The sequence below is a fragment of the Antedon mediterranea genome, chromosome 3, assembly GCF_964355755.1.
Source record: "Antedon mediterranea chromosome 3, ecAntMedi1.1, whole genome shotgun sequence".
In the NCBI taxonomy this organism is placed as follows: domain Eukaryota; kingdom Metazoa; phylum Echinodermata; class Crinoidea; order Comatulida; family Antedonidae; genus Antedon; species Antedon mediterranea.
Genome location: NC_092672.1, coordinates 30,097,439 through 30,228,406, shown reverse-complemented (window position 1 = coordinate 30,228,406; position 130,968 = coordinate 30,097,439). Strand labels below are relative to the sequence as shown.

The window sequence follows — 130,968 nt, the reverse complement described above, 5'->3', positions numbered from 1 at the left end:
TCTATGCGTTTCATGTCATTTTGAGCATGTCAAAAATTCCCACGCGCGCGAAACTTTTTACGCACGCGGTGCACACGTAGCGTTAAAAACATATTTTTTTCGCGTGATTTATGTTTTTTCAGCCTTTTATAGTAATGTTACCAACTTTTAAACAATTTCGACTTAAAATTACGTCATACGAGCACGTCGAATTAAATAATTTGCACGCGTTTCTGGTGAAAAAGTTCAAAAATTCGTCAAAATTATGCCTATTTTTAAACAGTCATAGATTCTAAACTACATGGAGAACTTTTTTTTAATTACATATTCTGGAAGTTGATGAGTTGTAGATATCGAATCATGCATTAATATGGCTAACCGGACATTGTAACGTCATCGTATGGCCACGCAAATATAAAATATAGGATTTTTGTCTCTTTCGTCATAGTTCATCACATTTAATAGAGCGCATCTCCATTTATTCGTTGTCCATTTTCACCCCGATTTTAATATATTCTAGGTCAATCAACTATCTTTTGCATGAATTAAAAATTTTTTAATTTTTTTAACGTCATCATGCCTAAAAATTTAAATTACGTTGGTCATTAATTTCATCTTTACAGTAAATTTTAATCTGTTATAGCTCGTAAGAATAAAATGTGATAATCACGATTAAAACGTTTTCAGGAAGCTATTGTATTGTAGATACAAAATCATGTGAAAATTGCTCCAATCGAATGTTGTGACGTCATCATATGGCCAGTTAAATACAAAAAGTCGTATTTTCATCTTTTGCGTTATATTTCATTACATTTAAAAGAGCGCGCATCAATATTTCACGTATTCAAATTTCTTCTACACGTTAATATGTTGTTGCTGAGATAATTTCATTCTGAAATTTCTACTTTTGCATTTCATTTTGAAACCGTCAAGATGTTAAAAATTACAATAAAATACGGGTCCCGTAATTTCACCTATTTTACACTGTTTGTGATATGTATACAGATTGTACTGTGTATACTATGTATATGACACAAAATAACAGAATTCAGAAATAACAACATATCATATTCTTCAGTTCAGGTCATAATGCCTTAATATTTTTCTGTGTGCAATATTCTAACGTATGACGTGCACATGGCGTTTGTCGAGCGGATAACTAACTCGTCAAAGTGACGAGTTTCATGTCTAGTTTATGTTATTATTACTATTTTAATTGTTACTTTATTTTAATACCCAGACCTTGATTTATAAAAATAAGAGAGAGTTCCTAAAGTTCCTGTCTACACTATCAAATTTTATATGACAAAAAAATGTGATGTTTCCCATATATGGACATGATGATGTCATATTATTACTATATTTGGGGATATCACTACCATATTTGGGTACATCACACTTTTTTTGTCAAATTAGTTTAATAGTGTAGACAGAGCCTAATGGTCTCCTCAAAGTTTCAAAGATAGCCATTTTTCCTCCATTGAAAAAAATTGCTTACATTACAATTATCGTCATATTTTATATTAATAATTTTATTTATTATTATATTTATTTAAAGCATCTTTGTCTCGTCTGTTTTTAACCTCTCGCTATAGCCTTGTATGTATCACTAAATGTAAATACTGTAATAAATATATTATTGAGTCACAATGATGGGTAACAAAATAAATCATTTGTAAAAGAAGCATATTCTATTTTGATTTTATAATATAATATAATATAACATACTATCAAATAGCAATCATACCAATTTATGCAATAGGCCTAGGCCACAAATTTCCTCTTTTAAAGTGTATGAAAATGTCTAACCATGTTTGTTTTCAACGAGTTCAGACTAATTAATATATAACTTAAAATCATTTGTGAAAATGAACTTGATTTTATCTATACATAATGGTCGACCTATTCAACAGTACCCAGATTTTGGCCATATATAATACCATTTATTTTTTTAATTTATTTTTAAAAATAGACAAAAAAATAATAATAATATATAATTTCATTTTAGCTGTCATGACCAAAGTATGCTCCCTGGATCCGCCCCTGGCATAGCGCAATATTCAGGCCTACCAATACTGACTGTGCAATGGGAGAAAATAGTGCACAGCATGTATAGAAAATTAAATTTTAAATGGAAATTTTAAATTTTTTAATGTGTCTCATGGTAAAATAATTTTGTACTTTTAATTTAATAAAAATTAATTTCTACTACACTATAATTGCATTAAAATTATTTTTTACACACATTTCTTGAGTAGGCCTAGGAATGAGTTAAAAGTTGGGCACAAATTAATGTGACCATAAATAAATAATTAGGATTAATAAATCCCCTTGTTTTTTCATATGAATTAAACAGTAATAAGTCCCATGGGTTTAAAAAAAAAAGAAACCTACCTACTGAATTAAGCTATAATATTTACTTTTGCACTTAAAGGGGGGTTCCGGGTTTAAAATGAATACTGTATTAAAAAATGTAAAATATATTTGTTTGTCTCTTGAACGGTAAAAGTTTCAATTTATATAAGCGCCCAGTGAAGCAGAACAAAGGCTGTGAAATGAGGCCAGATTACAAGTGCAGCTACGGCAAAATCACACTGTGGTTACAGAATAGGAAATTCGTGAAATGGTCAATCTTCCGACGACTCGTTATCATTAACCATATCAATTACTTTTGTAAAATTATACTTATCTGATGTAATTTTAGTCGGTCTTCCCATTTATAAAGTCAATTTTCTATGAAAATCCATCAAAACAGTGAAAAATTAGATAAGTTTGCACTTTACGTTTGCCGATTTTCGCACTGACTTAGGGAAAGCCTTCAAAATCAATGAAGCGTAACGTATACATTCCTGCTGAGCGAGGAGAGCGAGACGACTTTACACATGCTCTCTCTGCCCATGCCTGGCATCGTCACGTGATACGCAGATACAGTATACAATACCAAACTGGTCGGGTCGAGTATACCCCGTCTATAATCACAACATGAACGATGTACAGTATTTGATTGAAGGTCGACTCAACCTACCGGAATGGTATAGATAATATAGCTCGAATGAGAGAGTTGTAAACATAAGTACAGCAGTATTGCTAATTTTAACAAGTGTAGCCTATAGTAAAAGGCCTGGTAGTATCAATTCGCATAGGGTCTACTACACTAGCTAGCTCAATTTTTAACTGGGCCGGATCGGCTAGGCTAGGCTAGGTCTCCTTCCTACTACCGGTCTACTTGCTTGATGCAGTATCCGCTTTTTTGGAGAGTAAACTAGGCCTACTTATTAAATATTAGACGATCGGGACACCATACGTGCGGACGGCGATCGGACCTTGTTTTGCCTCAATATTTACAGCCGATTTTTGTAGAACGTTTTAGGTTTAGATTGTTTAGGAGTTTGGTTGATAGGATGGGTTTGGAATCGTGACTGAGTTTTGTTATTTATGGGCCAATCGTTTAGTAATAGGCTAGCTAGGCCCATGAATGATGGCCCCAATGTTTTAACGTAGCCATCGTGGCATGGAATCCCTAGTCAGAAATGGCTCTCACCCCGGCATGAATAAAATGATTTAGGCTAGGCCTAGCCTAGTACGTGAAGCCGATATACGATCTGTACTATTAATTCGAGGTATAAAAATAGTATAATTTATGACTCCGTAATCTGTACTAAATTTTGTATTTCATTAAATGTCAAATAAATATATGCTACTACTGTTATTATTACACTTTAGACCTAGCTTAGCAAATCTACAAAAAATGTATTTCACAATGATCGGGTGGTCGTCGTTTGACAGAGGAGAGAGAACAACGTACAAGCTTGACGTCGCGAGTTTGGAATCCACTGATGACGTGATTTTTCATTTTGTGAATATCTCATGAATATTAATGAGCTTCCCTAAGCTGCTGAAAAACAGACTTTCCATGAATTTACCCTAAAATGTATATGAAATTTAATTTTTTTAATTTCTCGTTATTACTTCTTCATTCTGACATGTCTATATTGTTATAATATTTTTTATTTAATAAATAAACGATATTTAAAAGCAATTTTAAACCCAGAATCCCCCTTTAAGTGTCTTTAACATCAGTAAGCTTAGTCATGTGGAAAAATATCTTATTAAAAATTGAGTAGCTAGGCCCTAATTAATGTACTTACGCTTTAGTTTTACTGCATATATCATACATCTATGCTAGCTAGGCTTACTTAACTACAGGCATTGTACAACTGTAGCCCTATTTATTGTGCTTAACGTCACTCAACTAACAATAATTTGTAAAGTGTGCATATACCTTATCAGATTATCCCATTCACCAAGAACAGGCTTGGCTTGGCAGTGTCATGGGAACCGCACACAGAATATGAAGGCCTTATTGTATTACACTTAAAATATGATCAAGACAGAAAAAAAATTATTCACTTTCTTTCAATCAACATAAGCATTACTAATTCCTACCTTTATCCTAAATTCACGTAAAGACATTTGCTGATTGTGAAGAAAGACATTCGCAAAAGGCTCTTACTTTTCACTGTACACAGTACACTGTACTGTGTACTTTTTTGGGTTAGTCTGCCACAAGAGGGCGGTAGGTAGGTTATGGTCGCTTCCTGCTAAGCCTACTCATGGATTAAAGAAAAGATATGCATCGACGTGAGATCAAGGGTTCCTTGACTCTCGCCGACAGACCGCGGACCGCCCACAATGTTACAGTTTAATTAACCGCATGGTAACAACGAAACGGCCGCGTGCCTAATTATATTGTTTACTGCACATGTGCAACGACACACCTTGTTGACTACGCTTCTTTCTTTCGCGTTCTTTGTTGCACTGTATGTATTCATACATATTTGAACAGTATAATCAGTGGCGTAACGGCTATGTGCGCTCACTGGCTAAACCGAAGCTTGGGGCCCATGAGCAGTGCCCAGAGGAACAGGCATAAAATATGTCGAAAATGCTAAAAACGTCCGAGGCCTCGATCTTTGAAACTTGGAGGGCCACTTAGGCAGCCGCGTAACAAGGGGGTCTTGTCAGGGGGGGCAAAGAGGGGCTGATCCTTCCAGACACCAAGTATTTGAGCCACAGCCCCCCCATGGTGGGGGCTGTGGCGAAGCGAATTTTGGTAAATGACACCCCTAGATCGTCGGAAATGGTACTCTTGCACATAAAATTCATGATAAATGGCGCCTCGCCAACTAGTAGTAGTTGGCCTGGAAATAACACTCTCATTTATTGCACAGCAATCAGCAAAATGATCGTACATTTTCCACCGTTAAAAACACAGGTGACATAACATTTGAACATGTGAAAACCCAATCTAACATTGGATCCGCACCTGGCAAAGGTAGTAATTTTTCCGGTTAGAAGACTGAAACAGGGCCGTAACCAGGTTTGACGGCGGGGTGGATCGTTAAGTTGTTTAGTGGAACCATACCCTCGAATTTTTTTTTTCTCTATAGGCCTATGTATGGCCGCAAATCGCATTTCCGGCTAATCTCTTTTGTTTATGAACTATATAATTTGGTGTAATTTCCAGCCCACGAATTTCAATTGCCGACCTTATTGCCGACCTTAAATTGTCAGAGGACGGCATTCTCTTGCCGACCGAAACTAGGCTAGATCTCTGCTCCCTTTAAGCCTCCTAGCAACAACATGGTACATTAAGGGATCGTATCATTGAGACTTTAACAGGCATATTCACCATCATGTGGTGTTTTGGTAACAAACCATGGAATTAAGATGATCCCTGAATTCACTCAACCATTGCATCTGGCTGGGCACGTCACACGCACGCAGATACCTGTGTAGGGGAATACCCTTTTATGTCAAGCAAACAACTATGCTCTGTGTACGGCTAGCTCCAGAACCACGATGTTCAGCAGTTATCAAATAGAATTTATCTTGTAAATTTAGTGTTAGGTTTTTATATTTTAGTTAAAATATACTTTATATTCTTATGTCGATTTATATTAATTAAATTTATTAAGGCTTGACTAGGCCTGTAGTAAACAATCGTAGTGTTGTGTTAGTATGCCCAGCAAAAAAAAGTGGGAGGACAAGCGGAACTCGCTGTTCAGCTGGGGTACGATCCCCCCGATCCCCCTGGTTACGGGCCTGTGAAAGATTGAGTATTGGAGCGACAGCCAGCCACGAAAGTACGTTCGTTTTGCTGATCGCTAGAGCGTTACATACGATTAGTAGGAGTGTATTTTTTTAAGGTGGCCTCACACGCATAGCACAGCGTCACAATTGTGTGTGAGATGCCCGCGATGGCGGCTTAGATAAAAGACGCCAAAAACCACAGTCAACTGACCGCATGTTAATGTACTGATAAGCAGTGCGTCTTCCCACGAGTTTGTCAGTCAGGATTTTGTGTACTTGAATATCATACTGTACTGTGACTCATTTGACTCATTTGAAGCCATATCATATATCGTATATTTTATTCTTATCTTATATTTTCTTTCTTTTTCTTTCTTCTATCTCTTCTTTGTATTTTATTTAATTTTTTTTGACTTGTTACCCAGCCCGATCGAACGCTTCTCAACCCGGTAAAATCCGCCAGGGGGGTATTCCGCCCCCTGCCCCCCCGCCTGTTACGCCACTGCACTTAGGTTTCCTAAACAAGTTGCTTCAGGCCTCTGCCTCACGCCACTAGTTATTAAATTACATTGTATGTTATTGTGAAGACCCTATAGTGTAGGCCTACTTCATCAATATACCAGATAAAAACAATACTATATTGTTATTGGCTTAGAATTGTAGATGCTATAATTGTAATTAGTATAGTTTATAGGTTTCTGCCGCGATTGATCTAAATTAAAGTAGCATTTTATGACCTGCAGTAGCCCTACATCTGAGACAATAACTAGTTATTTGTTGTCTCAGCCTACATACATGTAAAATTACAAAATCAGCAAGGATACTAGGCCTAGGCCTTCTAGGCTTACTAGTAAACCATATGATTTGCCGACATTGATACTGCCTAGGTAGGCCTAGGCTAATCTTAAGTGTAGTAGATACAACGTGAAATCATAATCTATATAGGCCTCTCACCGTTGTCTTACTTCTTGTGTGAATAATAATAAGTACAGTACTTCGTTTGTTCGTGATTAAGTTTGCCCTGCGTGTACTTTTCAAAACGACCGCTAGGTAACGAATCGCAACTATACATAGCCAGCCAATCCCGGATCAGGGATCGCTGTTTTCATTCAATTAGACCCGGTGATTGGATGTGATGTGGATGACATAACCACTAGCCAATCACCAGGCACTACAATTTAAATATAATCACATCGATAATTAAGGATATTTATGAAGAAACCACTGCTTAGCCATATATTAAAAACACGATTGTTGTATGGGTGAACACCGGCCACGCTAACAACATACATGGTAAATGCATAATTTAATATTCTATAGATTAACGCAATTTTTAATGACAGAAGATGGCAGGCAAATAATGATAATTCAAATATAAAAATTGCATATTTTATTAATATTACCAACTACTTAAAATTACCAGTCGTAAGAAAGTGAACTTTTCGTAGTCCGATTGTGATGAAACTAAAACAGAATTATTCAGCAATATATTTTTGTTGTCAATTAATCATCGACGCAGACATGTCAATAGAACATTCAGACTGCGCATACGATTTCTATATGGGTTACGTTTTGGTCTAAAAAAATGTAACATTTGATTCGCAGCGTTTTACAGAGGGCCGCGGTTAGAGACACGGAGTTCAATGAGCGTGTTTGTTTGATTGGCAGCAGTGCTTTAGTAGGCAAGCGCGTTGTAAAATCGTTTGATGTCACCGTCGATGCATATCCTTCTATTCTTTAATCCATGGCCTACTTCATTGTTTTTTCAACCTGTTGTTAGATTGCCTTTATGAGAATGCCTTAATAATAAGAAGCACACCACATCGCAAAACTTGGTTCCCACCTGAACACAACGCAAGCTTGTTGACCAATCACGATACGATCCAAATTGTCGGTTGTGATTGGTCAACTCACTTAGCCTACGTGTTACGATAATCAAAGCAACAGTTCGGATGGTCCATCGCGTCGTTATTGGTCAATTACTTGTGTTGCGTTTACGTCCTTTGTGCCCAAGTGGGAACCAAGCTTTACCAAATCATAAAGGATATGACATTATACCATTGCTGCAACTCAATACGTCATTGTTTGTTATTGCGAAATTGGGAAAAACCCAAGTCCACTATGTTGTAATTACATTTACAATTCTCTATGTCCCGTGTGCATCCGACACTCCGCTGTCAATGTCGGCTGCAGCAGCTCTCTTAACAAAAACACGATGGGGATCCATTTATCTATTCATGCGATTTCAGAACAAGTTGTCTATACTATCTTAATAGAAAACGCACAGTTATGGTCAAAAAAGAAATCTCTTCGACAAGCAGTGGATAGAGTACACAATGCGTACAGTGGAAAATCACTTTCAACCGTAGGCGGACATCTCGCATACGATGATGTTTTAAACCAGGCAGCCTACATGTATCTCTACTTTCCGAATCATTGCCAAGCTACAAACTACGGGCTTAGCGTGTTGTTCAACCACAGCCTTTTTGGAAATGTGCATCTTGACTCATTATTGAGCCTAGCAAATAAAACTGGTGCACTTAATGTGTGCTCAATAGGCGGAGGTCCTGGAACAGACATTATTGGTTTGACCATGATGTTGGAGAGGTTCAACGTTCGTTATCCAATTAGTGCTTCGGTTCTCGATCACTATCCACAGTGGAGTGGTATGTGGGGGAAAATCAAACAGCACATTTATGCCAAGTGCGCTGTAAACTTCGTGAAATATGAAGTGAAAGACGACATAGAAAGGAAACATATTTCAGCTGTTGTTAATGCACATATTTTTACGTTTATTAAATTCATATCTGCGGTCCGCGCGTTACCGGAGAGTCGAATGGCAATCAAAACTTTATTAACGTGGGCTATGCCTGGTACGTACTTATTTTACGCAGACAACCGTGACGGCGGACAAACTATCGCATTCTTCAAAGCGGTTGCTGGTGAAGCTGGTTATTATTCTGTGAGCGAGTTTACCGATGCTGTTTCTTTCTCGCATAATTTTACTGTGCAAGATCAACTGATTCATTCTATTCTGAAAAACCTCTTCCAGTCCAGATCACAGAAAGTCATTAAAATAAATTGTATGCTGATGAAAAAGAGAGTGGAGACAACAGTGGCGGCGCCAGTTGCCCGACGGCGGCGGAGGGGCCGCCGGGAGAAAGGAAAGAAAAAAAGCTCAAACAATGCTGCTTTATTAGCTTAAAATTACGTTGTGGTTCTCAAATGCAAGTATTTGTCTATTTAAATTTTTTTTTTCACCAAAATATACAAATCTTCCCAACGGAAACGACCATCGAAACACAGATTATGAAACGCCATTGTGTGTAGGCCTACGATAGGCCTACTGGAGCTGAAAGTGAAAGGATCGGAGCCACCATGAATCCGGATTTTGTTAAAACTTTTTAAAATTAATTGTTATAATTATTACAGTATATAGGCCTAAACCATTTGTCCATGCTGGCTAACAAGTTATAAGTTTTTGTTAAAATTCTTGAAAACTAAGAAAACAGAAATAGGCTTGATCTTATCATTCAGAAATGAACTGTTTTCGAAATTGACAGTTCTAACTACGACTCGAAGTAGGCCTACTGTATACCCAATAAACCACCAGAAAATTGGCTGTGAGCCTACATTTTAAAACAAAACAGTATTGGTGATGTTTCTCGTTTGAAAACAGATAATATCATATCAAGGGATATATATCTTGGAAACCTCAAGTAAATTCCCAGAGAATTACTTTGATATCCATAGCTTCAAGTGTCATGATAAATGGGTAGGTCATTGGAAATTACAACTTCTGAATCATAAAAAAAATCCCATTTTCATTTTATTCGTTCATTTGTAAATATGAAATTGTATTTTTAGTTATTCGGATATTTGGGAGAGCCCTATTAATGGGAAAATTTCCCGTGAAACGAGGGGGGAAATTATGTATAATATATGATATTATATTTTAATATATTCGGATAGCCCTAATCATTTACAGTAGAACCTTTCTTTTTGGGACAACCCTTACACGTTCCCGTGAAGAAACGAGGGAGGGGATATTGCATGGTCAACCACTCGGCGGGCTCTTAAATTGTACACTTTACTCTGGGTCCCGAAGATGTCCCACTTAACAAGGTTCTTCTGTACTTAAATATATAACCTTTTTATCAGTAGGCCTATACCGTTGAGGCCTTAGAATAGATGTGAGTTTAGCCGCCTCTGTTTGATTCTTTTGATACCATTTATACGAAGGTATATAAACACATAGGCACAGAACATAAATTCTAAACCGTCCGGTGATATACTGAACATTTAATAATTAATTTGAAACGATAAGCCTAACGATGAGAACATCTGTGAGAATATATATTTTTATATCAAACATTTACTGGCCAATACATGGTTATTTGACCAATAAAAAAATATGATGTTGGCAATAAAACATTATAGAAATATTTTATGGGCAATGGGCAGTTGAGACCAACATAGAATACGATATACATGTTATGATATTGCATGCCTTGTCTTTCTTGATGGTTACGCCAATCCAATAATGGTATAGGCAACGAAAAACAATTAGTATTATTTTAGAGTAGGCTTGTATCATCACGCATGATATACCTGGCTTAAGCTCTGTCTACCCTATCAAACTTAACTTCATGTGTGACAACAAAATATGTAATGTGCCCATGGACATGATGATGTCATATCACTACCATGTTTGGGTATATCACTACCATTTGGGCACATCACACTTTTTCAAACTAGTTTGATAGTGTAGACAGAGCTTTATGATACTTTATATTATGTTTCTGTGAAAGAATACAGTTAATTAATTAATCATGTATAATTAAGCATGTGTCAGCATATTAAATGACGAGAAATCATTTATAGGCCTATAGGTAGGCCTAAAATATAGAGTACAATAATTAGTCTGCAACTTTTGAATTAAATATATTAATGTCGTAATTTTACACACAGTACTTATGTGCAAAATATTTATGAAAAAAATTGTTTTATACGGTTTTAAATATTTTTAAATATTTTGTTTTGTTTTATGTGTTGTTTTTTAATACTGTTTTATTCATGAACCTTTTTTTCTGATCAAATAAATGAGTGAATGAATAAATGTTTGTGTAATTATTATTTATACTTAAATTTGAAGGTATACCGTAGATAACTCGATATTTTTTAACTGTTGTGACGTCACAATATACATTTTCAAACAAACATACAACTCGAAATCTAAGAGAAGAGGAGGCAGTCTATAAGAGTAATTAGGCCAGTTTTCCCCTTTATTTCACTCATTAATTTAAGCACTTAAAGATGTATATTGTCCCCCTAGAAAAGAATTCTTAAAACATTTTTTGTTGAATATGCCATTTTAATGTCGTAATATTTATAATAGTTATCGACGCAAGTAGATCTAAGTTATTGGTTACCACTAGAGGACGCAGCGTAAGTACGTAAATGCAACGCACATACGTAACGCGCAGCGCAAGTACGTACACGCAAAGCAAATAATTTAATCATCACGTCGTCATTAGTGGGATCAAGTTTTTTTTTTCTCTTTCGTGGGGGTCACCCACATTTATTCATTCCTTTTACAAATATATATTATATAACATACATACATTTTTATAAAAATAAAGAACAATAAAATTCAATATAACAGCTAAAAAGGCACTATATCTATACATGTACATAAAATCGATGGAGTAAAATTATGCTTTAAAAACGCACATTTTATGTTTATTGCAAGTTATAGTAAAAGTACGACTATTTATCATTTAAATTTACTTTATATTAAGAAATGTATTAAAAAGTAGCTGTTTCTTTTATTATATCTTAAATCAGTACTCACAATTTGTTTCTTTATTTCTTTTGACCGTATATTACATCCATTACAAATATATACACACATACACACATTAATGTACCTATTTACATTTACGAATCAGTTTAATATAGTTATTATAAACACATTATATGCTACTTTTTATGTTTTGGCCTTGTATAACATTTGTTTCATTCCACTATTTCTATTCCTTTAAAGTTCTTTTCTTACTATGTTGGCCCTTTACATTTACCAGTTTGTTTACTTATATGTTTGACCGTGTGTTTCAGTCTATGTTTTACCCTAATACCGCATTTATTTCTATCATGTATTAGTTTTAGTATAAGTCTAGGTGTTTGTTAGTTTGACACTACAGCTTGTACTAGTTTTATATTTTTCATATTTTATGAATTCTAATAATTTAATTTTAACATCATTCCATTTTATAACTGCTTTATACTGATTACATGCGTATTCATTTTCTATAAGATTTTTTAATTCAAACTTAAACATATTCAAGATACTTTTTGATTCGTTACCCATCATGTTATCTAATAAACTAAGCCTTATGCGGGATTTGTATATATACAAAACGTAAAGATAGATGTTAGCTCATTTACAAGTTTATCTTTGGAACCAGTAACTATATCAAACCAATGTATTGGCGTTTCATTAGGAAAACATTCAACAATAAGATTATTGAATTTCCTCCAAACTGGCTTAATCACTTTACACTTAAGTAACATATGTTCTTCGTTTTCTATCACATTCTTACATCTATCGCAAATATTAGTTTTAGACAATTTCCAAATATGTAATCTTTTATTACAAACGTAAAAGTATGCGATGTAAAAGTTTAAAATTGAATTGCGCAACTTTTACCATATGTTTCATATCTTTGACTTTATTATTCCATATTTTGTTCCATACCATAGTCTTATTTAAAAACTCTGCTTCCCATTTTACTTGGGAGATTGGCACTGTCTTTAGTTCAAATATAAACTTATCATAAAAACCTGTTTTATCATTTGATTTGAATAATTCATTTTTAATATCAACATTAACTTGTTCTTTCTCTAATCTATGTCGTGTCAATACTTCCTTCCATTCAATAGGAATAGCATTCATGAGCTTGAAGTATTCTATTATCCCATTATGCTTTACTAATAACGTGGGAATTAAATCTCTAAGACTTACAATTGTGTTATTGACCAAAATGTCACCAATTGTTTTATAGCCCGACTTCAACCAATCTTTGAAGTATAAAGACTTTCCGTCTGACAGTATATGTTTATTTTCCCACAAGGTTTGAGATTTAATTTCCTGTACATTTTGAGGATCTAACATTTCAATATTATGTGGAATCAAGTTTTAAAAAGATGTATTGTCCCCCAAAAACATGAAAAAATTAAGATTAATAATAAAAAAAGACTCTGAAAAGGCCATTTTGTAGTTTTAATCAAGTTTACCACTTCCGTAGAAAAAAATGTTTTCACTTATAAAAAGACAAAACAAAACGGTTAAAGTCAACCAAAAACCTGGCTGGCTTTTTTGCCTTCAATTGCCGTTTTTTTCAAGTAAATAATATTTTTGTTCGATCCAATTTTTTGGTCAAATTGAGTAACTATTATCAAAATGGCATATAACAACCAAAATCTGAAAAGAAAAATTGTTATTATAAATTATCCATTTCCACTTATTAAATTATTATTTTCATCTACTTTTAAAAAAGGCGCAACCAATCATAATTCGCGCGAATTTTGCTAATGATGGAAAACAGGCTTTATGATTAAAACATTCATAAAACATTATTGTGATTGAGGCCTAATAAACCTAAATGTATAATCGCAGTTATTTCTTCATTCACTAATAAACTGCTGGAAATTGAGTTTGTATCCACTAATCAAGTGGACATAAGGATAGACAACTGCAACTATTACGTCATCGTTAGTTTACTGCGAAATTGGGAAAACCCAGAATCCATGTACAGTAGTTGTAATCCGACTGTGACGTCATTGATATAAACACTTCCACCAAAGAATATATATCACAAGAATGAGTATTCCGCGATTTTTGCATGAGAAATTTGTAACAGAGAGCTCAAGAGAGTGATGCCCGCCCTCATAAGGGCGGATGTATACATACTAAATAAGACTTGATTTAATAGATTATACATGTCACATTAAATAGAATTATGATAATATATTTTGCAATTGTAAACTATTTTATAATACACATTTATTAACAAACTAGTGTGTATTCACTTTTACAGACAATTATTTACTAACATGCTAAATTAGTTCACAAAAAAGGCCTAACACAGCAACACCAAAATCAACGAATCGTTACTCAGCACGGCCTATTCTTTACCATTGCCGCGTACTACTCTACGCCCGGTAAATTAAGTATTGTTTTTATGATATAAATTAGTATAAAATACATGTTATTAATAGGATAAAATGTTAAATGTCATTAACATTCATTTGTGTTACCAGAAACACGTTAATATAAAGGAATATTATTAAACTATCCTTCGTGAAAACGCGTGAACACCAACACGCCCGGTCACGCTATCGTAGCGCCCGGTTGATAAAGCGAACTGTTTATACGGCAGTTTTTACTAAATAAATTGCATAAAACAAACAATTAAATATCCAAATAGCATTTAACATGATGTTGGCATGTAGTTGATAACATTTTTTATCATGAAAATACTACCGGTGGTCCAGCCTTTGATTAGTGAAACCGTCAAAAAAAGTTGTATACATCCCAGATACATCCTCACTTATGGCGGCGCCCTACCACATGGACAATATTACTGTTACAAGGAGAATCGCGGATTACTCATTCTTGTGATATACTGTATATTCTTTGCTTCAGCCTTCCACTTATCACATTACCATACGCCTCGTAAAAAATCCATACTTCCAGCCTAACCTTACTCTACAGTAGCTCGCTCAATAACACGATGGAGCTCTATTTACATCAGTCTATTCATGGGATTTCAGAACATGCTGTATTTACAACTTTAATAGAAAATCCACAGTTATGGTCAGAAAAGAATTCTCTTCGACAAGCAGTGGATAAAGTACATGATGCGTACAGTGGCAAGACACTTTCAACCGTAGGCGGACATGTCACATACGACGATGCCTTATTAAACCAGGCAGCCAGGCAGCCTACATGTTTCTTTACTTCCCGTATGTATGGCACGCCAGGACGGACATAACTATGACAAGTTGACCTCGCTCGTGTTATGTCGACATCTAGACTTGCCCCAAGTCTGTATTATCTTCTTTTTTTTTTTTTTTTTTTTTTATTTCGACCGCGATTTTTGTCTGAAAATACAGTGAAACACTTATAGAAATCGATTTGCAGACCGCAAACATCCGATAAGAATGACGTAGGTTATCATACCGTATTTGGCTATATGGGGCGGGCGGTATGTAAATATGGATTTCGAATCAACCAATGATCATTTTGTTTCAAAATGAAAAAGATCGAGACGTACGTACTGTGCTGAATGTACGATCGAGACTGTTGAAATATAAAATCGTGATGCCAAGTTGTTTTGTTTATTTATTGTTTAGTCCTTGGCCTAGGCCTCTTTCGTAGGTCCCACTCAACTCGCACGTATGACCTGCCAAATAAAACGCCAATAAAGTAGCCCTACATACCACAACCGGCACTACACATTTATATCCAGTCTAATTTTTGACACTAAAAATAATTTCATATGTACAATATTTTCAAAGTTATACGATTTTATATAGTGCAAAGTTCAAAGGTCAATAATGTTAGAATTGGCCATTTTTTGCAAAAACATGCCATTAGACTAAATATAAATATGTAGTTTCTGAACAGTTTGAGCCATTTTGTGTCTCTCTCAGAATAGTGGTTGCTAAGATATAATAAATCAAGGTCAAAGGTCATTAGTTAGAATCCGCCATTTTTTTGCAAAAACATGCCATTAGACTGGATATAAATGTGTAGTTTCTGATTAATTTAAACCCTAATTTGTATATCTCCGATTAGTGGTTGCTGAGATATGATCAATCAAGGTCAAAGGTCAATAATGTTAGAAATAGCACATTTTTGGACAAACTTTTTCAATAAAGTGAATATAAAAACATATATTCTAACGATTTTGACACCAAAATTAAGTATCTGTGACTAGCGGTTTCCAAGATACAGAGTACGTTATTAAAAATGGCGGCTATTTTTAATTATGCAAATTAGGCTACTTCCCGTTGTCGAAAAATGTCCTAACGTTGATAAATGTGTTCAGTAGGGTCTAAGGAACACATTTCATAAAAAAAACCTTTTCTTGCAATTTGTGTGAGTTAAAGTCGTGTATTAGCTCTAATGCACAATGACCTGTACTGTCGTTTGATATCCGTATCATCTTTCAAATCGGGTGTCAAAAGTGTGACCCAAGTAATTAAAAACTCTAACAAAGGCAAGTTCCGACTCAAATAAGTTTAAAGTGGGAAGCTTTGACAATTTCCTGACTGTAGGACAGAATAACATACATACAGATTTTTTCTTGTTATACAATAATTATATCATGTGTTTAATGAGTATTTTTCACACATATGAATTAGATGTTGTAAGGCGGAGGCAGATGGTGCAATAAGTACCATATCATCCGCGTAACTAAGGTTGTTCAGTTTTATACCGTGTAATTCGCATCCATTGCGAGACATACTGAGATTGACAATAATCAAATCATCCATATAAATATTAAAAAGTAAAAGAGACATAACTCCACCTTGTCTATAACACCATTAACTGTCTCTAGACAATGACTTTCCCCACCGAAAATGAAACCTTTGGTTGGTATACCAAGACACAAGAACTCTAACTACACATAAGGAGGTTCCCCTATTAATCAGTTTCTTGTACAGTGTCCAATGATTAATACGATCAAATGCTTTGGAGGCATCTAAAAAACAGGCATAAATCGGGCTACCATTTCAATTATAGAATTCGATTGTCTGTTTGAGAATAAAAATACATGTTTCAGTTGACCATTTTTAAACGCATACTGTCGGTCATTTGATTCGAGTGTATCATCACACATATAAATCAAATCAGACTCAAACACTTTAGACATAGATATTAGAGTACCGTAGTGGGTTATTATTATAGATTGGCTTACAAGGTGTGTTACTATATTAGAAGGGAGGTTACTATTAGAGTGTGGGTTACTATTAGAAGTACAAATATTTAACTTTTAAATTCAAGAGAAATTATATTTTAGAATAATAGAGGGATTATTTGTCATCTATTAAACAAACAGGACGTTTACTTATGTTTCAAGTATGAATAAACAAAATACAAACAGTTTTTAATTTACTATACAGGACATATATGTGAAAACATAAAAAAAAGTTCTTGGTGAATAACTGGTGACGGCATGTGTATTGTATTCATCATCGGATAGGACAAGTTCATATCCCAGATATCTAAAATATGAATGCCTAACCCCGAGAAAATGCTAAAATATAGCTCGTATATGTCGTACAATAGTTTATCGCTGCCATATAGTAGCGAAGTCTGTGACCTGTGGTTTCGAGGGTGTGGAGACTTCATCAGTATCTTTGCATCCGGGCAACGTTTCATGAATCGTACAAGTGTCTCTCGCAAAAGATGCAACCTTTCAATGAAACTTTCTTTGGTCCATTGCGCATAATGAGCCCAGGGACTCACCATTATGACGTAGTTATTACAAGTATCTACATTAAGATTATCTAATATTTCGTACTCCCATTTTCCGACGCGATATATATGCAAGATAGAACCGAGACTATACGGATGGAAGTAGAAATCAAGCATCATAATATTACTATGATGCTGAATGTGCTTAGTGTTCGGTTTAGTAGTGTTTTTACTCCGTGTCACTCCCATAAACTTCAGCAACTGTTCAGTCCACTGTCTTGTTGTAGAATCACCTATTAAAATCATTTGTTTTCCTTTTACGCATTTGGTAATTTCTTGTTTTGTCCATTGTTTTGTTTTACAGTGTAATGATGTCCATACATTGTTTGTCCAGAACCCATCATTACGAGGCTTTGGTAAATCTGCCTTGCATTCTGGTAATCTACTAATCACAAGCGGCAAATTTCCTACCGTAAACAAAACATTTATTTAATATTTTCATTATTACCGTACTTATTCTTCATTTAATTTGTTTTACTTTCCATTAAAGATGTATTGTCCCTTGAAACACAAAAAAATGAAGGTCAAAATATTTAATATTAAAATTTAAATTGGCCATATCAAAGTAATAGTATAAGTTATTCATTGTAAGTCAAAAATTCGAGCCAAAAACAACAAGTTTACGTAATTAACAGGTAAATTAATTTGATTACATTTCGTCTCGAAAATGGTCGTGAGCGAAAGTAAACAAAGATTTCAAACCACGAGTATGGGTTGAGAAGGTGTTTTCACATAGATCACGAGGAAATTTTATGATTATGCATACAGAGTAGCCAAACAAGCACGTTGCATTATGAGATATGATTTGATCGAAAACTTTGACAAAAGTCAAAGTTATTTTTTGAACAAAAAAACGTCTGTATTTTAGTTCAATGATTTTTTTTTCGACTAATTTTGGTGAAAGTTAATAACTATTATGATACTTCAAAATTACCCACTTTTTTCGAAATCTTTTTTTTAAATTATTTTTTGAATTAGTCAAAGGAACAATACATCTTTAACATAACATCCACTTTATGTTATACAAACTATAGTATTACAGCAATGTTTGTAGAGTTTTGGAATTCGATTGTTATTTCATTCATTTCTTTTTATTTCGGACTTCGTATTCATAAAAAAACATTACAATGCCTACGTGAAAAAAAAAAGGTCGTTCCATTTTTAAATAAGCTTCGATTCAACAAGAAAATTGTCGTTTACAGAATGCCCTAATGCCTTACTAATGGGGTTTCCGCTCAACTTTGTGATAAAGATCGCATTTAGAGGAGGATGTGCGATAGATTGTCAAACTTACCTTCTTTGCTGATTTTGATTGGAGACGTTCCTTGAACCAGACGGGCATAAGTGACAGACCTTAAAAGTAACATTAATTGTTATCAGTTTAATGTAACATTATTAGCCAGATGTATTGCAGTATTAACAAGGTATTTCGTTGCTAGCATTTCTACAAATCGTCCTAGTTATTAACAATTGCTATACTGAAATGTACCGTTATCAATATTTGTTTCAAATATTATACCGGACCAAAGTGGTATTGTAGAACTTGTACTACACATGCACTAAAACTACAACGTTTGGAAGACGGAATTGCAAGCAAATATAAAGCTATTTGAATTATGTTTTGAAATGTTTTCAATCACTTAAAACAAATATGGTCATACTTAGAAAATATTTCTTGATGAGATGAATACAACTTGGAAAACACGCTACCAATATAAGGAGAGTTCGTCTGAAGCCAACTCAACATATCGCATGACGAGTTCATAGGTTTATCACAAAAGAATACAGTTTCTCCCATAGCTAATGAATGGCTGTATTGGCATTTATCAACGCCAAGTAATGCTTTTTTACTAATACTGCAAAATTGTGTTTCTGTTTTATTTATTTCAAAATATCCTTTCCACGCCAACCTTTTTTCCAAAGGCCATATTTCCTGTTCAATGAAATATACCGCCTCTGATGGATGGACAAGAACAATAGTTATGTTGACGATACCAGGCCAACCGGCGAAGAACAACACCTCATATGTACCGTTTTTTAAATCGGTTATCTTTCCTGTGTTGTGGTTTTCCTTAGAATTTATTGTTGCAAAGAAAAAATCACATCCCCTTGTAGATTGACCATACTGATTACGTGCCTGGATTATTACACTAAAGAAATCACCAACTTTAACAGTTCTGTCTGGATTCTTCAAATATATAAATGATCTATTTATATCAATCATCGAATTATTTTCTGATATAGGCCTAGAGCAACTGTAAAAGGAATCTGAAATAAACTGAAAAAATTCGACATTAATTAATTACACTATCATTAATGTTTTGGACCTGATGTTATCGTCTGTCATGACGGGATTGGGCCATTAGGGCCTATATAGCTAATTTAGTCTTTGTTAAGGATTCGGGAGAATTTAAGTATAGCCAACCAAGAAAGAATTTATTAAATACATCAAACGATATGGAATTTGGTGTTAATGGTTATGTATCTCACAGTAATTGTGTTCAATATGGATGCACCACTTCCCGTGTGTGCCACCGATGTAAAGGTGCAGTTTCCAAATAAATTGATTGATTGATTGATGGTTCAATTCCTGCTGTGGACATTTTTTTTTCTCTCGAAAGAACAATCTTCACCTGATGATTTTGAATATACGGTTTAGGAGTAGGCCTAAGAATCAATGGAAACTAGTTAATTATTTTGGACAGATGCACTACTTGCAAACAATGAATTGGAAATGAACCAAATGCTTGATTTAGCCTCTACTTTTGCAAAAGAATGGAAACTTAATTTTAATTTTGACAAGTCAAATATATTAGTATTTGGAAAACGAAACAATAAGGAGAAAATGGAAATTAGGTGGTATTTTTATAGATTTATTTTAAGTATGTTATTACTGTATTCATTATTTTGTTTTGTTCACACGAACGCATCAATTATCATGTAAGTTCAAATAAATATTAATATGATAGAGGACTTCGGAGGAGTTCTTCCTGTATATAGTACGTTGTTTTAATCATAGAGCAATCTATACTACAGTACAGAGGAATGAATTACCTGTGTTTTAACGTTTTGTATGATGCCATGAGGTTGGTCATAAGGAGACAGCTTTATTTTTGCCTGAATAAATAAAGAAAACTGAGCATCAAATCAGGTGTGCCTATTCTGTTTTGTCATCATATAATGGCCTTATCTTATTGGTCAGTTATTAGAGGTAACTTTCCTAGAGTGACATGTTTCTACTGTAGGTTCCTAATGAATATTAAAGTCAACGAAATCTCACTTTCCAGCTTGATGACTTATTAAACATTTTTTATTTCTTTGATAATTATTATTAACATTGATATTCTGAATGTGTGAAGTAATTTAAACTCTGTCATATGTCAACATTACTTTAATTCTGGTCTTTAACCGAATGCTAATGGCAAATATATGAATACACCATAGGCTACTACTTGTAGGTTTCACTCCAGTCATAGGAAGTAAGTATAGGCCTATCATATTACACCATCCCCGATAAATAGAACAGATACGTAGGGGAGGTAAAACGTGTAAAACGGACCACTGCAATGTGGTAAATAGGCTACTGATTTTCTTTTCTGTTGTGCTGCCCTAAAAAATTGCTATTTCCACAAAAAAAAAACATAAACAGCTTGATAAACATACTTTGAAAAAATACATGACTAGTTTTTTATCAAATACAACAAATCATTTTATTCTAATTTACATATTATTAGTGTTTGAAATTTCTTATCTGTGCTTTTCGGACCTATATTCCATTTTACGCCAAATGACATTGTTAGATTTATAAATAAATTCGTTATAATAGGCCTAATGATTTCTTATCTAAGACGCACCATCAGGTCAACTGAAGTTTCTTAGACTAGGACTATACACAAAAATGAATAAAATAAAATAATTGATAATTTTTTGGATTTGCCACTTCTGAAACTTCGGTCAAGGATGACATTCAACTTAAGTGTAATTCCATTTAACTTAAGTGCATTTCCATTCAACTTAAGTGCAATTCCATTCAACTTAAGTGCAATTTCATTAAACTTACTTGCAATTCTATTCAATGTAAGTGTGTAGGTTTACGAGTAAAGTGCAATACATTGAATGCGCGGGACTTTGGAAGTTCGTAATAATAATAATCGTATTATTATAGGTAGAACAAATATAAATCAATATTATTATCTATGATACTTACAATTAGAACAAGTGAACAGATAATACATGCCACAATGAATATCTTTAATTTTGAAAGCATATTTTTAATGCAACGCACAACTCAAGTTGTACCTTGATTGTCAGCATACGCTGTTTCAGTTGCTCTATGATCTATAAATAAGGTGAAATAAATAAAAATAAATAAATAAATACACATCCTATAATAATTAAAATACGTATATTTTGAAAGGAAGCCGCGGAAGCAACCCACCTAAGTAATATTTCCGGATTATCTGATACAACAATTAATGTCTTTTGTTTTTCTCACGCTACTTGTCCGGTCGAATGGGTCGTGCCTTGGTCATGTTTTGTAGCGTTTAGGCTAGGGTTCGAAACTAAAAACTCCTTGTATATAGGCCTATTGTTAAATTATTTTGTTCTATAACTTTTATTTTTACTTACTCTAGACGCACATTCATTTAAGAAGTGTGCCACTGTTTGAAAAGTGTAGCTCTAAATAAATTATTATTATTATTATTATGTCTATCTAGAGCTTGGTAGGGGAATTACACATGTTGTTTTTGTTTTTAATCCGTATATTTCCATTATTATTTTGTGTAGGCTATATATCGATTTGTTGGGATTTAGATGCATGCATGTATCGTCGAGTAGGTTTATGAATAATTGAGCGAAAACTTGTTTTGAATACTGTACGGATTGATTGTTCATTCATTATTTATACGACTACATTGTTTCTTTATATCTCTATAATAAATACATTATTTTTTATAATGTTTATTTAAATTACAACTCCAAACCTAAAAACTTGTAGCTGAGCATCTTGTGAGAGCATATGTTTGTCTTGTGAACCTCTGATATGAGGGTTCCTAATGATCAACAATTGCTGGATGGATCACCCTCATTAAATATGGTTTTAAAAAATATGTTCTAGTTAGGCTCCTGCAGTAACTATGCAGGAATGGTTACTTTTGTATATTTGAATAATACATTGAAATATATTAACGTGGAATTATTAAAAATAATAAGAAAAAAGGTAATATCATCGAGACAAGAGTCGATGTTAGAATAATCAATCATGTGATATCAATTCTTTATTTTTTAAATATTTAAATTGTCAGCACCTTTTTATTGTACAGTATATTATGTTTCAGACTGTATTTCAGCCAGGTTGATTGGACAATTGCATTTGTACGTATGTAATTTTGTCAACGCATACGAAAATCGCCGGGGCTAAAGATACAGTCCGTATCCTAACTTCCGTTTGCTAAAGGTACGGTAAAATTGCATTACGTCATAATCAGCCGATGGGTACGGTGCTGGTACGTGTGTGACGTCATCGTATAAGGACTTTGGATTTTTTTTCATATCGCGTCTGTAGAGGAATGCCTATCGGCGGCGCCAGGCTGCATGGATGTGATTCTGTCCCGGGGGCGATTTTTTTTTTCGTACATAAGTTGGGGAACCCTCATGAAACGTCACAAAATAAACATGAATAATTCATCAGTTAAATTTGTTGTTCCGTGTGCACCCAAGCGTATAGCAACAAGAAGTGATTACACAACTGCGATACGATACTTTCTACAGTAGGCCTAGGATTCTAAGTAAAGTCAATTCACGTGATTGCCTTCGCGCACTCTTCTTCACACAAAATGTGTCGAGTCGAGGCTAATCGACAGCTAGGCAAGACATTAAACTAAGTACAGTAGTAATTCATTGGACATAGCCCAATGAAAGCTTAGACCCACAAGAATAAAGAATGTGTATAATTTGTGTACTGTATTTTTTTAATTCTGCTATTTTATTATCAAACAATATGCATGATGTACTCAAAGGAACTTTAAAAATGCGCGTATTATGAACACATGAGATGGGAAGATTTGACCCACGAGAATAAAAAATGTATTTTTGTGTAATTTATTGTTTAATTTTGCTGACTTATTACTCGGATTGTGTCATACCAAAGATAACTATCTTTGGTCATACCTAACACACACACGTCACACACACCCACAGCTACTACTAGAATAGACATGGGTTTAGAGACTAATAATTAGGCCTAATAGTATTAATAGAAACTATAATTTTAACACGTAATTCTTTAGTAATAAATTATATTAAAAACACCATAAACTAAAGGCTGATTATTTCGACAATCCACACAAAACGCCGCTATCTTCTATGAAATCGCACGCCGCAACAACAGCGGAGATAGGCCTAGAATCGTACCGCACCTGTGTAATCACTTCTTGTTGCTATACGCTTGGGTGCACACGGAACAAGAAAATTTAACTGATGAATTATTCATGTTTATTTTGTGACGTTTAATGAGGGGTCCCCAACTAATGTACGGAAAAACAATCGCGCCCCGGGAGCGATTTTTTTTTTCGTACATAAGTTGGGGACCCCCTCATGAAACGTCACAAAATAAACATGAATAATTCATCAGTTAAATTTTCTTGTTCCGTGTGCACCCAAGCGTATAGCAACAAGAAGTGATTACACAGGTGCGGTACGATTCTAGGCCTATCTCCGCTGTTGTTGCGGCGTGCGATTTCATAGAAGATAGCGGCGTTTTGTGTGGATTGTCGAAATAATCAGCCTTTAGTTTATGGGTGTCACGAAAGCTCAGACCACGAAAGCTCAGACCCCCTAAGACCTAAGATCACGAAAGCTAAGACCCAACACCTAAGATTACAAATATTTATCTTTCGCACCTGCCTTGTATTTTAACTCCCAACATTTATTCTGAATACCACACCTTAGAATTGGCACTTTCATGAAAAAGAATCACATAAAAAGTAACAAATACATTTTTAAATTGATGATTTTACAGACGTTTTTCTCGCACACAAAATGACTAGCCTACAGTACTACAGTAGGCCTACCCCATGTTCAATGTTTTTGTTTCTATGGAACGTCAAAAGAGCAAAAATTATATAGAGGGCTGAAAACTCCGTGGAGTCCACCTACAGTGTGGATGGAACAATGTAAAATTAAAATTGTAATGATAATAGTATAATCATGCAAGTACGAAGAAATAAATACTGGCAAATAAATTTTAATTTAAAAATCATGATAAGTTTTTTTGTTTCGTTTTCTTTCTGTTTTTATGCTTGTACTATTATTGTTGCTCTTTTGGCGCTCCATGGAAACAAAAACATTGAGCATGGTGGGAGCTCGAGGAGTTACATTACAGTATACAAAGAAACACATATGTAAAATCATCAATTTAAAGGATTTATTTATTTGTTATTATGTGTTTCTCCTTCTGAAAGTACTTATAAGTCCTAATTTTAAAGTGTGGTGTTCAAGATAAAGTTAGTCAACAAATTTGGAGTCAAAATACAAGAAAGGCAGGTGCGTAAGAAAAACATCCTCTGAACCAACACAATGGAGTAAATATATACCAACAAACAACCCGTCAAGTTTGTTTGTTGTAAAGAAAAAATATACATTTACTCAACGGGCGAAAATAATGTGAGTTTATCTATGTTTTGCGGTAGTATTAAATTATATTTATGGTAATAAATGAAACCTACTGTGTTTAAAATTATGTATGGATAAACAAGTATTGTTTTTAATCTGTAGTATATCTTAGTACGGTATTTGTAATCTTAGGTGTTGGGTCTTAGCTTTCGTGATCTTAGGTCTTAGGGGGTCTGAGCTTTCGTGGTCTGAGCTTTCGTGACACCCTTTAGTTTATGGTGTGTTTAATATAATTTATTACTAAAGAATTACGTGTTAAAATTATAGTTTCTATTGATACTATTAGGCCTAATTACTATTCTCTAAACCCATATGTCTATTCTAGTAGTAGTAGCTGTGTTGGTGTGTGTGACGTGTGTGTTAGAGTCAGCAAAATTAAACAATAAACATTACACAAAAATACATTTTTTATTCTCGTGGGTCTAACTTTCCCATCTCATGTGTTCATATACGCGCAGTTCCTTTGATTACATGCATATTGTTTGATAATAAAATAGCAGAATTAAAAAAATACAGTACACAAATTATACACATTCTTTATTCTTGTGGGTCTAAGCTTTCTTTGGGCTATGTCCAATGAATTACTACTTAGTGTAATGTCTTGCCTAGGCTGCCGATTAGCCTCGACTCGACACATTTTGCATAGTGGTGTGTGTGTGTGTGTGTGAAGAAGAGTGCGCGAAGGCAATCACGTGAATTGACTTAGAATCCTAGGCCTACTGTAAAAGTATCGTATCGCAGTAATGTGTAATCATAGGCCTAGAATCGTATCGCAGTTGTAATCACTTGTTGCTATACGCTTGGGTGCACACGGAACAAGAAAATTTAACTGATGAATTATTCATGTTTATTTTGTGACGTTTCATGAGGGGGGTCCCCAACTTAAGTACGAAAAAAAAAATCGCTCCCGGGGCGCGATTGTTTTTCCGTACATTAGTTGGGGACCCCTCATTAAACGTCACAATATATTTAAAACATGAATAATTCATCAGTTAAATTTTGTTGTTCGTGTGCACCCAAGCGTATAGCAACAAGTGATTTTATTACAACTGCGATACGATTCTAGGCCTATGATTCTAGGTCAATTCACATATTTCCCCAATTGCGAGGTATATTCAGAGCGTCATTCTGACGACTGGAGCATTCTCTCGCCATGTATGCCTTTATTAACTTCCGCAATAAAAATAGTACTGCGGTCCCGGTCCAGAGTGGACCATAGAGATATCTCTATGAGTGGACCAAATTTGGCACCGGTGGAGCACAGTGATATAAAATAGAAATAAGTCACTAATTTTAATATTTTATCGTATGTTTATACACTATGCTCAAGTGGACCCAATTTGGCGCCAGTGGAGCACAGTGATAAATGGATTCTTCGTGCAACATTTCCGCTCAGCAGAGACCAGAGACCCGAGACCCCCCACTAAAACGTCTCAATATTACGTTTTAGTGGGGCTCTCTGTTTTCGAGATTTTCTCGAAAACAGAGACCCTGGGTCTTGGGTCTCTGGTCTCTGTTTTCGAGGTTTCTGTTTTCGAGACACCCACTGGAGTAGCCTGACATTATAGATTCACGCGGTATTTCGCACAGACATAAGCTGTATTATGACATTTCTCGTCTTTCTACAGTCGTATCCTCAGCTAATACTTGTCGGATTTCCGTGTTCCCCTCAGCATCTGAAAGGAAATTCTTTTGTGATTGTTTTAGTATTTTCCCCTTTTTAGTGTCTGGATTGATTTTAAATGATCATTTGTATTTCACCAATCACAAACCTTGTTGTTCCCCGATCAAAAGAAAGCTGAATGTTCATAGATTCTTCTCATATAACATTTATTCCTATTGGATGAAAAAAATCCCCGTCATTTTCACGAATGAAAATTCCTATCTAGGTATTTTACCCGCGAACAAACGAAGCTTCGAGAATAGCTTTTTACTACAGGCTAACCACGTGTGTATTCTTCTTGTATACAATTTCGCTCAAGTTTCTGTTAGTATTTCTTTTTCATCTTCTACATACTCATTAAGTAATATATAGTGAACAATTGTTGAATAATGTTATTAGATTTAATGTTAATTTAAAAGCACACGATAATATAAACCGGGGCTTGTAGATGGTTGTAGATTTTCCTTCCATTTTACAAGGGAATAGGAATAGTAGCCTACAGTACCATTATTGAACAGGCTGTGCAGCAGCGGAGTAAGTATATGTTGCGAAATAAAAATACCGATTCAAGTGGGCCAAATTTTGAACCAGTGGAGCACAGTGATATAAAATATAAACAATTGTCACTGAAAGTTAATATATTTTCGTATGTTAATACACTGTGCTCAAGTGGAACCAATTTGGCGCCGGGGGAGCACAGTTATATAAAATAGAAACAAGTCACTGAATGTTAATATCTTTTGGTCTTTTAAAACACTGTGTTCACATGGACCCAATTTGGCGCCAGTGAGCACAGTGATATAAAATAGAAAGTGTCACCGAATTTTAATATCTTTTCGTATTTAATACACTGTGCTCAAGTGGCCCAATTTGGCACCAATGGAGCACAGTGTGATATAAAATAGAAACAAGTCACTGAATTTTAATATCTTTGTTAGTATTTTAATACACTGTGCTCAAGTGGACCCAATTTGGCAGTTGGCACCATATGGAAGCACAGGGAAATAGTCACATACAAAACATTCAGAAAAAGTACTTCTGGAATTCAAAAATATTTCAAACTTGGTAGCAAAAGAAAAAATAGTTTCAAGCCACTATCAGTGATTTATTAAAATAACATAACATATATACTCACAGAATATACGGTGATATTTCTTAAAACATCGATGTTCTCTCTAGTAGTGTCACAATTACTGTTCGTACTTGTGAGTTTTCTATTCGTCTCAGCGGCATGTAGGCCTATATCTGATAAAATATGGAGTTTACTGATTAGCAAGAATGGTTGTTACTATGGCATTGCGTGATGTCTAATCACTAAATATATTTAACTTATGGTCATATACATATACATATGCATTGGACTTGCAATCAAGAGGTTGTCGGTTCAAGCCCCGGCTCGGTCACTGCAGTGTTGAGTCCTTGAGCAAGATTCTTTATCCACATTTTTCCTCCCCACCCAGGTGATAGAAATGGGTACCGGTATATAAAAAGTACTGGGAAGGTAAATCAGACTCGTTTGTGCGGGAGGAGTGGCGTACCCCCCACAAACATACACACTTAGTGGAGTCTGGCCCAAACGCTATGGAAATGGAGATGGGCACCACGGCCGTTAGCATTAGCTTAGGTTTCGACTTTACCTTTATGGTCATAAAGTATCTTTATGGTACAATATTAATACATTTCATTTATCATTATCAAACACCTTTCCTTTCTTTCTTGGAGATCCAAGAAACATTTATTATATATGGCCTTTGGCCCAAATAATATACAATGTAATACAATATTAAATAAATATCAGTTGAGTGCGTTAAAAAATTCTGTTCTACGTTTAAATGAAAAAAATAAATATTTTCCAAGTTTAACAATAAGATCAGTATTTGTGGCAGACATAAGATAAATATATTTTAATTTAGTTGGGTTGTTTGTATAAAAGGAAAACATATATTTAGTTCTAATATCTGAATAAAATGGACAAACTAAAGTGAAATGATATTCATCTTCAATTGATTGTAAAGCACATAATTTGCATAGTCTTTCATTTCTATTTATACAATTCCATCTTCCTTTTTCAATTTCTAATTCTAAAATTCCTAGTCGTATCTTAGTCATAATTTGTCTATGTTTGTAATTTGTTACTTTTGTTAGATATTCTTCAATTCCAAACTTATATTTAACGTGCTTGTAATATTGGAGCTTAGAGTGTAGCCTAGTATCTTCGTAGAATTTCTGTCGTTCAATGTCTGTAAGCCTTTGTTTAAAATTTGAAATAAAAGTATATATATTATTAACCTGTTGTGAGTACCATATGTTACCAAATCAATTTATGCATAGTATTTGTTTTACGTCATTGGTCCAACATTGCTCATTTCTTTGAGCTTTTCTATATTGAAAATCATAACATTGTTTAATAAATTTGTCATTATCCATTTGGATTACTCTAAGCCAATAACGAATTATATTAATGATAATTTGAATTTGGATAGTGAATCTTCCACATTCTCCTCTCACTGCAACACTTGGTGCAGAATTACCTATTCCTAGAATGTATTTACAGAATCTTAGATGAACTTTCTCTAATACTGATATATCATTTAAACCCCATATTTCGCTACCATAAAGTAAGATTGGCATAATCTTAACATCAAATATATGGTTCCATATATTAACTTGGAGGTTACCAAAACGTCTATGGGTCAATCCTTTTAATGTGAACAAAGCCTTATTAGCTTGTTGACAATTGTATTCTTTGGCTTTATTCCAATTACCATTTGAGTTGAAAACAACTCCTAAATATTTAAAGGATTTGACAATGTCAACTGTATTTCCATTGTAATTCCATTTTTCAAATTTGTTAAGATTACCACCATTCTTAAACACCATAATATTACTCTTGTTAACATTGACAGTTACATCCCATCTTGTACAATAGGTAGATAACTTGTTTAAATAATATTGTAGACCATAAACGGTATCACCAAATAACATAAGGTCATCTGCATAGAGTAAATGATTAATTTTTAGATTTCCTATTTGGATTTTATGCTCGTCGCCTTCTTCATTTAATGTTTCACTCAAATCATTAATAAAAACATTAAATAAAAAGGACGAGAGTGGCGAACCCTGTTGTATACCTATTAGACATTTGAAAGAATTACTAATATTGCCGTCGACCTTAACATGTGCTGATAACTTATTGTACATTGAATTAATAACGTTTAACATTTTTCATTTTACTCCTGAATTTTTTAGTTTTATGTGAAGATATTGATGTCCTATGGAGTCAAAGGCTCGTTTAAAATCAATGAAAGCAACATATACTTTCCCACGTTTTTTTCATAGGTATTTATTAATGATTGTGTTAAGAATAAATACATTATCCGATGTTCTGAACCCCTTTCTAAAACCGGCTTGTTCCTGATGTAGAATGTTATTATCTTCTGCCCAAAATTGTAATCTTTTATTGATAATATGTAAGAAAATTTTAGCAAAAACAGGAATAAGTGATATTCCTCTATAATTCTCTGGTTGTTCTTTGTCACCTTTTTTAAATATTGGGACAATAAGGCTGGTTGCCCATTGCTGTGGAAACTGTCCTGTATTATAAATTATATTATATAATTTTGTTATTAGATTGATTACATTTTGAGATGAGTGTATAAAAAGTTCTGGTAATAATCCATCGATTCCAGGTGATTTGCCTGTTTTTTGGGATTTAATGGCATGAATTACCTCATCTACTGTAATGTCATTATTTAGGTTAGGTTCGTTTTCATTTACAGCAGGTTCATCATTAATGATACTTTCTACATTTTGATTATCTCTATTTTCAACAATATGAAATAAGGATTCGAAATGAGTGCGCCATGTATTAATACATATGTTACTTGGAAAATTTGGGTTTGTTTGTTTTAGTTTAATCCAGAATGATTTGGAGTTTTTTTATCCTAATGATCTAATCAATTCTGTACGTGATCTTTTAATATAGCTGTATTTCTTATTTTTTATTAATGTTTTATATTCTTTTTTTATTTCCAGGTATGCATTAAGCAATGTTTGTGTACGATTGTGTCGGAATCTATTTAAATTTCTTCGAACTTTGTTTTTAAGTGCAAGACATTGATTGTCATACCATGTGTCTTTAGCTTTAGTTGTTTTATTGTTGGAATTCCTATGGATAATTCCTTTACATGCATATTCATACAATCTACCTACAGTTGAAACAGCCTCATCAATTAGGTTATCATCAAGTTAGTTATTTCATTTTTAAGTTCATCGATTTTATTATGCTGTAATCTTAATTTAAATGTTTCAGTATATGTTTCTGACCAATTGAATTTAGTTTGTTTAGGATTAGGACAATTTTCAATATTTAGTTTTTTTATTTTTATATTATCTTTAGTTAGTAGGCCTAATTGAAACGTAATTGGCATATGATCAGATTCTATTCTATTTTCTACTTTCAAATCTGCTATGTACCTGAAGTTATCAGCTTTTGTCAATATATAATCGACTACGCTTTTGCCTTGTCCTATGAAAGTGTAGCTTTTACTATACATTGGGTTAATTCTACCATTAGCAATTCTTAAATTCGTTTCTTTACAAAAATTGAGAAGATCTATGCCATAATTATTCGTGACGTCATCTTCATTAATTCTAATTTTTACATTATCTTCATCATCTTCAATATATAATTCGTTATCCCAATCTATTGGGCATACATCGTTGTTGACATAATCCAATAAATCTCCTGTTCTACCATTGAAGTCTCCAACAATGAATATTTGATTTTTATTATTATATTTATATAAATATTCAGCGTATTCGTTTGTAAGTATTTCATATAAATTGTTATTATTAGCATATGGGGAGTTTTGTGGTGGTCTGTAAACTACAGCCATTATTATAGAATCATTCTCCGTTTTGATTCGTAACCACATAATATACTTAGATAAGCTAGGTAATTCTTTAACTTTGATATTAGTTTTATAATATATCATAATTCCACCTGTATTTCTACCACGGTGTTGTAACTTTTCTTGCATTTTACTTATACAATTATATCCCTTAATGTAGTAGTCATCACTATAAGTTGTCCAAGTTTCAACCAAACATATTACATCGAAATCACAAATAAATTTTATAAATTCTCAATCACTAAAATTACTTTTTAAACCATTTATATTCCACACAATAGTCTTTAAAGAGGTGGACGTGTAAATACTTTTACTTATATTTTTATTTGTAACATTGGTATATATATTGTTATTATTGACGTTGTTATTCCTATTATTAACGTCGGCGTTTATGTTATCGTTATCTATACCATTTGTTTGACCATTATTAGTTGTATTGTCAATATTTTCTTTTTCCTGATTTTCGTTATTATTCTCACCTTTATTATTATTATTATTGTCATTTACGTCATTATCAACAATTGTACCAATAATATTATTACATTTGTTGTTTATTTGATATGTGTTTGGGCCATGGCCGGACCCCTATCTAGGTTTATATCTACTATACTTAACTACTTTATCATTATCTATATCATATGTAAAAGTTTCGTCATCAATAATGAGTTTATCGTATCTTATTTTGAACGGTTTTCCGCTTTTAATAGCTTCATCTATTTTTGGTTGTAAATTTTTTCTGATCTTACGAACTCTTGCTGTGTAATCTTCGCTGATAGTAATTTGTTTCCTTCTTTCACCCCGGTCTTCATTTTTGTTCATTTTTCGACGTTGTGTTCTACTTGCTTTTAGAACAAACACAGTAAAGTATAGTAGGCCTACATGAAAGGGGAGCACAGTGATATAAAATAGAAACAAATCACTGAATTTTAATATCTTTTCGTATGTTAATACACTGTGCTCAAGTGTATTTGGAGCCAGGGGAGCAAAGTGATATAAAATAGAAACAAGTCACTGAATGTTAACATATTTTCGTATTTTAATACACTGTGCTCAAGTGGACCTAATTTGGCGCCAGGGGAGCACAGTGATATCAAATAGAAACAAGTCACTGAATTGTAATATCTTCTCGTTAATACACATGATTCCCCATAAGGAGATGAAGATAGTAGTTGTGTGTAATGATTAATTTGTATATCAATCAAATTATCCTAGACTGTATATTATGCGATAATCATTATTTTATATATATTTTAATATTTATTATTATGATTATAATATTAACTAGAGGGTACTCCGAGAGTAGAAACCTCCGCCTACTGTAAAATTCCTCTACATCACATTTGTTTTTTTGTTTTTTTTTATTAGTGTATTATTATAAGTGTAAATAGGCTAACTGCACACTACAAAGTTGTGGATGAGAGTTTTGTGTAATGGTTATGTATCCAGCCTCTCACAGTTGAGATCGCTGGTTCAATTCCCACTAAGGTTTTTTTTATTATTTTTTTTTTTTTTCGTGGACCTTGATCTTTGACCTTGACCCTTCAAAATTTAACCACAATTATATGATGAGTCATTGATCATTGTGGCTAAGTTTGGTGAGAATCGGATAAAAACTGTGGTCTCTAGGCAGTAAAATAGTTTTTTGTTAGTTGTGACCTTGACCTATAACCTTTTCCCCTCAAATTCGAACTCGTCCGAGCTTTTAATTTGTATACATTATCCTGAGAAGTAATGATCACGGCCTATGAAAAGGGGAAGCAACCAACTTTCAGAAATGGTAACCTCTATGAATGTTAATGGTTTGTTGTATGGCAACCAACTTTAATTGCACTATTTTGTAACTGCTTTCTTTTAATTTCTTAAATTGTTTAATTGGCGGAGCATGCTACTATTTAATTTTTTTCCTAAACATGTCAGAAAGAAAATACTTTATTATAATTATATTTTATTTTATTTATTATTATTTTTTATCTATTTATTATTTACTCCAAAAAAATGCTAACACAAAGTATTATAAATATCTTAAATATTAATATTACTATGCATATGTATTATGATTGATTTTAACATTACTAATTCATACCTTGATTATGACGCATTTGATGATCAAGGGTTGGCTCACTTTAAAGAACGTTTGGCAAACTCTGATTGGCAATTAGTTCTAGATGAAAATGACGCTAACAAGTCTTTTGATGTATTTATGGAAAGACTTAAATTTCTTCAAAATGAATGTTTTAGTCAAAGGGCAAGTCGTGTCAGAAGTCGTAAAAAAAATCCCTCGTATGCCATGGATATCAAGGTCTATATTAAAATCAATAAATAAGAAGAACAAATTTTTTTATAAATTTAAAATTTCTAAAACAGTCGAATCTAATACGAAATATAACAAATATAAAAATATTCTTACATCCCTAATACGTTCTGCTAAGAAAGACTATTTTTTCGGTCAATTTCAATCCGTATACAATGATGTAAGAGGAACGTGGAAAGTGATAAATTCTGTATTGAATCCCGACCAAAGTCGCAAAGCGATCGGAAAATTAAAAATTAATGGTCAAACTATCGATGACAAACAGATCATAGTTGAACACCTCAATGAATATTTCTCAAATATTGGCACTTAGCACAATCGATTCCAACTACAAACAAATTTTTTCATAGTTATATGAATGATCCGAATAAAAACAGTATTTTTTTCGTTCCAATAACGGAAATGGACGTTATTGATAGTGTAAATACCCTTAAGAAAAAAAAAAGTCCTGGATTTGATGGAATAAGCAATGATTTAATTAAAAGCATTATTCCCAACATTGTTACGCCTTTAACTCATATATATAATCTTTCAATATGTAACGAGTGTGTCCCTAAAAGAATGAAAATTGCGAAAGTAATTCCTGTATTAAAGAAAGGAAGTCCTCAAGAAGCATCAAATTACCGACCAATTTCACTATTGACATCACTTTAAAAAATGTTAGAAAAGCTTGTATATATGCGGACTTTACATTTTTTAAACCAGTGTAATATTTTTTCAAACATTCAATTTGGCTTTAGAGAAAAGCACACTACGTCACATGCCATTTTACACTTCGTTGACATGATTACATCAGCCTTAGATAATCATATGCATACAATTGGTATTTTCCTCAATTACTCCAAAGCTTTCGATACAGTTAGGCCTAATCATGAAATCTTACTGCATAAATTATCAAACTATGGAATTAGAGGGGTGGCTCAAAAATTGTTTAGAAGTTACCTTTCTGATAGGCAACAATTTGTATCATTAAATAATTTTGAATCAAGCTGCAGACCTGTTACATGTGGTATCCCCCAGGGTTCGATTCTGGGCCCACTTCTCTTCATAATTTATGCAAATGATTTCAATAATATATCTAATGTCATGTCGTCAATACTGTTTGCGGATGATTCAAGTCTGTTTTATTCACATGATGATCCAGATAGTCTCTGTGAGATCGTTAATCAAGTAGGTTACTACTTGGATACATGCAAACAAGCTATCACTAAATATGCTAAAAACCAATGTTATGTTGTTTAGTAACAAATATAGTATGTTACCAAAAGATATTATTTTCAACAATGTTCCTATTAATCAAATAACCAACACAAAATTTCTTGGTATATTTATTGACGACAGACTTGACTGGAAAGCCCATGTTAATTACCTTTGCAAATTATTATCAAAAAATGTTGGCATGATGTATAAATTGAAATCAATATTTCCTCAAAAAGTATTAAATATTTTATATTCTACTCTTATTTTATCGTACTTAAATTATGGTGTTCTTGCTTGGGGAAATGCTTCAAAATCAATTATTACTAAAATTTTATTAATCCAGAAACGAGCTGTCAGAATTATCTCAGGGGTAACTTTTCGTGCTCACACCCAAGATCTCTTTCAAAAAAATAAAATATTAAAAATTGAGGATCTCTATAGATTTAATGTTGGTGTCATCATGTTTCAATTAACCGCCGGACACTTACCACCTATAATATCCAGTAAATTCACTCAAAATAAACAATACCACACTCACAAAACAAGACAAAAAGATCAGTATCACCTGCCATTTACTCGAACTAGTCTTAAAATGAATACCCTTGTATACACTGGACCTAAACTCTGGAATTCTCTTCCTTTATCTCTTAAAAAATCTCATAACTGTGCTTTATTTAAACGTCAATTTAAACTAATATTGATTGAAGGTTCTTTGTAAATTCTTTTATTATTGATATATTTGATATTTCTTAAATAATTTATATAATCTATTTTTTTTACTTGTTTTTTTAGTTTTAAACATGTTAAACTTATGTGTTAGAGAAAAGATATTAGTTAAATTAGTTAAAAGTTTTTTTGGAGTTTCTAATTGTGTTGTATTATTATATTTTATTTGTTTTGTTTTGAGGAGCCTATTCACCACAAGATTTGCTTTCTTTTAGGCTCCTCCACTTTATATTTATATATTTGTAAAGTAAAATAAATAAATGAAATGAAATGAAATAGATCATTGTGGCCAAATTTGGTGAAAATCGGATAAAAACTGTGGCCTCCAGGCTGTTCACAGACACACCCACATACATACAGGGGTGAAAACATAACCTCCTTGGCGGAGGTAATAAAAAGATATTTGTTAGTATAAATTTAAAAAAAAAAAATAAAATATAGATATGGAAGAAAAGCAAAGAGATTATGGAGCGGCTGTACCAGAATATACAACACTAAGGATTGTAAGTTTAAATTTATAAATTTAGGCGATCTTGTCAAAGGTCAGGCGCCTTCAGTCTGTCACGTTTCGATATTCAATATTGAACTTGACCTGACGTGGTTCCACAATATCTTTATATGAAAATGGTAGAGTGGATAGAAACAAAAATTAATTTAAATTTAAAATGTTTACCTTAAACTGGTTTTAAACTGAATCGGTTAATGTCTTATCGATGTATGTATGATTTGGTGGATTTAATTACTACAATTTACAACCACATAAGCACAGTAATACAATAGTTAACATTTATTATTAATAAAATATAATAATTAATTATATCTCAACCGTAGATTGTAATAGTAAATAATTAACGATTATTATTTACCTATCAGTACTATAATTTGGCTTTCTCAAGTTCAAGTTCAAGTTCAAATTTATTCACATAATGCAAACATATACAAAATATAAAAGATACAAGTGGTTGGAAATTAAGTAAATAATAGTTGCATTATGCCTGGAGAATACCATTTAAACCCCAAGGGGCTTTAAGCCTGGATCCACCAAAAAGAATAAAAAAGTAAGCTACTGACAAACAGGGACGGACGGACATGCACGACGAAGTGTAGTGACACGTATGTCACCGTTGACCTCTAGATGACAGGGTCAACACCTTGGTACACACTTGACTGTGTTTGTAACTGCCCCCATCTCTATTAAAATTGGGGCTTCCTGATCCAGATGGATTCCTTAACCCAGTGTCTTAATCTGACCGATTCCCTGTCAACTACTTTCAAATTATCCCAATCAAGAGCGTGATTTGTCTGCGCAGAGCATGGTCAATAATTGCTGACTTGTTGATTTCTGTTTGCGATTGTGTTTGCGTTGCGATCGCGAGTGTACGCTCGTTCCGAGACCAAATCAACGTCCTTTTTAGTTGGAGAGCCAGAAAGGGTTTACCTGCACCCTCTAGCAAACTATGCCAACAATGTTTTTTTGCTTCCTTATATCAATACAAATCAATATTTTGCTGTTGGCCGAAAAAAATTGGGATGCTTGGTCAGTACAGGGGCCAAAAGGTCAATATGGTCATCAAAGTTAAGACTTTGCGTAACTTGGTAACTACTGGGTTTGTTGGAATATTTTTTGTACCAAACTACTCAGAAGACCCATATTTCTATTCACTCTAATGGGAAACTTTTGCCAAAAGTTGACGGAAACCCCTTTTCTTACCACTGGTCAATAAATTGGTCATATGAATATCTCACTTTCTCTCTCAGAAAGTGATAGTTGTGGTCTCAAAATACTCGCAAAGTATATGTTTATATTTGTTTAAAAATCATAAAACTGTCAATAAACCCTTAAAAAAAAATGTGTTGAAAGAACCTAAAATGAATTCATCTTTTAACATATTTTGAGAGAGAAAGGGTAAATTATTATTATTAAATGTTAGGCTGACACTAGGCTAGGCCTAGCTAGCCTAGGCCATAAATCAAACCTTTTCTCTCTCAAAATGGTCAATAAGGTGGGACAATTGCAAGTTCTCTAACACATTAATCATGTCAATAAAATGATTAGTCATATTGAAATAGCCTTCAAATTCATTTAATTCAACCAACCAAACACTCTACATGCTGCATCTATATGTTTTGTAAACGTTTCATAGACTCTCATTTCCAGCCGTTGATTTTCTTCCATTTGACCCCATGTAAAATATTAGAATTTTATTGCGCCATATAAAAAAATGCCGATTTAAAAAGAGCCCAACGTAATGCAGAAATAGCCGAATAAAAAAGGGCCGAATCAAAAAGAGCCGAACGTAATGGTAAATGGGCCGAATAAAAAAGAGCCGAATGCTGAAAGAGCCGAACGTAATGGTAAATGGGCCGAATAAAAAAGAGCCGAATGCTGAAAGAGCCGAACGTAATGGTAAATGGGCCAAATAGAAATGCACCGAATGCTGAAAGAGCCGAACGTAATGGCGGTAAATGGGCCGAATAGAAATGCGCCGAATGGTAAAAGAGCCGAACGTAATGGTAAAAGAGCCGAATAGAATTAAAGTTTGCTGCCGGAGGCAGCGATGGCGTTCCATACGGACTACTGTACTTTAATTGTGCGAGGTACTTTCGAATTTGTTGCGGACTTCTTTAATGTGCGAGGAGCTTTCGAATTTGTTGCGAACTTCTTTAATTGTGCGAGGTACTTTCAAATTTGTTGCGGACTTCTTTAATTGTGCGAGGAGCTTTTGATTTTGTTGCGAACTTCTTTAATTGTGCGTTTCTTCTTTATTTGTGCATTTCGTTTTATATTTTCATGCTTTCTTTTGTTTATATGCGATTCCTTCTTTAATTGTGTGATTTCTTCTTTAAATGTGTGATTCCTTCTTTAATTGTGTGAATATGATTTATATAGTGTGCGTGACAGTTGTGGGCCACCGTAAAACACGATAAATATTTGCCTCAGTGGCACGCGTGGCCAATTCCTCACGAATTCCCCGGCGCACACTGTGAGTCAAGTGTTACTCGTGCCAGTTGGCTCAGCCGAAAGCTCTAGTGTGCGCCGGGCTTAAGGGAAATATATTCGTTTTCGAAGGATTTCATGAAATTTGATGAGAAGAACAACCATTTATAAAAACGTGATGTACAGTAATTTATTGCATTTTCTATCTTGATACAGATTATTGCTTTATGCATTATATTTACAAGTTTTGTATTTGATATATTTATGCGTTTTCTAACAGATTGCGTACGTTTGAAGTTGGTAGATTTTTCCAAAAGTTTTCTCTTTGTGGAATCAATTTCTTTGTTATGTTGTCTTTTTTAATTTGTGGAATTCCTGTTTTTCTTTAAAAAAAACTCTCTAGACATATAACTGGTATCCATATATTCACATTTCCAGTATAATTTTGTTTCAATCTTTTTAAATAGTACTTCTTTAACATCATAACGTTTTGGTATGTGTAAAAGTCGGTATGAGACATTTTGTTGTCTATAAAAAGTACAAATTTATTAATATTATGCAAATATATTAATATGTAATAGAATAAATCAATGTAAAGGAATAATCAATGTAATGGAATTCAATGTAATGACTACGCTTACTTACAGTCACACTAAAAAGCTCTATTCAATCAACATGTAATTCAATAGACTAAAATACAAATTTCCCAATGCCATTGTTTTACAACAAAGTTGCTTGACATTGATTTAAATATCAATTAGAAAACACTACAAATGACCATTGGACTTTTTTTACATTTTCAAGGATAATAACGAAGTCATAAGTAATAAAAAGTATTAAATTTAGTCCTACTCATTCAATAGACTCTTGAAAATGTCCTTTGCAGTCGTTCTTCCATTTTAGCTTGGTATCCGCATAAATTTATTTTGTTTTAGTGTTGTCAAATACAATATTTTGATTAAAAGTATTCAATTTATTTTACTAGTTAACATCTACAAACATAGTTTGAGCATGCTAATTAGCATGCATCAAGTCGACCTCTGATTGGATAATTGTTACTGCTGCAGTGTGCAGTCAAGCGATCATTTCCTGTTGTGTTTTGTTTTTCGGAGATAATGCTTTCTGCTGAATTTTTTGTAGGTATGAATAAAGATAATGCCCAAACTGATTTTAATTTTTTTAATATTTTTAATATTTATAGAAAATATTTTTAGTAGCTAAGTTAAGTTAAGTTTAAATTATAGATTATACCCTCAAAAGTCATGTAAGACAAAAATCTCAATTTTGAAAAAAATTGAGATAATCAGGGCAGTACTGTGAGTATTAACCAATCACAAACGGTCTTTCATCACATCTAGGGATGACTAATAACAAATTAGGCCGCTATATATGCATAGTTTAAATAGTTAAGTTGATTAATTTCTTCAAGCAAGTTCTTGTGATGGAGTGACAATTTCATCGCGAGTTCAAAGCCCAGTAGATGACTTTTGTTTATTTATCGCCAAGCGCGGGTGTTGCCACACGAAAATTACACAGTCAATATCATCGTACTCGAGAATTTGCTGGTTTTATATGTTTAATGACAGGGACACGATAATTACGGGAAAATTACTCAGTCAATATCATCGTACTCGAGGATATATACCTCGCAGCGGTAGTCATGTGATGCAGTTTCAACCAATCACGTTCACGTATTTACATAGGCTATGTAATACAATACATTAAGACCACATAAATTACAACACATATTCTTGTATTGACAGTGAAGTTTTTATAAAGTTTAATATATTGTTAATCGCAATGGAATGAAAAATGTCTTGGTAATCTAGCATTTTTTGTATATAATAAATTAATATCAAAGAACTTATAACACAAGAATCTCCTGTTCTTCAATTTGCATTCAAAACACAGTATCGGAAGTACAGGGTTAAAAGGTCAAACTGGGCGACGCCATTTCACATTCATTGGCTACTTGAGCACAGTGTATTAACATACGAAAAGATATTAAAATTTAGTGACTTTTTCGATTTTATATCACTTTGATGCTCACTGGCGCCAAATTGGTTCCACGTAAGCACAGTGTACGAAAAGATATTAAAATTCAGTGACTTGTTTTCTATTTTAGTAATTGTCGGCGCAACGGTGAAATAAAACAACTACTAAATGTAGACAGTAAACTATGCAATTTATTCCAAGTGAATCAAGTGAGGATTCTCAATAAATAGATAAAATATACAATATACAATATTTGATAAGACAATGCAATAAACGGTGTAGCTAAGATGCTGGTTGAGAAAAGAGTGTGTTAATAATGTGGTCAGTGCATGGTAATATTGGCATTAGCTAGAAAAGTGAAGGTAACCTGTCAATGTGAGGTTAAATAAAGAGATATATAGAGGATGTATAAATAATCAAATTAAAAGTAAATGTTGAATTGTTTAAAAGCTATGTGGTAGGTCTGCTACACTATTTTATATCACTGTGCTCCCCTGGTGCCAAATTGGTTCCACTTGAGCACAGTGTATTAACATACGAAAAGATATTACAATTCAGTGACTTGTTTCTATTTTATACGGTATCATTGTGCTCCGATCCCCTGGCGCCATATTGAGTCCACTTGAGCACAGTACATACAAAAATATATTAAAATTCAGTAACTTGCTTCTATTTTACATCAGTGTCTTCCACTGGCTCCACGTTGGGTCCATTTGAGCACAGCTGTGTATTAACGTACATACGAAAAGATATTAACATTCAGTGACTTATTTCTATTTTTATATCACTGTGCTCCACTGGCGCCAAATTGAGTCCACTTTAGCACAGTGTATTAACATACGAAAAGATATTAACATTCAGTGACTTATTTCTATTTTGTATCACTGTGCTCCCCTGGTGCCAAATTGGGTCCACTTGAGCACAGTGTATTAACATAAGAAAATATATTAAAATTAGTGACTTATTTCTATTTTATATCACTGTGCTCCACTGGTGCTAAATTTGGTCCACTGGAGCAGTTACCGTAGTACTACCGTAAATCTTCTAATTGTAGCCCTGGGTTATTATTCTTTGATTGTTTTTTAGGGGGTGGGGGTTACTATTTGAAGGGGGGTTACTATTAGAGTAGTGGGTTACTATTACAATCTTAAATTAGGAACCTGAAAATAGTAACCCACCCTAACGTTTCTGGTTAGCAAAATAATAAAACAGTACGAAAAAATAAATTTGGTTGAACAACTCTAACTTTTATAAACTCAAAAACACTCAATCCTCCCCCACTCCAGAGATCAACATGCATTATCTACTTATTTTCAAAATACGGCTACATCATCATACGTTGTTGTGACTCTAATAGTAACCCCCATGGGTTACTATTAGAGTAGTGGATTATTATTATAGATTGACTTATAAGGTGGGTTACTATTAGAAGGGAGCTTTTACTATTAGAATGTGGGTTACTATAGTATTAGAAAATTTACGGTATTTATATTTCGGTAGTAAATAAAGGCATAAAAGGAAGAAGTAGACAACGCTCCATCGTCAGAATGACGCTCTGACTCTGAATATAATATAATTATACTTTATACTTTTTTGGGGTTAGTCTGCCACAAGAGGGCGGTAGGTAGGTTATGGTTTTTGACAGGTTCTAAGCCTACTTTATTGTTTTTTCCCCCAATTAATTACGTTTCCAGAAATAAAGAAAATATTATTAATATTATACGTGCGGTAATGTAATTGTAAGTTATGCCATATTTATAATTATTTAATCTGTGGTTACGCCTACAGTGTTCGTATAGAACAATTGATTCTGGAATGAAATATTCAGCCGGTGGAACGTTGTTTGAGTCACTCTTCTTGGTTACTAATAAGGCCAAAGCAACAACAGGACACTGAGCTCGCCTTGCCAATAGGAACTCGTAACAGTCCTTTTGATCTTAATGTCTGGCTGCAACAAATACCAACAGTAATATAGGTCTAATGTGCATATTCTCAGTGGCGCGCGGTTTCTCTTAAGGGCATGGAACTGATCGTGTCGCAGTCACAGATAAACCCTTTGATCTGAGCTCAATAACCTGTTTGTTAGATAGCCTTAATAGGACGCAGCGTAATAAGAAGCACAGCGCATCGCAAAACTTGGTTCTCGCCTGAATACAACGCAAACTTGACCAATCACGACACGATCCAAATTGTCGGTTTTGATTAGTCAACTCACTTTGTGTTGCGATAATCAAAGCAACAGTTCGGATGGTCCATCGCGTCGTGATTGGTCAATTACTTGTGTTGCGTTGACGTCCTTTGTGCCCAAGTGGGAACCAATCTTTACCACAATCACAAAGCGAAGAATCAAAATAAAGGATATGACATTAGAAAACTGCTGCAACTCATCTACGTCATTGTCTACGTCATATTGCGAAATTGGGAAAAACCCAAATCCATTATGTTGTAATCACATTTACAATTCTCTATGTCCCTTGTGCATCCGACACTCCGCTGTCAATGTCGGCAGCAGCAGCTCTCTTAAAAAAAACACGATGGGGATCCATTTATCTATTCATGCGATTTCAGAACAAGTTGTCTATACTATCTTAATAGAAAACGCACAGTTATGGTCAAAAAAGAAATAGTCTTCGACAAGCAGTGGATAGAGTACACAATGCGTACAGTGGAAAATCACTTTCAACCGTAGGCGGACATCTCGCATACGATGATGTTTTAAACCAGGCAGCCTACATGTATCTCTACTTTCCGAATCATTGCCAAGCTACAAACTACGGGCTTAGCGTGTTGTTCAACCAAAGCCTTTTTGGAAATGTGCATCTTGACTCATTATTGAGCCTAGCAAATAAAACTCGTGCACTTAATGTGTGCTCAATAGGCGGAGGTCCTGGAACAGACATTATTGGTTTGACCATGATGTTGGAGAGGTTCAACGTTCGTTATCCAATTAGTGCTTCGGTTCTCGATCACTATCCTCAGTGGTGTGGTATGTGGGGGAAAATCAAACAGCACATTTATGCCAAGTGCGCTGTAAACTTCGTGAAATATGAAGTGAAAGACGACATAGAAAGGAAACATATTTCAGCTATTGTTAATGCACATATCTTTACGTTTATTAAATTTATATCTGCGGTCCGCGCATTACCGGAGAGTCGAATGGCAATCAAAACTTTATTAACTTGGGCAATGCCTGGTACGTACCTATTTTACGCAGACAATCGAGACGGCGGGCAAACTATCGCATTCTTCAAAGCGGTTGCAGGCGAAGCTGGTTTTTATTCTGTGAGCGAGTTTACCGATGCTGTTTCTTTCTCGCATAATTTTACTGTGCAAGATCAAATGATTCATTCTATTCTGAAAAACCTCTTCCAGTCCAGATCACAGAAAGTCATTAAAATGAATTTTATGCTGATGAAAAAGAGAGTGGAAACAACAGTGGCGGCGCCAGTTGCCCGACGGCGGCGGAGGGGCCGCCGGGAGAAAGGAAAGAAAAAAAGCTCAAACAATGCTGCTTTATTAGCCTGAAATTACGTTGTGGTCTATGTATGTGATCTTTGTCTATTTTAATTTTTTTCACCAAAAAATGCAAATCTTCCCAACGGAAACGACCATCGAAATTAAACACAGATTATGAAACGCCGTTGTGTAGGCCTACGGTTGCCTACTGGAGCTGAAAGTAAAAGGATCGTAGCCACCATGAATCCGGATTTTTTGACACTTTTAAAAATAATTTTTATAATTATTACAGTATAGGCCTAAACCATTTTTCCATGCTGACTAACAAGTTGTTTTTGTTCTTGAAAACTAAGAAAACAGAAATAGGCTTGATATCTTTTCATTCAGAAATGAACTGTTTTCGAAATTGACAGTTCTAACTACGACTCGAAGCAGGCCTACTGTATACCCAATAAACCACCAGAAAATTGGCTCTGAGCCTACATTTTAAGACAAAACAAAAAACAGTAATTTTGATTATGTTTCTCGTTTGAAAATAGATATTATCATATCAAGGGTATAATAGGCCTATATATATCTTGGAAACCTGAAGTAAATTCCCCCAGATAATTACTTTAGCTAATTACCATAGCTTCAAATGTCATGATAAATGGGTAGATCATTATGAATTTAGGCCTACAACTTCTGAATCATAAAAAAAAAATCAAATTTTCATTTTATACGTTCATTTGATGCCAAATGTAAATATGAGAAATTGTATTTTTAGTTATTCGGATATTTGGGAGAGCCCTATTAATGGGACAATTTCCTGTGAAACGAGGGGGGAAATGATGTAAACTATTATGATGTATTATATTTTAATATGTATTCGGATAGCCCTAATCATTTTACAGTAGAACCCTTCTTTTTGGGACCGACAACCCTTACACGTTCCCGTGAAACAAGGGAGGGGAATTATTGCATGGTCAACCACTCGGGCCCTTAAAATTGTACACTTTACTGTGGGTCCCGAAGATGTCCCACTTAACAGGGTTCTTCTGTATTTAAAATATATAACCTTTTATCAGTAGGCCTATACCGCTGAGGCCTTAGAATAGATGTGAGTTTAGCCTCTGTTTGATTCTTTTTATACCATTTATACATTATCATACTCAGGTATATAAACACATAGGCACAGAACATAAATTCTAAACAACCGCCCGGTGATATACCGAACATTTAATAATTAATTTGAAACGATAAGCCTAACGATGAGAACATCTGTGAGAATATATATTTTTATATCAAACATTTACTGGCCAATACATGGTTATTTGACCAATAAAAAAATATGATGTTGGCAATAAAACATTATAGAAATATTTTATGGGCAATGGGCAGTTGAGACCAACATAGAATACGATATACATGTTATGATATTGCATGCCTTGTCTTTCTTGATGGTTACGCCAATTCAATGGTAGACAACGAAAAACAATTAGTATTATTTTAGAGTAGGCTTGTATCATCACGCATGATATACCTGTCTACCCTATCAAACTTAACTTCATGTGTGACAACAAAAAATGTGATGTGCCCATGGACATGATGATGTCATATCACTACTATGTTTGGGTATATCACTACCATTTGGGCACATCACACTTTTTCAAACTAGTTTGATAGTGTAGACATAGCTTTATGATACTTTATATCATGTTTCCGTGAAAGAATACAGTTAATTAATTAATCATTAATAATTAAGCATGTGTCAGCATTATTAAATGACGAAAAAACATTTATATAGGTAGGCCTAGAAGATAGAGTACAATAATTAGTCTGCAACTTTTGAATTAAATATATTAATGTCGTAATTTCACACACAGTACTTATTATGTGTAAAAATATTTTCGAAAAAAATAGTTTTAAACGGTTTTAACTATTTTAAAATATTTGTTGTTTTATATGTTGTTTTTTAATACTTTTATTCATGAACCTTTTAATATTTAATTAAGGAGGAGGAGGCGGTCTATAATACCCCTTTCACACCAAAACCAAACCAAAACGTTGAGACACCCCGGGGTTTATGACCATTCAAAACGTCGAGAAACTCCGGAGATACCCCTGTCACACCAACCTAGCAACTCCGGGGTTTATAAAATAAAATTGTAAATGTCGCCCTCTATTTTGTTTGTTTACATAGCGACGATCATTAGAATCATTTTAATTAATAATATGTTTAATTTAATAATTACTTTCAAAAGTCTCAGAAGTAATATAATGTTTTATGATACTACTTATTATTTTTGAACCCGCTATATATGTTGTACAAATATTTAAAGTATTTTGAAATAAAACTAAAGCAATGAGTGATCGTGTGAGGATGACCTTTTGACCCGAAACACTCCGGAGTTTGATGTTGGTACCTTTCACACCAAAACACCGGGGTGTCCCCGCAGTTCGCTCTCTCCGGGGAATGTTCAGCTGTTCAACCCCGCAGTTTTAAACTCCGGAGTTGCTTGATTTTACCTTTCACACCAAACAGCGGGACGTCAACTCCGGGGTGTCTCCGGAGTGTCTCCGGAGTTTTGCTTTTGGTGTGAAAAGGGTATTAGAGAAATTAGGCCTAGTTTTCCCTTTCATACAATAATTCTTAAAACATGTTTTGTTGAATATGCCATTTTAATGTCACATAATAGTTTATCGACACAAGTAGACCTAAGTTCTTGGTTACCACTAGGACGCATCGTAAGTACGTAATGCTTGGTTCCCACTAGAGACGCAAAACAACGACGAAACGCAACGTAAGGGATTTGACCAATCACAGGCGATGGATTTATTCGACTGTCGCTTGTCATTGGTCAACTAGTTTGCGTTGCGTCTACGTCCTTGCGTTGCGTCCTAGTGGGAACCAAGCTTAAGTGCAACGCACATACATAAAGCGCAGCGCAATTACGTAGGCCTACACGCAACGCAAATAATGTAATCATCACGTTCTGATAAGTCACATTACTTGCATTGCGTCGTCACGTGCTAGTGGGATCAAAGCATGAAAAAATGAATATTAATTAAAAAAAGACTCTGAATATAAAGGCCATTTTGTAGTTTTAATCGAGTTTACCACTTCCCATAGAAAAACATATTTTCACTTATAAAAAGACTAAACAAAACGGTTAAAGTCAACCAACCAATTGCCTTCAATTAAATTGTTTTCAAGTAAATAATATTTTTGTTCGATCCAATTTTTGGTCAAAGTGAGTAACTTTTATAGAACATCAAAATGGTGATATTCAACAACCAAAATCTGAAAACAAAAATTGTCCAGGGTCGTGAAATTATTATCTTTATTCCTATTTTGCAATTGGCAAATTATTAATATTTTCATTTACTTTTTGTGACGTGAAAACAGGCTTTAGGATTAAAACATACAAACATTATTGTGATTGAGGCCTAATAAACCTAGATGTATAAAATAGCAGTCATTTCTTCATTCACTAATAAACTGCTGAAAATTGAGTTTGTATCCACTAATCAAGTGGACATATTGGGATATTAAACAACCGCAATCATTACGTCATCGTTAGTTTATTGCGAAACTGGGAAAACCCATATCCATGTAGTTGTAATCCAACTGTGACGTCATTGATATAAACACTTATCACATTACCGTACGCCTCGTAAACAATCCATATTTCCAGGCCCTAACCTTACAGTAAGCTCGCTCAATAACACGATGGAGCTCTATTTATTTCAGTCTATTCATGCGATTTCAGAACATGCTGTATTTACAACTTTAATGGAAAATCCACAGTTATGGTCAAAAAAGAATTCTCTTCGACAAGCAGTGGATAAAGTACACGATGCGTACAGCGGCAAGACACTTTCAACTGTAGGCGGACATGTCGCGTACGATGATGCCTTAAACCAGGCAGCCTACATGTTCCTTTACTTTCCGAACCATTGTCAAGCTACAAGCTACGGGCTTAGCGTGTTGTTCAACCACAGCCTTTTTGGAAATGTGCATCTTAACTCATTATTGAGCCTAGCAAGTAAAACTCGTGCTCTTAATGTGTGCTCAATAGGCGGAGGTCCTGGAACAGACATTATTGGTTTGACCATGATGTTGGAGAAGTTCAACGTTCGTTATCCAATTAGTGCTTCGGTGCTTGATCACTATCCTCAGTGGTGTGGTATGTGGGGGAAAATCAAGCGGCAAATTCGAGACAGGTGTGCTATAAACTTCGTGAGATATGAAGTTAAAGAAGGAATAAAAAACATGCATATTTCAGCTGCCGTTAATGCACATATGTTTACGTTTATTAAATTCATATCCGCGGTACGTGCATTACCGGAGAGTCGAATGGCAATCAAAACTTTATTAATGTGTGCTATGCCTGGCTCGTACTTATTTTACGCAGACAACCGAGACGGGAAGGACCGAAACATTGCATTTTTCAAAGAGCTCGCAGGGGAAGCTGGTTTTTATTCAGTGAGTGAGTTTACCGATGCTGTTTGTTTCTCGTATAATTTCACTGGACAAGATCAAATAATAAGTTCTATTCTGAAAAACCTCTTCCAGTCTAGACCACAGAAATTCATTAGGATGAATTTTATGCTGATGAAAAAAAGGGAGGTGAAGAGTTACGAAGTTGGTCTTCTGCGATGTCATCCAAAGTAACTGGACGCCATGCTCCGACTTTGACTAACAAGAAAGACGGAAGAAAAGGAGCCATCATCATCAACATATATATTTATTACTTTATAGTTTTATAACTTTTACAGTATTATACAATTTAAACTTTCACTGTAAATGTTTTAATATTTATAATTTACCAATCAAAAGTGTGCTTAAATGTTGGTAATTTAGGTGAAAGTAGGCTAGCTATACTGAGTCGTATTAAGTAGGCCTACAGTAAGTAGACTAAGCCTACTCGACGAGTTCTACCGGTACGGGTATTTCTTGATTTTAAACATATCGGAGTGAGGAGGCCTATACTGATTTCTCAAAGAATTCGCCACTAGCTTTTAAAGTCATTAAAATACGGTAAAGTGTCATAACATTTATTAAAAAGTATATTAAACAGTATTATTATTTTAGATTATTATTTTATTAATTTAGTCTCTGCAAAATCTCTTACAATTTGCCATACGCAAAATTAATGTACAGTATAAAGCTCTGTCCACACTATTAAACTTTATGTTACAAAAAAATAAATGTGATATGCCCGGAAATATGGACATGATGTTTTCTACCATATTTGGGCATATCACTACCATATTTGGGTACATAACACTTTTTTTGTCATTAACTAGTATGATACGGTAGTGTTGACAGAGCTTATATCAAAGATCAAGTAGGCCACCGACCAATGTAGACCTACCAAACCATATTTTGATTGTTGATAGATATAGGCTACTTTTGGGGGTAAAAACTGATCATACAAGCGATATTTGTTATGTTAGTTGCATGACTTGTCTTCCATGGGTGTATGTTTTAGCCAATAGTATTATTTGAACAAAATAGGACCAACGATACTAGCGATGCTACATGATGTAAACGTGTAAACGACGGGCACGTTAGTTAATACAGTAGTAGGCCTATACGGTACATACTGACATGCATAAGGCCCGGCTGTAATCACCAATTACACTTTGATATATTATCTTTTGATTAAATATTTAATGATAGACCCTAATTTCCTTTAAGTGGAAGTCACTTATAGGAGAATTTTTTTTAATTAGTTTGTGTGTGTCTTTCCCGTGATTTAGTGAATATACGGGATATGATCTTTTATTTATCCACTTTGACGACGTTATGAATAAAACAAACATAATCATTATTAATTGATAACTACCAGCATGCCAATGTTTATTGTAAAGACAATGAATGATTCAAATATAGTTTTTGCATATCCAATTAGATTCATATCGTTTGCATTTTATGTAAGGCCTGTTTAGACGATACAACGACGATAGTACATTTTCTCACTTTCAAAACAAACATTCATAGGACTATAATATTTATTTCTGAAAAATAAGTTCATTCAAATAATAATAATGATCAAAAATGACATTTATATGATACACGATTTATGTGTGTTATAAACGATCGTGAGATATGAAGTTAAAGAGGGAATAAATTCGTTTGAAGGATTCTCCAACAATGATGGGGCTAAAGTTGCCAATGCTTTCAATCCAACAACCGGTGTGTATAAACCAGATGGACTGTGGTGGTAATGGCTAGAGGTACTCTCGAACATTTCCGAAAATCCCAATTTACATTATTGACTATTCGCGTCCAGACAAATTGTGTTCTATCAATTACAATTAAGTCTGTTTTTAAATTCATTGATTGACTAAAGTTTTGTTTATTGGACACCTGACATAGCTATACAATTGTCCACACAGAAACATTCATCACTCTATTGTTGTGCTTCACATCCATGCGTTGTCCATTTTGGTTTTGTTGCTCGGAACACCATTATGTCGAGACCAATGTATCTGTTTCCTCGTTGGTTAACAGGAAAGTTCTCATAGCACCAGTCAGTAGCATCTGCCACAATCTCAGACCGATACTGTTCTGGAACGTACTTTACATGACCAACAAGTGTGCGGACATAATCTGAAACCCAACAATGGTTAGTAATAATCGTTTCATACGGCAACCCATCATATCGCTGTATTGTGATTTTTAGTCGCGTGCAACGCGACTCTTCAGCTCACTATGTCGGTCGGTCGGTTGGTCGGTAAACACTAACTTGAGCACGCAACTGCAGCCATGTATATGGCCTTGTTGTGTTGATAACACAGAAAATACTTACCTCTTAACTGCTCTTTGCTAAGGATATCCATTTCACTACAGGGCGTGTGTAGGAAGCCCTCGACCTCTTCAAAACCAACCAATTTCAACAATTGAATATTTTCGTCCAGTGTTAAATGATTATACATCTTGTGTTGGTAACCCTAAGGAATGTATCAATAAACATACATTTCTTTAAGTCTTAGTGAAAAATATTATCTTACAAGAAGAATTTTAAAATTGTAATAAATAGACGTAGGCCGTACATTAATTAATTGACATACACTACTGGTATAATATTATGATAGAAGATAAATTACTTTAACGTTCGAAGATGCGATCTCAGGCCAATTCTCAACATGTTTTCATTAGAAGATTTAGGCCTACGCTTAGAAGAATGATACCGTAAAACGTCGAAAAGAAGCCCACGCTTCTTTTTTTATTAGACTTTTGGGTGATCTTCTTTTCGAGATTACTTTTGCAAACTAAAAGCTGTAAATTTGTGAATTACACTTATACATTAGTATGATTTTTTCGACATTACCTGCCAATTTTACATATTTGTGATCAAAATACCATAAAATAAATGTACGATATAAATTCGATCATCATTATCTGGGAACTTGTTTCTTTGATATTTAAATCTTGAAAAGAAGCCTAGTGGGCTTGATTTCGTTCGAGATGGGCTTCTTTTCGAGATTACTTTTGCAGACCAAAGAGGGAGGCTTCTATTCGATGGTTTACGGTATACTATTAAGTGGAAACAGATATATGAAATGCTTTAGGCTTCATACTTTAAGGTGTTGTTTCCATTTTATGTGATTCTCCAGGAAATGCGGAAGTTCATCTTTTCTGTGACCCAACAGTTGATGAAGTGGACCACAAACTAAAAGAAAACACTGTCCAGTTTCGCTAAGACAATCGTAAATATTTCGTAAAGCTTGTTTTCTGTCTTTGACCCAATGCAGTACATGCACAGATACGACCTTGTTGAAAGAACCTTTCCAGGTAGGAAACTTTTCAAGACAGTTTTCAATATCTGTAATTTCGTATGACACATTTTCTCGTTGGTATTTTCGTCGTGCAACTTCTATCATCTCCTTTGATATGTCATGACCTAAAGATAAAGATAATTTAAGAAACTAATTTAAAGATTCGAAAGAAAATAATTCGCCAACGGAAAGTATGAAGACAATAACATTATAACTGATTATAAAGATGAGCATGATTTAATGTGAAGTCTGGCAAGAATATTTATTTCATGAGACGAGGCTAATTTGCGTTTTTTTTTTAGTTTTAATATATGTGTGATTTGTTGTATTGCCTAGTCTAGAAGGAAACATCATTTGAACTTTGAACTAATTGTTTGTCATTATTTTGCAGACTTCAGGTTTGGTTGTTTACCTCAATTGAGAAAATCAACACTGCATAATACAATTTCTTGAATCTTAATTTTCTTCGAAATCTAGCAACCGCTCATTATAAATTGCTGCATCGCGCTTTTATAGAACATATTGTTAAAAAAACACTACTCTTGGGTTTTTCCTAAGAAACATCTAAGCAAGTCAATCAAACAACAGGACACTACTATACGCTTTTCTTAATTCATGATCAAATATGTTTGGCGCCCGATACGATTATGCCCCGCCCCTACAAGTTTGATTGATTTGCCATCCGGGCCAATTGGCTTCCACAAAATTTCATTAGAATCTATACGTGACTGGTAGTACAAAAACGGTACCATCCATAATAATTATATCCGTACACATCCATATAGCAGTACATATAGCCTGATTTAAAATTGAAAACCGTTCCCACTTTCAATATTAATTAATCAATACTTAATGAGGATGTATAAGAGGTACTCCTTTGGGGAAACATAACAATAACATTTTTGTAAGAATTTTAATGTCAACTTTGTCAAAATGAATACACGGAGAAAAAGGAAAAACTGTTAATCTGAAATATTGTACGGTAAGTGTCACGGCACGGTAAGTGTCACGGCAATTAAAAAAAAAAGCCACGGCAATTCACAAAAAAAAAAACAACACGCCAATTTTTGAATATAAAACATCACGGCTATTTACCAAAATACCACGGCAACTTGAAAATGAAACGCCACGGCAAATCAAAGGAAACACCACGGCAAACTACAGAATAATACCACTTTTGCCGTCCGTGATGTTTTATTCTTAATTTTCCGTGACGTTTTATTTTCAAATTTGCGTGGCTTCTTTTTTTTGTAAATTGCCGTGTTTTTTCTTTTAAATTGCCATGGCTTGAAAAAAAATGCCGTGAAACTTACAGGCCACTGTAATAGTATGTCTACTATTCGATTAAATACATTTAAAAAATCAGATGATTATTTAATCTTCATATTCATAAAAAAAACAGACACGTCAGAACACTTAAATAATAAAACGTTTTTGCAGTCAAAGAATCAAATTTGTTTCTTCAGTTATCTGCTCAACTTATACAGTACGGTCATTTGTCATATGTTTTTTTAATAATGATTCCAACCAAGTAGAGTTTTCTTATACAATTTTAAAATTCGACTGGATTATTTTCACCCACTCGTCGACCATAGTTCTGGTGGTGAAACTTTAATCGACTTAAAACGGGAGGTACAGTCAGTGTACTCTGGCTGGTGTGCGAACACAACCCAGTGGATTCGTATTAGTGTTCAGTGCATCTTTTGGAAGACTAGAAATAACCAGGTGGCCTATTTCCATCCCCTTTCATTAATTGTTACAGAACTTATCTACTGGGTTTTTTTTTGTATCCAACCTATACTGACAACAAACCTGTATAACTACTCACCAATTACTGAATGAGCAATGGCTCCCATCTCATAGACCAAATCACCAGTTCCACAACCAACATCCAAAATACGGTCATTTGCATCGATTGTCAAATGGCGTTGCACGTAAAGCTTAAATGACATTCGTTGTACATCTCTAGTTTTAGAGTACAGCTTAGCTTCTTCTGAATTCATTTCGAAATACGCGGAACAAATATCAATGTACCATTTACACAAAAGAAGTATGAACGTATGTTTAAATAACTAATACATGCAATTATAAGCTAATCCATAACCATTATAACCTAAAAACAATTTACTTACAAAGGTTAGAGACGGTAAAATCAATGGCGCCAGGAGACGGTTGTTAAGCGGAAACGGAACGTCGATGCTATTGAATTTTACCTATCCGGGATAATTTAGAATCAAAATGAAATTACATTTTCTCACCTTCTGGTGTTTTTAAATTAATTCTGATTCCCAGCAGTATATCGATATGCGGTGGAGTTTATCCGTGTAAATTGCCTCTGCATGCTCACCCTTTTCTTCTAACGCTTTATCTACACTACATCTACATCTACACATGTGATGTTCCCAAATATGGTAGTGTTATTATGCTTAAAGATGTATTGTCCCTTTGACTAATTCCGAAAAAAAAATTTTTTTTTATTTCGAAAAAAAGTGGATCATTTTGAAGTATCATAATAGTTATTAACTTTCACCAAAAATTAGTCAAAAAAAAATAATTTAACCGAAATACAGATGTTTTTTTGTTCAAAAAATAACTTTGACTTCCAGTCAAAGTTTTCAATCAAAACATATCCCATAATGCGCTTGTTTGGCTACTCTGTATGTATAATCATAAAACTTCCTTGCGATCTGTGTGAAAACACCTTCTCAACCGTGATAAGTTGTAAACAATCCTAATTAGCATCATGCATAATGCATACTCATGGTTTGAAATCTTTGTTTACTTTCGCTTGCGACGATTTCTCAGACGAAATGTAATCTAATTAATTTACCTGTTAATTACGTAAACTGTTGTTTTTGGCTCGAATTTTCGACTTAAAGTGAATAACTTTAATATTACTTTGATATGGTCATTTTAAATTTAGAATATTTTTTTTTTCATTTTTTGTGTTTCAAGGGACAATACATCTGGTAGTGATATGACATCATATTTTTTTGTCACATAAAGTTTGCTAAGAGTAGAAGACAGAGGTTTAGTGTCATTGAATTGATAATTATGTGTAATAATTGACAAATAAACACAAACAATCCTACGCACAAACCTAAGCACACCTCTGACGACCTATTTGGTACATTGCATACACCGCCACAACAATGAAATTATATAAGTTTTTACACACACTAAAAAGCTTTGTTACCGCTTGGACGCGTCACCAACGACGCACACATAACGCAAGGTCATCGCATGATCGTCGTCTGCGTTGTGTGGATCAAGCGTGGTTCCCACTATAGAACGCAACGCAGTGACGTAAAATGTTATATTGCGTAATCACAAGTGGGAACCGACGACGCGATAGTGCTGCAAACATTGCAGGTTTGATTTCACGCAAGTGGGGGAAAACACAAGGGCATTTTTGCTTACGTCGCGTAGATTGCGTTACGTTGCGTCGCTCGTAGGAACCAGCTGATGTTTGGTTGTACGGTTCCCACTAGCGTTGGGCTGCGTCCTAGTGGGAACCACGCTTGATCCACACAACGCAGACAATGATCATGCGATGACCTTGCGTTCTGTATGCGTCGTTTGCTCCTTGCCTCGATAGTGGGAACCACGCTTAACTGCCTCCTTGTGGGAAGCCAAGCAGAGCTGCCTAATTTTGATTGCGTGTGCCTTGGCACCGTCCTGGGGTAAAGCGATGCATCATTTATAATTCCTCTTTGTAATCTAGCGTGTTACGAAAACACAGAGACCTGGACAATTAGTTTAGTTAAAAATGATACCGATCATGAATCCGGGTCGTATTGTTCTATCAAAATAAACAGTAGGCATAACGATGAACCGTCCATCAGGCCAGGATCCCGTTCGATTACGGGATCAGGATTCTGATGGGATAAAATCCTCACTATGGTCAGTCTTATAAGATATTATAATATCTCTATGTAGGAACCGACTGAACGGTTTTCAAAAACTATCAAAGGACGGCGGAGGCTGTGATCTCTGAACATCATGGCGCATAACTGCTAGTTTGTATTATTATTATTCTGCAAAGAAAAAGGTTTCGTGTAAAATGTATTTTATATAATTTTAAAATATGGAATACAATAGGTTTGTTTAATTTTGTTATTATGGCACGCCAGAGGAACGTATCTATCAAGTTGTCACACGTCGAGACACACACGTCGCTCTCTCGTGTCGAGTAGCCTATACAAACATCGTTCATATCGAGTTTTTATACATCGGGCCCAAAAAAAAGCATTCAAGAAACTTTTAATGCAAATTTTATTGAGTACAGTTTTGCACGTTTAATATTTTAATTGTCATCTACACATGCTGCAGCTGTCTGCATGTTTTAAAAAAATTTCTAAAATCGGTAGAGTGCCCTCATAAGGTAAAGCGTGTTTTTGTCGAGTAAACATAGGTCAGATCATACCAACAAACAATTTTGTTAAGCGCATTAAAAAAAAACGAAACATGGCGGGTGAGGTAATTGTTGATGCTTTGCCGTATTACGATCAAGGTTACGATGAGCCTGGCGTAAGAGAAGCGGTAAGAACGTTATTTAGGATTTATCTATATTCTGAATAGACACTGGTCAGTCTAGGCCCTAGTACTCTTGGTAGACGGCTTGTATCTAAGGCTAAAACTAAGATACTAGAGGCTAGTAGGCCTAGCTAGCCGGCCCTAGCTAGCTAGGCTACTAGCCTAGTAAGTTAGGCTGCCGCCTACTACTAGAGGATAAGCCTAGTTCTTTTTGTTTTTTGGCGGAGGCTTGCCATCATACCATATCATACACGGTGTATTCCTCATACACTACCATAAAGTGTACAGTACGTCGTGTTCGGCCGCAATGTTTGAATGCCCATACATAATTAATACGTCATGTATGACGTGCCAACTGTCCCACTTGTTCTGGGGCGGATTGCTATAAGCGGTCTGTAAACAGTCTTAGCGCTTAGCCGGCTATAATTCGTGACGTAGCAAGTAGTCTTTATTTATAGACCATTGCTATACCGCGGTCTGACCTGTAAACGGTCTTTAAAATTAAAGCCTACTCGAAGGAGTCTTAAAACAGTCTTAAACCTCTCTTTTTGTTGCTTTTACGTATTATTTATCGTCAAAGACAACCAATTAAACGAGTTTTAAGTGTTAAATCAAATAATAACGGTGATTTTATTCTTATATAGGCCTAGAATGGATTTTCTCGCGTAGAAATGTACGTACTGTTATGATTGTGAATTGAACAAGCGGGACGAACATTACCTTATTTGGTATTCTACGCGCAAACTACGCCCTCAATTTGTTACTTTACGCGGTCTTATCCAAGACTCTTTTATAGCAATGGTCTATCAGGAGTGGCTTTAATAAGACCGTCTATCTGATAAAGCCGGCTTTAATCGGGGAGTTAAGACCATCAGTTAAGACTGTTTTATAGCAATCCACCCCTGGTCTTCTCAGTGGATTATTCCATTTGAAATGTGGGTGCATTCTAGTAAATTTAAATCAAACACCACCACCAGGTCCAGTTTAAAGTTTAGTTATTGCACGCATTCATAATGATTTAACGTTATGGCTAAAGATACGGTACCGTATCCATACTTTTAAAAACTAAAGGTACGGTAATTATAGAGGGCGCTATGTAATGTGGATGTTAATCAAAAATAGGTTATTGCATTGGTTTTCTGCAAGCCAGCTGTGTAGCCTGGTGGGCATGTGATGAGGCTTTGGCTTAAGGGGTTGGAGGTTCGATACTCTTCTTGACGTCTTTTTTTTATTTTAGTTTTTAATTTAAGAGAGATTATTTAGAGGGTTAGGTTTTTAATATTTAGGAAGGAGTTTAATATTTAGGAAGGAGTTTAATATTTAGGAACGAGTTTTATATTTAGGAACGAATTTTATATTTAGGTACGAGTTTTAGGAATGCAATTTTACCGTACTTTTAGCAAACGGAAGCGCCCTCTATAATTACCGTATCTTTAGTTTTTAAAAATATGGATACGGTACCGTATCTTTAGCAACGGCGATGATCAAAACCATTTGATTTGTTTAATCGATATGTTGAGATGCAAGTCTAATTTATGTTTTTTTTAAAGGCATATGCACTAGTTGAAGAAGAAACAAGACGTTATCGGCCAACCAAAAACTATTTGGAGCATTTGCCGGTCATTGAGTATGTGCCAATCGAGACGGAGGTGATGAAGAATGAGTTTGAAAGGCTCTCTGCTAGACTACCTATGGAAATGCTTAGTATGAAAAGGTTAGTATTTTGTACTGGAAAAAAAATAGGGAGTTATGATTGGTCGCCATAAATCAGTAATGCACTTGTCAATTGTATGACCCACTATACGACCCCCGAAGTGCGTTATACCTTATGAATACCATTACTAACCAGTGCCTAAAAAATATGACTTACCTTTAGGTGACCATGATGCACCCAATTTGACGCAGCAATTTTGACGCACTTTGACCATGTTGTTTATGATATGGTGGGTGGTAAAGTGACGGACATTGACACACCATTGTTCATTGATGTGACGTACCTTCTAGGTTTTTTAACGCACCCCTGTGTCAGTAATTATTTGTAAATGGCGCACCTCTCCCGGGGGTCGTATAGTGGGTCATACAATTGACTAAACATAGTTGATTTACAGCGACCAATCAGTGGCAGATCCAGCACTTTGAAATAGTAGAGGGGCCTAAAAACTGAAATTAGTGTCCTATCTTTTACACTACATTACAAGATTTAGTGCACTGGTGTAACCTTATACATGTCTCGAATAATGAACTGGGTTCTTTAAAGTGCACACGGGCAAACTGTGTATATTGCACCTATGGTTTATGATATAGTCCTTATCCGAGAAGACTAGTTCCACAACTAAAACTAGGAGCAAGTAAGCTTCGAACCCATGCTGATATTGTTGGCTCTTTACAGTAGGTACAGTAAACATTAATGTACTATAAGGTCTCCTTGTTAAAAAAATCCTAGATCTGCCCCCTGTAAATAGACACTAGTTTTAAAATAATTTTTGTTTGTGTTAATACTGTACCTAAAATAGAGGATTACTATTAAAAAACCACAGCAACCTGTTTGTTGGACAGTATGTTATTATTATTATTATTAACATTTCTTTACTCAAGGTAGCCCAAACAGTTTTAACCGCTTGGCCATTTGACTCGCTAATCTAATTGATCAAATTGATTATTTGCAGGTATGAATTACCGCCACCACCATCAGGCCGACAAAATGATATCACAGCATGGAATGAATGTGTTGATAACTCAATGGCTCAGCTGGAACATCAGTCTGCGAGGTAAGACGATCATCAGACTCTCTTTCTATGCTCTGATGACTTACTTTCAAAAACTTTTGAAACAAGACAGTCCACTGTTATGAAACATAAGATCCCTTTTGTAAAAAAGGAGAGTTACCTCACCTTTTTGTGTTAGTGGAACAAATATATGGAACATTTTGCACGTTAATTTGAGAACCGAGACTTCTTTAAGGATTTTCAAATCAAAATTGTTTGATGTATTTATTAATTTTAACTAAGTCTCTGCTGAGTTTGTAACAATGTATAATGTTGCATGCAGGGCCTCAATGAAAAACCAGTTTTCAATGTTAACTTAGTAATTTGAATGATTTATTCCCAAAATTCAGAATAGCTAACTTGGAATTGATGTCAAGATATGGAGCTAATTCCTGGAAATTACACAATGAGTAAGTACCGTATGATTACTGTAAAGGTCTATGCCTATCCTACAGTATCTATATAAAGCAACAGATGCCTAGAAAAGAGAGACAAATTAGAAACACCCTGTGTTATAAATGATACAGTCCACAAACTTAAATTATTTAATAGTTATCAAGTTTTATGCCAAGTCTATCCTATCTGGATAAAGCAATAAATGCCTAGAAAAGAGAGAGAGAGACAAATTGGAGACACCCTGTGTATAAATGGTACAGTCCACAAACTCAAGTGAGATTATTTAATAATGTTTAAGTTACTAAAGCTCTGTCTACACTATCAAACTTTATGTGACAAAAAAATGTGATGTGCCCATATATGGACATGATGATGTCATAAATTATCACTACCATATTTAGGCATATCACTTTCATATTTGGGCACTTTTTTCATAAAATTAGTTTTTGATAGTGTTGACAGAGCTTTAGGCTAACACTAATAGATAGAGCTTAATAATGAATAATTTGTAAACTTTCAGAGTATTGGTAAAAATGTTGGATAATGCTCAGAAAATACAACAATCTTTACGGAAAAGAATTCAAGAAATTAATTGGAAAAGGAAAAATGATCAGGTTGGTTGAAAATTATCATCAAATAAATTATACAGGAGGCTAGTATCTGGGTTGTTATCGTGTTTCTAACGTTTTTCGACGTTAAGAAAATTGATTTATATATTTTAATTGGATGTTAATCTGCATGTTCGTACCATGACCTATTTTGTGGATGATAAATTCACAATGATATATTCAGTATTAAGCTCTGTCTACACTATCAAACATAATGTGAAACAAAATTTTGATGTGCCCATATATGGACATGATGATGCCATATCACTATTATATTTGGACATATCACTACCATATTGGGGTACATCACACTTTTTTTGTCAAAGTAGTTTGATGTGTAGACAGAGCTTTACGCACTTGGTAGAAACAATGTACACAATTGCTTATTTTAGTTTCAATTTTGTCTTTATTTTAGATAATTGCTGGTGGAGAACTTAGGCAGTTGGAAGAAAGGTAAAATATTTTTATTTTAATAATTTTATATTTTATTTCAAATGTACAGTAATTGTCGGCCCCAAAATCGCCCCAAAAAAAACAAATAAAAAGTATAATTTTAAATTCATTTATTTGTGTCCAATCAGAAAAAAATTCGCTAAACATTTATTTAATAACTTGATTTTGTATAGAACTTGCACAATGCATGATGGAAAGGGTTTGGGTTCACGTACAAACACCAAATCACGTACGCATCGTGATGTTTGCTTTAAAATCCTTCCCACCATGCATCACACATGCTATTTGCGATAAACCTTATAATGTCGTCTCAATTATATTCACAGTTGGATTTCACTTGTGGCCAAAAACTATGAGATTGAACGAGTCTGCATGGAACTACAGCAAGAAATAACGGAGTTGAAGGAACAAGAACGGAAATTACGTGGAAGAGGGCCAGCGGTGGTTGAGGAAAATAAAACAGACTGAACCGTAAAATAACCCAATACAATACAACGAAACAAGATCTATCTTAGGTGAAAGCATAAGAAATGATATTTTGTACTCTACCCATGAATTGAGAATATAAATGTAGGAGATATTTCAGTTCTAAGCTGTATGTATAATGTCTTGTAAAAATAATTCCAGGATAGCCAGTCGAAAATTTAATACAGTACCAGACTAGTCTGATCTGTACCTGCTGTACAAACCATTTTATGAGTTTTTGTTCAGCTTGTTGGGCAGTAGGTTATGGCTATGAGCGCTCACTGGCTAAACCCAGGGGCCCCAGAGCATGAGCAGTCCAATGCAATTACCCAGCATTGGAGGGTCCCTTAAGAGTTCTAATCCAAAGCCTTTTCTCCCTACATTATGCCACTGTTTTGGAGGTTTCAGAGTGTTTGTTTAGGCTAGCACCACTTTTACCCGTTGACTATCCCGGTGACTGAAAATGAAATGGCAAGCCCCAATTGCTGTTATTTTGTTAAAGGCAGGCAGTGGGAATTCATACTTAAATCTGTGTTCTAATCTTTTCTAAGCTAAACAATTTACGACTATTGTAAAGATGCATTGGTGTATTTTTCTTCTTTTCATAGGGTCAACTAAAACTAATGTTTAAACATGTTCTCAAGCTAAAAACTGAGACAAATTTTTAAAATAAAATACAATTAAGACAGAAAAGTGTTTGTTTATTTTATTTCTTTATTTATTATTCTCATAGTTTGTAACACATTTGTTTATAAGATTAATTTAAATGGCCTTCCATTGTTCTTATATAGCAGACAAAAATGGATGGTGTTCAATTTTGATAAAATACTGTTATTTTATAAAATCAATTAAAATATATTGTTTCAGTGTTAAAATTTCTTAAAATGTTTAAATAATCTTCATGATTTGCATACATTAAAATTGCTTAAAAGTTATTATATTTGTATGTTTTAAAGCAAAGATTGTTATTAAGGCTAGATTTCATAAAATTGCTTAAAAGGTGTTTAAACTAAAGATTTTATAAGCCAAATAATACCACAAACGGAGCAGGATTACTTTTTAATCTGGCCATTGTTTCTGTTTAATTTATACTATTTTATGAAGAAGTATATAACAACGTTTAATACAGTACGCCTACTGTTTGATAGATATTTAAATAAATAGCTCAAAGATGAAATAATCAATTGATAAAATACATACACATAGCACACGCGCAGTGATGTAGTACTTTTGTAAAGGCAGGCTTTAAACTAACATATCTGTTTTGCAGTAATATAACCCATATTGCATTGAAGAATTGGTTGTATGTTTCTTTCCTATAGAATTTGTTTTTAGAAGATGTATTGTCCCTTGAAACACAAAAAAATGAAAGTCAAAATATTCTAAATTTAAAGTGGCCATATCAAAGTAATATTAAAGTTATTCACTTTAAGTCGAAAATTCGAGCCAAAAACAACAAGTTTACGTAATTAACAGGTAAATTAGTTTAATTACATTTCATCTGGAAAATCGTCACGAGCGAAAGTAAACAAAGATTTCAAACCATGAGTACGCATTATGCATATGCTAAATTAGGATTGTTTACAACTCGTCACGGTTAAGAAGGTATTTTCACACAGATCATGAGGAAGTTTTATGATTATGCATACACAGAGTAGCCAAACAAGTGCGTTTCATTATGGGATATGTTTTGATTGAAAACTTTGACTGGAAGTCAAAGTTATTTTTTTAACTAAAAAACGTCTGTATTTCAGTTAAATTTTTTTTTTTCCTAAAAATTTTTGGTGATAGTTAATAACTATTATGATACTTCAAAATGACCCACCTTTTTTCGAAATCTTTTATTTTTTATTTTTTTTGGAATTAGTCAAAGGGACAATACATCTTTAATCTAGCTTTCAACTTAATAACAATCTTTGTTTTAAAACATACAAATTTAATATGTTTAGGAATTTTATGCCAAAATTATTCTACTGCAGTTACTGTATTTTTTATTACAATAAATCATAATTTGTATCAAAAATGTTACGAGCAATCCCAGCATGCTAAATATGTAGTTACTGCAGTAACTGCAGTATAATAATTTTGACACAGTTCCTTAATTTAGGAAAGAGTTTAGATAGAATTGTCCTTCTAATAGTAATGCTTTCCCATAGATTCTGAATGTATAAAATAAAGTTAGTATATCCTGTGTACCGAAAAGAGTGTCGGAGAGTGCGAAGGGCACTGTTGATGGGATAAAGCCACGTCCGTATTCTACCATCCACGTCCCTGCCGACCACTGAACAGACGTTGCTTCACCCCAGGCATGAAGTAGTGTGGTACCTAACGAAACAAACAAAGACAGATATTTATTTATTAAACTTTCTTTCACAAGGGTAGCTCCAACAGCTGTCCTACAGCAGTACGGCTGACTTGAAGAGACCCTCTTAAAAACTATACAAAAATATAGACGACAAACCATATAAAGGTGAAAGTCGTTTTCAAGTCAATTCTAGTGACCATCTCAGCCCCAAGTCAACTGCCCTAAAGTCAACTGGCCCTGCATCAACTTTGCCACAGAGCTAATTGGTCAACACCGGTACCAGTAAAATGTGGAAAATGAGGCAGAATTGATTTGAGTTGGCTGGCGTGCTATGGATTGCATGGTGGGGTACAACTGCATAACTATATTAAATTTTTGCTCCACTAACCTGGATAGTAGACTTGGCTTTCTGTTGTTTCTTCTTTCCATTGTCTAAATGTTCCTGTCATAATTGTATCAGATATATTGGCCCAATATCGACCTGCATTAAATAATTATTACAAAATAAATGTTTGAAGCAAAAGGTATAAACAATAAAAATGTGCAATAATAAAACAAATACTTATTATCTTCAATTACTATTTATCATTTATCATTATTTAACAAAAAATTACTTTAATTATTTTTTTATTTTTGTTTTTGTTTTTTATTTAAAGACGTATTATCCCCAAAAACAAAAAATGAAGATTAATAAAAAAAAGAAGAATTTTGAAGTTTTAATAAAGTTAATCACTTCCATGGAAAAATAAAAAAAATGTTTTCACTTATAAAAATACAAAATAAATGGTTAACTTCAACCAAAAACCAATTGAGTGACTTTTTTCTAGTCAATTTGACTATTTTTGTGCTTTAAATTACATACAGTTTTTCAGGTAAATATATTTTTGTTGGATCCATTTTTTTGTCAAAGTGAGCAACTATTATTATGTGACAGCATATTTGACAAAAAATTAAAAAATGAATTTTTTTCTGGGGACAATATTATATCTTTTAACGAAAAGATAAAAAAAAAGAACATTACCAGAATGGCCACCAGTATCAACCGCTGTGCCGAAAAACAGAACATATTCAGTGACGGATGCGTGCAGAATACATATAGACCCCATCCATCCCCCAGCATTCATAAAGATCCATTGTTCATCCTCTTTTGGTAGTATGTGGCCAGGGTATTTGTCTCTCAGTTCATTGGCAACACGATTGAAGGCTTCGTTATGAGGAAGGCCTAGAAAGAAAGTTATGGTGGCCAGCTATGTTCAACACTAAAGAGTCTTAAAATAAATGTCAACCATGCTGATGTATAAATCAAAACAAAACAAGTAAGAATTGCTTATTTAATAACCCACTATTTTAATTAAAAGTCTAGAAAACTACTAGTACTAGAAAATAAATGGCCCCATGTATGTATGGTTGGATCTAACGTAATCATAGCCTGTTTATCTATTATAATAAGTAAACATGAAGTACGTACACACTAACTGTATGAGCGCTAACTGTAATATGTACTCCCATTTCATTTCAACATTTATAATTATAATAAATTGTATTTTTAATACTCTGTTCTGCATGATATACCTAGGCATGATGATACTCACCAACATATTTTTCAGCAATTTTGGCTATTTTTTGGTCATCAAAAAGATACGATTTTGTTTCTAACCAATGTTGTATTACAAAAAAAAACACTGATCCTACAATGAAAAGTTTAAATGAAATAAACAACAAAGACTTCATAATTAATAATCAGTATACTTTCACAGAATCACATTTCATGTTTTGTTGTGTATGGATTGGATTCTCTCGACGAGACCACCTGATCATATTTGCACTGTCAGCTGACATTAAAAAACTGAATTTCTATTGGTACAATGTTTTCAATAAACAAAATAAGCACCAATCAAAAGTCAGCTTTCAGTGACTGTGTGTTGTTTGTGGGGGGGTGTGTGGGTGAGGAGGAGCAAATCATTGCGATTCGCGGTGTGGTGGCGCTATACAATCTTTGGACACCGAGAGAGGCACTTTACTTGCCCATACTTGTTGGAAGATAGAGACTGTCTGTGGCCGGCCTAAGACTAGGCCTAGGCCTACGGTACTTTATAATATACAATGGATCCTGGTAAACCAAATTTAAATGAGGGTAAATATAAAATTAACCAATTCACTTCTTTTAGCATAAATAGAAGATAGGCCTAAGGCCTATTATAGTATAGTATAGCCTAGCTAGCCTAGGCCTAACTAGCCTATCTATTAGGCCTAGCTAGGCCTAGCTAGCTAGCTAGCCTAGGCCTAGTAGGGCCGGCCTAGGCTACTATATTATTTATAGCCTAGCTAGCTAGTAGGCCTAGCTAGTAATTAGTAGGCCTAGGCCTATATAGAGGCTAGGCCTATATGAATTAAAATACCTCAGTTAGGCTAGGCCTAGCTAGGCGGGCCTATATATAGGCCTAGCTAGTAGTAGATAGGGCCTAGCTAGTTTATTAATATTATTTTAATTTAGGCTAGGCCTAGGCGTAAACTGCTGTTCTGCACTTTCTAGCCTAGCTAGGGAGAGGGGCTAGGGCCAGGCCCAGCAGGCTACAACTAACCTACTGTAGCAAGCCCAACATACAGCTAGCCTAGGTCTAGGCTAGGCTATATTATAACATTTTGTATTTATAGGTTAGATCTATCATGATGGACTGGTAGGTGGGGTTTTATTTTTATTATATTTTACTACCCTTTCCTTTCCTACTTATACTGTATTTCATTTACAGCAACAGCGGATGTCCTGTGTGAATTTTTAGAAGTGGCGCTTCACCAGATCCTTTATATTCGCAAACTCTATCCAGCAGGAATCTTTGAAAAATGTTGCAAATACAACATTCCCGTTCAGGTACTAAGGTTCTTTCAGTGAAAATTTCTCACCTGTTCTGGCAAATCAAACCAAATGTAAATGTTTCGTTTTCACGCTGCTAATGCACATATCAATTGCAGTGTGGAGCGCCGTGAAAACGTAATATCCATTGGCACCTAACCAGAACAGGTGTGAATACCTTTATTTTAGGCTTTACTAAGAACTACAGTAGTATGGCATAAAATTCGTCTGAGAAATCGTCGCAAGCGAAAGTAAACAAAGATTTCAAACCATGAGTATGCATTATGCATGATGCTAATTAGGATTGTTTACAACTCATCACGGTTGAGAAGGTGTTTTCACACAGATCACGAGGAAGTTTTATGATTATGCATACAGAGTAGCCAAACAAGCGCATTGCATTATGGGATATGTTTTGATTGAAAACTTTGACTGGAAGTCAAAGTTATTCTTTGAACAAAAAAACATCTGTATTTCGGTTAAATTACTTTTTTTTTTTGACTAATTTTTGGTGAAAGTTAATAACTATTATGATACTTCAAAATTACCCACTTTTTTTCGAAATAAAAAAAAATATTTTTTTGGGAATTAGTCAAAGGGACAATACATCTTTAATAATAAATTTGTTTTTAATATTACCAAAATTTCCACAAAAATAAATCAATAAACAACTGCAATCAATCATCAATATCAATTTGTATAATTATTTTATCTTGATTTAGATGTCGCAACATCCTGAGGTCAATAAATACATCAAAGACACCATTCTCGGTATTAAGCCACTACTGAGTAAGGTAAGTTCCTTACCTATGAGTTAAAATCGACATTATCAAAAATCTGATTAAGTGACAAAAAGTGTTGTTCAAAATATCTTTTAATCAACTTATTTTAGCATTTTTTTATTCAAATATTATCTATTATTATATTATATTCACTGAAGAAGAGCTGGTTTTGCCCAAAAGATCTGCTTACTTTATTGTTTGGATTTATTATTTGCTTATTACTTTATTTGTATCTCTCATTGAGATCTAGCCACTGATACACACAGCTTTGTCATTTTCAAAATTTTCCTTTGGATTTATTATTATATTGAAATATATCACAGAGCACAGATTTACCAATGATGATGATCATAATCATTATCATCATCATCATCATCATCATTATCATCATCATTATCACTATTATCAATATAAATAAGTTGAAACTCTGTCTGTATTGTTGTACTGTCAACCAAAACATGAAATAAAAGAAAACGAAAAAGTTCAACATGTTTTAATTGTTTTAGGATGAAGTACATGGTGTTACTGTAGTAATACTGAACTCAAGTAATAAACCAATTGAAAGATTTGTCTTTGAGATTTCTTCTCTCATGAAAAAGTCTATAAGGTAATGCTTCTTATTTAGTTACAATAGAACCTCCAGTAGGACCCACCAAGGTGTCCCTTTGATAGGAGTTTCCTAATTTGGTGCATTGATCCCTTTACAGCTCAAAATGAGGTTAAACTTTTGGGTGCAGATGAAGCATCAGAGCCAAAAAAAATGTGTATATATACAGTTTAAAGGAAAACATGAAAAACAAGGGCGCATTAAAACTGGTCTGAATAAGAATTGTTGGTAGTGTTAAAATTAAATGAAAATAAATTTATGAACAGGGGACAGACATGGGAGGGAGTGACTGTCGGTCATCGTCCTCGCGCAACGGTGCGTAACTAATACGGCTACGTTGACTGTATTATAATTTTACGCTTTACCGAACACGGGATATTCGTCGTCCTCTCCTAACCGTCGTATTTTGTAAAGTCCCTATTATTATTTAGAAAGTCTGTAGCCTAGACCTTACAAAAATAGCCAAGACTAGAACCAACTAACAACTAAAAATCTGTCTGGTATAATGAACATCTAACATTTTAATATTTTTTTTAGTGGTGATGAGTATCTTTTTGCAATTGAACAAGCGTTTAGAAGTTTTATTTTGAAGATTAATATAAGCGACTCACTACTTGACAATATAACAGAAGGTATGTTTAAAGCTATGTACTGTTAAATCTAATATGTTGAATTCATATCCGTTTAGGGTAGGCATTGTGTGTACAGCTCCTCAGAAAAAATGTAATTTCCTCCCGATATGTTGAGTTATCTCACGATAAAATACAATTTCCTCCGGATATGTTGAGTTATCTCACGATAAAATACAATTTCCTCCCGATATTTTTAGTTATCTCACAATAAATGCAATTTACTCAGATAAGTTGAGTTATCTCATGATAAAATACAATTTCCTCCCGATATTTTTAGTTATCTCACAATAAATGCAATTTACTCAGATAAGTTGAGTTATCTCATGATAAAATGCAATTTCCTCCAGATATTTTGGATAAACAAAAATATCCCAAATTTTCTACTTTCTATTACTCTAGATAAAAAAAAAGAAAATTTGCTAAATATTGGTCTGCAAGATGTTTATAATAATTCATGTATTCACGTCTGACATGTTTATTTTTAAATGCCAATACCTTTACATTTTTAATAGAGCCCTCTATGGTTGTTTTTATTTTTCGAAATATTATAGCACCCTCTATATTTTGAATATGATTTGGTAAACCTCGCGATATTTCATTTTTAATAGCACCCTCTATGATTGTATGTATTTTTCAAAATATTATAGCATCCTCTATATTTTGAATATGATTTGGTAAACCTCCCGATATTTCAATTTTAATAGCACCCTCTATGGTCGTATTTATTTTTCAAAAATATTATAGCACCCTCTATATTTTGGATAAGATTTGATTTGTTTAAAAAAATAACGCCATCTATAATTTTAATAAGATTTGGTAAAACCTCCTTAATATTTCATTTTTAATAGCACCCTCTATGGTTTTATGTTAAAAAAAAAAATTATAGCGCCATCTATATTTTGAATAAGATTTGGTATAACCTATCAATATTTCATTTTTAATAGCACCCTCTATGGTTTTATGTTTACAAAAAAATCCGCCATCTATATTTTGAATAAGATTTGGTAAAAACCTCCCAATATTTAATTTTTCCAAGTTAGGAGTTCCAGAATTTGAAGTTTAATCGTTTTCAGAAGTGATAACAAATTACCATGAAAATACAATTCTTCAACAGTTTAAACTGTTATATTTTAATATATGATCTAATATTTAACTTAATTTTATACTTTTATAGGCTGTTCCTTTGCAATTCTGGTTTACACAAAGGACAATGCTGTTATAGGTGAAATGGAGAATCAACAATTAATACAGGTATATAAAAGTTCTTTTGTATTTTCACCAATATTGCTTATAAAATAAGATCTTGTCTAACTCTTGATATAATTTTAACAAGTACATATAATTGAATTGTTAAGGTTTGGAAGTTTGTTTTGATTTGAACCACAACTTCCAGATCACTAAACCTGGTGTCCATACCGTTAGACAACCGTATGCTCTGTTGGGTATAGAGAACTGTCATTATATCATATAATGTGATTAAACTAGCTTCCATTATCTGAACTATGACACTAAATAAGGTTCTAGGCTGATTGAACTTGTGGATATCTATTCCTCCTAAGTATTGTAAACTTTTAATACACTAATTCATATTTATCTCATAGGATTTTCCATGGGTAGAAGCTGATAAATGTATTTGTTCAATGGAAGATTCAAAACTAATACCTCTGAAGTCTATGGAAAATGACTTGTTTCAGGTAATTCTATAATAAAACTCCATTATGAATTTATCTATTAATCTACACATACAAATTGTTCTTCCTTCATTTTGTCAACTTCACCGTGTCATACATACTGTTTTGTCTCATTTGCAAATGGCATTTATTGTTTCTTTGAGTCGCTCCTCTTGGAAGTGGGCACTTTTAATATTCAATATTAATTATTTTAAATTAATATTTAATATTAATAATATTGTAATTTACAGATGCAACTGAATGTTGAAGAAGTATGTGTTAAGAGGTGACATTCAGCAACCTTTATGGCAACTTCTAATGTTCTACTCTATATGTTTTCTTCCAATGAGAAACGGGTCAACACAAATGTAAATGTGAATACAAAGACAATTTGCTTTACTATATAGTAGATATAGTTATATAATATTATAGAATCTCAAAAGTGATATATATATATATATATCTGTACATAATAATAATAATAATAATTTTTGTTTATTAAAATATTAAAATCAAATAATATTTGGAATGTTTATGGAATCCTCAGTACAGTGTCTACTAGCATTTGATTTGGTTTCAATTTTTACACCCATGTTTTTAAACCAGACTTTAGTCGTAGTTCGAACTAACATTCAGTTTAAGAATACGAACGTTTAGGGTCACCCTCCGCTCTTTTGACCATCAAAATAAAATTAAGTCATTATTTATTATAACATATATTTCATTTTTGAATCGCTATTGATTAAAAAATATTTCATCCGCCTCTTTCTCTAAAATCCTGGATCTTCCCCTAGCTCCAAGTGGAAGAATTGTTTAAAAACAAACAATTAATGTTCACACCTTGATTTTTAAATCGTTCAAAAATAATCTTGATTGGAGAATTTAGTATGACACTCCATGTGTGCCAAAATGGGTTTCCTTTAACAAATATTAAGCCTACAGTATCTCATAGACTAATACTAACATGCTTTTAGTGCTTTTAAAAAGGATCAAAATAATTTGCTCTCATTGTTAAATTTGTGAAATCCTGAAGATTGGAAAATTTGGAGAATGTAGTATGGCACTCCATGTGTGTCAAAATAGTTTTCCTTTAACAAATACTATAACTACCGCATAGACTAATTATTTATTAACATGCTTTTATTGTTTTTAAAAAGGATAAAAATAATTTTCTCTCATTATTCCACTCATCCTCAATGTGAAATTCTAAAGATTTTTCTATTAGAACTGTACTGTATCATAACACTCTAATTCTCTGTCTACACTATCAAACTAGTTTGACAAAAAAAAGTGTGATGTGCCCAAATATGGTAGTGATATGACATCATCATGTCCATATATGGGCACATCACATTTTTTGTCACATATGTTTGATAGCATAGACAGAGGTTTATAATTGGATGATACCTATTTTCTCATTCATTGAGCAAACCACCTCCCTTTAATTACCATTTACCCTGTTAATATGTCTTGATGTGCCCATATATACCCATGATGTCATATTACTACCATATTTGGGCATATCACTACCATATTTGGCCACATCATTATCCCCATTCCTTATTCTTATACCCTTCGATTTACCCTGTTTAAAAGTATTTAAATACATAGCATACCTATTTGTATGCTTTGGTTAATTACATTCTTAAGCTCTGTCTACACTATCAAACTTTATGTGACAACAAAAAAGCCCATATATAGACGTGATGATGTCATATCACTACCATATTTGGACATATCACTACCATGTTTGGGCACATCACACTATTTTTGTCAAAATAGTTTGATAGTGTAGATAGAGCTTTAGTCAAGTACTACTAATTGTTTATCAGGCTATTGCAACTGAAATAGGCTTACATGAGATAATTTGTAATTGGCAGCTAGGCCCCTGTTTGGCAATTCAACCCCTCCGTTTGGCATAACCTGGTGCCACCAACTGTATTTTACACCCTTTACAGTACAATTAACTCTGAACTTGAATACAAGTTTATAATTGGCTTTGTATTAACATTGACAGAATCGTCATTCCAATCAAAAGCCACGCTGATGTTTGATACGTTGATGTACCTCCATTAATACCTATATTTAAAAATAAATAAAAACATATCAAACAATTGGAAGTTAAAGTATTATCCAAATTTTTTTAAAAATTATATTGCTTTTAAAACAATAAAATGTAACAAAATATTTTGAGAATATACCTTGGTCAACGATTTCATAAAGTGACACAGTTCCACTGACTGTTCCTGTAACTAATAAAGATGGTTTGCCAGTTGGACTATCTTCAGCTGAAATAAATCTATGTAAAAAAATGAAAAATTAAGATTAAATTTCCAATATGAGGCAATGCAGAGGATTTGCTCTACGTCGAAGCCCTTGCGTATCATACGTTGGTTGTAGTGGTTATACATCTATTCCTCTAATGAATGAAAAATGTCCCCTGAAGCTTGGTTCCCACTAGAACGTAACGCAAGGACGTAAACGCAACGCAAGCGTTTTAACCAATGACAAGCGAAGTTATAGACAGTTAGCAATCACAAGCGAATAAGCCATCGCTTGTGATTGGTCAATTCACTTGCGTTGCGTTACGTTCTTGCGTTGCGTCGCTAGTGGGAACCACGCTTTAAGGTGTCCTAAAGAAGAGAGGCTTCTATACTACTGTATTAGAGCAGGGAGTTGTAACTCCCTGATTAGAGCGAATGATATCATTCAAATGGCAATATGATATGCTGTCTGAAGCTCGGTTCCCACTAACAGGAAACTTAATGACTCAAAATTATTAAAGCGCGAACTCAAACCTTAATCCTTCTGGGTCTAAATCCCCGGCATGTCGGCTGTCGTAAATTGACTTAAAACTTGCATCTATGTTGCCGGCTCTATAGAGAGACTCAAATTGTGGTTGAAGACTAGAATCCATGCTGTAGATAGCAATGCTAGATGAACCTTCCACACCAATGAAGAATAGCTTCTTGCCGTCTATATCTCCGATGACTATAGACTCGCACTCGGGTCCCTTTAAAACATAAATTTTATATTTATTTTCTTGATATTGTTTAACACAAGGGTTAAAAAGGAATACTAGAGGAAGGAAGCATTGTGATGTGGTGGTAGAAGCGACTATCATAATTTCCGAACTTGGCGTTGTCTCGGAATCTATCACAACCAAAATATTAGCGCCACTACACGATCTTTTATCACAACCGTTTCGATTGTTTTTCGTATACGCAGTTGTTCATTACGATTAATGTTGGTAGTGTTGGTCGTATAATTGAAACTACAAACAATTAATCGGCATTTTTAGCGAACAGAGAACATGGCGTAGTCAACAACATTTTATATAGTGCCGCTACACGATCTTATATCAGAACTGTCTTCGATTGTAGTCTTCTATTTCTAGTAACAGTCCTTTGATCTTATGTCTGGCTGCGACAAATACCACAACAGTACAACCTACGGTCTACGCATATATTGAACCTGTTGTGTAATATAGCTTGCGAAAGCCCTTCCAATGTCTCCGCATGCGCACAATGAATCACCATGACATAACTAGTCGACAGCTCCTTACTTACCGTATCATCAGACTTCATATCTTTAAGATGCGATGGCTTTATGATGTCATAGACGGCAGCAGAGTCTGGCGAAGAGTCCGCGTTGAAGACGTCCGCTAAAAGCTCCGCGTGTTTTCTTTCCAGCTCGTCACCACTATCATAAACTCGGCTCATATCTTTGACTCGGACAATCGACCAGCCCCGTCCACCGTAAAAATGAAGCTTTTCAATTTTTCCTAGTTGGTCGAGACCGTCAACTCGGCTAAATTGGAGACGACCTAACAAACGATAAAATACATAACATACTTCTAATGTCCCCGCATGCGCACAATGAATAACCATGAATTGGGTATTATACTATAACAAAATCACTGTTAGCAAAATTCATCAAGACTGTACAATGAGTAGGTGCAAATAGACCTCACTGAGATTGTCAGTGTATTTGACAGAACACTCGATTTATCACAATTAAATCACATCAAACGAGTTTCTTATTCCTCGGTTCGAAGATTCAACTTCACATTTACAGACAAACTATGTTTTTGTTGCTTACCGAGTTTGTTGTTATCTAGCAAAGCATCTCGAACATCTTGAGATATACCATCAGCCAATAAACTCTCTGAAATTAAGAAAAAAAAAAGGGATAATAAAAATGATATAAAATATAATCAGAATTTAAATTACGAGAATAGATTGATATTAAAATAAAGTTTAGCAAAATATATCAGGGAAAATATTATTCGGAGAGAGAGTGCTCACTAATTGATATTTTGTAAATGGGAAATGATAACTTCAAAATGGTAGGCGCTATCGTGCTAATGCAAACAAAGCAAGTACACTGACGACTTGGCAGAATTCTATTTTGCCAAGTATAATACATCCCCGTTTATATCATAGTTACCAAAAGCCAAAATTGTAATGTTCTGGTGTTTTATAATTTTTATTCTCTATCGTAGAAAACAAAACGACCTTTCACAGGTGCGCTCGAAACACTATTAAATTGTGTAAATCGTACCAACTTACCCGCTAGTATCATATTTCCACGTATAGATTCCGTCCAGGTTGCGTTATTCGCTGACGTTTCGTAATCGACAACTTTGCCTTCGTTAACCATTGCTAAATATTCTTCTCCATCATTCATTTGAAAATACATGGCAACGTCTGGTTGATACAAGCTGAATAGCGGCCAGGACCGCAAATTAATTTCTGAAATTAATAAAGTAATGTTTATTGTCGAATATTATTATGTTGTGGCTATAATAACTATAGATTTGTCTTATATATTACGAGAGTTAGGTGGTTCGTGTAAACGCAACGTAAAATGTAATATAATACTTGCTGCCCATGATTATACCAAGGCAATCTAACAACAGGACACTGAGCTCGCCTCGCCAGGAACTCGTTAGTCTTTTGATCTTATGTCTGGCTTCGGCAAATACCAACAGTACTCTACTATGTACATATTCTTCGCGGCGCGCGGTGGAACTGATCGTGTCGCAGCCACGGATAAATCCTTTGATCTCTGGATTTCAGTATCCTGATGTTAGATTGCCTTCATTATAACAATAAACTCAAAATATCTTACCTAAGTCTGTGTCGCTTGAGTCAAATTGAAGTTGACTCCAATCTTTTTGCCCCATGGGATAAATCTCGACAACTTCACCAAGCGCTATGTCGATGACTGCTATGGCGTTGTTTTCCTATAAATTCAAATTCAAATTGGAAAGTTACATTTGACAAAATGTTATGTTCACACTAGACGATTTTTGTCTGAATACGAGCTCGTGTAGTATACGTATGAAACGCAAAATGTGCAAAAATAATTTTATAATAGCGTACGCCATTGTGTCAATGACGTCGGCAACGTCACTCACTACGCCTCAAAGTCTATATTCTCGTTCAAATCCAGATCTTATGACCAAAAAGCGGTTTAACGTGCAGTCTTACCTGTAATGTGACATAAGCGAGACTCTCGTCTGAATTCAGTGTTATATATTCTGGCTCCATGCTTTGTGAGAATGTTGTTGTGCCAGAACTGAGGGCGCCTTTGTATGGTATACGAACACCTTTAGATTCGTATTCAGCACTCCTGGAAATAAGAAACTCCGTTCAATAATTATTGTACAATTTATGATGAAAGATATTCATTTCTTAATTTACGTTGTACTTTCGCGTTCTCTACCTAGTTCTTTCCGTCGTCCTTATTCTCCGTGTCGTCGTATGTTTTATTGCTCTTTGTGCATTTCGGTCGTCGATGTCATCATCGTCTTAAGCATGGTTCCCATAGGACGCAACGCAATGACGTAAGAGAAACGCAAGTGAGTTCACAAATCAAAAGCGGTGTAGGCCTATTTTTTATCTTTTTAAAAATATTGAGTCAAAACTCCGTCTGGAACCCAGACTACTATAATACCTACTCGGAATCAAATTCGTTGAAGTTAACTGTTTTTTTATCTGGTGTTTGCGAAAGATCGTTGGTTGGAAAACGGAGTATCGTTATTGTGCCCTCTGGGTCTACAATAGTTGTACCATCGGCACTCTCATCGGCACCTCCTTCGTTGGCCACGAGTAATGTTCGGCAATTTTCGGTGAACGTAAGCATCGATGGTTCAGGCCCAACTGTAAACATAAATTATTAAATCCATCATTTTAAGGAACTTTGATTATTAATGATGCAAGATAGATCTCAACAAAATTGTTTATGTTTAGTCTACTTTCGTTTTCAGAAATTGTATAGGTCCTGGATTATCAAACTGCAAGTCGAAATAGTGCCGTTTTCAGACGTGAAATTAAGCTTTATTTTATCAAATCATTTCTCTTTATCTCAATGTAATGTCTCAATGCAATGTTATCTATGACTTTTTGCTATGACAGATTTGCATATCAATGTCTACTAACACTTCATTTACATAAACAAAAACATGAATACCAATTTTGTTAGTATGGTACCGTTAAACTTACCATAATCCTTTAGTCATACTAATGCAATCTAACAACAAAATGCTGAGCTCTGGGTATCAAAGGGTTTATCTGTGGCTGCGACACGACCAGTCTCACGTCCGTTGACAAACGCCGCGCGCGCCGCAGAAAATATAGTACAGTACTGTTGGAATTTATTGCAGAAATTAGATCAAAGGACTGTTTTTGCAAGACGAGCTCAGTGTCGTGTTGTTAGATTGCTTTGATCTTCATATTATTATGTAAAGGATTTCTTAGAACTAACCTTCTACATCGTTATACTGTTCAATAATAAGCTGAGAGGCAAGAGAGAGACTAAATATTGCAACGTTCCCTGGTTCTGACGGATTGTCTGAAGAAGCCTTCATAGCAACGGCTGCATATTCATTGCATAACTCAATGTGGGTACCTTTACCAGTTAGTGTTGTTGTGTATATTATCGACGCCTTCGGTGGTGTGGAGAAATCAACAACTTGGAAAAGTTTGTCGCCTACAAAAGTACAATGTGTAGCAATGTAATATTTATACAAATTTAATACTTAAAATGCAGGCAAACACTAGTTTAATAAAAAGGGGGTGGGGGGATACATTCAGAGAACACCCATTCAGGGGACACCCCTAACAGAGGGACACTTTCCAGCGAAACGAACGATGAAACAATATCTTGTAACCATTTGTAACTCTCTTTAGGGGACATACTTACTCAGGTGACAGACACACCTGTGGACACGTTCCTCCTGTGAAACGAATGAAGGGTATACAAGTTTCAACACTGCGGCAGATCACTATGTAAGGATAGCATTAAAGGCCAATTTATAGAATCTATGTTTTTCCTTAAGCGTGGTTCCCACTAGCGACGCAACACAAGGACGTAACGCAACGCAAGTGAATTGACCAATCACAAGCGATGGCTTATTCGCTTGTGATTGCTAACTGTTTATAACTTCGCTTGTCATTGGTTAAAACGCTTGCGTTGCGTTTACGTCCTTGCGTTACGTTCTAGTGGGAACCAAGCTTATGACCAATTACTGTACACACAACGCGGAGCAGACGGGCGGTTTCCGCTGGACAGATACAGATTTGAAGTGGGACAAGCTACGCGCGTTTCAGCTTACCGTTACCGCTCATTTGTGTAAATTGGTCTTTATAAACGAAGATTTATCCCGAAGGTGTTCAAGTCCACTAACCAAGATATTTATTTCTTGTTTTTTTTGTCTTTATATGGAAAATTAGTTGCAGCCTCGACTTGTTCTTTATTTATAGAGAGTATATATTTCTCCGTATGTTTAGATTCTTTCACTTGATGGAAAAGATACCCCAGTAATGCACAGGTTCAATAGCCTTGAAAGCATCATCGTATACAATTGATAAACGAGGTATTGAAATCAATGGTTTTATTTACTACCAATGAGGTACAAAGAGTTACAAATCAACGGTATTATTTACTGCATGTTATTACTACGGGGGTTGTAAATCTTCAAATTATCAACAAACGGACCCATTTCAGAGATAATCGAAGAGGACGTTCATCTTACTGCTTAGTCCCTTTAAGCTTGGTTCCCACTTACGTAACGAACTAGGCACAACGCATGTAAGTTGACCAATCACAATCACAAAAGTCAGTTCGAATGACTCTTCGCGTCATGATTGGTCAAATTATTAAATGATTGGTTCCCACTTGGAGCCAACCTAACAACGTAGGCGCAACGTAAAGTGAGTTTACCAATCACAAAGCTGAACGTGTAATAGAACCTTTTTAATCTAAGAACAAGCAAGTAAACAAAAAGAAAACATATTCATGTTTCCAAACCGATTGAAGAATCGCGAAAAACTCGTTGAGGTTAGGCGTCTCCTAATCATACGCAACTAATGTCAGTTGTACCGTTAAGAATGATGGATTCGAATCTCGTTAGTAATGTGACTTGAAAGTTTGAATGTTCGCCACAAATGACTTTTACCTTTCACTTGTTATTTTACCATTGAAATATGTCATCCTCGTAAACGAAGAACATTACAATGAGACATTAAAGGTTGGTTTCCATTGGATGCAACGCAAAGAAAAACGTGACCACCGTAAAGCTTAGTAGTTTCCACAAGAACGCATTTTCTCTTGTGAGATTGGTCAACTCACACGCATAGTTACGTTGCGTTTTATGCATTTAGTAATTTAACTGACACATAGTAAACCTTTTGAGAGCGAGAAACTGGTGCCTGCTGTTGCCTGCATCTATTCAAATTTCTAGACTGCCTTTTTGAATGAACTAGCCTTTGAAATCGGATTTAAGATTGAAGAAGCCGATTAATTGTTCATGAAAATTCTCCCCATTCATTATTTGTATAATTATTATAACATTAGTAATTCTACATTGTCCCTTGATATGCTTTATGTTGTAGTGTTTAGTGTTCTAACTACAGACGGGCATTTTGTTTACAACCCAAGAGAGATAATATACAAAGAAAACTACACACTTTATTGCCGGCGGTAAATGGAAAACGATTAAGCCATATGCAATTCATTTTCAGATGCGATATACTGTATACCTATTTGCTTATAATTCTGCAAACTTTCTCACCGCCTACATGCGTTTTAAGTTCGTCCGTGCAGCTCTTACGATCAGTGATGAGGGATGAGTGTAAACTAGCATCGGCCTGGCGATCGTCCATAGGTGAAATTTTATTTCTACGGGTCAAATACATCACTCAAATAGCTAGTATTTCACACATAGTAAAGTTTGACAGGCAGATACTTGTTTGATTATTTTGCTTTATAACTATAAGCATTGGAGAAATAATCTACAGCAGATAACATTTAAATATTTATGTGAGTCTCTAACAGGAAAATGGATCTTTCGAACTTTTGATCTTATGAGAGAAATAAGTTGCAATCAAAAACAGGTTTTTCTTCTTCTTTCTTCTCTTGTTTTGTGTAATCTTAAGCCTATATATGGTAGTGCTATGCTTAAATATGGTAGTGATATGACATCATCATGTCCATATATGGGCACATCACATTTTTTTGACACATAAAGTTTGATAGTGTAGACAAAGCTTAGATAAAGATGTTGTTATATACTTTCAAATTCGTTTTAACGTTGCCGGATCGTTTGTTTGGAGAACTTAAAGGGCTCTTTATAAAAGTTATGAGTTTTTGTAAGCCTACCGACTTTTCAGAACATTATGTGTAGTTTTATGTGGGTTTTTACTATTAAAACTATCCCTTCTGTTTTGTTAAAGACAGGGATAAAATTTACTGGTTTACCCCATGAATGCAGGTGTCTTGTGTTGTTTAATAGTTTAAACTGTATTATTTCCAGCAGAACCTTATGTACATTTTATTCATCGGTAACACGCTACCCCTTCTTTGCTTGATTTTTTCCCACCTCATTTTTCCATCATGTCCATGACTTGCCTTCTCCAGCTTTTTAGGCCACTTTTTAAATTTTTTGTTTAAACTTTTTTATTTATTCTATTTATTTTCTTTTCTTTTAGTTATTTTCTGAAGTCGTACTTTGCTTAAAAACGTATTATTATGTCTATAACTTATAATAAATAAATAAAAGTAAAATGAATGAATTAATTACAAGAGTATTGTTTTGCCGATATTATTGTCATTATTGTTATTATTGTTTTAAGATGCTTGCTTTTTGTATCATGAATGGTTTATACAAACAGTTATCTTTTTATGGTTTGTCTGACCACAGCATGTTTACCAAAGTATCATCATTCAACACTGGGGACAAATGAAACATTTTAAATTCCATCATGTTCATTAAAACGTCATTTTATCCGTCACATGTTCTTAGTACAGTTATAAAAACATTTACGATTATCAGTAGGCCTATTCAACAATTTGCGACAACCACGACAAAAACATCCGTGATTTTTATTGTCAATAATTCGTTTTACTCCACGACTGCATAAAATATAACGACTTTTACCCTGCAATGCTCAGTAAAATACCATGCCATCAATTATTTAACTTTAGTGTTTTAATTATTTAAATTGCCAACAATCCAAGAGTACGTGCGCGTCTAAAGTCTATCAAATACAGATAAGTTTAAGCGCGCGGGTCCGAAGTCCAACTTTTGATTGAATGCTGTACTTGGCCGGCCGGCCGGCTGTACTAATTTCATATCAACTGTCCATTTGCTTTTTACAAAGACGTTTACTTCACTGCCGAAGGAAAGTAATTAAAAAACATTTAAATTGAGAATGAACAAATGAAATACCAAAATGGAAATGGTCGATTACGTTTTAGTTATCATTAATTTTGTCTTTAGAATGCGGATGCCCCATGGGTAGTAGTAAACAAACTTTATATTTTCTGTGAAAGTTTATTAGTATTATTGTAACAAAGTTTGATTATTGTAGAGGGCGGATGTTATACAGTATTTTGATTAATCGATATTTTTGCAAAGGTTTAATTTATTATTTCTCTGTAATAACATGCTTTATAAGGTAAACGTATTTCATAACGTGATTAAATGTTGTAATTGTAATTCATTGTAAAAGTATAGGCAATGCATTATAGGCAAATGTTATCGCAGAACGGGACTCACATGAGACCGTTTCATCATGGATAAAACAACAAATTAATTTTTAAAAAAGGTTCCCCTTTTCCTTATCAAAATTGAATCCAGAATAAAATATAAGGCCTAACTAACATTTCATTTGTGTTGTTAGAAGATTGTCTCGATTTGATTCGAACCGGTAACGTCATGTTTTATATGATTATGTGCGCGTATGTTTAAGATACCACCAACTTCAGGCCTATTAATGCATTTGAGTCAAACGGCCTCATACATTCAATTCATACCGTTATGCATTTCATATATCATAATTTGATAACAAAATGTAGATATATAGTCAACTTTCAGTTAATTGTCGGCGGTTGTTTTCAAATGAATGCAATTAGCCGGACTTTTTTTGTTGCTTGTCTAACATTTTCGTAAACACACTGACTTGCTCCTTAAACCACTGTCGTGCGTGCCGGATCATAAGGGGCCTAACATGTTTATGATACAACTTAAACACGTCGTATAAATTCTTAAGTTGGAAAGAAGATCCGCTCATAACATCTTCCACTGCATAGACGGACACAACCACCTGCCTCATACCTCAGGAAAAAAAATCATGGATTCATCACCGGGAACCTCCAAGGATGTGGAAAAAATGGAAGAGATTGTAAAAGAAATTGGAAAAGAGATTGAAGAAAAAAATAAGAAAACTTTTAAACAGAGACAAAAAGTGAATTTGTTGCTATGCACTCTTGGTGTTTTGCTGGTTATTCTGATGATCGTGGCTGTTAGTATGGCCGGACCTCTCAGACCAAAACCGTACGATAAAGGTAAGTTTTATCAAGAAGATTTTTTTTTTTTTTTTTTTTATTCAGTATATTACACAGAGGCGCCTTACAAGATGGAACCACCTTAGCTTCAAGGCGCCTCAGATTAACAAATACAATATTTTAAAACAACTAACAGAAACATCAATCAAATCTTCCAGAATTAACAAGAAATTGTTGTACATAATAAAATAATAAAGCATTTTCACTATTCGAAAGAAGATCGGAACCAAAAATTTAAATTTCACTTACAAATGTAAAATTAAATGTTAAAGAAAAATCCTTGGCTAAGATATCCTCAATAATTGAGTTAGCGCTTACAAGTAGAATATCTCTTTGTGTATTATAAAAACAAGAAGTTTTTAAGACATATTATTATATGATGCTTATAATTGTAGTTATACCATTACATTTTAACCAGTTTAGTTTGCTATTGAGTAGGTATCTTATAGGCTAGTATTCACATTCTAGTATTCAATCGTGCGTAACTCCTACATGCTGTCCAATTTACTCTCAATCATTTAGAAAGTTTATACACACACGTTCAGTAATGATTTTTATCCCCAAATTAAATCCTGTTTACTAATTAAGTTGAGTTAGATAATTCTTTATTGACAATTTAGCACAATTCATACTGTAAAAATGTCATTTTAATTTAAATGGCAAAAACGAATTTAGGAAGGTCTAATTTTTAATAAATCTCAACTGTCCAAAAAGCAAATCATTATATTTGAAGAGGAAGTTTTGTAAATTGATTTGAAATTAGATATATTTATATAATATTATGCGTTAGAAGTTTTTTGGATTACATCCCTTAGTGGAGGTTATCATTACCGTCAAAGAAACCGCACAGTTTGAAGCCTTTTGCTATTTAAAGAATAATTAAATTCAGTTCTAGCAGTGAAAATAAATATGTCCTCGTGGACGCACGCGTAAGAATGTAGGCCTATGTTAATGTGTCCGTTTTCTATTTCTCTTAGAAGAATCATCCGTAGATAACACAAAAATTACAATTAAATTGGAAGGAACGGACAAAGAAGTAAAGCCGACGCTACAGACAAATACAGGTAAAGAAGATTCTAGTTTTATATTTGATTATATAATTCATTCATTTGTTAAGATAAATAAACATTACGTAATAAAATCGAACACTATTAAAAAAATATGTTTAACGATGCTGAATATTTTTTAATCTTTTAAATTTATATTTGTATTTTTTAAGCGTATAGGCCTACCTATTATTTTTTTTTAAGTGTTGAAAAGTAGGAAAAGAATAAAAAAATCAAATTTTAAACATAAATGATTACAAAGTGGATGTTTTCTCGGCAGAAGGGGAACGGAGAAATTCACAATTCGTTGAAGTGCCAACAAAAAAGAACATTAAAAACAATGTTTGTCGGGCAAACGAATAACTAATTACATATAGAATAACATTGATATGACGGAGTATCATCACCTTATCAATACTGTTATCAATACTGTTGAAATGAATAATTGAATCGATTACATATTTATTGAATCCAATTGATTTTAATTGATTTTCGACACTGACCATTATTTTAATTGACCGACCAATGTTATTAATACCCACAATATTTATAATTTTCCCTGTTTTATTCTTTTAGATCACCCAGTAGTTGTCATTAGGCCTATAGATGGAGTTTCACGCACACCAAAATTGTCGCCATCAAACTAATTAATTGCAGAAATCATATAATGTACATTTAAAATAATAGTAATTTTTATAATAGAATAGAGAATTTACACATTTAAAACTGTATAAAGTGTAGAAAGTTTCATAATAAAAAAACTAAAGGAGACTATATATTGAGCCTCAACTTATTTGTACTGTAGGCCTAGCATTTTCTTACGAACGAATTTATAATGAAAAGGTTATTTGAACAGTCTTTCAACCGTTTGGTCATTTTTGTGCCAAGTACAATGTTCACGATGGAGGTCTTATATTAATAAAGCTTGGTTTCCACTAGGACGTTGCGATGGATGATGATCAATCGCGTCGTGATTGGTTAAATTACCGGCGTTTCGCTAAAGGCTCGTTTAGACAGACGCGGTAAGTAAATAGATAAAGTAAACATTTTTCTAAAGAAAACAAAATAAATTAGATTAGAAATATTTTTCTTCCTAGAACTAGAATAACCATACTCTCTTTTATGAAAATAAAATGGTAAAAATCCAATCAAATGACGTCATGTTGATCAGTGAAGAACATAGAGAAATAAGTTATTCACCACCATGGTAAAAGCAATAATATCGTTACGATGCAACGATTTTATTGTCCGTATTGATCATGACGTCATTATATCAGATTTGTAATTTTTTTTTTTTTTTTTATTGAAGACAGGTTATCCTTTAGTTCAAGGATGATAATTTTTAATAATAATTAATAATAATTGTTTGCGAAAGTAATTTAACACGTAATTTGGCACGAGCGAGTCATATGGCCTAGCGGTTAAGGCAGGGGCGCCGTTTACCGTACCTAAAGAGCCAATAACAACATCGGCAAGGGTTCGAGGCCGACTCGCTCCTAGTTCTGGTGGTGGAACAAGTCTTCTCGGATAAGGACTATAAACCGTAGGTCCAGTGTACACAGTTATAACCTGTGTGTACTTTAAAGAACCCAGTTCATTATTCGAAAAAGAGTAGGGGGTTACCCCGGTGAACTGGTTCACACAATAGCCCCTGTATCAGGGGGATTACCACCTATCTGATAGGACAGTGATTAATTCACTATTGGTAATCCTTGGCCACATTGCCTAAAGACATAAAATAAAAAATAAAATAAAATAAACAAATCACATGGATCAATCAAGTTGTCGCTTGTCATATTGGAGGAATACTGTATTTAAGCGAACGGTAACCTCGTGCTTGTCCCACGTAGAAGAATCTGTATCTATACTGAGAGGCTTTCCGCTCAACCGTCCACCGGCTCCGTGTAAATCATCATCATAGATGTCATAGATTCTATATTTTCTATTTTCCGCTTGCCGTTACCGATTCTACCGCTCTTCTGTAAATTTGCCTATAAAGGCCCATTTACGATCGACGATAAATAGATAAACATACATTTTTCTTGCATAAAACAAAATAAATTAGACATTTTTGTTCTAGAACTTATGATAATCATTCATGCTGTCTTTAAATCGTTGTATTGTCACGATATTATTACTCTTACCAATCATGACGTCATTTGATTGGATCTGTATTTTTTCATCAAAGGCAGCATAGATGGTTATCCTATAGTTCTAGGATGAAAACTTTTTAGATTTCCTTTGTTTCAGGTATGAAACATGTATGTAGCCTATTTATCGTCGATCGTTATCGCCCTAGTGTAAATTGGCCTTTATGCAATATTAACCCGACGTTACGAAGAGGTTGTTTGTCTCTTAACCACACCTGTAGATTCTTAATAAATGTGCAATTATTTGGACAACAAATCTTGTAGATGCTTCGGATATTATGAAAACAAACAGAATCCAGGAATTCGTTAAGTTGTTGCTAAGTGATGACACATGATGATGCAATTTGTCTTATTGGTACGGTCACCGGACCTTTTACTGCCACCAAGTTGCGTTCCGTATTTATTTTGATGATAGCATGACTGCATGATGAATTGACTGACATTTTATATTATTAGTAACGGACTGGGACTGTCTGTACACAAGATTTAGAGAGTACGCATAATACTCCGGTAAACACTAGTTGGCGGCGCTGTTAATAAGTACCGGTAACCCTTTTAAAAAATGAAGATGACACCTTTAATAGAAATAATACATATTTCAGAACTATAAATTATTATTAATAGTTTATTTATGGTGTAGAATTAGAATATCACAGCTCCTGCTGAATGTTTGGCTTTTTTCGTGGAACGGGAAAGACCTCCATCGGTCTGTCGGTCTGTCTGTCGGTCCGGTATCACTATGCGTTTTCAAATCATTCATTCATTCATTCTGCTTTTATTCAATATTTCTCTTTGCAGTATATATAAAATAAAACTGAATTGCGAGAGATTTACATATAAAATTGGTACAAGCTTTCAAACATCAACATTTACAACATTAAAAAGTTAAAAAGTTTAAAAAAAAAAATATTTTTAAAAAGGAGATATTACACATGGAAGAAACTGATGAAAGTACTTATTACTTATTATTATTATTATTATTGTTGTGTTTATTTTGGTTTATTAATTAGTCTACACAGTGCTGGGAAACATGAGTTGTTGAATCTTTTAGTATTGCCATATATTTCACTTTGCTTCTTAGCATTCCTAAGTATCCTGCCACACGTTTCGCCTCTCAATTTAGGAAGTGCGTTAGGGACGATTTTGTTAAGATTTTTAGCAAAATCAAGAAGAATATATCTTCTCTTCTTTGATCTAAAAATTTAAGATTAAGTAGTTTAATTGCTTGATCATAGGATGCATATTTTTGTCCGAGAATTATTCTACATGCGCGTTTCTGTGTATAGATTCAAGCTCCATGGATTGTGCTATGGTTAAGGCAGAGTGCCATACCGGACACGCATATTCAGTTACAGGTCGTATGTGGCTAATATACATTTGACGCAGATGGTTACAAGGCATTCCAAATCTTTTTAAACATGTCAACATAACAACATCGTGGATATGCATATTCCATTTCAGATCATTAGTGATCTGAACCCCAAGTAACTTTAAGCATTCAACATTGGTTATTTTTATATTATTTATCGTAAATGATTTAACAATGGGTTGAGATTTGGCAAAAGAAATGTTCATAAAGTTAGTTTTTTCAATATTAATTATCATATTATTGTCTTTGGTCCATTGTGATAGTTCGTTTAATTGATCTTGAACATTAGGCGGGGTTTTCTTGTTGTGAACTTCACATATTGTTTTATCGCTTTCTGACCTTATCTTGATATCAGTTTAATCTAGCTAAGTCAATTTTTCACAGTATATTCCTTATGGCCAGGAATCGATGTGGTTATGTTTTCACGGTGCGCAATAAAAAATTACGCGGTCTACGTACGATTTAACGAAATCACGTTTGTAATCATATCTTCACAACCATGAATCACAATTAAATAAATTTGGTACTCATAAATTTCAGGGCATAAATCATCATATGGCAATACAATTACGTGCGCAGCGCATGTAACGCATGCGTACGCGCGCTTAAAATTTTCAAAATTTATTTTCGATGAAATAAGAGTACGTTTCAGGCAATTTTAAGCGTTTACAAAATTGCCATGAGTCACAAAGCCACAAAGTTACGCGCGCACGCTCATTTAAAATTTTAAAATGCGCAAAATTCATTTTTAATCAACTTTCTACGCGTTTCTTGTCATTTTGAGCATGTCAAAAATTCCCATACGCGCGCAAATTTTTACGCGCGTGGTGCGTGCGTAGCGCATGTAACGCATGCGTACGCGCGCTTAAAATTTTCAAAATTTATTTTCGATGAAATAAGAGTACGTTTCAGGCAATTTTAAGCGTTTACAAAATTTCCATGAGTCACAAAGCCACAAAGTTAAGCGCGCACGCGCATTTAAAATTTTAAAATGCGTAAAATTCATTTTTAATCAACTTTCTACGCGTTTCTTGTCATTTTGAGCATGTCAAAAATTCCCATACGCGCGCAAATTTTTACGCGCGTGGTGCGCACGTATCGTTAAATACTTACTTTTTTTCGCGTGATTTATGTTTTTGCAGCCTTTTCTAATAATGTTACCATCTTTTAAACAATTTCGACTTAAAATTACGTCATACGAGCACGACGAATTGGATAATTTGCGCACGTTTTTGATGAAAAAGTTAAAAAATTCGTCAAAATTATGCCTTTTTAGTAGCGTGGACGTGACTATAGTTCACTATGTCGGTTGGTCTGTCTGTCGGTCTGTCTGTCGGTCTGTCTGTCGGTCCGGTATCATTATGCATTGTAGCATGCGACTTAATGGCTGTTGGCCTTGTTTTACTGAAGACTTAAGCTTAGAAGTAAGCTTTAAATGTGCCATGGCGTTTAGCCATATTATTATTTTTTTAAATATGGAACATATGTTATTGTAATTTAGCATTGTTGACTTACCCACTGTATAGACATATTTGGTATCTGGATCAAACGCACTAATTTCGGCAGCGCCTCGATCGAATCTAAATAGGTTCGGGAGATCGTAATGTAGGTACACTGTTGATATTGGGTTTAAGACGAAGGCACCGTCAACCAATGACGTAATGCATAATGTAGTTAGAAAATGTAAGATTAAGAACATCATTCTAGATCAGAAAAAAATATAAAAGGAACATTGGTTTATAATTATAATTATAATTGATTATTTATGATTAACCTTATTATTATTATTGGATTTCCCGACAATTATAGAGTTTACGTGTTCAAGATGCGCCACTCAATTACAATATAAGGTTGGTGAAATATGTCCATTATAGCTGTAGCTTTGTACAGGTGGTGGAAGGGGGATGTTCATAAAGGGAAATTGGGGTCACTGTTGTCCACAATAAAAGCTTTCTAGATTTTGTAATGGATTAATAAAATCAAAAGTAATTATGCTCATGCCCATTTTTGTTTGAGCATGCGAAGAATGGAATTTTATTTGAGCTGCAACATGGCACGTGAAAACGAAAGCTCTCATAATTTCAAAATGCGTATAAAGAAACAATTTTGTTGTAACTACATGACCACAAGTCACTGATGGCCACCTGATGCCTCATGTCGAAAGTTGCCTGCTTCCCACAATTGCTCAGTCAGGGAGCTAATAATGTCATCTGATGATCACCAACATGAAACTTCACACACCTCATTACTTGAAAGTTTCAAATCCTTTAGTACACAACGAAGACAGTGTATTATATATCGTTACACAATTATTTGTCGTAAAACACTACTGTTTGCAGACTAGTTCTTGATCAAAGTGCCAAGAGAGAGAGAGATAAGATCTGAGTAATAATATATAGGCCTATATAACTAGGCCTACTTGTGGTATAAACAATATAGGCCTAACAATAATATATCTCAAAACAATAAAAGAAGACACATGTTTTACCGATTGATTTCCTACAGGGAATTATTATCTCAATTGTTTAACAAAAGGTCATTGACCTTTTTGACTAAACTACTTTGTAGATGATAATGTCATTTCCGTTATGATAATAATAATATGATTTATTAATACAGTACACGGATACTTATTAAATCAATGTTACTGTGGTTGTTGTATGAAATCATTTCCACCATTGCCAAGGTCAGTCACTTCCACTTACACCATCATGCAGACAAATATAGATGTATTGCAATTAAGTTTTGTGAAAGGATTCTTCCCAGAATTGTGACAATTTATTTTTTGAATACACAATTTTCTCACACATTTAGGCCCAGTACAGTATACATTTTTAGTTGCGTGGACGTGACTCTATAGTTCACTATGTCGGTCGGTCGGTCTGTCGGTCTGTCTGTCGGTCCGGTATCACTATGCGTTTAGCACGCGACTTATGGCTGTTGGCCTTGTTTAAGATAGACCAACGTGTATAAAGAACAGTAGTTTCCCAAATAAACTGCAGTGTTATCAACAAATATGTCGCGTGTCACAGCTTTATTTTATTAATTTTTTAATTCTACCATATATAATCAAAATATATAATCAAAATTCATCTGTATCCTAATATCATAGAAGAGAAATTTGTTTTTGTTGATCCATTGGATAAAAAAAAAATTCTCTTCTAAAATTAAAATTGTTGTTAAAGGCCAGGTGCGGGCAAAAAATTTATATTGATCATACATTCCAATAATTATCGATCTATAGTTTCCCCTATGTTTCATAATTTTTGGTATTTTATTTGTGTTACACGAGCTTGTTGAAAATAAGCACTTTCTTATCAGTAGGGGGATAGTTCAAATTACACAGTAAAATCTCTATTCTATTGTACACAAATTTTGTAAATAGAGAGGCATTTTAAAAAGCTACGAAAAATAAACAGTGTGGTAAAAAATTTTATCAGATGACTAAGTATAGGTAATATAACTTGAATATTACATTTCTGGAATTTTTATTCAACTTCAAATTTTTATTTTCATGCTATAGCAAAAATTATCCACCGTATATCCACCATCTTTTTTCACCTTCTAGGGAGTCACAAGACATGTTATTACATTAGGTTAACTACCTAACTACTGAAAAAAGGTCTTCCTGGTTTTTATGGAAGAATTTTGCAAAATGTTGTATTTGGCCATATTAAGGAAAATTCATGTTTTTTCGTCTTGAAATTCATGCCTGTACCTGAGCTTTAAAACTGAAATAAGTTTCTTTTACAGTGTAACAGTTTAACTTTTTTTTCATATTTCTATGGTTTAAAGAAACAAATAGAATGAAGTTACATTTAGAAAAATATATATACTATTATTGTATATAGTGAATGAATAAATAGGCGAATGGCCTCAAATACAAAAATATATATACTATTATTGTATATAGTGAATGAATAAATAGGCGAATGGCCCCAAATACAAAAATATATATACTATTATTGTATATAGTGAATGAATAAATAGGCGAATGGCCCCAAATACAAACATATATATACTATTATTGTATATAGTGAATGAATAAATAGGCGAATGGCCTCAAATACAAAAATATATATTAGGTTTTGACTTGCAGACTGTTCTTATTGAAAAATCAACAAATTGTTGTTGAAATAAAACAACTATGTTTATACTTGTTTCTTTTTTTAAAAGTTTTGACATACAAATGTTTCTTAGTCTAAACTTTTGATTCTTACAAAAAACGATATGTTTATTTTTCCCATATTGTACAATTAGAAGCATAGTCGAGAGAGAGTTGGCCCACTGGGCGAATTTCTTTCAAAAAATATACACATAATTAAGCTCTAATCTTGGGCATGAAAATACAATAATTATATATCAGTACAAAAAGGTCTGTGACTTACAAACAAACTGTCTTAAGCACTCTGTTTACACTATCAAACTTTATGAGACAACAAAATGTGATGTGATCATATATGCACACGATGACATCATATCACTACAATATTTGGGCATATCACAACCATATTTGGAAACTTTTTTTAGTGCGATAGTGTAGACATGTCTTTAAAGTGCATTGACGAATAAAAAGATATGACTGGCTTAATAATTATAACCCCATGCCTGTTGCTTGTATAAATGCATTATAATCTATAATTTTAATTCCAGATGTAATGCAATGTTCTACTTTAGCTCAACGCATTAAGCCTATTTTCCACTAGGCGAATTTGTTCGCGCGAATCGAATCGCAATACGTGAAAAGACTAATATCAGAAGAAAAAACCCATATTATGCAGTTTGATCATGACAATCTATTTGCTTTGGTTATGATTAATGCATGAAGGACAAACTCTAAATGAAAAGAAATTATTCTTAAGTCAACATGATTTAATATTTAAAACTTGAATAATTTAATTTTCAATCGTTATGTTGATAAACAATATCTTCAATCATCTTCGAAAAGAAAAGAAGATATTTTGATTAAATAACTTGTACCAACACGTATTTCAATTTTCTCCAAGATAACAGTTCTTATGAGCAAATATTTCCATAAAAACACATGACCTCTCAATGCATTCTCTTTCTTCCAGTATTCATGCGAATAATGTAACATAAATCTATCTTAAATTATGTTGAAATATTCTACCAAAAGAATGCCTATATTTAAAACGTTATTCATTTTTTGAAAAAAATGGAGGAAAAAAAACATTATTTTGATTAGCTTATACCATAGAGAGAAATACTTATCCATGCTGTTGTTGAACTTGTAAAACTCTCTGCTTGTATCAACACACACATCCCAGCTTGCCCAGAGTAGCAGTGTGGGATAGAAAAATGCTTTTATGTTTCGTTTGTTTTATGTACGTAAGCTTAGCAATTATTATGAGGAAATAGTTAGTCTATGCAAACAATATTCGAAAAAAGCCTGTCCTAAATTCTCCCGAAAAGCTACCAAAGAAATTCCTAATATGCTATTCCATGGAGAAGAGTATTAATTATATCTATTAATATTAATATTAATATTAGTATTAATTATATCTATTCAATAAAAACAGTAATATGATATATATACTTACATGGATTAGTTCCAGTTTTAGCAGACGATGGATAAATTAGTTCACATAGACTTATGATATTATGCAGCAAAGATATTACATGAACTGTTTTTATAGTGCAATTGAGAAGCTGCAATTGACACTATTAAACCAAAGAACTTCCTGCAGCCGTCTGATTGGTTTCAGAACACCCTCTCTTCATGTCCGCTTCTTCCAACGTATCAACGTATACGTCACCAGTGATGTGATTTGCGTACCATTTTTATACGTCACCGGTGTTTGATGTGATTACTTGCTAGGTTCCAGAAGTCCGGATACCCGTGGACTTTCCTTGTCTAAGCTTTGGTTAGTGAAATATGGTGAAATCGATTTGTAGATGTAAATGTAACCTTGACAAAGTCTCAACTTTACTCTTCAATGAGAAATTAATAAAACAGGTTCCTTGTTATTGTAAAATCCGATGAATTAAACAAACTCTTAAATAATTTATCAGACTTTTATTCAAAATTTAAAACTGCATTATTATATCTGCATTATTACGACATTATGATAGTATTTTGGCAATCTTAAGGAAGAATTTCCATTGTTATTTTTAGTGGACAAATAAAGCATTTCAGCATTCAGTATTATAGGCCTACAATTTCAAAAAAGCCCAAAAACAAAGTTATTTGAAAAGTTAGAGAATATTACGGTAATTGCAACTAAATAGTTAGGAACTTCGAAATAGCAGCTAGAGTGATTATTAGAAGTAAATTGACTGCTTTTAGCTGGTACGTTGAAGAAGGACTTGTATCTGTGGGGAAACAAATAAAACAGAAGAAAAATCATTTTTGTTAAAGCTATCTTAATACAAGGGCAACACAATGAATATTGTACCAGATACCTTGTAGGTCTACATCCAAAATATCATACTATGTTGCTAAATCAAACGATGAAGTAAAACAGCCAGTAAAATGTTGCAAGTCATGTCTAATATCTATATGTGTACAAATCCTACAATACAAGGGCACACAGTGATAAACTGTATTACGCCTACTTTCCACTAGGCAAATTTATTTGCCCGAAATCGTCATGATGATCATGAAGATGTTTCCATCTTCAAAATCCCTCTCTACGCATGCGTATAAGCTGACGTTTTCGATTCACGCTGTCAAATTTGCCTAGTGGAAAATCAGCTGTATTATACCTTGTACATCCGGAATTTCATACAGTGTCAAAGTTCCACTAACGGTACTGGTTACAAGAAGTGTTGCTGAACCAGTTGGGCTCTCATCTTTTGGAATGAATCTAAATTAACATAATGCAATTTAACATGATATTAACATTTATTGGACAATAACTGTTTTAAGTTGTATAATAACTTGTAACTTGATAATTATGTGTAATAATGAGCAAAAGATGCCAAAATGGAAATTGCTGGTATTATAACTCGTGTTAAATTGGAGCGAAGAGTCATGCGAAACAGGCATAAGAAAAAATCACAGAATTATGATGGCGGTAGTTACTCTTCGTTATGCATGATTTAAGAACGATTACATAATGTATACATTTATACAGTTAAAATAATCCGTCGCTTTTAATTGGTCAATTTTCTTGCGTTCCGACTTACGCCATTGCGTTGTGTCCTAGTGTAAATCACGGTTAATAGAATCAAGTGATGGCGTGATAAATAGTAAACGTATAACCATGCCTTACCTTAGATCTTCTGGGTCCAAATCTCCTAGATTTCTTTTATCTAAAAGTGCTGTGAATGTTTCGTCAGTTCCACCAGCACGAAAGATCGATTGAAAAGTTGGATGTCCTTCTGTGCTTAGCTTGTATATCATAATAGAGGATGACCTATCATTACCAACAAATATCAGTTTGTTTCCATCGATCTCACCAAATGCCAATGACTCACATTCTGGTCCCTGAATCATATACAAATAATTATTATTTCTGGAAAAAGAAATCTGCATAGCAGCATTAAAAGTAATATCTCCACATGTCGATCCACCCATGTACATTGTTACTGATGAAAAGTGTAAAAAACCAAACTTTAGTTCCTGATGTTTTACTGCTTGTTAGTACGTCTAGGTTAGACTGCATTTCAATTTAATAGTTGTAAAAAAGAGAAATATTTTGACACACATGACGTTTCATATGTGTAATAATTGATCTCGAAGTAGTAGTTCCCAGACAAAAATCGAAACCCCGATATTGGTAAACTAAACAAATACAACAACTACAGACTTAGAACACAATTTACACATAACAATTTCCAAAAGTATTGACAACCCTCTTGAATTTTCGCCTGTCAAGTTGAACCCTTTTTGGAAATTTGTAGCGAAAGCCCAAGGCCTACTATACCACTGTCACTAGATAGAGGCTAACTGACTATATATTGCAAGTCATCTAGAAACGAGTCGGGCTGTATTGAATACTTTTAATATCCGACTAAGGTCACTAGTGTACCAAGTTACCTTGTTATCTGATCTGGAGTCAAAGAGCTCTTCTGGTGTTTCTTCACTTGGGTCGTCTGGTTTAGTATCACCATTAAACACGTCTGGATAGTTTAGTGCCATCATACGTTCAATCTCGTCTCCACTGTCGTATAACATGGTTAAGTTGTTATTTTCTATTCTAAATATTGACCAACTTCGCCCGCCATAGTGGAACAATGTTTCAATCTTGCCATCATTGTCCAACCCATCAACTGTACTGAACTGCAGACGACCTGAAAACATTCATATTTTGATATCTCATGAACTACGCAAGTATGTCTTTTTTTTTGTTGAATTTTTCCAAATCAAAACGTTTAATATATATATTTTTGGATTCAATAAACAAAAATAAGAGAGGGGGTTGGAGTGGTATAGACTATATTTTTTTAATACGTAGAAATATTTATTATATATTTATTTAGAAAAGTGACAAATGATTTTTGCTAAGCAACTTTGTTAAACCTGACCCCTGATAATTGTTTGATAATTAAATTAAATTAAATATTATTTAATAAAATAATTACCAAGTTCAACTTTATTTTCCAGATACATCTTGACGGTTTGTGACATGTTTCCAGAAAGCAGCGACTCTGAAAGAGATGATAATGGCCAACATTATGTGAAAATAGTGGAAATATGAATATCCATGTGGAAATGTGCAAAATGGTAAGTTTTTGTCTTGTGTTAAATTAAGGAAGAGTACTTCAAATGGAAGATTAAAGATAATGCACATAGTTTACTGTAGAAATATACATATTCATGTGGAAATATGAATATTCACATCCGTGTAAAATAGTGCGTAATTTCCAAAGTATTAGGAAAAAGAAAAAGGAGAAAAGAAAAGGACGTAATTTCAAAATGATTATTCTCAATAGAAAAATGATTGAAAACTATATTAACTTTGTACACAAATGTTTCTTCATTATTATATTTAATCATCTGTATGTATGTATGTATGTATACCAGAAAGCACTGAAAGTAATTTTCTATTAAATTAAATTCATGTTTATGGTATATTAATAACATTAGCAATGATTTCAGTTGCGATGTATCTGACCTTTGACCAATTTTTCTCCTCGTTTATCTTCCTCCCATTTACTGTCATCTGTTCTGTAAGTAATCGAATCACCTTCATTAGCAGTCGCGATGTACTCAACTCCATTAATTTCATAATGAATTATACTGTCTGGCTGATAGAAACTGTACACTGGCCATGATTTCATATTGATACCTAAAAAGAGAAATATTGTTACAGTAGAACCTCTACCGACACAAAACATGATGACTAAACATAACGGTTTCTCCTTCTGAAAAGGGGCTGCCCGAAGTGTTAAAACATCACCCGTCTTGTGTCTAAAAAAAGGAAAGTGTTCCCTTTTAGAGGTGTCTCGACTTGAATAGTGGTGTCCAAAAGGAAGCGTTCTATACTGTATTTTGCTAATGAGACACCAGGCATGGAGTATAAGTAATTATCATATTGAAAACTGCATGTCTTTTTTTCATTTTAGACTGATTTTGGGTTCCGACAACCATTTAGTACCTGAATCTTTATCACTTGCGTCTAGCTTAAGGTCTTTCCAAGACTTTATCCCCAAGCCGACAATATATTCAACTGAGCTTGTTGCCATATCAACAATAGCAATGGCATTATTCTCCTGTAAAAAAAAAGAAAAGAACGTTTAATAACCTGGAAAGAGTGACCTCTAAATTTCACTCTTTTCTGGTTAATTTGATTGTTTTAGGAATCCCAAAAGATGCCAGTAATGTGACCACCAATCATCACAAGCCAGGAATGATAAGAACTGTCGCTATTCGCTATAGTTAGGCCATTCTTGAATCTGCAGGTGAGTAAAATAACAGCCTCCAGTAATTGACTTGCGATAGACAGTTAGATTCTATCTAGTGACGTTACAGCTACAGAATCGAGTGTTTTAATGAACAATGGCAAACTCGGCGTTGCAAAATGTTGATAAAGTTTGCTAGTTAAGACTAGCCGTAGTGGGGACCGACGACGGTAGCATACGAGGATAAAAGACATGCCTGCTGAATAAGTATATTAACGGTACCTGAAGGGCAACGTAAGCTTTAGATTCATCACTACTAAAAGCTATGTATTCTGGTTCCATGTTCTGCGAGAATGTATCTTTTTGTTTGCTAATGTACCCTTTGTACGGATATCTTACGTATTTCGCCTCGAGCTCGTCCGACCTAAAATAAAGAATAAGAAGTTAGTTGCACAGATTTAATTCCTTCATTATCGTGTATTGTATAATCTGAGACAAAGATCCATAATACTTATGCGTTCCATAGTGCGGCGCTCCATACTTACTTAAGATCAATCAGGTACGTCTGTCATAATTTTCAGACGATCGTTGAACATGCGCAATAGTTATTTTTTTAATGTACTTTAAAGCTGTTTTTATAGGTCTTAATTGTCTTTGAAAAATACCGATGTGCAACAAATAATAATAGTAATAATTCATTCATCCATAGCGCATGTTATAAACAAGCTCTCAATGCGCTGCACATTATTACTCCGGTCATTTTTTTAATCAAACACGTATGGATACATTCTCCCATGAAAATAAAACTAGCAATCAGCGCAAAGTGTCTTGATCTGAACGGTGCCCATTTTATACACTGGGTGGAGAGAGGCAAATGTAAGTAAAGTATCTTGCCTAAGGATACAAGCAATGCGGCGAGAGTTTAATTCGAACCACGATCAGTAATCCAACGTCCAACATAGGGCGTCAAATGCCCTCGCACTCCTCAACACATTGAGGGGTGCTGTAGGTGTGTGATTTGTATATTGGTTATTATTGGTTTATGAAAGTTTACCAAATGTCATGCGAATGAAGCACCTCGGGCTATTTCAGGTGTGTTCTAGGTGAGTGATCGCACTATCACGCCTAAACAGACAAGGGCCTCTTACACAGCCATTCGACTTTCCAATAATTTAAAGAAGGTAATAATTATACAAGACATCTCTTCACCATACACTATTTATTGCATAGCACGTTATGATACTTTAAAATCAATAGTTATTATTATTGAAATGTAATATTAATGCATAATATTTAAATAATACCTACATTGAATTGAATTTCTGAAAATCTGCATTTGAAACGTTTGGAGATTTCGAAAGATCGTTTGAAGCGAATGTAATAATTGATAGCGATCCTTCTGGGTTAACAATATCATTTCCATCAGTACTTGTAAATGCCTCGCCTTCATTCGCAACTACAATACTCCTGCAGTTTTTTGTAAACTTTAACATGTCTGGTTCGCTGCCAACTTTAAAAAGATGTATTTATACATTAATTTATACTCGATAAGAACGATTATTCGTCACAATAAACTTAAGTATACTTCTATATAACTTAGCATTTTGCTTACGTAAAATACAATTTTACTTAAGTACAATTCAGAGGTAAATGATCAAATGGATTTGGAGAGGAGCATGCATTTTTATTGAAAACACAATACGATTAAATATACAGTAAGTATAAATAAAATAATTAAAAAAAAAGTAAGTAGGCTATAAATTAAATTTAAGTATGTATAATTCAAAGGTAAATGATCATACAGATATATATTTTTTTTATTTTTTTTATTCAGTATATTACACAGAGGCGCCTTACAAGATGGAACCACCTTAGCTTCAAGGCGCCTCAGATTAACAAATACAACATTTTAAAACAACTAACAGAAACATCAATTAAATCTTCCAGAATTAACAAGAAATGTAATTACATTGTATGTATTTGTATTAATGTACTATGTGCCTTTTAACAATATTGATCTAGTATATCTATACAGATCACAAATACAGATATATATACTTAATATAAGTAAATTTAACTTTTTACTCAATTATAATTTAGTATAATTATATGTACAATTAAAAGATAGATATACTAGATCAATATTGTTAAAAGGCACATAGTACATTAATACAAATACATACAATGTAATTACATTTAGTTATAATTCAATCTAACGTATCGTGAGTTCAATTTAATTTTACTGAAGTAGAATTATAAATCCAATTGAGATGTAAATGATCACAGTACATGTCATACAAAGCAATTATACAAATATAACTACACTTAAGCATAATTCAATTTATATACATAACATTAGTAAAATCATATTAATCATTCACAAATCATAAGGTAGCGTAATATATAAATAAAATAAAGGATTGTCATCACATTGATACAATTTTAACGTTAAAGTAGAATGTTACAAGTTAAAATTCGTATTCAAACGATTGTCAGAAGAACAAAATAATATTGATACAAAACCTGTTATATTTTGAATAATTTGGAAACTGTCATCTGTCTTGTTGTACAAACTAAATATAAGTACTGTCCCTGGTTGATATGGATCATTATTGGAGACAGTTACAGCTACGAAGTCACCACATAACTCGATGTCATTAGCGACTCCTGGTGTGTGAACCTTCTTTATGATGATTGGGTTGGATGCGTTGGAGAAATCTATCACGTGTATGAAGGAAGAACCTGCGAATTTGAACACAATAAAATCTTGAAGCTAATTCTTCTGTAGACATAAAGAGTTATTTTCAGTATATGCCAAGGGAATGACAATATTAGGGTTGTCGCTTGAGTGTTAAAAAGTTAAAAAACATTAATTGCTCGTTTCACGGGAAGATTTTGGTTGGGTGGGTCCTCTGAAGAGGTTTGTATACTGTACTGCACTTCAGGATCACGCGACGCCAACGAGTACATTTACCAGGGTGCGCTTTTATACTTACTCATCCCATGCGAAGTATAACCACACAAGTAAGGCAGAAAAAGACCGTAACGGGTTACTTTTTTAAATAATACTGATAATCTAAAACGAATATTTGTTTTGTATTTGCACATTGCCCGTTCTGTCCTATTAAAGAGCTTGAACCCAGAACTCCGGGATTGGAATACAAACACGAACTAACCTGAATTCTAAGATAGTATATATTGCATTTTACGATTTTTGTTTGTTATGCAAACGCTAATAATACTATATCAATATGTTATTTTGGAGCGCCATTGACGACGAATGTTTGCTCTCATAGGCCTACGCGGATACAAAAAAAAAAACCTAGGTCCACTCCCCGTTGCTCCCCGTTTCTAAAATGTCACTGTTACCTACCAGCACCATATACAAGTTTGTTGACATTATCATACGCGCTTTGCTCGATCGCTCCTCCGTCGATTTCGTAGCTCGGAGAATCATCGGAATCGTATCCTGACGGAATATAAATCGTTGATATGGGTCTTAACTGAAATACTCCGTCTACAAATACAGCGTAAAAAAGGAGTAGGCCTAATATAAATCCCGAACTAGGCATGTTTATGCTTTATAGATCTTGTGAAAAGCATGGACCTCGACTGCTATATTGAAAGTTCAGCTGAAAGATGTTGCGTTTATTTATTTCGTCCGTGTGATAAAAATCCGAGGCATGGATTGGTCAATCTTGTCGGACATATCGAAGATGTACATTATTGTGTAATGATGATCCATAAATTAGTGTTCAATACTCGAGGAAATAATATGAAATGAAATTCCTTTTTGCCTTCAATACGTTATCAATACATTATTTGTTAAATAAGGAAATACTAAAACTAAAACGTATCAATTATGAAAAAATTACAAAGGCAATGATTGTGAAGTCATTAAGGACAAACACATCATTGAAATGTAACATAATATTACAGCTTTCGTTCTGAGTGAAATCAGTGACTTAGCATAAATCGATTCCATTGTTTAAATATAAAAAAAACCACAACATTTTTAATTGGATCATTATACTGAAAGGTCACTTTATAACAGTGACTTGATGTAACGGTATACAAGGAAAAATACATTAAAAGGAATAATAAATTTCAAAAGTAAAAAAAAGTAGTTTTGACTTGTTTCATCTAAATACACTCGATTGTTTGTGAGTTTGCTTTATTTCTAACCTTGTGTCGTATTGTTGCATTCGAAAAGCTCCGCCATCTCTTTAAAAAATAATCCCAGATGATTAACTTCTCAATCGAGTCATAATTTTGTTCTCTTGCGACTAATTTACCTAAACTCTTTGAGATCGTTGATGCGCCTCACACGTAATACTGAGGGCGCACTAAACTTTTGCACAGCAAAACAGGACTCAAGAAAAACTTTCTCACCTCACCAGCCAGTGTTTATAGTTAGAAGAGACTCATGCCTATAGTGAAGATTATAAACGGTTTGTTTCGCGCCTACGTTACTCACTATTGACTACGCTCTCTAGATTTGTTTTCGTCTAAACCAGGTAATAACTGTTGTTTTGTGTCGTGAAAACAATTAACATTATTTTTATATTCTCTGACGCTAACCCCAGCTATTCATACTAATAACAGTCGTTTACATCTTATATGCGTTAAAAACTAGTTACTAACAACGAAAACAATTATTTATTTCACAACAACAACAACAAAATCGTCAAACAAAAATTACACGGCATTTGGCCTGCAATTCCGATTTACTTTACCAATGTCCTTTGATAAGTAACTATTTAAGTATGCCGCCCTCAGTCCTTTTAGTAACAAAACTGGAAATACCCGAAAACTGGAAGTAATTTGCATGTGAAGAATAATATGGAATTAATTAAATTACCATATCGAGTATTATGAATGTTACATTGTATTTGCTCAGCATTTTCTTAGAATTGTTTTCGCAGACCTAAGACTATGGCCAGTTATCCTATACAGATGTTTATGCGATATCGTAATAATATAAAGGTTACAATAAAGAAGATTCAAGATTAATTACACACGGGTGTAATATTCGTCTAATCGCGAGGACCAATTAACGATAATTTTACTGAAACGAAGTACAATATAATTTATAACCTAATAATAAGGCCTTTTTCCGTGTTCACTGGTAAATTGATTAGGCAGTAGGCCTACTATATAAATTGTTTTCTGCTTGCCGCGGATTATCTTCCCTCTCCGCCCGCCCTTTCCGCCCGCCCAATTGTTGTCTAAACAGAAGCGTTCAAGTAACGTTAACCAACACATAACATAACGGTAATAGTGGACGGATTTGGGGAGAGAAAAACGGAAACAATTTCAGCCAAGCCACCCGATTGATATGACAAGTCTAGGCGGTTTAAACGGAACCGTTCAATTAACATTAACCAACACATAACATGGACGGAATTTTGAAGATAAAACAAAACACGGTATACATTTTCACCCAAGAAGTTTAAACGACTTCCTAAATATTAAACAGAAGGGCAAATACATTCAATGGTCAAAATGTATGTTTCAATTTTAAACAAAAATTGTACTCCCTTTAAATAAAAATAGGAGGGGTTGGGGAATGTTTTGGTGGTGGATCATACCCATCTACCCTCACACCCTTGCTAAACGCCCGTTTTTCAAAATCACAACCCGATCATAATTAAGAAATGCAACCATTGATATGAAGACAGGGATAGACATTTTAAAAATCGTGTACTGTAATTACAATTAAAATGTAAACTGAGCATAGAACAGGATCACGCACAAGGTATGGGTGAAGAACTTCCAAAACTACGGTACCTCGCGGGATTAATTCACAAAGAATATAAATATATAAGTCCCGGCTTTATAAACAGAAAAGAAATATTACCTTTCGTTACGTTTAGCTTTTATCTGTAACATTTTTATTATAGGCGTTCTCCTATATGAAACAATAGGCAGTAAGCTTAAAGCCTTCTTCACACTATCAGACTTTATGACAATCAAATTTGATGTGCTCATATATGGACATGATGATGTCATATCACTACCATATTTGGGAATATTACTACCATATTTAGGCACTTCACACGTTTTTTGTTAAACTAGTTTGATAGTGCTGACAGGGTTTCGTGCATGTTGTGGATCACCTAACTCGTCTTGATGACGAGTTCAAATTTATGTTTGATTTTATATATAGATTTATGTTAATAATTTTTTTAAAGCAATATTAACATCGTTTGATTAAAATTATAAATCAAAAAATAAATTTAATTCATAATTAAGGTTAAAGCAAATCCGAATAGTGGTAAAAAAATAGAGAATAGGCCTAGTCGATGACAACAAAATACGTCTCACACAATGCACCAGCTTGGCAGTTGACCAATAAAGAAATAATGAAGTAAAGGGGAATCCCCCACTTTTCACCGAACCTCACATGACGTATTCACTACTGAGCTTACCAATCCGATTTAGCTATTATATCACATGATGTGTAATTGATTGTATTGAAAACAGTGGAACACGGAGGGTAAACATGTAAAGGATTTAATAATTAGGTAGATTGTAATAGAGTACTCAATCATTGTTATCTCTTGAATGTGCACTCACATATTAGGCCTATTTACCGTAAAGTATGTACAATAGGCCAGGCCATGGAGCTGCGGTACAGCGTGTTTATCGAAATGATCTACCGAAATATGTTATCGATGCTATGGGGTATAACCAAATGAAGATGGATGGGTTGGTGGCGCCGGATCTGGAAATGTAAGTAGGCTAACTAGGCAAGGTGTTTTCCGACATCACGTGTAGATCGTGCTAAAGCAGACTTTTATTATAGGTCTGCTGTAGGCCTACACATTTCCCTCATTTTTAATATTATGTTAGTTAAATTCCTTAAATTCATTCATTTAAACAATTGTTGAACAACTCTCAGGTTTTACACCATTTTCAGCCTGAATAGGCCTTTATTTGCTCTATTATCCAAATACAGTCACACATACATATTTAATCCATTGTTTGTCCTATGAAACCCCGTGGTCATAGCATCTTTAGTCTTTATAGTATACTTACAACAGCTTTTATAAAAATACAATTTAAAAATAATCACTAACAAATAAAATCATAATTAAACTGATTTACAGAGAAACATAAGAGAAAACTGTTACACTGTTTATTCTATTATGCCTAGTATAAATTATATAACACCAATCCATATAAACATACTTAATTTTTCATGAAATGAGAGTATAGCATATACAGGCCTTAATTAAGTTCAGCGAAGCTTCCCTGGTAAGCTGAACGATTTACTGAAACCAACATTTGCAACTGTGGCTTCAATCCAGCCTGTTGAGCCTGTTGCACTACGTCACTACGAAATACCAGGCTGTGGCCATGGATTTTTCCACAATCATCTTATTATTTAAATTTAATAAATACATTTTAGTATATCACCGGGCGGTTTAGATTAAAGATGTTCTTTGCCTGTTTCTATATATTTGTTAAAAACATTTTCTGTTTGTAGGCCCATAATAAACAGTCAATAATTTGGTTGTTATTTATTTAATCCAATTGATTTTCTTCTTTTAGATGGTATTATACCAGGCATATAAAGCATATATACTGTTAGAATATAATATTTTTTAATGAGACTTGTTTTTGTAGGGATAAATGCATTGTACATAGTGCATACTGAGTTTATTTATTTATTACCATTTTTAATGAGGGTGGCCTTAATTGATCATTAGGGCCCTCGATTAAACAAACAATACAAACATGAAATATGAGTATATAAAAAGAATATAAAATCTGTGTAGGAGTAAATCAATTGTTAAGTTCTCTTTCAATAATAATAATACCGTACATGTATGTAGGCCTAGTGATATCAAAACTAAGCTTGTTTCAGTTACATTTATTAAAATGTTACTTTTCCTCTTTTTCTCCATTTCAGTACAAAAACTGTTATTATTTCATGTTTATATTATATGATATTAATACTTTAATGGGCGTTTATTATAACATTTTATCAATAAATAATATAATATTTATCAACAATTGATACAGTATTATATATTTACAATGACGTATGCAGGATTTTGAAGTGAGGAAGGGCATGGCCCACACATTATTTTATTTAAATGACCATTTTGACCATCAGTGAAGCATAGCCAAAGTACGTGTCAATACCACCGTTTGCTATGTAATTGTCAAAATATAGTGAAAAATACAATACAACAAATATGTTTTCTACTTCAATTCAAATGGATCAGTAATAAAAGATATATTGTCCCAATGAAAAATTAGTATTATTTTTTATTTTTTGTATTTATTTATTTCAATATGCCATTTTAATGTCACATAATAGTTATTCACTTTGACCAAAAATTGAATCTAAAAAAATGTTTTACCTAAAAAACTATAATTTAAAAATAGTCAATTGACTAGAAGTCAATGTGTTTTTGATTGAATATAACCGTTTATTTTATATTTTTATAAGTGAAATAATAATTTGTGTTGATTTTTTTTTCTACAGAAATAAATAACTTGATTAAAACTGCAAAATGGCCTATTCAAAGTCTGGTTTTATTAATCTTTAATCTAATTTTTTGGTCGACAATACATCTTTAAATTAACATTTTGAGCAACAGTGTATCATAGCCAAAGTGTATACAATACCACCGTTTGCAATGCAATAATGTTGTCAAAAATACAAAAACTATTTTTTCTCCAAATTCAGATTTGATCAGTAGTTAAATTATTTATAATCAAAATATGTTATGAAAATGTTTCCTGTTGAATTCAGTGGTACACTCCAAGAAATGGAGGTGCGTCAAAGAAACGGGTTATAGTAGTTTGTTACTATTAAATGTGTACCGCACATTGCTGTTAAATAAAACATTAAAGCGTGGTTCCCACTCCACTAAAGCTTGGTTCCCACTAGAACGTAACGCAGGGACGTTAACGCAACGCAAGTGAATTGACCAATCACAAGCGATTGCTTATTCGCTTGTGATTGCTAACTGTCTATAACTTCGCTTGTCATTGGTTAAAACGCTTGCGTTGCGTTACGACCTTGTGTTGCGTCGCTAGTGTGGGAACCACGCTTAAAGCGTGGTTCTCACTAGCGACGCAACACAAGGACGTAACGCAACGCAAGTGAATTGACCAATCACAAGCGATTGCTTATTCGCTTGTGATTGCTAACTGTCTATAACTTCGCTTGTCATTGGTTAAAACGCTTGCGTTGCGTTACGACCTTGTGTTGCGTCGCTAGTGTGGGAACCACGCTTAAGAGACGCATCGCAATGATGTAGACGTTGACCAATAACAAGCGACAGTTCTAATAATCTATCTCTTGTCACTTCACTTTGATTTAAGATGACCAAGGCAAGGTGCACAATTAGTTTACCTTACCTTTTACTTATAAATATATATTAATAATTATTTTACTTATATGAATATTTTATCTTCGTCGACTGTGACTAAATTAATAATAAAGTATCTTGTTAAAGTGAAGAACATCTTGATTTTTCTTGACATCGATACGTTTATTTTAGGCCAAAATGTTTATTGTTTTATTCTTATCTTATTATTATTACTGTGCAGGTCGATTGTACCAAGGAGTTGTAATTACAACAATCAATTACAATTACTCCCTGATTGTACACTTTAGACATGAAATATGCACATTTTATACTTTAGCATGATGTTTTAAAAATAATTTTTAATAGTTGACTTGGACAAACCTATACTTTGGATGATCAATAAACCTAATAATCATCAGTACAGTATAGGATTTGAAAATCAAGCTGGAATGTATGCGTTCCGGCGTTATCACAAAACAAATATTGATTTTGGTAGTATATGGTTTTCTAAGTACAGCAATCTAGATAATAATAGTGTGTTTTGTATTTGGCCACACACACTAATGTACATTATATTACATTTTTATGACCTCATAACAATAATGAATGCAATATAAGGCTTAAATCATGACTAAACACGTCGCAGGTCCCACAGAAATAATATAATAATGTAGGCTCAGGGCTACTTGAATGTACCATAACTAGTCTAGGCGCTTGGAATTGCCGCTTTGAGCAGCGACACGTAGTTTTTTAGTTTGGTCGTCACATAGGCCTAGGATCAAGAAAAACTACCCCTGTTGTGACCTACTGTAACCTTGTTTAGCCAAGACAAATAACTGTCTGCTGGTAGTAAAAGTTGTATTGAGTTAACTAAATTTGAACAATTGTTGTAGAAGGGATCTATGAATTGTGGCACATGTTATACTCAGAAAATGCCAGCTATTTCTACTTTTTTTTTATCATTGTTTTTACATTTCATTTTTTTGTTTTGTTTCTGGAAAATATCAGCAACAAAATCAGATCTATTTTGGGAAAGTTGAATTTACCAGAAAGTTTATACTTAGACCAAATTGTATATTAGTGTATGACCATTACGGATGCACGCTTTAACGACCGGTTTTTCTCAAGGACGTTAGAAAAAAAATTATTATTACAAACAAAATCCTACCATAGGAATAAAACTAGAAAATATATTTTTATTATTTACGACGTATGTAAATAAAATTTTTATTTAAATGCAAATCAATTAATTCGATATATCTATTGTACAATTGTTTTCTCATTTATTTCATTTTACTTTTATTTCGGATACGTACGTCGTATAATTTTTATAATTATTTACGACGTATGTAGGCCTAAATATAATTTTTATTTAAATACAGTCAAATCTAACCATAATTCGGTACATCAAGAGTGTACAATTGTTTATTTATTATTCATTTTATTGTACCATAGTTAGGCCTAAAAAATTAATTGCACCACATTAGAAAAAAACAAGTTTAAATAAAAAGGCTAACACACATAAAATAATACACCGGTATCAGGTCATTGCGGGATCTCCATCATTTTGTAATGGAGCCTGGATGATTATTTTTGCATTTTATTTTTTTTTAAAGATATTGTCCCCTTTTTTAGTCTACAGCTCACTATATCGGTCGGTCGGTCGGTCGGTAAGCACTAACTAAAATGTGAGCATTTGCAGCCATGTATATGGCCTTGTTTTTTTTTATAGGAATAGGCTGCCATTTTTATATCGCTTAATAGTTATTACTGTGACCAATAAAGAAAATGTTAACGTGATACACGTAATTTAAGAAAATTCGAAGCCCATTTTCTGTCATATCACGTGAATAAGGTGATTGAAACTACGAAATTATTTTCAATGCTTTTGTGGACAATAAACATATTTAATGGACCTTATAAAAGGATTATGATATGGACTACAGTAGTAGTAGTAGATTCTGTTTGTGCATTCTAAATATTCCGGTGGAAATTCCCATCCTGATAGTGGTGTCCGTTTTGTTATCCTCACGCATGACTGAATGATTACCGCACTTTACCTGCAATGTTTGCTATGTGCATTTAGTAGGCATAGATGGCTTAGCCTGGCTTAACCTACATTTATGATATAAAATAGTTCAAAATACTGATGATGCCAAAAGAGTAGCATACATTTTTTTACAAATAAGTTAAAGATATATTGTCCCCCTGAACAATTTTTTTGTACATTTGCTTCGTTGATTATGCCATTTTAATGTCACGTAGGCCTAATAGTTATTCACTTTGACCAAAAATTGGATCGGAAACCAAACTATGTAACTGAAAAAATTGTAATTTAAAGTCAAATTGGCTGCCTGCCAATGGATTTTTGGTTGAAGTTAACCGTTCATTTTATAAGTGAAAACATTATTTTTTAGATTTTGTTTTCAACGGAAGTGATTAAATTTGTTAAAACTACAAAATGGCCTATTCAAAGTCTGATTTTATTAATCTTCATTTTTCATGTTTTAGGGGCACAATTAATCAACGGTATTTTGTCGCAAGAGCCAGGCAATGTCGAGGAAAAATGTTTTCCTCGACATAATATAAAATGGTTTTACTATAAAATATGGTTTAAAAACTATATAAATATGCCTATGTATTAAAATTTCATTTTTGAAAATGGGATTATTAAAATTAACAAAATAAAAAGTAATTAATTATTTAATGGTTACCTTACCGAATATTTTGGTTTAAACAAAATATTTGGTAATATTTTTATAATAATAAATAAAATTGTTTACAATTTGTTTATGTCATACGCATTCAACAGCGAGCAAATCGCTAATTACAGGATGAATAGACTATTAATAATATATCATGCTTATAAACTCATAAGTCTCATTTAAGGCTTGGTGAGTGGAGCTGAAAGAGTCGTTATTTACAACCCTAGCACTAGGTCAGGATTGAACCCTGCACCATGGGATTGGAATGGAAGCCCGTTAACCACAAGGAAACAGCTCCACAATATTAATTATGATTTATTTTTTTTAATGAGTCACATTTTCCAGCGATGGAGAGTAATGACCGTGTATCTTATCAGCAGTCGATACTGTATATATTGACATTATCATTGAATAAGATGGACATGATAATGTCAACAATGAACGGAACATAATATGTGTTTATTTAAAAGTATCGGTCGCACCTCATTTCGGACGTGATGCAATGCATTTCGATCGATACGCAACTTATATTCCTATGTTTGTGTGTATTGTTTTTCTGTATACACATAACATTTACAATGAAAGAACAAAATTACACAAAAAAATGTGCAGTCGAAGTTCAAAATAAGTTTGTCTCCAAACTTATTTTGAACTCCGACTGCACATTTTTTTTGCAGACAAACTTTAAGTCATGGCCACCAGAATAAATTAGTTATTGTTTGTTATATAATACACATTGTATTATTGCAGTTTTAAAATACAAAATACGGCAAAGTGCTAAAAAATGCAATAATCTAAATCTAAAAATGTAGCCTAACACTACCAAACTAGATGACATCATCACGTCCATATATGGGCACATCACATTCTTTATCACATACAGTTTGATAGTGTCGACAGAGCCTATTACACAGGGGGACAACAAGCTTTCCAAATAAGACTTCTATTCCTCAGGGTAAACAATACTTGGAAAAGTAAAACTATATGCATAGTGCGTATGTGTATTTGTGTGTAATAAGAGTGTGAACAATGCCTAGGGTTGAAACGAAACGGTTCAACGAACTATTTACCTTTTTATTATTTTCTATTGTTAATAATACTCTCTGGTACGTTACACAATCACTAACATACAATAGAAATAGAACCATTGTTCAAATCGAGGACGCGGTTATTTTCTTAGAATTCTCCGAGGTTTCATAAAATGTCTATTATGAATATTATGCTTCCCTGGTTTTCATGTAATATTTCATAATAATCTGTATGTTGAACGTGATGTATTGATTGTTTTTTACACAAGTTCGTATTACGTACGCACGTCCTTGCGCTGCGTCTACAGTCAAAACCAAATATTAACATCTTAGAATAGGCGTGTTAATATAATATATAATAGTCTCTCTAGGCCTACTAAATATGTGACCAGAAAAGCTTTTCATGAATATGTTATTATTATTATTATTATGGAAAAATGAATAAACGTATAATATTAGCGGATTTTTTGTATTGATTAATTTTGATGTAGATACACACTATGATTGATTAAACGTAGTTGACGTATACTTAATTAGTCTGACAGGAGAGTTGCCGTATAAATAATGTAATGAATAATACGCGTGTCTATTTTAAAAGGCATCACGTGACACAAGGACATAATTTTAATTAAAAACAACATTTTTGTGTGACGATATAGAGGGCGCGCTTTATAATACGATACGAACTACGTTAGGCTAGGTATTTCCGATCACATCACGACAGTCAAAACTAAAGAAGAAAAGAAACGGGTTCTGACCGATTTCTTTATCCTACCACGTAACCAAAATTGGTGACCAATCAATTCGGTTGCGCTTCAAATCGACCACGGAGCTTAACGTCCATTCAAAAATTTATTTTACTCTAAGAAAATTATTTGACAATCAATGTACAGAGAGTTTGTAAAATTTACAAGTTTTACATAAATTTACAGGTGCACAGAATACTCTCTTTAAAATATTTGTTAGCTGTATTTAAAAATCTGTTTGAAGCCAGGCGTGGGGAACAAATACATTCTCTTTGATAAGAATTTAAGCGTATTGTGTAATCATAATAATAATAATGATATTCCTACTTGAAATAGGCCTTTGTTGTTTGCATCCTTTTGTTGTTGTGACGATTATGCAAACATCGCAGGAATATTTTACAGGCATAATATATTACTTCCGATGTTCGTATCATAAAACGAAAAAACGAAATCACCAAAACAATACCAGTGAAAGAAGAAAGAAGAGATTATTCGACATGTTTAGTCATAAATACGTCTAAATATAAAACTGTAGATCTGCGCACAACACCAGCCCAGCAAAATGGTTAAAGAAAACAGAAAGGCTCCTAAGTAAAACAAACAAAGCACATCACCATCTAGACTTGCTCCAAGTCTGTAGTTAGTGTCTTTTTTTATGTAGTCCACCAGCCAGCTTTTCGAAGTAGTTTACGTATAAAACGCTATATGTGCCAAAATATTTACCGTTTTCTTAACATTAATTCAGTCTAACAAAGAAACCTTCAGAAAATTATTTTTGGTAATACAGAAGAGAATAACACATACAGTATTTAAAGATATATTGTCCCCTAGAAAAATATATATTTATTTTTTAATGGCACACAATAGTTATTCACTTTGAAAGAAAAATTATTTACCTGAAATGAATACATTTTAAAGCAACACATAGTTAAATTGATTGGAATTTTGGTTGAATTAACCGTTTATTTTGTATTTTTATAACTGAAAACATTATTTCTATTTTTAGATCGGAAGTGATTAACTTTCTTAAAACTACGGCATGGCATATATAAAGTCGGTTTTATTAAAATTCATTTTTTATGTTTTTGGGGGAAAACATCTTTAATATACGATGGCCTGTAAGTGTCACGGAAACTTTTTATTTTTTTGATTGCCGTAATATTTTTTTAAAGTTTCCGTGACACTTACAAGCCACCGTATTAATATTTTTAATTGTGAACATTATAATTGCATTTTGATTGTTGCAAATTGGAAAGGATGCCAATTTATAGAAGATAGTAGGACATATAGGCCCGTATGTTCTATACTATGACGAATGATTAGAAACGCTCTGGAATCTAAAAATAATACACTGTAGCATTTGTAATATGATAAATTAACTAAAATCTATTTAAAGACTTAACTAATCCATATTTGGAAGCGACAACGAAATATAATTACTTGTGAGCATGCGTCATATGGAGCACGTGAAACTTCACATGTTTTAAAAAATTAAATTGATTTCTAGGCTTACCAGTCACTGACAACTAATACACTGTTAAACATGTGTTGAAAGTGCAATGATACTTAATGATAGTAAACGTTCTTAACCTAAATTACATTTGATTCATTTTAGAACTTTCGTTAGGTAAATTTAAGAATTGAATGTTGAAGGGTACACACAGACGCCGATGTGTATTAATTACTTATTAGTGTACGGATAATGACATAAAAACTAGGTATTTTGGCACGGAAAACGTTAGTATAAGGTGACTAATACGATGATGGTTCGTCAGAGGAAGCAAGCATGTTTCCGGCGCTAGGCCTAGAGACAACCATCAACCCTTCCTCAGTAGTAAGCAGACGATATCTAGTGGACATCATATCCCCATGAAGAGAGAATTACCGGCGTGTTTGTTGAGGTTTTACGGGGTGGATTTAATCCCGGGAAGCCCTCAATTGAGCTTTTAGCCAAAATCTTAGGAGGCTAGGTTTTTACATGCATTTAGTTTATACGCGAAAGAAGGCCTGTTTTTACCGATTGGACGTAAGTGATTGGAACGCACCGGTTAGGAGATACGGTTGGAGAAGATCACATTTCGGATGCTTCTAACAAACTTAGTTAGCTGTCAAAGTGTTAGCGGCATGGATTACATTACCCAATACACGGACACAAATGACAATCTTTATGATTATTTACCATTTGACAGGTTAGTTATCATTAATAAAATAACAATGTAGTTACTAATACTAGGTCAAAATAATCTGTAAAATTATTTCTAGGCTGTATAGTTCTTTCTTAAAGTAAGCATGTTGTCACATTTACTTCTTTATGATGGTATATTAGGTGCATATTGTAGGCTAGGATATATAATACAGTGTCTGTCAATTTAAATATTTTACGAGAATATTTAACTCACGACGTGTTGCAATATAATACATTTGTTGTTAAATCATATATATAGTCATCCCATTTTCGGTACTGTACACCAGTATACATGCATGGTTTCCTAGCACAGGCTTTGCTATTTACCAGGGTAATGTGTACCCACCAAAGTTAACTATAACTGTGCCCATGAAAGAAACTTATCTGGGTAAATAACTAAGCCTTAAAACGGGCCTATAGAAAGATTTTACTGTTTTATTTGATAATCCAAAGTCGCACACTTTGGTGGTCAGAATTTAAAGCCTGGATACACTAGCAAACTTTGCAATCCGAGAAAACTTGCAGTTTGCCGAAAAAACATTAATACTCCTAGTGTGAACTGGGCTTTACTGGAAACTTTATGAAACTTTAATTTGCAAACTGCGAGTTTGCTCGTGTTACGTTTGCAAACTGAAATTATCCGGTGTAGACTATAGCTTAAAGATAAACTATCAAACTTTATGTGACAACAAAATGTGATGATGCTGTCATATCACTACCATATTTGGGGATATCACCATATATAGGTACATCACACTTTTTTTGTCAAATATGTTTGATAGTGTAGACAGAGCTGAAGGCACACGTACCGTATTTTAAAAGATGTAGGAACGTCAACATACTATACCTATAATACTACTATAAATATGACCTAATTAAATAGCAGTTTGAACGCTTAAATTACATTACATTCTGATGAATAAAATTAAAGTTATCTTCATTTAGAAAGATAGAATTTTATCTAATTATTATAAGATACAATACAATTTGTTAATGATTTCTAATAAGCTGGAATGATATTTACCGGCTTTTTTGGGTTATCCATGGAAGACTACTGTATGTTTTAATTGTTCTTGTTTACCAATTGTAATGGTTTGTGTAGGCCTACTTCCGAATAAATTCAAATCAAATCAAATCAAATCTTATTCAACGGGATAAAATTTGACCGCTAAAATTAGAGTGGGATTATTATCAATGTTTTTGATCGATGATGTAAATTTAAATAAAATAATTAAACACATAAAACAATTTGAAGACCATTTATAATTGTCTTATGATCGATAGTTTTTGCAGCCTAGATCACACTAAACTCTTCACGAATATTTCACTATTTTACTTTTGCCAAGTTTATCTTGGTATTGATGTACAGTTACAGTATGTGTCATGTTTGCGGTTCTATTTCAATCGATGACTCGTCGCTTGACCGGTCAGGCCTCCTGATCGTGCATTATTGATAGAAAGTTGTGTTTTTTTTAAACATTTACTGTACGTTACAAGGTACTGTAGCCCCGTGTGTAAAATGAAAATGTCCGTTGAAAAACAAACTGATATAAACCATCAGCCTTCAAAGTAACAGTGATACTAGGAACCCCCCTCCCCCCATTATTTTTCCCAGATGTGAAGCAGTACGACTGTCAAAGCAGTACGACTGTGAAATAATTTGTTTAAAGTGGCGGTTCTGCACGACTTTTTTTAATGTTACAAATAGAGGATATCTTATTTTCACGGAGCCAAATCTCATTTATCATTTCAGTTCAGGTTTATATTTTACAGTAAACAATAGAAAATTCAAGACGCCACAAATAAATATGATGTGATACCGGCTAACTATTATCATAAACGTTATTGTCTAGATTATTTAGATTTCAAATATTTCCCCTCAATTTAGTAATATGACAATGACAAGATTGATATTTGTGATGCAGTATAGAATTCCCTGAATATGATACGAAACAAAAAGTATTTTGATCATAATTGTAATATTATCTTATATTTCTTAACTTACGTTGCCGTAACTACAATACGACGTGATATAAAATATCGGACTAGCATGTGAAAGTGTTCGAGGACTGTCGGTGCCATATTTGTTGTATCCTAAATCTTGAATCCTACTAGGATGCAACTCGGGGACGTATACGCAACGCAACGTAATTTGACCAATCGCAATTAATGGATTATTCGAACTGTCGCTTTGCCATTGCTTGCGTTGAGTTTACGTCCATACGTTGCTGCGTCCTAGTGGGAACCAAGCTTTATGCGAAAGATACTATAATTGCATTGCATGCCTCTTCTGGTGGGGATATAAAGCAAGTGGTCCCGTGTACACATATTGCGCATGTGCACGGTCACAGAACTGGTACACTTTCAAATCTTCGCGCGGTGTGCTGCATGCATAGTACTTCTATACACTTGGCTCTGGGTGGAAGAACATTTTTATACTGGAGGTTACACAGTATAAAGAAGAAATAAATAGGCCTAGAAATTAGAATTGAATAATGAAAGATCGTACGAAAACAAACCATTTTGTTAGTTGGCCTACTAACTTAACGGAAGTGTTTCTGTGCCTAATAAAGCTTAACTTCCTTTCCAATTCGTAACATATTTAAAAATCCAAGGAACGCATCGTTATACGCTTTGTTTAGAGAAATGGTAGGAAGCTTGAGATTATTGAATATAGTTGATGCACGACACATCTGAAACTGATCGTGGAAATTGATAATTAATTAATTAAAGAACAATAACGTCTTTATAATTATTTTATTGATAAAAACCTTGTTTGGTTTCGCTCAATTATTTATCTAACATTTTACAAAAGAAAAACAAATTTAAGAAATCTACATCTGGTAAAGAAATAGATGTTGAAAATAGAGGAGCTACTTTTAACGTGGTTCTTGCAAAATATGGAATAAGCAATGTTGTATGTACCGTATGTGTTGGCAAGCATGATCTCAAATAAATAATGATAAATTATTTTAATTTACACCAATTCATTGCTGCTGCTAATTACTATTATATGTTAAATAATTAGTAAGTTAAGTTATAATTGTCAACGTTTATACATTTATTTCGTTTTCTTTTCTATTAAAACTATGTATACACTATTAAACTGGTTTGACAAAAAAGTGTGATATGGTAGTGATATGGCCAAATGTGGTAGTGATATGACATCATCATGCCCATTGGGCACATCATATTTTGTTGTCACATAAAGTTTGATAGTGTAGACAAGGCTTTACCTTTCTAATATCATGTTGTTTGAACCCTACAAGTTTTGCTTAAAGTTAAGGTATACGGTACCCATTTCTCAAGATATCAATTATTGTTATTATTATAGAAAAAGATCTTCATATAATATAATATTTTTAATTGATTTGAAATACAGGTTCTTAATAAAGATCACGTAAATAAATATAGGCTAATTTTAATGAAAATTCAAATTAAGTTATTTTTGTATTGGTACTTTGCTGTTGAAACATTTAATCTAGTTTATACCAGCACGTATGAACTTTAAACCCGAAATAATAATTATTTAATTGGTTGTTCATTAATTGGACATTGACACGTCAAAGAGTTTACACCACTCTGGTTTTATTAAATCAAAATGACACCATGAACATTGCGGATGTATCCTATGCCAATCGTGGGCCTTAGGCTCTGTCTACACTATCAAACTTTATGTCGACGAAAAATGTGAAATTTTTTTCAAACTAGTTTGATGGTATACTACTCAAGATATCATTTTCATAGTCATTTAATAGTTATTAAGATCAAGGTTTATACTAAATAGAACATTATTTATATTTACCTTGAAGGCAGGATTGAATCGAAAAAAATGACAACATGAAAAGGTAGCTGGTTGTTTCTTTTGTGGAATTTCTTTATTTACCTTTTAACAATCACAAATCAGCATAGCTATAGTATAACACTTTATTCAGTTCACAATTACACCATTTTTAGAAAATCTAGGGGATGTTCCCATTTATTAATATTAGTATAGTGAATGGTACTGATACGCACTACACCAACAAAAGGTTTTTAAATAATAACTTGTAAAGGTGGGCGGTTAGTTATTTATGTAATACATACATTGTATTTTTGTTAATCTTTGATCTCTTACGTTCTGCTTTTAATGATGGTTACTTTTTTAACTAGAATTTTCTTGTAATTTTGATTTTATTGTCTTGTGTTGTTGGAATTGATTTATTTATATATTACATTTTTGTTAATCTTCAATCTGTTATCATCTGCTTTTAATGAAGTTTACCCTTTTAAATTTCTAGAATTTGCTTGTAATTGTGTTCTTATTTTCTTGTATATTGTTATATTGAAATTGATTTATTTATATCAAGTCAAGTATCATTTATTATCATTTGTTTTAAGAAAAAACTTAGAGAAATTCTGTTTGCTCTGTTGGCGGAGCACAATATCCAACGGACACAATACGAACTCAAAAACAAAAACATTACAAAAAAGTGTCTACATTATGTCTAAGGCTCCAATAGCTCCTGGAAAGAAACGATTTGTAAATCGTGCCTTATTTGCCTTAATAGAACTAAATCGCCGACCGCTGCGCATGTATTAAATGCATTCGATTTTGGTTAAACTTTGTCTTTTTATTCATTTCTTTCTTTGTTAAATTAGCTATCAGTCTGACATTTAATATGAACCGAGTTGTATGTTTTCCTGTTGCATTGAACTAAGATCTAGTCATCAGGTGCTACTGGACATTCCAAGGAGCAAACATAGTTGGGGAGATCGGACTTTCAGTGTTGCTGGACCTAGGCTCTGGAACCACCTACCCTTGAACATTAAACACACATCATTATTGAAACTTTAAGTCACTACTCAAAACTCACCTTTTCTGATTTTTTACAGCGCCATGAGCAATGAATGTTGGAATGGCGCTATATAAATCGAACGATTGATTGATTGATTGATTATTTGCATGCGCATTCCTTCTATTCAAAATAACACGTTTCCTAAGCTTACCATTTTTGGGGATCAAAAGTTTGATTTGTTTTTAAATATAGAAATCAATTTCTATGATTTTACTGTCTTTAGGCTATTATACTATTCCTATATTTTAAAGAAATGAGAAAATTCTGTAGAAAAACAAAAATAATTATTTCACTTCGATCCAGTTTTTGGTCAATGTGAATAACTATTAGGCCTATGTGACATTAAAATTGCATATTCAACAACAAAAATATATTTTTAAAATATATTATCTTCAATTTTTTATTTCTTATATTAGGGATGTCTCCTGCACATGGATGGGTTGACCGATATTAAAATATAGATTTGTTCGTATTGATTTTCATTAATCTTAATATTTGTTTTACTTCTTGTAAGAAAAAGCCTTCGGCCCATCTTAAAAAAAAATAAAAATAAATAAAAGTAACAACCGTTTTAGGACATGCAGATCATGGTATACGTTGTGGTCACCATGGGATCGTGGGAAAGGCTCCCCGGAATATGGTTGTCCCAAAGCAGGAATTCTACTGTATCTATTTTTACAAATATTTTTCAATTATATTTTTTTCTGGTAGGATGGATGAGATCTGGCATGGAGAATTTGCCAAAGTGTTTTCTCCTTTCCTCCCGCACATATGGTACTTGGTACCGACGCCAGGCTCCCCTAGTCCGAGGTGGAAACGCTTTAAAGATAGTGCGAAAGTTCGTTTCTGTTGCCAGGTAAGACAGTTTTCTATTGATTCTTTACATAAACAACTTTCGATTTTGTGAGAACCTGAAGAAACCACAGCTTTAGTATTATTTATAATAAATTATTGTATATAATGCACTTTCCTGTTTCCCTTCCGGTTTTACAAAACCAACATCATTAAAAACTACAATAAACGTTTAGATTACTCTTTTTTTATTTAAATAGGTCACGGTACTCTATGTTTGTTACGAACACTGATTCTCAAATTATAAAACTTCCCAGTCGATGAGGGAGCTATTTAAAGATTAACGTATTGCAGTGTGATAAACTAGTAACCCATATTAAGAGGAATCATTCGAGACCCAGAAAAATGAATGAAGAATAGGGATGTCCTCTAAATAGGGGTTGGTCGAAGTGTTGAAACATATTACGCCTCGTTCCTTTCGCGGGGAAGTGTCCCTATCGTATTGACCAATTTACAAAGACGAGTGGTAACGGTAAGCGGTAAATAGTAAGCGGAAAAAAGTATATGAATATATAAAAATATATGTTATTTCTTATATTATGACCATTTACACAAATCGCTGAGCGGAAAACCACTCAGAGAGACAAGATTTAACGTGGAACAAGCTACGCGGTATTCAGCTTACCGTCTTTCTACTCGTCTGTGTAAATTGGCCTTAATGGTGTTTCAAATAAGAAGGAAAGGTACTTTAAATTATAAAACTTGCCATAGATAAAATAAAATTAAAATAGTTTAAAGAACAAGGGTAAAGTAATGTGCCTATGACGTCAGTATACGTAGCTCACGAAGCAACAATATCCACGCGTGCGTGCGTGCGTGCGTACAGCCAACACCATCATGCTAAACTGTGTGCTGTATACACTTAAGCTAATTTCCTGGATGGATTTTAGATTACAATACGAAGTTCATTTATGCTGGTCGTATTTGAATCAAAAGATATCCACATGACGGCAACAATACTACTAAGTCCCAGATCGGCGCCAAATCGAAAACTCCCTATTTTAGACCTTCGGTTCATTATAAAACATGGCGGTAATATTAAAGATTATAATAATATACGTATCCAGGGTTCTACCCGGATGTGAATTATACACAAAAGCTGGTTATTATTGTATTCTATTGGTGTTATTTCGAATAACATTGTTATAGGCTCACATTGATATAGGCCCACATTGCTATAGGCCCACATTGTTATAGGCTCACATTGTTATAGGCCCACATTGCTATAGGCCCACATTGTTATAGGCCCACATTGATATAGGCCCACATTGCTATAGGCCCACATTGATATAGGCCCACATTGATATAGGCCCACATTGTTATAGGCCCACATTGCTATAGGCCCACATTGCTATAGGCCCACATTGATATAGGCCCACATTGCTATAGGCCCACATTGCTATAGGCCCACATTTTCTGCCGCTAAACCTTTGTCGAATCTCCAGAGACATGCTTTAAAATTATGGTTCTCAAAAGACTTGAGAGTTTATACCAAAAGATTTTAACTATGGGATATGTTGAAAAAACGGACGCGATACACACGGTGCAGAAGGCAATTATTTGTTCGGATATACATTTTCAACTACTACAGAGAAGGTGTGTTGGCGGGGAGGGGGTCTCTCTTAATCCATTATTACTTTCCACTGTGTGGGATCATATAGACGCATGGTAATCATTTATATATTTTAATGAATGTAGGCCTACGTATGAACAATGAAATAATCAAACAAACAACGAACAAGCAAAGCTTGGTTTCCACTAGTACGTAATGACGTAAGCGCAACGCAAGTGTGTTTACCAATATACTACATAAGCGACAGTCTGCCGTTATTGGTCAACCCACTTGCGTTGCGCTTACGTACTTGCGTTTGCGTCCTTGTAGGAACCGAGCTTTTACAATAATCCTACTCATATTAGTAAGAAAATATAATGTTATATCGGCACGGCTGCGCTGTATATATTGTATTGTAAGTGAATAGCAACATAAGAAACATAAGATAAACCGCCGATAGATGAGGATATTTAGGTCAAATAAATGCGTTTACCACAATTATCAGTCATGAAGCGTTAATAATGAAATCATGGCCCGACGATTGTGATCAAGTGTTTTTGTAATGAACGCTTCGATAAACAACTAGGACAAGTCTACATAACATTTTTTTTTTTTATAAATTGATATAAACATATCGCATGGTGGACACGTGAATTAATACCAAAAATTAAACAGGATATTACAAAGTGAAACATAAAGAAATTGCTATCAGTATTATATCAATAGTAATACTTCAATTCAAGTATAAACTTGCTTTTGCTTTTAATATTATATATACATTTATCATGTAGATTGTATTATAAATCGTTACAAATCTGGTTGGTATAATTACTGTTGTTGACCCGAAAATGTTGGTGCCGGGGTTGGTGCCTAACTTAATAATAATAATATCCTGGATTTATATAGCGCCTAATGTTGTGAAACCTCCAGGCGCTGTACATACACTAATACGATAAAAGGGATTCCAACCATGCCGAAAAAAAAATCCCCGCAACCGAAGGAAGGAGATACGCCCTCGTCGCTAACCAATGATTGGTCTAATTGAACCCCGGTCAACACCAGTTGTGTCCCGGTCATCCCGGACTGAGGCGCCTCCGTAGTGGTAGTAGAGCTGTATCATGCATGATCGTTTGTTTCCAATCCCAACCTCACTGCTAAGATTGTAACTCACTCACTCTTGTTACTCCATCCCTAAGCCTAATGATATAGTTTATCAATTTTGTAATTCATTACATTGACATCATTTTCTATAGCGCCTTTACAATGATCAAAGAGCTTTACAATAACCGATCATCTGGTGAACAGTACTTATAATTGGATTTGTATAACATTTTAAAAAATCTAGTCGTGTTCAAAATTCCGACTGTGTCGGTATTCCGAACACAACCACGTCAGAGTTTGGAATATATCTCAATTGAGAAGTCGGTTCATCTGACAAGTAGTCCTAACAGTAACAATTGTTTAATGTTTGATTTTCTTTAGACATGTGGCCACGGATGGACTTCCATGAAAGGTCGTGTTGTATTCTGGTATTTTCTTAATTATCCTTATTATGAAGGATTTGTACATTTTAAACTGTATGGCCAGCAATGTCAAAGGTGCAATAACGGAATGTATGAGACCGCCATGTGGTATCCAGAAGAAGTCAACAAGGTTTTATGTAATCTGTACAACAGGATTGGCCAGGTGAGACACGTGGATTTATTATAATTTTGTTCGTTCATAGTTTTGAGTAACTTTGCCTCGTTGCTATCGTTTATTTAAGGAAGGAGTTATTATGCTTAGATAACCCTCTTAGCTTTCTGCACACGTTACGTCGAGTCCGTAAAACCATCAAAAGAATGCAAAGTGATAGATTTAGTAGTATAGGTATGAAACGCCATTTGTGCAAAAACATTCATCTTTTTAATAATACTCAAGTCAAAACTCACTAGACTTGCAAAGTTCGTGTACCTACTTACATTTGTATAGATTTACATTTATATAGGTCGCATAATGCTATATCGTTGTAACTACTAAATTGCTAAGCTAGTTAGTTTGCGACGGATCATCTACGTCCGCGTCATTCGCATACCGCAGCCCTAGAATACTCCAAATTGTCAAGGAATCAAGTGAGAATTTTTTATGCATGCGCATTTTAACATGACGTAACTATTTTGTAGATCGTTGAAAATCGAAAGCTCCCTAATTTCTGCCTTAGTAGTTAACCGACACATTTTATTTTGAAAGAAAAACACAAATTCTAAAAATGAGTCATGTTAGAGTCGCCAAGAAAACTGTCAGCTAACTAGTGGTGAAACGCATGTAGCACGTACGCCAGTTCATCGAAATAGGGCACCTTAAAAGATAAATGCTATTACGATGACACACTATGAGTAAGAATTGGTTCTTGTTATAATGATTATTCGATGAAAAATTGGTTAACAAAATAGACCTGTTGCGTCAAACGTATCTTGTATGAACTTAGTCAAATAGACGTGTTGCGTCAAACGTCGAGGGTTTAGTTAAATAGACGTGTTGCGTCCAACGTATCTTGTATGAGTTTTGTTAACTAGACGTTTTGCGTCAAACGTTGAGGGTTTAGTTGAATAGACGTGTTGCGTCCAACGTTATACCTTGTAAGAGCTTAGTCAAATAGACGTGTTGCGTCCAACGACGTACCTTGTATGAGCTTAGTCAAAATAGACGTGCTGCGTCAAACGTCGATGGTTTAGTTAAATAGACGTGTTGCGTCCAACGTACCCTGTATGAGTTTTAACTAGACGTGTTGCATCAAACGAAAGGCACTTCTTCTTCATTTCATTTCATTTCATTTATTTATTTATTTCACTTTACAAATATATAAATATAAAGTGGAGGAGCCTAAAAGAAAGCAAAGCTTCAGAGGATGACGAGGAAAGGCCATACATGGGTGTACGGAGTATTGATTGATAATGATATAATAATGTTATTTCTTTTCTCTTTATCAGGCCTATTATGGGTTTGTAAAACCTCCGATGAGATATGATCGTAGGGCAGGCAAACCCCGTACACAGCACAACGCCGCACTTTGCCAGGCCTGTCAAGACGGGGAATGTGACAGCCGTCCTCGAACTACTACGAACCCAGTAGCAAGCGGTGTAGTTAGTACTACCGGTGGAGGAACCACTACTCCACAAGCACCACCACCACCACCGCCGCCGCCTACAACGACAGTCATACAAACCACTCCACCTCCAAAGACGACGACGATACGAGCCTAATTCGTGTGTGTGGCCGGGCCGTAATTGCCGATACTTAATGAAGTGTAAACCTGTGGCCGTTTTACAAGAAAAGAGTATTTCTAGATTTTAACAAGTTCTATGAATTTTGTAATTAAATTGTTTATTTTTGCGCCACAAAAAAACAGAAATATAGTGTATTTTCAGTGTCATGTTCAGTTGACACGTGTCGCGGAAAAGCTCTATAAAAATTGCTCTCTTTAGTGCCTTGAAGACTGTACTACCTTACGACTAACCTCTCAAAATGTATATAATTATTTAACAAGTATAGCCATACTCTTTCCATTTTGAAATGGAAGAGAATATCGAGTTGTTGCTTCATCGCATAAAATAATAAGTACAATCTCTTCTTCTCTATTGGCCTATTCAGGATTAAGTTATATACCCAAGTAAGTTGGTTTACGGTTTACATTTATCGCTAACTATGGTGCATAGGAACAGACGTACCCGTGTACATAGTGTAAGCTTAAACGCAGGCTATACAAATTGCGAGAAAAGGAAAAAAAATAATTATTATATTAAAGATTTAAAAGATTTGAAGTTTTAAAAAGCAATGTTTAAAACAATACAATATGTGTATATAATTGTTTCTTAATATAGCAATGACGTCATGTTAGTGTTTGTTGCACTTTTAATTTTATGTATGCACTATGTACAGCAGAAAGTAGTTAAGAATTTAAACTTTAAAGTGCATAAAATGCATTATGTTGTCTATTCTCACCAAAGTCTTTCATTGTTTGTTAAGCTAGACGACACGCATTTGTTTTCCTATCTGGTCAAGGCAAAAATCATGAATAATGCATAGTATAATTATTTCCTATGTTAAAAGAATTATTACGCGGAATTGTGGGTGTTTCTGACGTCACATTAAACACAATTATTTTGATAAGGCCTGTATTAGGAAACAGGTCGACTATCGTATCTTGTAATAATGTTTCTCCCGCCGAAGAAGTCGATATGTCCACAACCTGAAGCCTATACCACTGAGCCAAACAGCAGCTGCAGAAACCTGTTACACAACCTATTTAATACAGGAGCCTAAATGCTTATATATAATATCTTAATTTATCATTCATGGTTTTTGCTTGAGAAGGATAGGAAAAAAATATTTCAGTCGGTAGAATTGACTAGTTAGATAATAATATAGTTATCAGTACTTAATATTGACCTCGCGTGGGCCTACTAATATTATTATTATTTTATTTCTGAGACAGATTATTATTGAACATTGCGTATAACTAATAGAATTTTATTTATGAAGCACATAGGCCTACAGTAGAAAGTAGAAAGGGTACACCTTTCGGGATCCAACAGTGTCTTCTTAATAGGAGTATCCAATGAACTGGCCGCCATTTACCCTTGTTCGTTTCATGGGAAAGTCTCCTCAAATAAGTGTTCCATGAATAGAGGTTTCCCGAAGGATAGGTTCAGTTGTAATTTCTATGCAGAAACTTAAGATTGCGGGAAAAAACATCAGATTTAAAGTGTGAAATTACGCTATAAATAGTCATGTTTTTACTGTTTTCCCATATAATGTATCTTGAAACACCGCCTTTTTACGCGAACTTTACTTCGGGGTGTTTATGACGTCACATATTCAGGGTCAAAGACATACAGTACGCATGCGTGTGTGAGTTTGTTTTAAACAAAAGTGGGACTAATAAGAAGCGCAAGATGAGTTTGAGAAAGAAAACTTTACCGTTAATTCTTAGAAAAAATCCCTATTATTAGATTGTATGAATTTTTGTAAATATTAGTTTTTAAGATTACTGTATTTCCGGCTATATTATGCCGTTGTGAGTTTAAGGGCGTTCAACAAAGAAAACGTCGGAGTAAAAAGAAGTCTATTTATACACCTTGTCTATTTACACTTACGAATAATTTACGAGTTAAATACTTTTATGACGCACAATTCTATAGCAGAATGGAATATGTCAAAATTAGTCTACTGCAGTTTACTGCAGTAAATAACATTGTTTTACAACAATCCTAACGTACGTTTTCAATTAAGAAGTTTTATCCTTGCAATAAACAGACGTGTGTATGTTTATCTAAAAAAGGTTGTTTTAAAGAATAAACAAAAGGTAATTACTGAAGTAACTGCAGTGGAATAATTCTTTACATGGTCCATAAAGTGGTTTTGATTATGATAGGGTTTAACATTTTCATCTATCAAATAAATATATAATTACCGGATTCACACGGTAAACCATGGATAAATTTATCCCTGAGTAGACAGTAGAATCATGGAGCTATAATATGAATTGTATAGCTCCATGGTATGGTAGGGCATCCTGTAGGTTAATTTATGATTATGTATTATCTTTAAACGTGACGTAAGACTGTGATTTCAGATAGTACAGTAAAGAAAGTTCGCCAAAAAAGTGACTGGCACTACACTGTACCGTCTGCAAAACTGTCACTTTCTGTTCTCCCTAACCAGCAAATCAGTTTAGTAAGTTTAGTACCGGTGTCACATTTTTCTCATGTGATACAGTCCGTTGTTAATTAAACTTATTTGCTACCAAATTGTTTTGATAATAAAATAATACTATACAATCTATATCCGTAGTAAAACACTAACAGATCATTTTGAAATCTGCTTCACCAAAGTGGATGGATGACGTCATTTAAAATTTCCAAAATTATGTAATTTCACAATATAGGTACTTTTTTAAATCAAATAGTCTATCAACAGGATTTTTTTTAAAGTTTATAGTATCAAGTCCAATGACAATAAACAGCCTGCAGTATCGTGTCTGGTGACGGCTGACTCCTAACGTTAAGCATGGAGATCATACATATGCCTACTTTTAGCAATAATGCCTGAGAGGCTCATGAGTGTTATAATGTTATTTAGTGGTCCTCTAATTTACAAGGATTGCCGCCAGCAGACACGAGACTGTTGGCTGTTTATTGTCACTAGAAATGATACTGTAACATTTTAACCGTACGTGCACCAGGTGGAAGTTGGTTGGGGGGGGGGGGGTGGTGTTGATGGCTATGATTACATGTACAGAGAGACCACCTGAAAATACAATTGTGAGTGTCCACTTCAGTACTGTATTTCCTAATATTTGGGGATGACACATAAAGTGGCAGGTCTAACAACAATTTGCTTCTTTTTATGAGGTTATTTTGATTCGGTTTATTTTGCCTTTACAGTTGCATTACAACTAATTCATATATATAAAGTATATATAATATATTTTGTTTTCTCAAATATACGTATACATTTTAAAGTGTAAAATGTGTGATATAGATTAAGTTTTTTCTTTATGAATGTGATGTTAGATTGTTTACAGTTTTATGTGTTTTGTGTTCTCCAAAAGTACGTAATGTGTTAGCAGGATTGCCAGTAGATTGGTGTTCTGTAAGAACGAGATTTAGGTTATATTACCACAAGAATTATCCAAAATATTTAAAGAAAAAGACAAACTATTAATTAAAGCTCGTCGTGAAGTACACGCACTTGATTCTAAAGTATTTTCAATGAAAATTGAATCGGTAGAAATTATAAAGAAAAAGTCAGTTCCATATTATAGAATAGAGAAAGTTTGACGTTGGGGGGCGAAAGTGAAACAATTTGGGTTTAAGTGAATATTATTATATTTGTAACGGCTATTCTACTAAACTGGAATCATCGATTTATGGTTTATAAGTAGATTGCGTTTAGGGGAAGTATCAAAAAAAAGTTCAAAACAAAAGAAAATGTATATTAGGTTTAAAATTAGATCAACGTAAAAATATGCAACATCGCCTTAGTGCCAATTGTTTGAATAGTAGCTTTGATCTTATTATTTTAAAGTGTAGTATATAATACTACCACCTCATTTTGCAACAAAATGACTACTTCTGCATTTTAAATGTATTTTATGCCAACTAATTCTGTTCTGTATTTTAATTGTAATGTAAAATGTTTGGAATTGACTTTTTCTTTACACAATGTTCTGCCCAGTTTTGTGATGGCATTTTTGAAGGAAAATAAGATTGGTTATGTGCGGAAATGACGTAAGCAAACTTACTTACATACCCGGATTTACCTTGTCATTATGCAAATAATATTGACATATGACCTTAAAGAAAGCATGGACAAGAAAACGGATGTGATTTAATTTTACTAGACCTACTTTGTTTATTTAATTAGAATGTAATGGAAAAATGCAACAATATATTATAAGGAATTTTGTCTATTTTTTATGTTATTTAATTTGCAATGAACTTTGTTTTCGTTACTAGTGCTTGTTTTTGAACGCTAACAATGTACAAATAAAGAATATTACAAAACACATGTCTATATGTCTGTTGTTACTTTGGATGCAACAAAGAAAAGGCTTGGGCCTAAAAAGAATAAACTAAAAATGAAAACATTTGAGGGGGCGAACACAGCAAAATATGAATAATTCGGGAAGTGCGGTGTGGGGTGGGGGGGGGGGGGGGGTAAGTCTAGCTATATTTTATTACTCAAACATTACACTCGAATCGTCTGGTCCTAAGATATTACTTAATGCTGTTCTTGAAGACTTAATAGAAATTCACTAATAATTCTCGCTGAGTCGCAATAACTAAACTTTAAGTATTTACAGTCGAAAGACCTGGATATTTAAAAAGACATTTAAAAAAAATGCATCGCGTGCGGTAACAGAGAAAACAAACTCGAGGTCGTGGTGGTATTAGTTTTGTATATTATAATAATGGAATTATTTTCTCTAATAATTTTTGGGACTTTCCCATGACGTAAGCATATGTCTTATTATTCAGAACAATTTATATTACAATGCCACCTGAACTGAATTATTTAATTGTGTGTTTAACAAAATTAATCGAATATTGGATTAAAAGGTTTTGAGAGAGAATATTTATTAAACAATAAACCAAACCATTACTGTAGGCCTATTAGTAATAATATATAATCATGGACATGATTGAAAATCAGTAAATCTTTGGCAAAAGAAGCGTCCTCTTGCCAGCAATTAAATAGGCCTACAAAAGCTCTGTCTACACTATCAAACTTTATGCGACATAAAAATGTGCTTTATATGGACATGATGATGTTATATCACTACCATATTTGGGCATATCATTACCATATTTGGGCACATCACACTTGTTTTGTCAAACTAGTTTGATATAGTGTAGACAGACAGATAAGGTCTTATGTACTCTAAATACGATAACGAGTGTCATTGAAATACAAAGAGAAGCAATACTTATTGAGTCGGTATTTTGTTTTATTTTTTAGAATTACTTCATCATTCCTTACATCTGAATTTTATACCAAAGAACATAACGGGTTCTTTGCTTATACTTAGCCGCCAGTGTCTTCATACGTCACATGTACATTCTCTAAATATTCAACCAATCAGAGCACAGTAATAACAAGTTTTTTTCAAATAAGAGCGCGCCATGCAGCATGCAACAGACGACAAAAGTTCAGCAAAGAAGGTATGATTAATTCAAGAAAGTAATAATTGTTTATAAATTTGAAGTACAAAACTAAAATGTAGAGACCATAAGCAGTCAATTACTGCCAAACTAGAAATAAGGTATGTCAACTCATATGCCAACAACAACATATCTGGCAGATGTAGGCCCGATGGCCAGGCTAACCAGCTTATCTCTGACTTAGGCTAGACCAGTCTAGTTTAGTCCTGATGCCTATGTAGCCTAGACATAACAGGGCCTAGACCCTAGATCAAATTTGATAGATAGGCGGATTAAATAAATATAGATCATGCAGGCCTACTACCTTCAAAATGTGTTATTGTCAGTGAAGTTAAGCCTAGACAGCGTTGCCAGCGACAAAATTTAAATTATGCCGGATCCTGTCTCAAAAAATGCCAGATTGGGAAAAATAATGCCAGATCCCCAAAATGTGGCCCTAAACAGCGCCACCAACGGTTGTATGTCTAATAAACGTTTGTAGAACCCCAACTGACACAAAATAGAGCCTAAAATTGTATCCCTATGTCGTTCAAAAATTTATATTTTTAGTTTTGTGAGTAATAACTAATAATTCTAAAAATATATGGGGTGCGAAAATGGTAATTGAAAATGACACCAACACCAATCCACGCCCCCCCCCCCCCACCTCCCAAAAAAAAACCTGTTACAGCCATGGAAATTTAAAATTTTTGAGCTGAAGTATGAGAGCTGCTCGATCTTTGCACTTAATTTCAAATATGAAAGGATCTTAGCCCACCATAATTATAAAATGGCAATTATAATTTAAAATAGGAAATAAAAATATATATTAAGTGTCTCCAGGACCTCAGCCCCACCATGGTTTATATAAGAAAATTTGGAAAAATGCTGATGGCCGGAAATGCCACTAAATTTAAAATATGAAATAAAAATATATTTATTAGTGTCTCCAGGATCTTAGCTCACCATAGTTCGAAAATGGCAATTATAATTGAAAATAGGAAATCAAAATATATATTAAGTGTCTCCAGGACCTCAGCCCGACCGTGGGGCTGAGGTACGAAAATTTGGAACATAGAGCTGCTCGATGGCCGGAAATGGCACTTAATTTCAAATATGAAATAAAAATATATTTATTAGTACCTCTAGGATCTTAGCCCACCATAGTTCGAAAATGGCAATTATAATTGAAAATAGGAAATCCAAATATATATTAAGGGTCTCCAGGACCTCAGCCCCACCACGGTTGGGGCTGAGGTAAAAAAATTTGGAAAAATAGAGCTGCTCGATGGCCGGAAATGACACTTAATTTCAAATATGAAATAAAAATATATTTATTAGTACCCCAGGATCTTAGCCCACCACATAGTTCGAAAATGGCAATTATAATTTAAAATAGGAAATAAAAATGTATAAGTGTCTCTAAATTTGGAAAAATAGAGCTGCTCAATGGACGGTAATGGCACTTAATTAGAAATAAAAATTACCTCGCCCACTATGGTCACTACTGGGGCTGAGAGGTGAAGAACATTTGGGAAAATAGGATTGCTACGACGATGCAAATGGAATATAATTTGAAATATGGAAAACAAATTCTCTAGAAGAAATTCTTTTTAAAATTAGAGCTTCTAAGTTACCGGAAATTGCCATTTTAAGGGTTGGGGTAGGGATGCGGCCGCTTATATTATAATTATGAACTGAAAAAGCAAAACCCCTTTCATAATGTTTTCGTTCAATTGTCTCTACACCCATGGGGATCCAATAACCTGCATGAACTCTGAAATAGAGCAATAATTGGCCAAATAGCTCAGCCTCTTCGGATTTTTTGTACTGCCTTATATCGCCGCACACACGGTAGTTTTTGAGCAGCCTTCCTATCCGAAGAGTCGATTAAGTCCGAAACGAAAGGATGGAAGGACTATTGTACGGAAAACCCGAACAGATCTGTTTTGTGTACGATATGATATTGTATAAGGTGATAACATGTATTAAATTGCAAGATTTATAAACAAAATATTTTATTTTTGTTCTGTGGTATATTATTTTTTTGGTTGTTCAAAAAACACAAAATTATGCCAGATTATGCTAAAAACGGCTAAATAATGCCGCGGCATTATGCCAGATGCCGTGGGCCTCCAAATAATGCCAAAAAGCATAATAATGCCAGAAATGGCAACTATGAGCCTAGATAGCTAGTCAGCAATGAACATGCGCTGCATACGAATCTAGGCTAGGCTTGTGTTGAACTATTACTAAGCCATGTTGGTAAAGCGGGCGATATATTGATCTCAAGGAAGATGTTTTTGCAGACAGAAAGGTCAAATTAATAAGCTTATATCCAGTTCTAATCTTCAAGATACTAGACATTTATGTACATTTATATTTTAAATATTAGGGGACACAGGCATCTGAGAAGCAAAACAAATAAAATAAAAACACTACAAAACAAAACAGGGTTTCCAACAATATAAAGCTATTTTATACA

General features: G+C 33.8%; 7 protein-coding genes across 8 annotated transcripts; 3 read left to right on the top strand and 4 right to left on the bottom strand.

Annotated features, from left to right (window-relative positions):
* Positions 1–50,884: 50,884 nt before the first annotated feature.
* LOC140043825 (juvenile hormone acid O-methyltransferase-like) lies at positions 50,885–54,284 on the bottom strand. The gene is made up of 4 exons (XM_072088294.1): positions 54,095–54,284; positions 52,069–52,391; positions 51,297–51,438; positions 50,885–51,097 (listed from the first exon to the last, which is right to left on the bottom strand). The coding sequence occupies exons 1-4, from the start codon at positions 54,267–54,269 to the stop codon at positions 50,898–50,900; spliced, it is 840 nt and encodes a 279-aa protein (XP_071944395.1). The 5' UTR covers positions 54,270–54,284; the 3' UTR covers positions 50,885–50,897.
* Positions 54,285–56,705: 2,421 nt separating this feature from the next.
* On the top strand, positions 56,706–62,182 carry LOC140043824 (pre-mRNA-splicing factor SPF27-like). Its single transcript, XM_072088293.1, has 7 exons — positions 56,706–56,808; positions 58,353–58,516; positions 59,469–59,570; positions 59,918–59,977; positions 60,484–60,577; positions 60,987–61,024; positions 61,351–62,182. The coding sequence occupies exons 1-7, from the start codon at positions 56,734–56,736 to the stop codon at positions 61,490–61,492; spliced, it is 675 nt and encodes a 224-aa protein (XP_071944394.1). The 5' UTR covers positions 56,706–56,733; the 3' UTR covers positions 61,493–62,182.
* A 115-nt stretch (positions 62,183–62,297) lies between these two features.
* On the bottom strand, positions 62,298–65,568 carry LOC140043823 (sigma non-opioid intracellular receptor 1-like). The gene is made up of 4 exons (XM_072088292.1): positions 65,387–65,568; positions 64,816–65,016; positions 64,183–64,275; positions 62,298–63,814 (listed from the first exon to the last, which is right to left on the bottom strand). Exons 1-4 carry the CDS (start codon positions 65,523–65,525, stop codon positions 63,588–63,590), a joined length of 660 nt encoding a protein of 219 aa, XP_071944393.1. The 5' UTR covers positions 65,526–65,568; the 3' UTR covers positions 62,298–63,587.
* A 151-nt stretch (positions 65,569–65,719) lies between these two features.
* LOC140045180 (mitotic spindle assembly checkpoint protein MAD2B-like) lies at positions 65,720–70,725 on the top strand. The gene is made up of 8 exons (XM_072089981.1): positions 65,720–65,928; positions 66,545–66,663; positions 67,368–67,439; positions 67,934–68,034; positions 68,572–68,666; positions 69,841–69,917; positions 70,268–70,360; positions 70,588–70,725. The coding sequence occupies exons 1-8, from the start codon at positions 65,898–65,900 to the stop codon at positions 70,624–70,626; spliced, it is 627 nt and encodes a 208-aa protein (XP_071946082.1). The 5' UTR covers positions 65,720–65,897; the 3' UTR covers positions 70,627–70,725.
* A 27-nt stretch (positions 70,726–70,752) lies between these two features.
* LOC140045178 (mesenchyme-specific cell surface glycoprotein-like) lies at positions 70,753–92,496 on the bottom strand. The gene is made up of 12 exons (XM_072089979.1): positions 92,316–92,496; positions 88,270–88,457; positions 77,108–77,332; positions 76,302–76,503; positions 75,832–75,973; positions 75,470–75,584; positions 74,908–75,090; positions 74,438–74,503; positions 73,906–74,162; positions 73,135–73,349; positions 72,538–72,635; positions 70,753–72,415 (listed from the first exon to the last, which is right to left on the bottom strand). Exons 2-12 carry the CDS (start codon positions 88,454–88,456, stop codon positions 72,324–72,326), a joined length of 1,782 nt encoding a protein of 593 aa, XP_071946080.1. The 5' UTR covers position 88,457; positions 92,316–92,496; the 3' UTR covers positions 70,753–72,323.
* A 280-nt stretch (positions 92,497–92,776) lies between these two features.
* Positions 92,777–100,298, bottom strand: LOC140045179 (mesenchyme-specific cell surface glycoprotein-like). Its single transcript, XM_072089980.1, has 11 exons — positions 99,935–100,298; positions 99,085–99,303; positions 97,870–98,071; positions 96,844–96,985; positions 96,318–96,432; positions 95,835–96,008; positions 95,302–95,367; positions 94,757–95,010; positions 93,990–94,204; positions 93,481–93,581; positions 92,777–93,087 (listed from the first exon to the last, which is right to left on the bottom strand). The coding sequence occupies exons 1-11, from the start codon at positions 100,131–100,133 to the stop codon at positions 92,996–92,998; spliced, it is 1,779 nt and encodes a 592-aa protein (XP_071946081.1). The 5' UTR covers positions 100,134–100,298; the 3' UTR covers positions 92,777–92,995.
* Positions 100,299–103,032: 2,734 nt separating this feature from the next.
* On the top strand, positions 103,033–127,345 carry LOC140045177 (receptor-transporting protein 3-like). Of its 2 annotated transcripts, none has more exons than XM_072089977.1 (4): positions 103,033–103,296; positions 118,107–118,251; positions 121,282–121,485; positions 122,769–127,345. In XM_072089977.1, exons 1-4 carry the CDS (start codon positions 103,166–103,168, stop codon positions 123,039–123,041), a joined length of 753 nt encoding a protein of 250 aa, XP_071946078.1. In that variant the 5' UTR covers positions 103,033–103,165; the 3' UTR covers positions 123,042–127,345. The 2 variants fall into 2 exon arrangements, with proteins under 2 accessions (XP_071946078.1, XP_071946079.1); XM_072089978.1 differs by lacking the exon at positions 103,033–103,296 and adding an exon at positions 111,381–112,561.
* The last annotated feature ends 3,623 nt before the right edge of the window (positions 127,346–130,968 follow it).

What these genes read in the sequence shown, in the direction of transcription:
- LOC140043825 (XM_072088294.1), bottom strand. Translation starts at nt 54,269, where the DNA reads ATGAATTCAGAAGAAGCTAAGCTGTACTCTAAAACTAGAGATGTACAA. An exon ending in CATTGCTCATTCAGTAATTG is followed by an intron (nt 52,392 to 54,094) that starts GTGAGTAGTTAT and finishes CTTTATCTTTAG; the next exon opens with GTCATGACATATCAAAGGAG. An exon ending in AATGGAAACAACACCTTAAA is followed by an intron (nt 51,439 to 52,068) that starts GTATGAAGCCTA and finishes TACATTCCTTAG; the next exon opens with GGTTACCAACACAAGATGTA.
- LOC140043824 (XM_072088293.1), top strand. Translation starts at nt 56,734, where the DNA reads ATGGCGGGTGAGGTAATTGTTGATGCTTTGCCGTATTACGATCAAGGT. An exon ending in GAAATGCTTAGTATGAAAAG is followed by an intron (nt 58,517 to 59,468) that starts GTTAGTATTTTG and finishes GATTATTTGCAG; the next exon opens with GTATGAATTACCGCCACCAC. An exon ending in TCCTGGAAATTACACAATGA is followed by an intron (nt 59,978 to 60,483) that starts GTAAGTACCGTA and finishes GTAAACTTTCAG; the next exon opens with AGTATTGGTAAAAATGTTGG.
- LOC140043823 (XM_072088292.1), bottom strand. Translation starts at nt 65,525, where the DNA reads ATGAAGTCTTTGTTGTTTATTTCATTTAAACTTTTCATTGTAGGATCA. An exon ending in AATTGCTGAAAAATATGTTG is followed by an intron (nt 65,017 to 65,386) that starts GTGAGTATCATC and finishes CTTTCTTTCTAG; the next exon opens with GCCTTCCTCATAACGAAGCC. An exon ending in AAGCCAAGTCTACTATCCAG is followed by an intron (nt 63,815 to 64,182) that starts GTTAGTGGAGCA and finishes TTGTTTCGTTAG; the next exon opens with GTACCACACTACTTCATGCC.
- LOC140045180 (XM_072089981.1), top strand. Translation starts at nt 65,898, where the DNA reads ATGGATCCTGGTAAACCAAATTTAAATGAGG. An exon ending in CTCATGAAAAAGTCTATAAG is followed by an intron (nt 68,035 to 68,571) that starts GTAATGCTTCTT and finishes TATTTTTTTTAG; the next exon opens with TGGTGATGAGTATCTTTTTG. An exon ending in AGAATCAACAATTAATACAG is followed by an intron (nt 69,918 to 70,267) that starts GTATATAAAAGT and finishes TTTATCTCATAG; the next exon opens with GATTTTCCATGGGTAGAAGC.
- LOC140045178 (XM_072089979.1), bottom strand. Translation starts at nt 88,456, where the DNA reads ATGATGTTCTTAATCTTACATTTTCTAACTACATTATGCATTACGTCA. An exon ending in CTCAAGCGACACAGACTTAG is followed by an intron (nt 75,091 to 75,469) that starts GTAAGATATTTT and finishes TATTAATTTCAG; the next exon opens with AAATTAATTTGCGGTCCTGG. An exon ending in TTATGAAATCGTTGACCAAG is followed by an intron (nt 72,416 to 72,537) that starts GTATATTCTCAA and finishes TTTTAAATATAG; the next exon opens with GTATTAATGGAGGTACATCA.
- LOC140045179 (XM_072089980.1), bottom strand. Translation starts at nt 100,133, where the DNA reads ATGCCTAGTTCGGGATTTATATTAGGCCTACTCCTTTTTTACGCTGTA. An exon ending in TTTCAGAAATTCAATTCAAT is followed by an intron (nt 96,986 to 97,869) that starts GTAGGTATTATT and finishes TCTTTATTTTAG; the next exon opens with GTCGGACGAGCTCGAGGCGA. An exon ending in ACTCCAGATCAGATAACAAG is followed by an intron (nt 94,205 to 94,756) that starts GTAACTTGGTAC and finishes TATATGATTCAG; the next exon opens with GGACCAGAATGTGAGTCATT.
- LOC140045177 (XM_072089977.1), top strand. Translation starts at nt 103,166, where the DNA reads ATGTACAATAGGCCAGGCCATGGAGCTGCGGTACAGCGTGTTTATCGA. An exon ending in GTGGCGCCGGATCTGGAAAT is followed by an intron (nt 103,297 to 118,106) that starts GTAAGTAGGCTA and finishes TTTTTCTGGTAG; the next exon opens with GATGGATGAGATCTGGCATG. An exon ending in TGTACAACAGGATTGGCCAG is followed by an intron (nt 121,486 to 122,768) that starts GTGAGACACGTG and finishes TCTCTTTATCAG; the next exon opens with GCCTATTATGGGTTTGTAAA.